Genomic DNA, 120,543 nt, shown 5'->3' with positions numbered 1-120,543 from the left:
GCACAGTAACTGCAGCGGCCATCTTGCCAACACCAGGGAGTGTAGTGTAAAGTTTGCACATGGTGTGGCTGCTACATGTTCCTGGTGATGTTGTAAGAGGTGCAGAGGGGGGGTGCAGAGGGGGCGAAGGTGGGGGAGCCCATCTCGGGGGGGTAGGGCTGCAGGCCGTTCTGCTTGTTGTCTCTCAGCTTTCGGACCACGATGCGGCAGAAGTCCTCCCCCTGCCGGCGGCAGTCGTCCAGCAGCTGGCGGACCTTGGCGGTGCGCGTGCTCTGGGTCATGACCAGCTCGTAGTCCTCCTGCATCAGTAGCGTGTGGGACAGCAGCGCGTCGCAGCTCTGGTTCAGACACGCCACCGTCATCTGGAGGACGATCTCCTCGCGCCGGGCCTCGATCCACCGGGCGATCGGGCCTTGTAGGGGGGGGGAGTGACGCAGCGGGGGGGAGTAATCAGCTGCAACTGGGGAGAAAGCAATTAAAATATTTTGTTTAAATTGGACTTTTAAGAACTATATCAGAATCAGAATCAGAATTCCTTTATCTGTCCCGCAGGTGGGAAATGTAGGATATTACAACAGCAAGAGTAGAGTTCAGATGAAGTAAAAAGAGTAGACTTACATATTATATAAACAAGGAGGCACACTTTATTAATAATACAAAACATAATAAGAAAAATAAATAAGTAAAATATATTATCCACTGTGCTTATTTAATATCTAAAATAAAAAAACAGCCGGCCAGCTAACCAATCAGAGCAGAGTGGGCTCTGGTTTCAGACAGAGGGTGAAAAGAGGTGCTGCAGCACAGGCACTATGATTTTACTTTGAGCTTGGCCTTAAATATAAAGATATAACATCAGTGCTTGGCAATAGGCACGGGTTTCACATAAGTGAAAGACACCTCAAGAGAACACTCAGAGCGAGGGGACATGCACGTCGCAAAGCATGAGCTGAGTTATTGACAGATTCGAATTTCGCGGATCAATAACTCATGAACATAACGTTGTAAAAATACAAACAACATGACTTTACAAACATAGCAAGGTAGACAACGAGCTACAGAGTCGTTTTTATCAGAACAGTTCCATACGCGCCATCATCCGAGCTAAACTTCAAGAATTGGTCACAATCTGCAGCTGGAGGAGGGAGAGGAGTGCTTAGGGACCGTCTACAAACTGCAACGGGGTTTTGCGATATCTCGCAAAACCCCGTTGCAGTTTATGGGGTCTGCCAGAAGCTGTCATAAAAGCCCCATTTTTACAATGAACTTTTTTAAATGTGCTTGTTTTTGACAATATATTTTCAATAGATGAAGTATTTTAGTCATCAGAAATCTGGACCTTAACTTAGCATAAAAACAAGCTGAGCCAATGTTAGCCTTTAGCTCATAGCCCCTCCGAGATGTCAGTTTCCAGCCATATTGCATTGAAGAAACACCTTATAACACTGCTTATTCAGTGCTTTTACTAGTTTGAAAAACCTGCTCTGTTGGTTTAGGAGAGGAAGACGCCTCTGAGGAAGTTCGGCTGCAGGTTTAAAATAATGAACAATAGAGGAATCCTAACCAAACTCTGGTAAACGCTCTTACCCTGTTGCTGAAGCTGAGGCTTGATGGTGAGGTTTTCCAGCTGGGTCTCACAGCAAGTGGCAGGCGTGCCTAGTTTGACGGGTATGTTCAAGTCGTTCATGGGCTTTGCACTCTGGTAGCTGTTCAGATTGTTGTCTTGGTCCCTCAGAGACGCAGGGGCCTCCAGAGTATTTGGTATAAAAGACGACGGGAGCCCCTCCCCATCTGAAAGAGTGGAAGAAGAGGTGTGACAAATCTAATATCGCATGCAGATCATTGATTACAATAGATACAAAGTGAGTGTCCTCACCTTTAGAAAATGCCATATTGCTGCTGCTGAGGGCCCCAGGGACCGATATGTCTGTGTCCTGGGAGGAGCCAGAGCAGGAGGTGGGGGTGGAGCTCTCCTGTGGCACAACATTCATTTAAATTTCAACATAGATACCACAGACAGACAAGTTTCACTGACCAACATTAGACTTTATCTGGATGTAGAGTGGTGCAGTGATGATGTACTGCCCTCGACAAAGAGCAATACCATTTCCTCATTGGAATTTGGGATATGGCAGAAAATAAGCTCTTAGTCAAGACATGTTTATGGTACGTTTTATTCAGCTGAATAATCTCCACATATTAACACTACTTTTAGATTTTTAAATGCAATCGCCAGAAGTAAAATACATTAAAGTAACGCTAGGCTATAAACAAACTTCAACACGTTCGCCTGGCTGCTCATCACCACTAAGCTGAAGACAGAATAGCGTTGGCGTGATGTTGTTTAGTCTTCTCATTTGGCCACTTGTTAGCAACTGCTGTTTATATGACACATGGACGCTACAGATATTTACGAGTGGGGTATTTACTGAAGTATTTTATGTCATAGAGCAAAACATTTAAATCTCTCCAGCTCGTGCTAACCATAGATCTTATTTCATGCTTCTAACCGCAAACACGCTAAAAAGAATGACGAGACAAGGGAACTGGAATCGGTCAAATGCTAACTGCCTTCTGGGTTTGAGGACTCATTCCTGCACCACTGTATATCCTCAGATATGTGAGCTACTGACCGGCCAGGGGCTGCTTCTGTCCTTCAGCATGCTGAGGGACCCCTCCTCACTCCTCTTCTCACTCACCGGCTGTGCTGAGCAGCAGGCGGACCCCCACCGCAGCTGGGGAGAGGAAGAGGATGTTAACAACGTGTTCAATCAAATATACCTTACCCAAACGGGAACACTTAATCCAACCTCTCATAAATGACGTAAACATCTTGTGTGATGCAGAAGTGTTTCATGTATGTGCCTTCCCTGTTCCTCGTACTGAATATATGAATATGAAAGCTGAACACCAAATAATACTGGCTGTTCATCCCAGTTCTTATCATTTAAAAGTAAAAGAGAGTGACATTTGATTATAGCATTTTTTTTATGTATTATATAATAGAAATACAATTTAAAAACACGATTAGAATGTGTTATTGATTCCAATTCAAAGTCGTGTTTATTCTTAAATTGGCAAGTTTCCGATTTCCAATTTTATTTATGAAACAGCCAGCATTTTTATTTTCGTGTCATTTGAAAATTCTTTAAGTCTCTGAAAATGTAAAGTTACTGAAAGAGAAAAGGAGAAAAATGTGTTTAAGTTCAGCATGAATAAAAGTTTCCTTTTGTCTCTGTGTTTTTACAATATTGTCATAATTTGATATAACTGCTTCAAATATAAAAAACTCCATCATTGTATACACACTGCATCATGTCATTTGTTTACCACACTGGTTCTTAATTTAACTTTATAATAGCCTTACTATGTGCACAAACACAAACACCAGGACCTGAAAGAGGAAGGACATGCTGAGGGGAAATTATGAATGTGTTATCCTCTCTTAGTCACAGCAAAACTCTCCAAAATTACACACAGCTCAAGATCTACATCCCCTTCTTTGTGTGACGTCATCACATTCAGAATTAGCTTCATTAGCTTCTCATAACTAACTTCATATTCTGAGAGAGGAGAATATCCCTCATCCCGCTCTAAAGTCACACTAAGGGTTAATAACGGATGAGGAAGAAACACAGGTCTTTGGAGGGGATAATAAAGCTACAGTTCTGCTCCTCAGTGTGACAGTAACACTTGAACAGTTACATCCTGTGGAACAGTTACATCCTGTGGAACAGTTACATCCTGTGGAACAGTTACATCCTGTGGAACAGTTGGCTGTAAAAGGGGAACAACTGTAGTGTGAGTTCAGATGTGTAGCAACTGGAAGGCATGAAGAGAACATGCCGGGTCATCAGCTTTCATTTCAATTTCAATATATCAGTGTTTACAGGTTTTATTTAAATGTGTATTTCTATGTGATTTGTGCTTTGTGCATCTGTTTATGAATTAACTCGATAAAGAAAAAGTATTTAAAAAAAGTAAATAAACTGAATTGATTATTTGCAAAATTAAGACTTTTAATATTTAAAAGAGTTTTTATTTACAATGAAGATTACAATTCTAGGATACAGAAAATTCCCACTTTAGGTTATGGTCACTTTTGACAAACCCTTGCCAATTATTTATGTTATAAATTAATAAATAAATACATTATAGTGAAAACAATTAGTATTTTGCTAAGCACCGAGGCTTTCCTGTAATCAAAATTAAAATCTTTGGAGTATGCTGTTGGAATATACTCAGTCAATAGATGTATTTTATACTGTTAGATATTTGAGTGATATTGTCATAACTACCGTATTAATTATTGAGTTATGGCCAAAATTCACAGTGACCTTCAACCACCAAAGTCTACTCAGTTCATCTTTGAGTGCCACATTGAAAGAAGATGCCATTAAGGTATTCCTGAGTATCGTGTTCACAAAAGAGATAGACAGCCAGAAACCAAAAAAAGCTGTGAGAAGATCCCTGACTAACCTTTGACCTCTTGATCTCCAACACGGCCTCCAGGAAGTCGATTTCGTCAAACGTCCTCACCATGGGCTCCAGCTCGATCAAACACTCTGAAACCACACATCGTAACTGTTAATCACACTGTGAGATCTAGTCAACAATGGAGAGCAAAACCTGTTATACTGCTCCTGTATCACACCGCTCTCTGGGCTGAGATCAGATCCAGAAACGTGCCAACGGAAATGTTACTGCATGTTTGGTATTTAGGGTACTTTCAAGAACAGATGAAAGGAAGCTGTATGGTTAACGAAACAGTTTCAGGGAGTCTGCACTACAAAAACTAGAAGTATATTTGTCTAGTATCTAGTCAAAATAAGTCTTACACTTGATATACATGTAAGACCTAATGACTTAGGAACTATCAATGCAGTGAGATATAGGGTCTTGTTTTAGACGATGCATCTTAAGTATCCTGTTAAGCCAAAGACTATTGAAATCATCTTATTTTGAGTTGTATCTCAGATTACGTTTTTTTTTATTTACATTTTTATTGGAAAATCACCAATTAACATCAGAAAACAGGACACTTCTGAGCATTTCTGGCTTATTTTGTAACAACATTTCCTGATTCTGGTCAAATATAGTTCAAAATAACTTTTCCCAGCTAATTACAAGATCTGATTTACAGTATCTAAATATCCCATCTTATTTCAAGAAATCGTACCAAGCAAGTTTTAATTTGTTCTATTGGCAGATTCTTTTACTTATTACATGCAATAACAGCTTGTTTTCATAATTGTTTACTCATTTTTGGAATAGCATTTTTTCCAGTGTGTAGATTTACCACCAGAATGTATTGACAGATACATAACTTTCATTTACTCTAACCACCACACTATGCATTACATGAATGCACATAATGTGTGCTATTCTAGTTCATTTCAATGCAGTGAACGCTGCACATTGTTTAAACCAGTCAGTAGTTCGTCACTTAGTTCGTATATCTGTTCTTTGTTCAGTGATCAAAAAGTGTCTCTGATTACTTCAGTTTATTTCAAACTAGGAAGTCATTTGTGAAGTTCAAAACGGGAGTTATCGATACCATTTCACTACAAAAACCTCAAATAGGTGGCAGGTAAATGGCCTGTGTCCTTTCCAATAATTGAGCCCATTTTTTTTTACATGAACTGTGGATTAGGACAGATTTCACTGTTTATAAAAGACAGTCAGAGGACATTTGAGTAATGTGACCGGAGGCTGACACTGCTTAGTCAGAGTCAAAGTTAGCACTGACTAGGAGGATTTGACTGTTACTCAGCATAAAAAAAGAAAAGTCATCCCAAACTGTGAAAAAGGTTAACCTGGTTCGACAGAGTGCAATCCTTTGAGAGGGCGGAATTTGTCTTTTTCTGGCAATTGAGTTATTTGTGGGAGCTTACTGAGGAAGGAAGGTCTTTCGTCGGGGTTGGTGGTCCAGCCGCAGGTCATCAGAGTGATGAGGGTCTCTCTGTTGGGGATGTCGGGGGGCAGGCTCTCCTCCCCCGTGTCAGGACGCATCCCACGCAGCACACTAAACATGATCTGCATGACGTTGGTCACCTCTAAACACAAACACAGATGTTTGATTAGCCTGCTAGCTCCATAAAAGGTCACTCAAACTTGGATACAAGTTAAAAACAAGTGTTACCTTCGAATGGAATCTGCCTGGACAGCACTTCCCACATGATGATGGCATAGCTTGAATGTAAACATGACAGAGAGAAAAAGTGAGGGAAAGTTAGAGTTATGTAATTCTTTAGGACTGGATTTCCCCCTCAGAGCTGAGGGACTTTACATTGAGCTAACCATAGAGGTGGCTTTGAGGAAGGAAGATGACTGGTTGACCTGTTGCAGCAATCCAAAGCTATTGTGCAACTTCAAGTTCCCCTCCATACATGTTGAAAAGAATGTAAAAATATCCTCACGTGATACGCTCACAAAAAATCATCAGAAAAGCATGATAGCATATCTACTTTACCTCCCTCATTGGGAAATTCTGGATAGATGAATATTCAGATATATGAATATCTATATCCAACGTCAGAGAAGATTCAGCCAAACATGTTTGAATTACATGAGTCTGTTGGGAACCGAAATCGGCTAACAGATGTAACAGGATGGTACGGAAGAGGATTAGGGCCAAATGTGAATTTTGTTTTGGATCTGAAGTGAGTTTTTTTGTCTGAAGTGCAAGAGCAGAACGAAAAAATGTATAAATCACTTTTGGTCAGATCTCAAACAAATCTTCACATGTGGCTAATGCTCTTCCATAGGATTGTAACTATAGCTAGCATTGTTTATGTTAGCTTGTTAGCTTGTTAGCTTCTCACTGACAGTGGCTGATACAACGTTAGCAGTTGACAGGATTTTTCTTTAAAGATAATTTCAAATAAAAACTGCACGCTCAATAGGTTTGGTGTCAAACTTGAACATGCTAATGCTAACTAGCGCTTTAGTCTGAGTAAACTTTGCTTGAGGTTTTAGGTGTTTTTGTCTGTGTTTGGGATTTAGACCACAATTGTCTTTTACATTTGTGATGCGAGTAAGATAATTACGTTATCGACTTATCATACGATATATAGACATTACCTTGAAAACGTTTACGTTACACATGCTCCATTATTTTGCTGACCTTGATGTTGCCTGCTGTGTTCACATGTGTGTTTGTTTCAATGAGAATGTCACCAACAACTTATCCAATATATTGCTAGAATCATTTCAGGATTCTTCCAACCATTATTAGATGAAAATTCATTCAATTTATTGCTTTTGTTGTGTCGTTTTATTGTATTTATCTTTTATTTTTATACTTTTCATATATTTTTCCCACATTTTATTTTCAATATCTGAATATTAAGGAATAGGGATAAAAAGTGTAATGGTTAAAGGGTAAATGCATTATTATGCCATTATCATTATATCATCTTAAAAAGACAGTACTATTGTTTTATCATGATTAGTTCTAGTATTATTGATTAAAACAACACCTGTTAAAATGTCTGATTAAATAAATATGTTAGGCCATAAGTAGTTTAGTTTATTAGGGTTTTTGGTTAGTGTTATGTATTTTTGGGGCATGTGATGTTTCTGTATGATACATGAATTCTCTGTCATTCTAGACGTATTAATATTATATAATGTAAATACTTTCTGTTTAGTGTCTGGGCCCATGTTCTCAAGCTTCTGATAGCTTATCGTTGCATCCCATTTCACATAGTTACATTAAAGGTGGGGTATGTAATTTATTTCAGAAACACTTTTTGTTATATTCCATGGAATGCTCTTAACATCCCGATAGCAATGAATATCTTAAGTGCTTTGACAAAAAATCCATAAAAACATTTCATCTGTGGAAGCCGTAATACTGTAAAAAGTACGACCAATCATTTTAGCCGGCCCGGCTAAAATAACTGGATGGCCTACCTGCCTGTCAGCCTTCCATCTGTGCACAAAGTTATCTCGTGCCCTCATTGGTCATGTGCGCGTTCGTGTGTGTTGGAGGAGGGGCTCTGTAAGGAAGTCTGAAGGAAGAGGCAGATTTTTTTCGGCTCCGTAGTTTCAAATTCTAGCGCACTCGAGCTGGTTTCTCCAAAATTACATACCCCACCTTTTTATAATACTTGTTTTTATTTAAATTGTGAATTAATAAATAATGATGATGAATATATCGTCCAACAAAAGTTGTTATTCTGAAAGTCCTAATACTTCATTTAGCCTTCCCGCGGTACATTTGAATCTCAGACTTTAGGGAGAGCTCCGACCACTTCCTTTGAGTAGAGGAATGTGGAAACATCTCAACTCATCTACTCAACAGACATTAGGAGCTGCCATATACAGCAGACACCAGAAAACACATATTTTAGGGTAGGGGATCTTTAAGAGACTGCAACAGCCACGGGGGGAAGTGTATTTCTTATCTATACTTCTTATGTAACAGTTGCCACTCCCTCTTTGACAGATTCCTGAAATCTAACCATTGTCCCGTCATGACTGACAGAAGAAATCTCTGGCGCAATCCGCAGCACTGTTTTGGTATGCTAACAATCCAACACCATGCCAGCTCATCGTCACACCTTGCCAGTAACTAAACGTCCTTTTGTGCTGAACATATATTTACTATCAGATGAAGTCATCAAGAGCAGAATAATTATACCACTGACCATTTAAAGATCATATACATATAACATATCAAGATTAAACTCATGTTATAGACAGGCTTGGGGATCAAATGTATTGGTTTATGTAATCAGGATACAACAATTAAAAAGAGCATACTCTTGTAATAGGAGCTGATTTTGTTTCTGCTTAATGCTCTGTACTATCTGTGAATCTATACACCTACTGCCTGGATCTGCTTTATGGTTTTCCTTTGGTTCATTTGTTCTCTTTTTAATTTAGCAGGTGAACCTGTTCATAAAATAGTGTGTAGTGTGTATGAAACTAAAACGGAGCATTTCCTGTCAGCTCAGATCTCATTTCTGCTTCTTTAAACTGTAGTATGTGCTCATGTGTGTCATTGTCACTGGATAGCTACTGCCTGAATAGGCTTCATGAAAGGCAGCTTTTCCTATAAATAAAATCATTTCTGATCCTAAATATCTTGGTTCCTTCTTTTCTAAGGTCACATTGTTCTGTTGTCTTACATAACACACTTAATAAAGAAAACATCTTATTGACATTTTGAGGTAATCCAAAAGTAACAGAAAGTAATCGGGTTACATTACTGCTTTATTTTGTTACTCAGATTAAGTGACTGATTACATTTCTTTACAGGTAACTAGATATTGTAAGAGAATACATTTTTAAAGTATCCCCCCCTCATTTCTAATGACTAGTCACTGAGTCTCGGGTCTCACCTGTACACGTCGTGCTTGACGTCGGCCCGGCGGCTCTTGGAGGGCTCGTACTTCTCGGGGGGCATGTAGATCACCGTGCCAACCATCTCTGTGGGCTTGGACCCCGAGCCTCTGCTGACGGACAGCTGGCGCCACTTTGAAAGACCAAAGTCTGCAATCTGGACGGAACAACAGCAGAACATCAGCATTATTAGATAATACTATATGTGGTTTTTTTACTTTGATTTTCTTCGATATTTTACAAACCACAAACAACTGAAAGGCTTTGTTGTGGGAGAATTGTTCTCCTTGATATAATGAGATGCCGAACTCTGTTTCTAAACACTACATGCTTCTGAAGCAGCATTTTCTACAAGTTAAGTAGGCTTTAATTATAAAAAAAATTAAAAGTAGGGCTTCAAATAACCTCTTTTTAACTATCCAATAATTTGCTGATAATTCTTCAACATTGTTTGATAAAGTATGTGTGAGTGTGTGCGTGACTTCTCTGTGTTTGTCAAGCAGCGGATCTTGTAAATTACTGTAACGATCCGCCTTATCTTTTATTGGCTCATTTATTAATCAACATTGCGCAATGACCTCTCATAGTTTCCCTCCTTGATTCAGAATTCCAGAGCAATAATGAGTTAACAAGGAAATTCCCTTAACATCTGATTATTGTACACATGGTGATAATGCCAGTAAGACAACCACCCTCGGTGACACCTATGCATTCAGTCATACCATTCCATATATTGCTATATCCATGTATTGCCCCCGCACATACCTTTACATGAAACTCCCCATCCATCAGTATGTTCTGCGTCTTTAGGTCGTGATGTAGGAGTGGTGGGTTCATGTTGTGCAGGAAGTTAACCCCCAGCGCAATCTCATACAGGATCCTCAGCCGCAAGGGCCAGGCCAGCACGGGGTACGTGTCCTTCTGTAACCGGGGGCAACACACCGGGAGACAATGTTAATATAAGTATCAGTTACTATTGTATTGTAAAGTTGCCGTGTACATTTGCTTCTCTACGAGTTTTTAAAAAAAGGGATTGGAGTGGGTGTGTGTGCGTGTGTGTTTGAGAGAGATACAAAGGGATAGAAGGTACAGGAGCACCTACCGCAGGGCACCACGATTTGGAAAAAACGATTATATTTGCTATTATTTTGACTGATACTGCAATATGCTTTGCGATATTTAAAGGAATTACCCATTTTGAAACATTATTCATATTTTTATTGGAAACTATAGTGAAATACGGATATGTACCAAACCACTCATTATATTATTTATATGTATTATTATTAAATCTGTAGAATCCTTTTGAAGGCTTGAATATCCCCGCAGCCCCACAATAATCAATTTGCACAATTTCTAAATGTTATCAAAAAATGCCCTTACTGTGATTTAAATGTTGCACCAGTCTATAACGTGATTTCGATCAAAATTTAGATGAATTGTGAAGCCTTACCCCACAGTATACGTTCATTAAAATGATTACACGACTTAGTTTAATACTCGATTCTAATTGGTCAGTTGGGACATTTCAGAGGTTGTTAATACTTGCTACCTCACCACTGCTAAAGAGCTAAAGGGTCATTATAACTGATTATAATAATGATATTAATAGTATAATAAAGTGATATTATGTCATACTTTTGCAACCCAATTTTCCACAGTGCAATGAGCACACACTGGAGTGGGGATTTCCCTGATTGGTTTTGGAGCATGTGATGTCAGACAAATGTGGGAACAGACATATGAGTCTTATTGTTTGTCTCTCTTCCCCTGCTGGTTTCGAAGACTGTGACAACTTCCCAGTTTCACTTTGTCCTGCTGTAGAAACTGCTGTCCCACAGGCATGAAGGCCATTGTAGACAATACACATGAATCGTTAAACTTTAACGATTCATGCTCCCTTATTTTTATCTTATCTCTAGAGATAAGATAAGATAAGGGAGCTCTTTTCAAGAAGCCTCTTTCACTAAAGTGCCTAAACAAAAATGTAGCATGTGTGTGACTGTGTATAGAAGCCTTATAGCCTAGGAAAGTTGCAATCTTCTTAAATAGGATCATGATTCATAAACTTTGGGATTCGACCTATTGCAGACCATTTACATGCACAAACACCTATATACAGTAAGACACTACAGGAAAGGCATAACAGGGCCTCTTCAAATGAATTGATTATGATGTTAGGATTAGATCAGTTTCTAAATGAACTTCTCTAATTGTTATGAAACGACTTGATGACATAAATCTACCTCGTGGAGCAACTGGTCCAGGGAGCCATTGCTCATGAACTCGGTGATGATGCAGAAGAACTCGGGCTCGTTGCAGATGCCAAAGATCTGGATGATGTAGTTGAACCTGGCTTTGTGGAGCACCTCGGCCTCCTTCAGCAGGCTGTTCCTGTGTCTGAAACACAGCCAGGGACACACCATCAGTCTCTGCTCTCACACAGAGAGATCATCATGCCAAAACAGTGAAGACATTTGCTGTGGGTGTATACAGAGTTTCAAAACGCCAAAGGATTGAAATGTGAAAGCTGATTTTCATCAGGGCTCGGCGATATGGAAGTGATGGTTACATTTGTATTAATGCTTTAAGATGTTGATTTACAGTACATCTTGATGGGCCAAATCACATGTTAAAGGATTAATGGTGACCTGTGTCCAACTGTTGTCTTTAAATGGGTCAATTTTATTCATTCATTTGGACAACAGAAAAGCAATGACAAGCACTTCAAGTGTTGCATAAAAAAACAACAAGCAATCACAGAAAAGTGTTTAAGGTGAAAATCACAGCATCAACACTGGACATTTTGGAAGTTTAAATCAAGTATGAGGCTTGCATTTGTATCAGATGTAGCCACACTGTCCCAGGCGTTATTTATTCTCTGTGGACATGTTCAGTTTCAGTTTCTAAAAACAAAATTATTTAAATATAAAGCTCTATAACATTGTAGCTTATAAGTGTTGGTCACATGAGCACAGGTACCTTTCTTCAACGGGATTGTCGAGTTTCAGGCACTTGATGGCCACGGTGGTCCTCCAGTCGGAGTGCTGCGCCTTGAACACGGTGCCGAAGCCCCCCCTGCTCAGGTAGTACAGGTCCGTCAGCTTCTGACAGGGGATCACCGGCAAGGTGCTGGTCAGACTGCCGATGTTCACACAGCCCACAGCCGGGTACGGCTCCATAGCAGCTTGTGAGCCTTTACGGGAACTCACTGGGGATTTATCCTCCACTGGGTCAGCCTCTGAAAGCTGAACTGCCCCTTTATGGTAAAAGCAATGAGGAAGAGCTCTTCCATTCACACGCATGAAATAATGTCGCTAATGACTGCTAGCAAGCTAAGCTATTGTAGCGGAGGGCTGTCGAAAAAAAGAGCCTCCGATAAATGGTTCACCCGTTTACACAAAAGCAAAGCCCAGCCAAAGACTACAGGTAACTGCGGGACCTCTCACCCGCCTGTTTATTCATGGTATGCTGCCGGCCCGCCTCTAACTAGCTGTCACAGTCAGAGGAACAACAACTGCGGGCTGCTGAGCGCCGCCAGGTGGGTTTGTTGTTGCTAATGACGACACGCTTCCGGGTTTTTGAAGATGCGTTCAAGTACATACGTTTCAAACTCAAAAGATTCATTTGAACTCGTTTTTTTTATTGCGGGAATTATTTTCCAAACTGCCCTCTGATAACAATCAGCCTCTACAGGAGGAATTATAGATAAGGGCAAGTCCAAATATAATGATGTAGTAGCCTATGAATAGGTTGTTTAATAAATACTCTGCTTCAAATTCTCTCTTTGGTTTCACTTTCAAACAAAAGTCATATCCTCCGAGCTTCACTCCAAATGTTCATGACTGTTTTTTGCTGCTGGAGTTTCCCAAACGTGGGGAATTCCAGCCTAATGCTGATGTTGATGTGACGACATATTAGCGATAAAAAGTAAACACGTGATGCACGGCCAACTCTACCAACTAGGGGTCACTGGGAGCATTGTAATCATTTTTGGTTTGTGGCTAAGGCTGAAACAAGATAAAACGTATATTTTTTTACAATTAATGTAAGTCTACATTTGTTAAGACATTTGAGTGTTACCTATTATATTACCAAAACAATTTAATATCATTTTAACCTTTAATGAAATTCACACCTCAGAAAGAAAGGAACTGACAAAGCGAGTGACATAAGTTATTTATGTATACAAGTCTATTCCAATACTAGTAGAATAAAATAGAGTAAAATACAATAGATAGATAGATAGATAGATAGATAGATAGATAGATAGATAGATAGATAGATAGATAGATAGTCAATTATAACTCCTAATAAAAATGTCAAACTTAGTCTGTAGGATAATAAACTTAAATCGTAAAAAACACATTCTGTAGGTCTGTCATTTTTGTTTTCACAGACAGATAAACCCCCTGGGGGACTGGAGCCAGTACTCGAGTTGAGGGGGGATGAGGGGGGATGGCATCCCCCCTGAAATAAAAATGGTCAAAATCATCCCCCTTCTAAAACTGCCATCCCCCCTTTCCATCCCTTATGTTATTTTATCAATGAACGTGGCACTGGTATTACTGCTATTTCAACATTAATTTTGCGCATATTGAGTAAAATACTGTGGGCGAGGGAGCACGCACACATGCAATGACATTTTTACCAAGTCATTGACGCTATGCTATGCGAGTGCCGTGATGTGCCCGTTTGATTGATGCCAGAAGCTGCATAGCAGCACTAGCGCAGGTAACGGTCATCACAATGGCCAAGCGACCAGGAGGACAACGCAATCTGAGGGACTTCATATTTAAAAAGACTAAAAATAACATTTCAGGTAAGTCAAGAGTCAGTAATCTTAGTCATTACTCATTACTTTAGTCACCAAAGGTGGAATAACAACTTAGTTTGGAGTTTAGCTACGTTTTTCTCTCGTGTTAGCTAGCTGGTAAGACTCAAAACTGTTGATGAAATGATACCACCAGCACCAGAAGAGCTGAAACCCCTCCTTCAAGCAGTGAACACTCTGGTCATCTCCACAGCTGAGTGTGAACGTGGGTTTAGTCAGATGAACATGTTAACCACAACTAGAAGCTCCCTAGAGGTAAAAAGCATGTCAGCCTTGCTTTTCATCAAGTGTGTTGGCCCTCCACTGAACAAGTTCAGACCAGATATATATGTCAAGACTTGGCTTCAAAGCCATTGCTTAGCTAACAATCCGAAAGCAAGAGCCAGAAAAATTGAGACCAAAAAGCATGATTATGAAAATCTTTGGAAACTTCTATGAGATGGGGGAGAGTGGAGTAGGCAGCCATTGACACAATTGGTCCTATTTTGTATTATCTGTATAATCTTTTAATATATTTTCATATTTTGTAAACAATTTCAATTTGCACTTAATGCCCTGTTCCCTGTTGTAACATTGGGAATGTTAACATAAAAGATTTGTATTTGAACTGCAAGAAAATGATGACGGATCAATTTTGTTCTAATTTCTTTCCTCAATTTTTTCATGAATTGTCACATTTACATAATGATTTAATTAATCACGATACAAAATTAACCCTTTAGATACCAGTTTTGATCGTATACCAGTATCTGCTTTTTAAAAAAAATACACTATAATTCAATATTCTAAAAACAAATTTGACTTTATTATTAGTATCATCAGCTGATCCATCTGAATAATAAATGAGGGACTGTTAACCTACAAGATTTGTACCATAGACTTCCATTATAACCACATTTTTTTATCCCCTCCCCCCCTTTAAATTAAAGTGAAAAAAAGATTTTGCACTAATTGTCCTCTGCATTTGACCCTAAATGTTAGTGGTGCCATGGCAGCCCGGGGACCGACTCTAATTCTGAGGTGCCTTGGTCAAGAGCAATGTCAGGAGTATCTGAACATCCATAACATGCATGTTGTTTTAGGAGTATAATAATTATCTTTATGCTGGTTGGTCTCCCACCCTCTGCGGGTTATCAGCTAAAGTTATGTCCCCATATGATAAAATCCACCATACCCCCTGATTTCTTTTTACAACTTGAGTACTGACTGGAGCACATGACATGATGACTCACTGAAGCAACTGTTGGTAAGGAGGTTTAAGAGGTTTTGATTATCAAGCCAGGCAGGCACGTGCACACATAGACATCAAAGTGGGCTTGAGCCCCTGCCCAGAGAAAGTGCCCTTTTTATGGGGGTGCTTTTTTTTCCATTTTTTTTTCTCCAATAAATGAATATATATCTACTGCTGTTTGCGCACAGTTTCCCTTTCCAAAAATATATTGATTGAATACAAAATAAAAATATCAGGTCGGGAGATTAGACTGTGAAGTTCCAATGCTCTCTCTACCCTCCCTCCCTCCACGTCTCGCGCACAGCGGTGCGGACAGTCACTTCAGACAGACAGGTAGCAGCACCTCCCACCTTAAAGTCCCATGTTATGCCGGCTTTTCTTGGCTTGTTTGAAGGTGAGTGAACTGAAATGACTAAATTACTAAACTGCCAGTGCCTCGAGTTTACAGCTAATTAGCCAAAAGACAAAAACAAATATAGTTAAAGTAGGGTACAGCTAATGGATAAGTTAGCTCAAGGTTTAGCTAAGTGGTTCCCAAAGTGGGGGGGCGCAGAGGCATGACAGGTTAGAGACCAGGAGGGAAAATGGTTATTAAAAAAAAAAAGATTTGAAAAAAAAAAGATAAAAAAAAATCATAATTTGAAAAGGTATTGATTAGAAAATATTATGATACAGTACTATTACGTCTGTGTTTCATTAAAGCTTGGCTCGTGTGTGTGTGGAACGAGCCATGTTGTGTGCGTGCGCGAGAGAGAGAGAGAGCGCACCGGTACCGGAGATCGTTGTTGTTAGCTTCTGGTGCTAGCGAGCTACGCTAATGGATATAAGGAGTTTTTTCAACAACAAAGTGGAGGAGAGTCCTCTCCTGTCAGACTGAGAGGCAGTGTTGCCAACTCCATAGTAAGGAAAGTAGCTATTGGCTGTCCGAAAAGTCGCCAAAAGTCCCTAAATGACGTCATCGCCTAATTTGCATATCATGTAATGGCGGTAAAAAAACGTTCCACCCCCTTCAAGGATCAAAACTTGAAACCACCAGAGTAAATCCAGACGACAGTAGATCAGAAATGTCTCTATTAGAAAAAGTAGAAAGTAGAAATTGTTTTAGTAGTTTTTAGTAGAAATCTCCCTTACAATAAAGGCAGTATAGTATGCCCGTGTGTCATCTCCAATAAATGGCTTCAACCATCCTTTAAACTCAGGGTTTGATTCCCACTCCTTTCTGTACTTTTGTGAATAGGTCTCCAAACACCAGAAAAGTCCCTAATAACACCATTACAAGTCGTTAAATTAGTCGTTAGTCGCTTTTGACAAAAATAAGTAGCCGGAGGGTTTGGAAAGCCGCCGAATTTAACGCAAACAGCAACAACTCGCTCCGCAGCAAACAGCTGTGGGGCGAGTTGAAAGTACGTTATGCTGGCCGCGGTGTCTAAATAATGCTTCCGGGCCAGCGGGCCATTTATAATGTCGAGCCCTGAGAGTCCACAGATTATATTGGTATACGTTTCATCCCTGTGCGATCAAAACTCACTGTTCAATAAAAGAACATTTTACCTTGAAAATCAATGCATTCTAATAGCGGGTCAATTTGACCCAGGTGGCGGTTTTAGGTATAAAAAATCTCTGGCGGTTCTAAAATAAGATATCATGGCTTATACTTGCGTATCTAAACAGAATCATGAAAGCCTGTTGGTAGAGTCAGGCACACAAGTCCGTTTGAGTGTGTGTGCCGGTGTCTGAACGCTCACTCACTGCTAGCTATGTGTCTAATGCTGCGTTCACACCGGACGCGATGCGATGTTTGGGGGCGGCGTGATTACATGTAAAGTCAATGCAGAGACGCGGACAGACGCGAATTCGCTCCGACGGTGCGCATGAAGCGGTGGACGCGGCGCGAATCACGTGATTGAGGCGATTGAACGGCGTTAAACGCGAGAGTTCAATTTTTTCAACTCGAGCGTCAAATTCACGTGACGCGTTCTCGCGGAAGCCAATCAGCGGTGAGGATCTCAGCCTGCCGTCACTAACGTTCAACCACACAACATCAGCCGTTAGCTGTTAGCAGTTAGCAGTTAGCACACAGAGCTCACAGCTCCTCATATCTGTTCAGAAACTGGACAAAAGTTAAACAAGTACAAACCACAGACTGTCTGTGTCATGGCGAATATAGTCGCTGGTTTATTTATGTCTGTAGACCGTTGTTATGAGTGTGGAATGAGCATATACAGTACAATGTTAGCTTAGCCTGGTCGACCCGATCTTCATTCAGAAAACAAGCATTTTAAAAGATTTTTCGCCTGCCGTCTTGTCTGCAGACTTGTCAAGCATTAATTCATGGTTTTTACTAACCGGTATCAGTATGTTGTTACTTCGGCATCATTTAAAAACGTGTATTACAATTTAATCACGGTAAAATATGTTCATTTTGTTGTAGTTGTAGCTCCCGAGCCTGCGCGTCTTGTTTGAATGATGCCAGTAAACACAGCTGGCAGCCGCGGTGAAACTCGAGCGTTTAGAGCGATGCGATAGGAGCGATTAGAGCGAAGCGAGGAACAATCCTCCGTGTTTGAACCTCTTAAATCGCTGCATAGCCGATTTATTTGGACTGGATTATCCCAGAGAGTCTAAACATTCTTTATAACACAGTTTGAGATTTGTAAAACCTTAATTCTATTTGTGAAAATTTAAAAAAGGAAGATTTTGCTGCTTTTTTTACATCTAGACCACATTGGACCAGGTCCTGATCTAAAACCCTAAAAATCAAAAAAAATTTGGTTTTGGTGACCAGTTAGACTCATTAAGGCCATTGTTTCCCTTTATTATGCTATACTCTGCTATGACAAGTGCAACTACGGTGGATTGGAGTCTTTCAGAGCCTGTCACAGTTCCAGATCATACCAGTGTAAAGCTATATGTACATTAGTAATCATAGTTTTCCTATGTCAAAAAAAGTATAAACAGCATGCAACAATATCAAAACTTGCTAAACATGCTCATGTCTTTATTATATTTGTGTTGCAAAGGTCATGCCACAGTCTGACAAGCATAACTTGTTTAAGAATTAAAAATGCAGCCCCCACTTCAATCAATAAAGCATTCCAAATATATATCATATGCAGTGCTCATTAGTAGCCGTCATCCCATGCAGTTTAAATATACTGGGACCACAGCAAGGCAGCGTTACACTGGTGAATACATGTGAAAGGATTTCAGGAGCCTTTTGCTTCATTTACATTATTTTAGTGGTTTGAGTAAGAGTACTTTTTAGACATTCTAACAATGTATTTTTGAAAATGTATGAAACAAAAAAAAGTCTCCATACCTGTTAAATAACAAACTAACTTTCTACGAATACATTCAAGATGTTTTTTAAGATAGACTATTTACATGTTCTGAAGCCACACAACATTCAATAGCTTTAGCCAACGAGCTGCTGGGTCAGGTGAGGCTGCAGCAGCTCTGTGCCCTGATGTGAGCTACATCATCTGTCTTTTGTGGTGTTCTAAGGCTCTGTGCCTGTTAGCATGTTAGCCTAGCTCCTGCTGGGTGACAGACCCTGCAGTTTGTGATGGACTCTTACCACTGATGCACTGGCAGAAAGAACATAATTGCGAGGCCTGGGCCCTTTCTCATTTCACTAATTCCCCTCCTCGACTCCCCTCCTCGACTCCTATCCTCGAGACTTAGTCCCGCCCACAGGAGATGCGAGCGGAGGAGCCGAGGAGGGGAGCCGAGGAGAGAGGAGGGGAAGCAGCAGGCGGTTAGAGAAATGAGAACTCCTCTCCTCTGAGCGGTCATTTTAAAGAGACGTCCATTAATGATGACAGGAGGCACAGCAGCCCTCTGTCTGATGGACAGATGTGTCATTGACAGTGCGGTATAATGAGACAATAACAGGCTACAGATGCGGACACACACACACACACACACACACACACACACACACACACACACACACACACACACACACACACACACACACACACACACACACACACACACACACACACACACACACACACACACACACACACACACACACACACACACCTGTATATATTTATATAAATATATACAATTTCAGAATCAAGCAGAGCACTCTCATAATAACGTAACACTATCAGAGACTGGATATATCCCCCCCCCCCCCCCCCTCCTCTCCTCTCTCTGGTTGCTACAATGAGGGAAATAAATTACGGGCCAAAAGTTGTATTTACAAGTATTAAAAGTAAGCAGAGGACACCAAACCAACTGAGACCTGTCTGTCCGCTGCATCTACGCACACACTGCACCACACACACCTACACCACACACACACACCTACAGCTCCTAAAACATATAATCAGGCTACAGCCGTTGTGTATTTTATTATGTGAAGCACTAAATGGTTTTAGAAAAATATCGACTCTTTGTTTGTAGATATCTACTAAACTAAAGCAAATAAAGAGAGTAGGCCTGTTATACTGAGTGATATATATTTGAGACACTGCTCTGCTTTCTGCACGGACCTCACAGCTGTTCTCTCTGTAAACATCGCGTGGCGATGAAAGCAGTTAATAAAATAATATCCAGGGGATGCATGCAGAGCTGTCATTGGCTGAGATAAGTCCGGCCGTGCGTCTCGACTCTTTGAAACATCACTGTTCCCGGAAATGCATCCACGGAGGATCCGTGGAGGACCCATCAGTGTATCCTCGGTTATAGCTCCTCCAGAGAGCCTCCTCGACGCTCGATCCTCGGTCCTCGATGTGCATTTAGAGAAATGAGATGTCCTTCAACATGGCGCACTAAAATTCATTTCCGGGTCACTACCGGAGGACCGAGGAGTCGAGGAGTCGAGGAGGGGGAATTGATGAAATGAGAAAGGGCCCTGGTCTCCTGAAAAGCAGGTGCAGCCTACAAACAAGAGCAGGGAGGAGGAGACACATGTTGGCACAGTCATGCATTACAATAATAAAGCAGAACAACAAAAACAGTTAGCCAAAAGCAAAGCAGCATGAGCAGAACACTGAGAACACGCTGTGGTGTCTCATAGCAACGCGGTGCAAAGTATTTATGACTGGATCATTTATGAATTGCTGTTAAAGCATAAACAGTTAGAATGCTTTAGTAAGTTTTGCTTTAACTTTAATAAAATGATCCTGTGTCAGGGTTGGGGAAAAATAGGACCCAAATGCAGTAAAAGGACTAAAAGGTCAGGTAACAAAAAGCGAGCTTTATTTCCCAAAGCTGAATGACAAAAGAAAACAAGGAACAACTTAACATACCAAAACCGGGTGAGTACGAGGAAGGATCAGGACAAAAAACCTCAGGAACAAACATGGAGCGTGACAGGTAGCATGGACAAGAGCAAAGAGACTAACAGGTATCATAGACGAGAAACGACGACGAACAGACATGGAGCACAGGGGAAGACAAGACAATGCGAAAAAAGCACTGAAATCTCCCTTTTTTGTATTTTCACAAATCTCAAACGGTGTTATAAAGAATTTTGAGCCTCTCTGGGATAATCCAGTCCAAATAAATCGGCTATGCAGCGATTTAAGAGGTTCAAACACGGAGGATTGTTCGCTCAGCGCTGGAAATTAAATTTCCCTTAACTTTTCCCTTAACTGCCGAATCGGAAGCTCTGAATCGGAAGCCAACTTCAGCGTCGTGTAGCTAACTGTACCTGCTGTTAGGCTACTTAGCTTGCATTGTTATGGATCTAAAGGTAGCAAAAGCTAACTTTCATAGCACAGCTTTACTTCTCACTTAACACAATAAAGAAACAGACCGTATAGTACAGCACAAATAACACAAATGATCAATACTTACATATATCTTCACTTGTAGTATTATAATAATTGAAATGCTGGTTCTTCTGGGGGTGTTATATCCACGCTCAGCTTCCGCACTGTTCAATCGCTGGAGGACTGGGCTGTCACTCAAAAACTGAGTAGCCAATGGGGACGCACCCCTGAAACCTGGGATGTTTGTGTCAGAATTGAAAACGAAAAATGAGGGAGCGCAAACGAGAGAGCTGCAGCGACAGCAAAAGTCTGATCATTGAGAAAGAAGCAAAGAGAACTGCAAACAAAATATGTGTTAAAACAAATAAAAAAGACTTATAGCATGGCATGATTACACAAATGATTTGTTTGCAACTTATAGTTTTATTTTTGAAATTAAATGTATTTTGCTTGACTCAGTTTTTTTTCTCTTAAACTCTTAGTTTTGCTTGATTCTGAGAAAGTGTTGCTTTATCTTTATGAAACAAAACGAATCCCATAATTAATAAGATGTGAAGTGCTTATCTGAGTTATCTCTGGGGCTGCTTCGCTGCTGGAGCTCCCCGGGACCCGAAAGTGGCGTAGCCTAAGTAGCCTACTTCAACATCAATGCATACGAAAGTGCTCGATATATGCTGTATTGAACAAATAAACTAACACAAACTAACTGTATCACTATAACATGATGATGATGATGATGATGATGATGGTGATAAAGAATGCATCTAACGTTCCGCTGTTCATAATAATACAAAACAGTGCATTAAACAAACCATCATGCTCTTACTTTGAAATCATGCGGAAATGTCATCATCAGCAGGCCATCACGTGGTTTCCGATCCACAAATGCATTTGTGGATGATGTTTTGCATTTACAAATCACATATTTACACACAAATTATTTTTATGTTCACACAAATAATTACGAGACAAATCTATGCCCATACGGACACTACATCCATTTGTTCCAGTGCGAAACATGGCCAAGACGCAGGCGACGTTCCATCGGGACGCGTTCTTTGGTGTTCTTTGGTGTCAGTTTGGTGTGTAAGGACCTTTATGTGACTCTAATCCACTCTATTAGCACAGTTAGCTCATATAATGTGTTCATCTATAAAGGGCTACTCCTTTTGAAGCGACAGGTGTTGTAAGGATGCGTGGAAGGGTAGGACCCAAATGCAGACTATCAGAAAAGGTAAACGGTCTTGAAACAAAAACGAGCTTTATTCTTAAAGCTTAACAATAGCATGGCATGAAACACATAGGTTCTATAGAAAACTGACCGTGACCAACATGGTGGGAGACAGGAGAAACAAACAATGAACCGACAGGGGAACACAGGAAGAGACAAGACTAAATACAGAGAGGGGTAATCACAAGACGAGACACAGCTGGGGTAAGGGAGGCAGAAACACAAGGGCAACAGGTGAACACAATCAAACAATCAGACACACCAGGGAAACTAAGACAGGAAGGCAAACACAGGAAGAAGGAACAGAGAAGACACGAGGAAAACATTTCAAAACAAAACAGGAAACCAGAAAAAGACAAGACAAAACACAACACAGACAGATCGTGACAGGTGTAATATATAGCCATCCAGCATATTAATATGTATATGTTCCCTGTTGCAGTGTGTATAAAAGACATCAGCTGACAGGAAGTAGAAATAGACCAAGGCTGTTGCATAGCAATGCAATACCGTGCAAACAGTTTATACGAGTGTGTGTTGGGGGGTGTGTTCCTGACAAATGCCTCGCGTGGGCATGCCCTCACAGCTGGTTAGCTGGCCGGCTCTGTTGGGATTGGTCAACTGCTTAGAGATGTCCCGCTCCTTAGCCTCACATACAATGTGTTGGAGCACTAGCCAATAGAAGCGCAAATGTTACGTAGTGATGTCACTATGTTCTGGTGTTTCAGGCAGAGTGTGTGGGAGAGAAACTCCCTCTGGAGTGAACACAGGGACATTGATATTTTGAACGTTGTGAAAACCCTTTGGCGCGGCCCCAATCTGCAGCAGTACATCTCTGAGCTTCCTGCTGAAACTCCTGTCTGTTCCTCTAAACTGGGGGCACGCTGACCTCCATGAACTGTAAGTGATACACCCAGAACATCATAGAGCTAACTTCAGAACAGCTGAACTATCCCTTTAATGACCCCACCATCACATTGTGTTCTATCAGACGATCTCCAGACTGCATCAACCTGTCTCCCTCTGTCTGAACTGAGGAGCTGCCAGGGGGAAGGGGGGAGGGGGTGTCTGTCTGTCTCTCAAAATAGAACAGGGGGAACACCGCGGAGCTGGAAAAACACTGCGCGGTGGGGCAGTGCATGCTGGGCCGCAGGGATTGCAACATCGACTCAGATCTGTGATCTCTCAATGCCTGGTTCTGAGGAGGGCAGTGACTCAGAGGAACGTAAACCTGTTGATCTTCTATAAGTGAGACCATCAAGTAAGTTCACTTTCTGTCCTTTTTACACATTTGGGTTTTATGCAGAGGAAGAAAAAGATTGTGTACTTAAGTAAAAGTACAACCACCAAAGAGAAGGAATATTCTTTACCAGGAAAAGTCCTGCATCAAAATGTTACTCAAGTAAAATTATCAGTAGTCATTGTGCAGATTGGTCCATTTCAGAATAATATATATGTTTTCTAATGATTGATCAGTAAAGTGTTCTCAAAGCTGGTAAAGGTGCAGCTAGTTGTAATGACTTTGTATACTGCAGAGTAGCTTGTGAATTTACTCCAGGTGGAACTAAAGTCTGATTTAACACTTGATTAGATTTCACATCATTCATCCAGATCTGTCAAGTATAAGATATTAAATACATGTAGTGGAGTATAAATACACCATTTACCTCTGAATTGTAGTGGATTAGAAGTGAACGTATCTCAACATTTTACTTAAGTACAGTACTTGAGTAAATGTACTTAGTTACTTACATCACTGATTTTATGTCATAATTTAGCACACTATAAGGCTGTTTTCAGGTCGGATGCATAGAGAGTAGGATATGTGGAAACATGTTTGTGTAAGGGATCCTCACCGGGTGATGTGGTCACAGGTTTGACCTTTTGCTTGTCAACTGGATGTAACTTCTGTTTTTGGCCACATATCTACACTCTTGAAGGTTTTTTAGGAGTGGTTTGTTCATATATTAATCATGGCCTGATTTATAGAACATTGTATTCATTAATACATTGTTAACAATTAATTTGTATTGTCTGTCTACAGTATTTTCTGATTTATTGAGTGAAATGAGATCCAAATTCCCTCTGTAAAAACCTTTGGCTCTTATATGTCAACACGAGAAACATGAGTTGAACTTGGCTTAATTCAATGTTAAGATTTATGTTCCTAAAAATGAAAAGGATTGTCTTAAAGGTAGGGTAGGTAAGAATGGAGAAACCAGCTCGAGTGCGCTAGAATTTGAAAGTACGCAGCCGGAAAAAATCTGCCTCTTCTTTCAGACTTCCTTATAGAGCCCCTCCTCCAACACACACGAACACGCACATGACCAATGAGGGCACGAGATAAGTTTGTGCATGAGATGGAAGGCTGACAGGCAGGTAGGCCATCCAGTTACAGTACTTTAGCTGGGCCGGCTAAAATAATTGGCCACGGCTTCCACAGATGAAATGTTTTTATGTATTTATTGTCAAAGCATTTAATGTATTCATTGCTATCGGGATGTTAAGAGAATTCCATGGAATATAACAAAAAGTGTTTCTGAAGTGAATAACCTACCCCACCTCTAATGTAAGAAGTTTCATGGTGTTTTTTTAAATTTATTTATTCATCGTAGGGTCTTCCCTTAATTCCAGGCTTGGGCATGTAACATGATTACATCATCAGGATACAAAAAAGTATATTCCCTTACAGTTACAGAAACGTACAGCCCCCCCCCCCCCCCCCCCTCCCCCGGCTGAATTGGACTTCTGTAACATAGTAACACCACTATGTGACACTCACATTCCTATTGGCTAGCGATCCAACACATTGTACGTGACAGGCTAAGGGGCGGGACATCTCTAAGCGGTTGACCAATCACAACAGATCCGCCCAGCTAACCAATCAGAGCAGACTCTGGTTTCAGACAGAGGGTGAAAAGAGGTGCTACAGCACAGGCAGTATGAGAAAAATAAAGAGCTTTTTGAACATTAAAGCATTAAGTCATGTCACAGTAGAGCAGGGGTCTCCAACCTTTCTTCATCTGAGAGCTACTTTCAAAAAATGAAAGTGGCCAAGAGCTACTTGCATCACATCGCTTACATTTATTCACATAGCCCTCATCAGTTGAATTAAGCTATACTTTTGTACACGTGTGAAATTGCAATACCTAAAGCTTATCAAAAATAAGGTCCAAGAAAACGAAGATTTCTCACATATTATTATGGCCCACATAATAAGTACATCACTGAACATTCACATAAGTGTCCTTAATCACCACCTTACAAGCATTTCACTCTTTTGTTAGTGAGATTAATGGCACTGCATACAGTCCACCATAGAGGTGTATGCTGGACCCACTTAGGTTCACTTAATAGAGTCATTTAAATGTTCATCAGTCGGTCTTGTTCTGTATTTAGATTTCATTCATGTCAGAAAAAGCTGCTTCACAAAGGTATGTAGAACAGAACCAAATAAAGCAGACATTTTCAGTGCTGCTTGGTGAATGTTCTTATAGTTTTCTGGGTCTACAAGGCTCCAGAAATGTTGTGAGTTTTGCTGAGACTTAAGCTGAAAATTATTTTGGAGATCTCCACAGGATTGACACTGAACAGTTGTTCAGCCATCTTTTTCTTCTTCTTCTTCGTCTTGACATTAAATTATAAACCATAATAAATCAATTGTATAGGTCTAGCCTCCCTATATCTGTGTGTGAAAATGGTTCCATCCTCAAAAACAAAAAACTAATACTTCTGCAGTCTAGCTGCAGCTTCTAGCAACGGTCTTCTGTTAAAAAAAAGACACACATGACTTGAGTCTGAAAACAGCAGGAGTATTTACAATAGCATTATAAAAACAAAAATAGTGCATGTGGGTGCACACTTACATTCTCTGTCTTACTGTTACATAAATCCCATGAATGTATGAGATTAAGTTAGCTTCATCATATCTCAATCAGTGATTAAGTGAATAATAAAGTTTCTATCGGGTCACTATCAGCCTGTCACTCATTATTTTCAGGGAGGGGGCGGGGTTTGGAGGAACGGAGAGGAGACGGTGATCGCGGAAGCTTTCCTCCTGCCTTCACAAACTTTACACAAGTATTTATCAACTGAAAATAGCAAGAGGACATTCATACTCTGCAATCCAAGACTTGATTAAATCCACCAAAAACCTGACATGACGATAACGAGTGTTTTTCAAAAAACACAAATCCCTCCCTGTGTGTCTCTGAGGCGCAGCGACAGGGCCTGATTCAGAGCGGGTCATTCTGCTGTTAGTTCTGGACTCGTGCTGGTGGAGAAAGCAGACTGCTCCGTGTGTGTTGTCGCTGTGCTGCTGTCACGTCTGTTCCTTGATCTCTGCGTCACCGACCATTTGATATTCGTGTGACAGAAAAAAATCTAAAATAAAAAAACGTTATTGTCCAGCCGCGGCCGAAAAATCAATAAGCAACCTTACTACGCTATAATCGATAATCGAGCGGCGAGCTACTGAAAAGCTGCCCGCGAGCTACCGGTAGCTCGCGATCGACGTGTTGGAGAGCCCTGCAGTAGAGGAACAAAATACAAATATGAACCTGAAAATGAGCATAGTAGGGCAAATACATATTGTACAGGTAATTAGTAATTGTAACGGATATATTCTTGAAAGTAACCCTCTTAATTCTTTCCCTATTATCCCCACACAAGGTCCGATGGACGATCTAAGGAAGAGGTTGGGGGTCATGTCACAGACAATATGTCCAAAGTGGTGGGCTTCATCTGAAAAGACTGTAAAGGCCCCGGTTAATGAGAAAGATGAGAAAATGCAGTTGAAGAGAGAGATCTCCCTGGGGAATGGGATCTGCCTCATCGTTGGGAACATGATCGGCTCCGGGATCTTCATCTCGCCCAAAGGTGTCCTGATGCACAGCTGCTCCTACGGGCTGTCGCTGGTGATCTGGGCCGTTGGAGGCCTCTTCTCCGTGTTCGGGGCTTTGTGCTACGCAGAGCTCGGCACCACCATCACCAAGTCTGGAGCCAGCTACGCCTACATCCTGGAGTCCTTCGGAGGCTTCCTCGCCTTCATCCGTCTGTGGACCTCCATCCTGCTGGTGGAGCCGGCCAGCCAGGCCATCATCTCACTGACCTTTGCAAACTACCTGGTGGAGGCGTTCTACCCCACATGCAACCATCCGTACGATGCTGTCCGGCTCATCGCTGCAGCCTGCCTCTGTAAGAAACACTTCTCTCTCGCTATATAGTTTATCTCCCAGAAAAACAGCCTCGACTGCTATGAAACATTAAAGGTCCCATGTCATGCTTTTCCGGTTATTACCCGTCCCCTTCTGTGTTATGTAGCTTTTTCTACAAAGTCACAAACGGTCTGCAAAGTCACAAACCCTCAAACTACACCCTGTAGCGAGTAAAACTCTAAAACAGAGACCTGTCTATGCTGCCCGAGAACGCCTCGTTGGAGATTTTTCTTTTCCCATTTTCTCCTTCCGGGGCATATTGACGTAACGAAGTCCAAATGGACCAATCCGCGGAGCTCCGCACACACCGGCTCGCTCAGCCTTATCTTTTCTCAGCTGCGGTGCTCCACGGAGCTTCGCACACACACACACTCACTCAGCCTTATCTTTTCTCAGCCGCGGTGCTGCGCGGAGCTCCGTACACACACACACTCGGAGCTCAGACTGTGAGTGTGTGTGTGTGTGCTCAGGCTGAGCTCCGCGGTGTCTCGCTGTCTCGCAGACCCCACGCAGCAACCAGGAAACTACACCAGTAATCCAGCTCACACTGTCCGCTCCTCGAGCCTCAAAGGGCGGAGCAGCGAGCCCCGCAACATCCCGCCAACACGGCACCCAGACCCCACGCAGCATTCTCATCTGTTTGTCATTACTGGTGTCATTTTCTGGTTGCTAATAAACGCCATTGTAACACATAAACACTGATGTTCAGCTGTAACGGTGGTTGACTAATTAGAACAGAGTAGGCGAGCTGACCAATCAGAGCACAGTGGGCTCATAGGGAGGGGGGGCAGGAGCTCCAACAAGGTGTGTAGGACAGAGAGTGAATACACATACTATACAGAGATGCTGTATGAGAAACCAATGTGAGTTTGGAACATTGAACAATGTAAATCTATTCTAGTAGACCTCAACAATGGAATTATGATCAGTAGAAATGGCCATGACATGGGACCTTTAAAATCTGTGCAATTATACATTTGTGCTGAAGAATACAGCCATGAAAAACTCACTTCATTGCCACCTAGTGTTTCAAATGTACCTGAGTTCAGTCCAGATTTAGAGAAGATTGATTTGGAAATCCTTCAAATGTTCATTAAATCAAGAGATCTTTTTTTTTTAAGCAATAGCCATTTGATTTATTTACGAGCAGTTTTCCTTTTTAAACAACTACAGTATAATAGGATTCCCACTTAATGACACATGTCATTGTCTATTCTACTCTAAAAGACCCTAATTTACCAAAAGAAAATCATGAAAAAGACTTGAGACATGCAATTGAGACCATGAAAATATTTACTGGGGTTCTAAATCAAAAGAGTAGGGTATTTTTCTCATAGACTTCTATACAATCAGACGTATAGAGTATTTGCAACAAGGGGAGTCGCCCCCTGTAGGATATTTAAAATTAAAACCCAAAATGTTGTCTATTTTCTTGGAACCGTATTTCAACAGCACATCTTTAGCTCTCCATTCAGCCGAGCTCCAAACTCTGTAACCCTGTGTGATTGGCATCAGCTATAGATAGAGCGCCACACTGTAAAAATACCGCTGCCTGGCTTTGTCCTGTGGAGAATGTAGTTCACAGAAGTGTTATTTTGGTGAGAGATCAGTAACGCCATGAGTTGAGTTACTGTACCCTCTTGCAGACTGTGGCCCATGTGACACACTGGTTCTGCTATCTCCGACATAAGGACGATCTACCAAATTTAATTTAACGTATTACAGAAAGAGTTTCCAGATGGTTGACCCTTGTTTCCTGAATGTTTTATTGTTGCAAGTGCAAACCAAGCCCAAGGAAGCATGCCGAATGTTGAATGTCTGTAGTGGTCAAACGGTGGTACTACAACTTCTGTGTCAGTCAGTGACGTCATTGGGCCCATATAGCTTATTCCCATTGACTTACATTGGAGGGGGGGTTTTCAAAACTAAATCAACAACCCATTACGAACCCTTGGTAGCCCTTATTAATCATTAGGGTCTTAAAGTTATAAAATGCGCTAAAGGCCGAATCCAGAGTTATTTTCGTCGTGAGTAGGCGTGACGCTGCGGATGGAGGCGGGGTTTAAGCAAAGTACATGTACGCATTGTCTATGGGCCCAGGTATGAGTACTTTAACACTCAAGAGTCAGGCTACTTTGGCTTAAAGCGCCACTGAGCAACTTTCATAGCAATGAACGGGGTTTCGCCTCCAACACTGTATCCAGTTCTCTTTTTACATCCATGGTGCCAACTGACAAGAAAGCAGAAGTGGCCCAGCTGTTTTAGGCTTTTCTGTGTGAATGAATGTCTCAATCATGCAGAGGAAAGTACACAACAAGTCCTCCAACTCATACGACCAAATAGGTAGATTGTTCAAGTGCTTATTACGACCTATAATCACGTTTTAAAGTTTTCGACTCTAGTGCACCCGTTGACTGCAAACGCTCCGGTGGGTCGTATATTCACAAATAACCCTCTCTGGAAAATCCTAAATTGTAGGATAGTTTGGCAATTAAAATGCTTTTTGATTAGATTTCTAGCGAGAAGTGCATATTGTACTTTTAGAATCCACGTCCAGTGGATGTGTAGGATCTATAGTTTGATAGATATTACGAAGATGATTTGAGGTCTCGCCAGGGGAACGTGTATATACAACGTCTTTCCCCCTATTCATTTCTATTGACGGCAGCGTCCATGTAAAGTTAGCGTCAACCCTCACGGGGTGAAATCAGTATTTCCGGTCTCAAAGTTTTCATAATAAAACCGTATTCCCCTCACCGTCAAATGATTTTACAGTGATATCTGCCGCACTCATCCACTAAAACACATCAGTTTATCCTTGTTAATTACACAACATTAATTGGTTTAAATTGTGTACACTGCTTTTGTGTTTTTCCCCTAGGTTTTTCCCTTTCGATTCTGGGAGACACATTTATTTTTTCAGAGGTTTAGATAGGCTAAAACATCAAACTACCCATAATCCTCAGCTATCGTTGAAGCTCGGTGATTGGATGTTTTAGCCGCAATGCATGTTGGGATATGGTGTTTATGCGATGTGAAATCCGAAAACATAAAAAAAAAAAAAAAAATAATACTTTATTCCGAGTGTGTTTGCTTTTCTCTTTGAAAGTCATCACATAACGGCATTGTAATACAGGTTCGGCTGCATTAAATATTACACATCTGCCGTAGTTCTTTATTTATAGAGCCCTGATTAGAAGACCTTTGGACAAACTGGAAGAGATGCCGCCAAAACTGAATATATGACTTGGATCATAAATATATCAGCAATTAAACAACATCTTCAATTTCTCTTCACACACAATTCGGCTGACTTTTATATTTGATCCAATTGGTAGATAGGTTATATTTACACCATAACGGTGCACAGCTGATAGACAGGGACTTTTCTTTGAATATAAGAATGTAAATACTGAGTTGAGAGAATAGTCAGGGGTTTTGGGTGATGGGAGACACATCTATGGATTCAGAATTTCAATAGCTTACCATTAAATGACGGATATACCTTTCTGTCTGTGATGTTTTACAAATCAGATATTAATGTGTAGAACTACAATATGTGAAATAATATAGCAATATCCTGTAGAATTATGTGAAAACATGAATAAAACTACACATCTTCAGATGTTATACATCAGGGATGCAAACTCATCAGGTATGAAAAAGGTGACAAGGATCCGAGCCCCCCGACCCCACGGAATATCGGCTTTAAAATGAGGAATAACAGAGGATTTTAGCAGTCAGAACAACTAAAGCAGTTAATAATAACAGAAACGCCAAAGAGTCACATATAATAGAAATATATAAAAGCATTTATTTTAATTGTGTAGCAGTGTTAAATCAGACTTTAGTTCCACCTGGAGTAAATTCACAAGCTACCCTGCAGTATACAAAGTCATTCAAACTAGCTGCACCTTTATCAGCTTTGAGAACACTTTAATGATCAATCATTATAAAACATATCATATATATTATTCTGAAATGGACCAATCTGCACAATGACTACTTTTACTGTCGCTACTTTAACTATATTTTGATGAGAATACTTTTCTACTTTTACTTGAGGAACATTTTGAATGCAGGACTTTTACTGTAACAGAGTATTCCTACACTCTGGTACTTCTACTTTTACTCAAGTACAAGACCCGAGTACTTCTACTTTTACTCAAGTACAAGATCTGAGTACTTCTACTTTTACTGTCGCTACTTTAACAATATTTTGATGATAATACTTTTGTACTTTTATTTGAGGAACATTTTGATTGCAGGATTGTTCCTACACTCTGGTACTTCTACTTTTACTCAAACCTGAGTACTTCTACTTTTACTCAAGTACAAGATTTGAGTACTTCTACTTTTACTCAAGTACAATATCTGAGTACTTCTACTTTTACTCAAGTACAATATCTGAGTACTTCTACTTTTAATCAAGTACAAGATCTGAGTGCTTCTACTTTTACTCAAGTACAAGATCTGAGTACTTCTACTTTTACTCAAGTACAAGATCTATACTTATACCACCTCCGTTTATAGCCTATGAAAAAAACTATTAGAAAACGAAGGCTAAAGCTAACGTTAGCAGATAGTGACAATGTATGCTAGTTAGCTAGCTCGACAACGATAATATTGCGACAGAAAAACTTTTCAGTGCACATCACGCTCTGCCGCTCCGACAGGGTGCACTGCTCTGAACACCTGAACGGCCCGTTCTAACAGCTGTTCACCAGCGGTGCAGTCTGTGCCACAGTGACTCCGGACCGCACAGTTAATATTAACGAACGCACCCGTAGATAATGTAGCTAATGAAGCTAGACCATCATCGTGGAGCAGCAGAGCCTTATTATACATCCATGAGCAGAGCCGACAGGCAGGAAGACTCGAGCACACAGATCGCGCTGCATTATAATATATACACCATGCGTGTCATGATGGCACATAACAGCTCGCGGCCGCCGATTACTCCGGGTCCCAGACCCCCCCCATACCCCAAAAATATTTTTATTGCAGATCTACATGAATCACACAAACGACCTATTTTGGATTGAAAACGGCGAATTTCGCCGAAAGGTAACAAGTTTGCATCCCTGAATACATACATAAGTGTCCTACACTAATAATACAAAGTTATTATGGCATTGTATGCTGTGTGTTATTTGTAACATCTTCAGAAACTACCTTTCCAGCTATTTTTCTGTTACCGTTCTGTTTTAATTTCACAATAAAGTTGCTAGTAATATTATGTTTGATATTATTATTATAACTAAACTGGAAATTATACTGGAAAAGTATAATTTATTGTGTTAACACTGTAAACTTGACAGTTTTATAACCCGCACTGCCTAGTGGTTAAAGCACGTTATTGCATTTTTTTTGTTGAATATGTTATATTTGATGAAAACATTTAAATATTAAGAGTAGCCTACATACAACATAGGGGGAAAGTAGAAGATCAATGATAGAAATATAGAATAGAAAATATCAAGAAGATACTGTAGTGATCTCTACAATAAAACAGTTTAGTGCAGGACGTCCAAAGATATTAACAGGAGGATGTGCAAAACAGGCAAACTAATAAGGCTTTATTTAAACATTAAAGAATACTTTAAGATCTTCTTTTGAATAAGAAAAAAACTTTGGGGGTATCTACAGATAAATATTAAGCCTGACAAAGTACTTAACGTCTAATATATTGCATAGTTTATTTTGGCACTTGACTAGGGATGCTTCAATCGCCAATTTTGGGGCCGATCGCCGGAATCAGTATCGGCCGATACCGATCGCCGATCCGATCGAGTGGGCGGGGCCTATGGGGATCTTCCATTTAAAGTGATGTTTAAAACTCAGTTAATGGGGCTCATTCACTGGCGCTTCCACAAACAATAACCAATATAATTATTATATTCAAATGAAGTACATTATTCAAGTTTACATTAACTTTGGATAATAACACGGGAGAAATGAGCGGAAGCGCTCTCTTTTCCTCTCTCCCCCTCTCTCTCTCTCCTGACAGCCTGTCAGTATTGTGTCATGCAGCTCACTGATCCAGTAATGAGTGACCCGACAGTGAAGAATAAATATATTTATAACTAGTTTAGCGTGTTCTAGAGGTCTAACTCTTAGTGTTTGTTTTGCTCCGCTCACCGGTCCGTCACAGCGGGTGGAGCTGCAGGATTTCTGCTTCACACACGTTGCATACCGCTATTTTATTGTCATTTTCGGACACCTTCAAGTATCCGTTCGAGTCCAGTTTTGGATAGTCTGCCGTGGTTTCATTCCATTTCAAAGAGCTGTTTGACGCTCGGCGTAACCTTGGCGCACTGCCACTCCAACATCCAATCACAGAGCTCGAGGACTAATCACGGGATTTTTCAAGCAAAGCGGATGTTGTAGTCCCAAACGATAGCTGAGGATTATGGGTAGTGTAGTGTCTTCGGCCATCCTAAACTCAGAAAAAACTATATTTTTTTCCGAATCGAAGGTTAAAAACACAAAAGCATTGTCCACAATTTAAACCAATCAATGTTGTGTAATTAACAAGGATAATCTGATGTTTTTTAGTGGATGAGTACGGCAGATATCACTGTCAAATCATTTAACGGTGAGGGGAATACTTCCGGTTTTATTATTAGGGAGGCTGTGGCTCAGTGGCTAGTGTGCTGGACTTCAAATCAGAGGATAGCAAGTTCAAACCCCACTGCAATCAGCATGTCATTGTGTCCCTGGGCAAGACACTTCACCCCAAATTGCTCCTGTGGGGATTGTCCACAGTACTGAATGTATGTAAGTCGCTTTGGATAAAAGCGTCTAACAAATGACATGTAATGTAATGTAATGTAATGCAATTATGAAAACTTCGAGACCGGAAATACTGTTTTCACCCCGTGAGGGTTGACGCCAACTTTACATGGACGCTGCATGTTCAATAGAAATGAATAGGGGAAAGACGTAGTATATACACGTTCTCCTGGCGAGACCTCAAATCATCTTCGTAATATCTATCAAACTATAGATCCTACACATCCACTGGACCTGGATTCTAAAAGTACAATATACACTTCTCGCTAGAAATCTAATCAAAAAGCATTTTAATGGCCAAACTATTCTACAATTTAGGATTTTACAGAGAGGGTTATTTGTAAATACACGACCCTCCGGAGCGTTTGCAATCAACGGGAGCATCAGCCCATATGCCGCAAATTGTTGTTTCTTACACGACCACTAGAGGTGCTAAACTTTCAAACGTGACTATAGGTCGTAATAAGCTGACCTATTTGGTCGTTTTTTGGAGGAGGACAGGCTGAAAGTACAGTATGTCCCATTTTCTTCTGTTTTGTTCCAGGTATGCTGATCTTCATTAACTGTGCCTGTGTGAAGTGGGGGACTCTGGTCCAGGACATTTTCACTTACGCCAAGCTCATGTCGCTCTGCCTCATCATCGTTGTAGGAATAATAAAGATATCTGCTGGTAGGATTACATAAAGGTTTGAATGCATCCGTGGACGGATTAACATGTGTTTTACATTTTGACTTCTCTTTGTGTAGGAGAAACTAAGACCTTGGAGAGTCCGTTTGAGGGCTCCTCCACAGATCCTGGAGCCATAGCTTTGGCCCTCTACTCAGCTCTGTTCTCCTACGCCGGCTGGGATACACTCAACTTTGTCACTGAGGAGATAAAGAATCCGGAGAGGTACACACACATTCACAGACTGAAAGACAAACTAGTTTAGAGGCATGGAAACAGACACGTTGGAACTTTTTTACTAGCTTATTTTGGTTGACTGGCAAAGCATCTGCTTGTGTACTTTGTGTACAGAATGTAAATCTATGGATTTTGATTTACTCACAGAGAATTATCCAACAGGCAGCTGTTTAACATAGTGTATCATTTAAGGCTAAAAGGAATACTTCACCCACAAACTGACCCTTTGTATATCAACAACTCACCCTGCATAACCCTACATACTTGAAGAAAACATTGTAATGTCACATGTCTCCTTGGTGAACAAAGAATCGGAAAAGCAGCATATAGCTGGATGAAGGAGAATTGGGTTCTACTACACAGGTTTTGTGGGAGGTTGTAAATGGATGTATGATATGGTTTTTCTGTTGTTAAATGCAGTGACCATTTATTTCCATTCATCAGGACTCTTCTTTGTTTTTCTTAATTCTTCGTTCATTCACAGTAGAGTTATGAGAGGAAAATAAGGTTTACCTTGAGAATTCAAGGTAACACAGGGTTTAAAAAACATGTTAAAGCTTTAAAATTCACAAGTGGGGTATAAACTGATGTATTTTAGATTGTAGAGCAAAGGTTTAAAATCTCTTAAAATTGTGTTTACCACAATCAAAAAACCTATTCATTGACTTTGAGACGAGGAAAGTGGAATTGCAAAAATGCTGACTCATTTCCGGGTTGAAGGACTCATTCCTGCAGCTTTCAATTGCCACTTGGGTGAAATATTGTTATCGTCACATCAACTTCCTGTAATCCATGTTTCGGTAAAACAGGAGAATCATGTTTTCTTGTTCTAGGAATCTACCCCTGGCCATCGCCATCTCCATGCCCATAGTGACCATCATCTACCTGCTGACCAACGTGGCGTACTACGTGGTTCTGGACATGCCGTCTCTGCTGGCCAGTGATGCTGTCGCTGTGGTAAGAAACAAACCGTGTCCTGAGGGAGATGATTCACTCTGCTGCTAAATATAGTCTGTTTGGCACACTGACTTCAGACAGTGTAGTAAACCATGTTGATCTGACCCCACAGACGTTTGGGAATGCAGTCCTGGGGCCGTTCAGGTGGATCATCCCTGTTTCGGTGGCCATGTCCTGCTACGGAGGACTCAATGCTTCTATCATCGCTGCCTCCAGGTAAACAGAAAGAACTGAACTGACCAGGCTCTTATCTTGATAAACGTTCTGAAAATAACTTTCCAACTTTGTTAATGCTGAATGCAGGTTGTTTTTCGTCGGGGCCAGAGAGGGCCACCTCCCCAACAGTCTGAGTCTGATCCACCTGGAGCGCTATACCCCCATACCTGCACTGCTCTTCAATGTAAGGAAACTTGTCTTTGAATAAAACTGACATCACATTCCTGAAATACATACAAAGTAGTGTATGTGTATTGTTGTTCTGCAGGGGCTGATGGGTCTGATCTTCCTGTGTGTGGAGGACGTGTTCCAGCTCATAAACTACTTCAGCTTCAGTTACTGGCTCTATGTGGGTCTGTCTGTGGTCGGCCTCATCTACCTGCGCATCACTCAGCCAGACAGACACAGGCCCGTGAAGGTGAGGCTTTTTTATTCTTCCGATCATACTGTAATGAATACCATGCAATGCATACAACACATCGTGTATATATGTATTGACGAGTATAAGGGCCAAGGCGGAAAAATGAGGCGACTGAGAATTAAGAATAAAGTGAAGTGTCAAGCCTAAATCTATACTAACATTTATTTTCAACATTTAAACTTTGTTCTCAATAGGCAAAACATAATTATAAGTCTTTCTTCTTTAATTTAGTTTTTCTTATGCCTGACAATTAAAAGTTCAATTTTATTCATTAACAACTCGAAATGCTAGCCAAAAGATGTATCTTCCTTCGCATTATGACTGGCCCTAAAACGTTTCCATAGATACAGTATGTGCATACATAGACAATTCTAGTTACTGTGAGTCTTTCAAATATTATGGTTTGAAGTCATATTTTCTGTAATAATTGCACTTCAAACCTCCTATGTATCACTGGCAGATACATCTGTAGTTACATTAATAATCAAGATTAAAATGTATTAATTCAGACATGGTAATGTTATGAAATGCATATTGTTAAAGGGGCCCTATTCTGCTCATTTTCAGGTTCATATTTGTATTTTGTTCCTCTACTCTACTGTCACAGTATGTGTCTCCAAGCTGTCTCCATGCTTCAATGTTCAAAAAGCTCTTTATTTTCCTCATACTGCCTGTGCTGCAGCACCTCTTTTCACCCTCTGTCTGAAACCAGAGCCCAGTCTGCTCTGATTGGTTAACTGCTCTATAGATTAGGCCCATATTATTATTAATAATAATAATAATAATCACCTGAGAATATACAGACACCAGAGGAGAGACTCCAGCATGCCAGTGGCCTAAAGGGCTCTGAGGAAGCTTTTTATTTATTCTCTTCACTGCACTTAAGTTGTAACAGCGCAAACCTTTTTGTGTTAATCAAACAAAGACACTGAGCGGAAAGCTAAGAGGGTCTTTCATGCTGTGCCTGCTCTTATGAACATAACATGATGATACCATAGTTAACAAATGGTTTTAATCATTATTCTGCATGTTAAACATAAAAAGAAACTCGGATGTCAGTCACCAAACTGACCTCTTCTGTCTTTTTGTCCCCACAGTTGTCTTTATTCTTCCCCTTCGTCTACTGTCTGTGTAGTGTGTTCTTAGTCGTCGTCCCTCTGTACGGAGACACCATCAATTCTCTAATAGGAATAGGCATTGCTCTAACTGGGGTTCCTGTCTACTATCTGGCTATTTACCTGCCTGAAGATAGGAGGCCCAAATTCATACGCACGTTGAATGGTAAGTTCTCAAAATGGCCTCAATGGTCGTGTAAAGAATGTATTATTTTTGAAAGGTGCAGGATGTTTGCTATCTACTGTACTGTTTGCTGATCCGTCTTCAAAGCATAGGGACAATGTGTCGCTACTTTTACCAACTATACAAAAATGAAGTCAAAAATTGCGGATACACTACTGCAGTGGTTCTCAACTGGTTAGGCCTCGGGACCCACTTTTTACTTGGTCAATACATCGTGACCCAACATTTTGAAGCACTCAAATCTATTCAACAAAAAATCGTGCTGTAATATATACGCTTTTCAGAATACAATATTAATAAAAGTGAAGTACAGTGCATATATCCCTTCACAGAACTGAAGTATGCTTTTAAAAAAGGTTTAATGAGATGATGGAATCAAAGCTGAACTATATAAAAAGGCACACATGCTGAAAACCCAACCCCAGCAGGGGGGTCTGGGGGGATTCTCCCCCAGGAGATTTTTAGAAATACTAACATAAACTACGCATTCTGGTACACTCTGAGAAGAAAATAAATAAATCTATTACTACCCGACATATTAATAATATTTTATGCCATTGTTTGTTTTTCACTTAGTTCTGACAGCTTGCTGCGAGAAGAGGAGATAGTCTGTGTGACTTACTTTAAATTGTGGGTAAGGGTAGATAGCTCCCATTGTTCTGTGACCTGTCAATCATCAAACCGGGGGTCATATTTCATTATGTGTTCATTTTTATCTGAAGTTGTACCCATGGATGTATAAAGAATAGTTCTACCTCAGTTATTCTCCGTGGGGACTTCCGGCAACAATCTTGATTCTGATTGGCCAGAAGACTCGAAAAAACATCAGCAGAGATGTTTTATTGAGAAGATGATCACTACGTGACAGAAGTTTTCAAAACCATTTATGGTCTCCGGTACTTCCAGTCCAACGCCTACTGCATGCACAGCGTTAGAAAATCGGTCCTTCAAAATAAAAGTTTGCATTTTTTCTAAAAAAAAAAAAAAATTCCAATTTTTTTTTTCAACTTTTTTTTCTTCACTCACACATCCGCGACCCACTTGAAACGGGTCCGCGACCCACTTTTGGGTCGCGACCCACCAGTTGAGAACTACTGCACTACTGTATATGCCATCTTGAGGTTTTGATTTGATCAGTGCCACGTTCAAATTCAATGCAACTAGCATGGCAACAGATGATTAGCATTGGCCTTTTAGCTGCTATGTTAGCAACACGCTACCTTTTAGTCTAGAAAGAAACAACAACTCACTGTCCTAGCTCTATATATACAAGTATCGTGAAATGCATCCATGTTCTATTACAAAGACGTGAATCGTGTTTCAGAAACATGATTTATGTCTTCTGATACATTCTAGGAAACGAACACACACGACGGTCGGTAACCATAGACTTACTGCCAGGCGAGCTATCCTATCCTTAGCATTCAAGGTCAATGCCTACTTTCAAACATTTTGCGAGAATTTTGCCAATTGAGGATGACCATACATACTACATTCTCAATCAGTATAGCATAGGCTACTGACTTCTAAATACCCAAGTACAACATTACCATTAGCATTCTGAAGTATACTCAATCAAGACTGCAGAAGCTTGTCTGAACACTCCAACAAGCTTCTTCACATAAATGGAAACTTTAGAGAAATATTTCCCACCAGCCATTATTTTATAAACTGACAACATATTGGTATCTATATTGTTACTTTCTAGCCTGAAAATTGCTTAAAAATGCTAGTCAAGTATGTCCAGTAATCTTAAATGAAATAATCAAAAGATCTTGCTAATGTATACATCCGGGCGTTTTGAGCTAAAACTAAAAATCGCCTGACCATGCAGTAGGTGGCAATTTTCATGGCAACCTTTGTCCCCAGTGTATGATGGGTTAATGCTGGATTTGTTGTAAAAGTGGTTCAGTGATTGCAAAGGACTACAAAAAGTACTATATTAATGCAGTCCAGTTCATTTAAAAAACCATTTCCTGTAAGTGAATAATATTACCCAATCCTACATGCTACATGTTTATCACTAAACAATCCTACATGCTAAATGCTACATGTTTATCACTAAACAATCCTACATGCTAAATGCTACATGTTTATCACTAAACAATCCTACATGCTAAATGCTACATGTTTATCATTAAAAAATCCTACATGCTAAATGCTACATGTTTATCATTAAAAAATCCTACATGTTAAAAGCTACATGTTACTATTACACAATCCTACTTGCTAAATGCTACATGTTTATCATTACACAATGCTACATGCTACATGTTACCATTAAACAATCCTACATCCTAAATGTTCAACACAGTCTCACGGCATTTCGTGTTATAGTCACGAAATTAATCTATTGATTCGTGTTTACCAACACGATTTCGCCATTTTTTTCATGTCACACAGAACGATTTTAAAAGCAATGTAAATAATAACAAATTAGAAGGAAAAAGACATTTAAAAAAATACAGATTTAAGTATTCTGACACAGAACGATTTTAGAAGCAATGTATTTATATTGGTAGTATGTTTCGTGCCTGCACCAAATAATAACAAATTAGAAGGAAAAAAAGATGACATAAAATACAGATTTCAGTATTCTGAGGCTCTTTGCCCCATTTCTTTTCCTCGCGGACGGCAAAAAAACTCAGACATTATACAATTTAAAATAAAAGGGATAGGGTTAGGCTTAGGGTAAGATATTGAGTAAGAACATGTTTTTATGAACCACACAGCTTCTGGTCTTCCAAGACCCGACCGGACAAAAAGACGTGGTGCAGGCACGAAACATACTACCAATAGAAATACATTGCATTTAAAATCGTTCTGTGTGACACGGAAAAAAGGTGAAAATCGTGTTGGTGAACACGAATCAATAGATTAAATTAATTTCGTGACTAATAACACGAAATGCCGTGAGACTGGGTTGAAATGTTACATGTTTATCATTTCCCAATCCTACATGCTAAATGCTTACACAATCCTACATGCTAATGCTACATGTTTTTCATTAAACAATCCTACATGCTAACTGCTAGGCTACATGGTTATCATAACACAATCCTAAGTCAGGGCTGCCAACACTCACGCATTGAGCGTGAGAGTCACGCAATTAACCCATATCTCACGCACTCACGCCACACTTGCCTTTCCTCACGCTAAGTTTTCGTCCAAAATAAATGTATATAAATATAAAAATAAAGTGAAGGAACAGCAAACCGAGCCGTCTACGAAATGAGACAGTCTTCTGGAGTTCAGTCAAGTTGGAACGATATTGGGAGATTCTGATTTCACGGATCAATAACTCATGAACAAAACGTTATTCAGACACAAATGACGTCTCCTAAGTACCGTGGTAAGGTTGACAACGAACTACAATCACATTTTGATCAAAAAAAGCCAATACGCGCCGTCCTCCGAGCTGGGCACATTACATTGGTCTCTGTCTGCAGCCGGAGAAGAAACGAGTGCTCAGGGACCGTCTGCAAAGTGCAACTCCGAAAAAAGAGAATACAATAATATTCACTATTATACAGCTTATTACTACCAAACTCACCACACACATCAATAGTCTCCTGGTGGTCATACTACAGCAAGGAGTTTGGAAGAATATGCTTTTGAATAATTTTGGGTAATATTTATAATGTAAAATCTTAAATAAATATGGCATCATCTTAAATAACTTTACTATTATACAGTATATTTCTACCAAACTCACTATTTGCATTGTTGTTGTTAGCATATGGTTAGCTAGCTGCGCTAACGGATATTAGAAGCTGTTTCTAAAACAAGGAGAGAGAGCTCTCTGCTGTCAGACTGAGAGAGATAACTACAGCTCAGTGAGGTAAGGGACTCTCTGAGTGTTTAGATAGTTAGTTTAGTCTAGTTATCTCAGTGGGTCTCAAACGGTTTGGTCACCATTTATGAGAATAAATGAAAAACAGTTATGAAATACTATATGACAGTAAAACAAGAATACAGTTTAAAAGGTGAGTAATTTGTAAAATATCCATAAAGAAAAAGAAAATCTGTTTAAAGTTGTGTTTCATATGGGTGTTGAGAGATGTATCCTTACATTTATTTTTGCTCTCAAAGTGCACCAGATTGATGCATTTAACTTCAATATTTAAAAAAATAATTTATATTATTATATTATTATTATACATTTATAAAATAGCACTTTACCCCTGCTTACACCTATATGCCATTTTATATGCTGTGAGCTGATTATCGAGCCTTCATTGTAAGAGTCGCGGGTACACTGTGTATGTGCGTGCTCCACTGTAGCGCCCGGTACATTAATGGGAAACCCTAGTTTGTACTTGTTCAATACATTTGTAACACTGTACACATGGACGTTTATTTTTTCGGTTCACCAAAAAAAAAAATCTCACTCCAAGCTGAACTCAAATGTTGGCAGCCCTGCCTAAGTGCTAAATGCTACATGTTTATCATTACCTTTCACAATCCTTCATGCTACATGCTGCATATTAACAATCAAACTATCATGAATGCTACATGTTTATCATTACACAAATACACGTGTTATGTTTATCATTACTCAATTCTACATGCAACATGTTTATCATTACTCAAGTCTCCATGCTATATGTTTATCATTACATTATCCTTCATGCTACATGTTTAGCATTATACAGCCGAACCCTACATGCTATATCAATTCACCCATTCATCCCACGCGATTTTGTATTACTTTCAAAATACAGCGTTACTCATCATGATCAGTCAGCTGTAACTGACCTCTCCACATTATTCCCTCCTTCCCTCTTTCCTCCTCCAGAATTTGCCACCATAAACACCCAGAAGCTGCTCTACTGCTGCTTCACTGAATTTGACCCTGAGACAGAAGTAACAGCAGACAGTAAAGCGCAGTGAGCTGCAGACACACACCGCTCAGCAGCCGGCTCTCTGCAGGAGGCCTCATCCTGTCCATGTGTCGACATTCACTGCTCCCAGAACGCAGAACAGCAAGGCCTGGCACGGGCCGAGGGGTGAGGCGCAGGACCGCTACATTTGATAGGACTACTTCTCCCAGGTCGGGTTAAAGAAATGCCTGACATCTCAAATGACTCACCATGAAGGAGCAGGAACTGCAACCTGTTGTTTTCTTCTGAAATAATGCTGTATATTTGTGTACAGACATCAAGGAGCATAGCTTGAGAAGATGATACAACTATGGAACAAATATGGAGCTCATATTTTTTTTTTTTAGAGGACTTGCTGTGTTATTATTATGATTTTTTTATGATGGCATTGCAATATAATGACTACAACACTTAATGACCCTGACTTTATTTCTGTTAAGAATTCATTTTAATAAGGCTTTTCCTCAAATGACACAACACATAACAAACAGACATTACCCTTGATTAAATGACTGTCATTTGGTACATATTTTAGAGCAGTTTTTTATAAAAGCAGAACACTTCCTGTCACAAACTCTCATTAGCAGGCGGAGTGTCTCCATGAGGGGGAGCTGCTTCATCATGGTCAGACTGTAACTGCAGGGCCAGTTGTCCAATGATAATGGACCAATACTTATGGTACCATTTATAAGATGGACATGAGTTTGTGTTCATATGCATTAGAAAATGATATTTAAGTAAAAGGTCAAACCTTTCCAAAATGAAATAATTTGTTATGTTTAATAAGATGAATGTTTACATAATAAGTGCAGAGTTGAACAGATTCAGTCATATTTACACCTTACCAGAAGCTCTTATTATCTGTATCTGCTCAACAAGGCATTACATTGCAATAATCATGCATGATTTATACTTACAGTAACAGTGTGTATGAGGAGCCTACTGCACTGCAGGGTTTTTTTTCTAACCGTAACGCATGTAGGTTTAAAGTGTTTTTCTTATCTGTCTAAAATGCACTCTGTTTTTGTGTGACTTTGGTTGTACTGTTTTTCAAAGTCGACATATTATGCAGTTTTTCAGCCTCATACTTGAATTTGTGACTTAAACAGGTTTGCATGCTTTAATGTTTGAAAAACACATGTCTGAATATACCTGTATTCACGCTCGGTCTGAAACGCTCCGTTTTAGCACCTGTCTCTTTAAGGCCTTCTCAAATGCCCAGTCTGCTCTGATTGGTTCGTGCTTCTGGGGCTTGTGTGTCTGTCCTGTCTGCGTTTCAGTATGGAGCTAATTTCCTGCCATAACTCCACAAACAAACTAAACAGGTTTTACAAATGCCTTATGATTCACTAACAAACACAATGTGGTTTGCAAATACAAAACACCATCTACAAACTAATGAATTTAGTTTTGCAAAGAAAAAACGTATCTATCAAACAAACACATAATATTTTTCTAATAAATCATGTTTCAGAGACAAATTCAGCTTAGGTTTTACAAGTACACAACTTTTTTTTACAAGTGCACAAATTTGTTTTACAACTACAACACTTTGTTTTACAACTACAAAACTTTTTTTTACAAGTACAAAACTTTTTCTTCTCACGGCGGAATATTACTGCCAAAAGTCACGTGAGTGAGTCACGTGACTTTTGGCAGTAATATTCCGCCTTGGCTGGCTCATACAGTCACACATGCTCACCTCACTCACACATGCTACACGGCAGCAGGGGGCGCTACTGAGTCCATTGGGAAGACGGGAGGTTGAGCAGAGCATGGAACAGCCCTTGTCAGTCTGATGACAGGTGTTTCTCGCGATCCAGCGATCTGGGTCAGTGTTATAGTGATAATATTATAAACAAGGTGAATTTAGCGATCACAACGAAAACAGCCAAGACACATATTGAGCCCAGAAAATAAATGTTATTAGGGGCTGTAAATTAGGGCTGTCAGTCGATTAAAATATTTAATCGCGATTAATCGCATGATTGTCCATAGTTAATCGCGATTAATCGCAAATTAATCGCACATTTTTTATCTGTTCTAAATGTACCTTAGAGGGATATCTTTCAAGTTTTTAATACTCTTATCAACATATGAGTGGACAAATATGCTTTATATGTTTGTTTATTATCATTTGAACAATGACAAATATTCTCATGAATATTAAACACAACAACCTGAACATTACAAATATTCGCCTCAATTCAACCTGGAACCTCCCTCATACAATAATACTGTGTGTGTGTGTGTGTGTGTGTGTGTGTGTGTGTGTGTGTGTGTGTGTGTGTGTGTGTGTGTGTGTGTGTGTGTGTGTGTGTGTGTGTGTGTGTGTGTGTGTGTGTGTGTGTGTGGAGACACTGTGATGGATCGTTGGAGCTATGTGCAGCTCAAGGCATATATGCTCAAATGGGAGCTGCCTGGACGCTGCAATCATGTTGCGCGTACTATCCGTGCCGAGTGTGCTGACTTTTCGTACAATGTCCCACTGTCTGGCTACCTGCATAAAGTCAAGTGCTCGGCGCAGTTGTCGGCGAAATGTCATTGAAACAGCTCCTTATATCCGTTAGCGCAGCTAGCTAGCACCAGATGCTAACAACAACAACACGTAAGGTGTGCCTCGCTTGCGCGAGTCGCGCCACACATACACACTCCCTCCCGGTCCTCCCGATGGCCAGTCCGGGCCTGCCAGTGAGCGTGGAAGTGTGGTCTGCCACAAGCGGGCAGCAGGAGCGGGGCTGTCAGCATCAGCTTGTCGATGGTATTTTACACTCGATGCGCTCTGAAACTACGGCGGCCGAGGACAAAAAATACACATGCGTTAATCGCGTTAAAATAATTAGTGGCGTTAATTTTTTTTTGCGTTAACGCGTTATTAACGCGTTAACTTGACAGCCCTACTGTAAATATAATAAGCCTTTGTCTAAAATGGACAACATTGTAACTAAGGAGATTTAAACTATATATACAGCCAGGGGACGTTCGGGACGAATCCCGATGGGCCGGTACTGAAGTGGGCCGGGATAAGTCACTGCTCACCCCCCCTCCCCCCCGTCGACAATTTCCTCGCGGTATTTACTTGCGGCACCACCGAGGTGGGCCGCTTACTTGCGGTACCGAGGTGGGCCGGCGGTATCGAAGTGGGCCGGTCGAGTGTCCCGGGCTGATTTGTAGTCCCAGTCCGCCATACAGCGATTCTGCACTCGGTCAATCAGCTGCTTTTCATTTTTATTCCTGCTATATTCAATGAGTGATACAAATATTTTTTACCACAAGTTCTTAATAAAACTGACACTGTTGGACTCGGTACTAGTTGACTGCAACCAGAAATAAAATGAAGTACTTTACTGTGTACTTTGTGAGTAATCCTCTGTCAGAGTCCCCTCCATAGTACATAATGCATGTTTTTTGCTATCTTTGATGAATGATAAAAATAAAATGTTACCATTAGTTCTTAATGAAATTGATACGGTTTGACTTTGTATTAGTAAGCCTACTACTAACAATACATTGAAGTACTTTTACTGTGTATTTTTTGAGAAATACTCTGTCAAAGTCCCCTCCTGTGAACAAAATCAAGCCACTTCTGCTAAGTTTGATGAGGGAATTCTTTTTTGTTGCCATTAGTTCTTCGTGAGATTGATCCTGTTGGACTCAGTACTACTGAAACTACCCCCACAAGTACTATGAAGTACTTATTGTGTACTTTTCCAGTAATCCTCTGTCAATGTCCCCTCCTGAGTACAAGAATGCATGTTTTTCTTTTAATAAGCGTTAAAAAACATTTCTTCCTGAGACTGATATTGTTGGACAGAGTATTTTAAGAGGATGGCAGACATGATATCAGCAATACTTCCAGTCAGTACTCCGGCAGCAGCATTTTCACACCTTGGAAAGTCTTTAGAGTCTGGCCTGGAATGGATAGCTGGTCACAAATATCCTTCAGCAAAGTAACACACTCTGTCACATGGTTGCCCTCTTATGATGCTGCTGTCTTTTAATATATAATTATTCCTCTGCCGCTAGTTCGTTCCTCGCAGATTCTTCAGTCTCACACAGAGTGTCATCCTTCCATCAGTCCCAGTTAACGCCTCCAGCCCACTTCCAGTATCTGACTCCATATGATATTGTCCTGATGCTGTAAGGGTGATGCCCCATGATCACAAAATGACCCCTCTAGAGTGCCAAGGACCTCATATTATGTCTGTCATTAATGTTACATCACCCATTAAATCAACCAAAAAATATTTTTTTCCCTCATCAAACTTAGAAGAAGTGGCTTGATTTTGTTCTCAGGAGGGGACTTTGACAGAGTATTTCTCAAAAAATACACAGTAAAAGTACTTCAATGTATTGTTAGTAGTAGGCTTACTAATACAAATTTGATGCCTTAGCTGGGCAAATCACTTTTTTTTATGGTTTATTATCTGTTTTTCCTAAATACATAACAAAAAATAATAAAATGAAAGGTTCATTTTTCAAAAATGTTGGTGTCTAAATTGTCCTCCAATTCTGGAATGACCCTTTTATCATTCATCAAAGATAGCAAAAAACATGCATTATGTACTATGGAGGGGACTCTGACAGAGGATTACTCACAAAGTACACAGTAAAGTACTTCCTTTTATTTCTGGTAGCAGTCAACTAGTACCGAGTCCAACAGTATCAGTTTTATTAAGAACTTGTGGTAAAAAATATTTGTATCACTCATTGAACACCTGTCATCAGACTGGCAAGGGCTGTTCCATGCTCTGCTCAACCTCCCGTCTTCCCAATGGACTCAGTAGCGCCCCCTGCTGCCGTGTAGCATGTGTGAGTGAGCATGTGTGACTGTGTATGAGCCAGCAACGGCGGAATATTACTGCCAAAAGTCACGTGACTTTTGGCAGTAATATTCCGCCGTGAGAAGAAAAAGTTTTGTACTTGTAAAAAAAAGTTTTGTAGTTGTAAAACAAAGTGTTGTAGTTGTAAAACAAATTTGTGCACTTGTAAAAAAAAGTTGTGTACTTGTAAAACCTAAGCTGAATTTGTCTCTGAAACATGATTTATTAGAAAAATGTTATGTGTTTGTTTGATAGATACGTTTTTTCTTTGCAAAACTAAATTCATTAGTTTGTAGATGGTGTTTTGTATTTGCAAACCACATTGTGTTTGTTAGTGAATCATAAGGCATTTGTAAAACCTGTTTAGTTTGTTTGTGGAGTTATGGCAGGAAATTAGCTCCATATTTCAGCACCATCACTGCCATATGATCAGGCCCGCCTTAACCTGCCATCAGGCCCTGGGGCTGATGGGTTATGTAGGCCCCCTATTTAAACAACAAATCAAAGTAATTTATAGCCTCGGCAGGCTCTGTGAATAACACACACACACACACACACACACACACACACACACACACACACACACACACACACACACACACACACACACTCACACTCACACTCACACACACACACAGTTATATTTCTGTCTTTGATATTTCCATTTAAAGTTGTCATTTGAATGGAGAATTTAAGTTTTGAATGCCTTCTGACTGCTTTTTTTTTAGAGCTCAGCTATTAATGCCTTTTTCAGGGTTTCAATGCTCCACAGTGATATGTGCACACAAAGACTGCTATATAACTGCATATCTGCACTGTAATGTTGTACCCTTTTTCGCCCACTTACACTTTTTGTTATATTCCATGGAATGCTCTTAACATCCCGATAGCAATGAATATTGTGCTTTGACAAAAAATCCATAACAAAATTTCATCTGTGGAAGCCGTAGTACTGTAAAAAGTACGACCAATCATTTTAGCCGGCCCGGGTAAAATAACTGGATGGCCTACCTGCCTGTCAGCCTTCCATCTGTGCACAAACTTATCTTGTGCCCTCATTGGTCATGTGCGCGTTCGTGTGTGTTGGAGGGGCTCTATAAGGAAGTGGCAGATTTTCTCCGGTTGTGTTATTTCAAATTCTAGCGATCTCGAGCCGGTTTCTCAAACGTACCTACCCTACCTTTAACAGAGTCCTGGCGGCTCATTTAAAGAAACAGTTACTGATTAAGAGCGTTTTGATACTTTGACAATGTTTATATATCATCTAGACCTGCTTGAAAATCTCACCTTAAATGTTTTCAGAATCCATTTTGGTGTTCTGTTAGCTGTTCAATGAAAACTGAAAAAGTTATTTTTATTGAATTGACTGAGCACTCACAGAAATTGGTAGTGTCTTGAAAGCTTTGCAATAAATACATTCTCGTTTTTATTCTGTCAACCAGACTGGGATTTTTTTGTGTTTATTCAAATAATTTATTGTGAAAACCTGTAATTCATACAACACTAAACACTGTTCAGCAACAGATGGTAAAATATCCTGCAACTGTCATTAAACTAAACAACTAGTATTAGAATATGTAAGTAACAGTATTGACAATGTTTTATGTTATGAACACAAATCTTAATGAGGTATTTAGAAATACAACAGAAAGATACATTGTAAGGGGAGACACAACAGGTAAATAACTGTTAATCGACAATATATATCAACAAAAAAGCCTGCCTAGTTGATTGCTTACATTAAGAAAATAACTTTTTTTCAAAGTTTAGTAAAATGGTATGTTTAAATATGCAAATCATGCATTATCTCACGCTAACTTTTTATGAATTGAGCAGTAATTTGCTAATTTGCAAATAGACAAAAGTTATAAAAAAAAAAAACTAAATGTAGTCACTGTATTCAGTCGTTTTCCTGTTGCACAAAAATAAAATAAACTCAACTCTCAAAGCTGAACAGTGCATGAAAAAATCAATGTTGTGTTTCGACTTAAGAACTGCTTTTCTCTGAAGTCCTACACTATTCCACAGATGAGGTGATATGGAGTGACTATAAGGTGCAGTTGGCGGCCTCGAACCCGGGACAGATCCACTTGTTGCTGAACTGTTGGTATCCCTCAGCGCTGACCAGGTCACTGCCTGAACAGAGGACACAGCACACGTCAGCGAACACTGATCGAGGTGAATTAGTAATATAGTGACTGAAGTTCCATAATGGAATACAAACCATCCATCAGGTTCTGGAGGCTGCAGTAGTTTGTGCTGTCCTCCGCTGCATTTTTAGAGAACTCAGACACTGCGTCTCCCTGCACAACATCAGGATATCAGAGATGCACACCACAACAGAAGCTGATTTATCTTTTTAACTCTTTAATCCAATACTTTCAGTAGCTTTAATTCACATAATTTCTCCACAATCGAACGCACATTATCCAACTAATGGTTTCAATGTTTCATCAAAGCTGTGAGATACTTGAACTGAGTACAATATCTTAACCTAAAGTTTGACACTCTTTGTTTGCATTATTAAATTACCATTTACTGTTTAGACTCACAAAAAAAAGGTTATTACTATACTGTTTGCAATAAATACAAATGTTCTTTTAACAGAGTTGAAGTTTCGTATGAGCATTAGCCTGTTTTATCATTCAGAAAAAGGACACTTACAGTCAGTTTGCAGACCATGGACTGCTCCAGGAGAAACTGGAGGTCGGTGACCTTCTTTGAATCTGGAGACGTGTGCGTGGCTTTCACCAGGTAAGGAGCTGTGGACACAAGCTGCAGAGCATTTCTCATTCAGTCAGGTCAGAGACACTTTCTACACAACATAATGCCAAATAAGCATCCACAACAAGGGCATTTTACACAGAAATTAGCACTTATACATGTTTGTTAATGTGCATCAATTTGTCATCAATTACAAATTATCCTATGAAGACATAAATCATTACAAGTGTGATTATGCCCACTGAGCAGTTATATATACTGTATTTACATTAAAAAAAACTATTGTATCTTCAACTACATCCAACAACCAAACAATTTAACAAATGTTGATGCTACATAGTTGGGGTAAGTAAATTGTGAACTAGAGATGGTACAACATGTTCCCATATCTGTTGCCCAAGATGTGAAAGAATAGGTGATTGATATACATATTTAAGATTGTAATTGTTACACAGAGTTCTGCTGATGCTACTGCAGGCAAGTATAGCTTTATGTATGTCACTTGTGAACAAATTAAAATGCACATTTTGATTCATTCGTATTTCTAAACACTATAATATTTACATCATTTGGTGGCTGCCTGGATTCTGACTTTAGGTTGAATGAATGCTGAAAATGTGGATTATTTTTACAGAAATACCATATTTATAATACTTAATTCTCAGTGAATGGGTTGACTGCTGTGTTTCTGACCTCGTAGGAGCACCTCTCTCCTTCATACTGACAGCTCTGCCCGATCTGCCAGGCTTTGATCTGGTTCACCAGCTTTTCAGTCACATCTGCGCACGAGATGCCAAACATCCTGCAGGGCAGAGCAGTGGGCGTCAGTTGGTCCTGTAACACTTGCTTAAGGGTGTTCAAAGCATCAGGAAATTAAATAAAATATAACATTTAGATTCTTTTGATCTTCATTTTCTGCACGAACATGATTAACTGAGTCCTGTCGTCTCCCCATGTCCAAGATAAAATGCGTGAGAATTGTGGCTGCACAGTTCTTTGACTTCCTAAGTACCTTGTCTAACATGCGTTTGACCCTTTTACACAGCAGGTTTCACGCATCCCAAAAATCACCATAAAGCTTTATCTGTCCAGCTGCCGGTCACATGTTGCAGAATTGACTCTGTGACACTAACATCTGCAGCGTGAACAAATCACTGATCGAGGGGCCAAAAGTATCAGCGGCCTGTATGGTATTCCCCTACAAAATGTCCCTCACAAGGAGACACATTTAGATGGCTGTAAAACGGGGCAATTCAAATTGTTTGTTAAATGGCCAAATAGAAACACAAAGCAACTGCAAAAAGGGAACAGAAAGTCAGGCCAGGAATTGCTGCAAAAAGACCAAAACAATTACAGTCACACAAAAACATCTATACAAAACACAATAATTAGAGCCAACAAAGACATGGTAACAAAAACACTAAAAACAACCTCAAAGCAACACAAAACCACAATGAAGAAAAATAAATACAAAAAACAACCACAAATACAAACAAAACACATACAGAGAGACACAAATCAACTACAGAAAGACACACAACTACTTAAAAGAGACACAAAATGACTCAAAAGACAATATAAACAATTTCAAAGAAAATCTAAACAACTACAAAGAGACACAAAATTACTTCAAAGAAAATCTATTACAAGGGTAAAAAAACAACTACAAAGAAACACAAAACATTCAAAGAGACACACAACAACTACAAAGAGACACAAAATGACTCAAAAGATAATCTTAACAACTTCAAAGAAAATCAAAACAACTACAAAGAGACAAACAAAATCACCACAATGATACAACAATTAAAAAAGGCTACACATCTATCAAATCTGTGTGTCTTGTATAGAGATGGGGCATTTTGCATCTCTGTGGCCTGGGCATCAAACCAAATTGATAAAGAGACTTACAAAGTCCCTAAATGCACCCACAGAAAGCTCATACATATTTAAATTCCACACAGGTTAATCTCATCTATAATCTCATCTATAAACACTGTACTAATCAAATCTACATTACCACTTGACTTTGCAGGTATCTGCCAGGGAGAGTGTGAGCGTGGCCCCCAGGAGCAGAGCCACAGACAGGAGTCTTAGGTCCATGGTGAAGGCAGGTCGATCTCCACGTCTTCTGAATGTGTCGCCCCGATCTGCCCGAGGCTTAGAGAGCGGACCACAGATCATGTGGAGAACTGGAGACGACGGTATCATTGATTATCACAGAGCCACGGCATGGGAGAGCACTACAGCAGAAGTAACACACAGAGACATCTGTGTTTACAACAATTAGACTCGCTGACTGAGGGTTGTATAGTCATTTAAAGTACAGTTGAATAAAGAGTTTGATTGATTTCTTCTTGTATTTGAACAGTTTGGTGTTTGCATGCAGATTGTTAGGATATTATTTGCAGAGGTTTTGAGATAATTGTCCCTACAATTACTGCTGCCTTCTCAATGAATGGAAAGCTAATGGAGTTTTTTTTTGTGTGTGGTGCTCACAGCTTTGAAAAAATTGATGAAACAATAAAAAAGCAACATTTGTTATTCCAAACAGCTACTCTCCACAGAGCAAAGTGTGAACAGTTTTAATACAAGACTAATGCTAATGCTAAATGCTATGCTACATTCATTCATTTAAATACAAAGTTATGAAAGAAACATATCTTCATGGATGTCTTATCTGGTACCGCCTCCCTATTCATGACCTAGATTCCTATCAGTCAGAAAAGGTTTTTCCCGCACTGGAACAAAAGTCCTCATCAGTGATAGTGAGGATGCAGCCAGAAATAGAAAGAGTCTTCAGAGTCTGCAGCAGACAGGGCCTCTTTGCTTGCACAGGCCTTTTCCAGATAGATTGGATCATGGATTTAGATTTGCACATTTTGCAAGTGCATGATGATATTACAGTACCCAGATGAATGGGATCTGAGGAGCTGCAGTTAATCCTGGGGGGTAGAGTTCTGGGTCTGGAGGTCCTTCAGTTTAACCTCCAACACTCCTGGCTTCAGCATCCCCCCTCTGCTCACCTTGGCTCTGAACCCCCCCCCCCTTTAATCCCCCCTGCCGAGCAAACTGGACTTTACCACCTCACCTTTGATGTGCCTCCCCTCCACTGAGACATCAACCCCCCCCCAGGGTCCTGAGGACCTGTGCCCGCCAGCTGTCTCCTGTTCTCCAACACCTGTACAACCTGAGCCTGCACCTGGAGACCATCCCGGTGCTGTGGAAGACGTCCTGCGTTGTTCCGGTCCCTGAAAAGACGATTCCTTCTGGGCTCAATGACTATTGCCCAGTAGCTCTCACATCTCATGTGATGAAGGTGCTTGAGAGACTGGTCTTGGCCCATCTCAGACCGCAGGTGAGATCATTTCTAGACCCTCTGCAATTTGCCTACCAGCCTCACCTGGGGGTGGACGATGCCATTATTTACCTGCTGCAGCGTGCTCACTCATACCTGAATGGATCGGGTTGCACTGTGAGAATCACCTTTTTTTATTTCTCCAGCGCTTTCAACACGATCCAGCCTCGGCTACTGAGTGACAAGCTGCAGGCTATGAGGGTAAACTCGTCCACCATCTCCTGGATTACCAACTACCTCACGGACAGACCACAGTACGTCCGGCTGGGCAGTGTGATGTGGTGGTTGGTGGTATTGGAGCCCCACAGGGGACTGTGCTGTCTCCTTTCCTGTTCACCTTATACACCTCTGACTTTCTATACAACTCAGAGTCATGCCACCTGCAGAAGCTTTCGGATGACTCTGCAGTGGTAGGGTGTATAAGGGATGGACGGGAGGAGGAGTACAGAGCGCTGGTGGGTGATTTTGTAGAGTGGACTGGAGGAAATCATCTGCTTCTGAATGTGGCCAAGACCAGAGAGATGGTCATTGATTTCAGGAGGAAGAGGACATCTCCTCCTCTGCCCCTGTGCATTCTAGGAGAGGATGTGGCTGTTGTGGAGGTCTACAAGTACCTGGCAGTGCACTTAGACAATGGGCTGAACTGGAGGATCAACACTGATGCTGTGTACAAGAAGGGGATGAGCCGACTCTATTTTCTGAGGAAGCTGAGATCCTTCCACGTGTGCAGCAAGATGCTGGAGATCTTCTACCAGTCTGTTGTGGCCAGTGCTCTCTTCTTTGCTGCGGTCTGCTGGGGGGGGGGCAGCATCAGAGCCGGTGACACCAGCAGGATCAATAAACTGATCAGGAAAGCTGGGTCAGTCATCGGCATCAAGCTGGAACCCTTTGAAGCTGTGGTGGAGAGGAGGACACTGAACAGGCTGTTGTCCATCATGGATAACCCCACCCATCCTCTCCACCTGCTGGACAGTCAACGGAGCTCCTTCTCCAACAGACTGCTGCAGCTCCCCTGTCACAAGGACAGATACTGGAAAACATTCCTGCCCACTGCAATAACACTGAACAATAAATCACCTCTGGCTGGAAGAGAACTCTCTGCTCCATAGTTTCTCTTGAAATAAAACCACCTTGTACATTTACATAATCTGTTCAATATTTAATATTTAATATTCCTATTCCATATGTCATATATTTATGTATATATATATTTGTATATATAATACCTCGTTAAATTCAACATGTATATGTTTTACTTTCTTGTTTATTTAGTTTTGAATTTGTATTGTTTTATTGTAAAATGCCTTGTCTTTTTATGCTGCTGCAACACAAACATTTCCCAAATTGGGATCAATAAAGTACCATCTTATCTTATCTTATCTTATCTTATCTTATCTTATCGTATTTATCCAGTTCCTTTGAGATTAAAGCTGGATTCCCATGATGAAGGCTCTGCGCTCACACTGAAGCTGGGCGCTGAGCCTTGCGACAAAAAGTTTCGTTACTATGGTTTCCTGCCTTTTTCTTATTGTGGTGCCATATTGATACAGGACATGTCCTAATGTGGTTTTAGTCTCTTCATGTGGATATTGTATTTTCCTGTAAATAAAAACATTATATATTTATTTTCCATCATCTTCAGAACATATGTCTTCATCCTGAAATTGAGTTTTATGAAATGTTCTGCTTCACATATTGTTACATTCATTTGAATACAATACAAGGTTTTTTTTTATCAAATAATTTAACAATTTTCAAGAAAAAGAAAAGATAATAATACAAAATATAAGTAATTTAGCATGACAAAACTTAGAAGCTTTAGACCCCAATTTTGTATGTTGCATAACTCATTTTTACTTAAAGTGGACCTATCATGCTATATTTAAATGATATATTGTAGGGCCATACCTATATAAGGTATATTTATACGTTTCTGTTTTCAAAATACCAAACAGATCATGCATTTTAGCCATGCCTCATTTCGCTCTATGTGCTGTTTGCTGTCTACGGGGCTGATTCTGTGAGCTGCAGCTGACCACGCCCCCCTGCAGGAGAGGGGAGACGTGCTCTGATCAGCTGCTGGGCTGTCAGAAGAGGGGGAGAAAAAGAGATCTCCGTCCTCCGTGTTTTATTATATAGAGTCGTTATTCATTTGTTTTAAAGCTCAATAAATAACAAAGAAGACCTCCTTTGACCGGCACTTTTCTAATTTTGTCCAGAAGATTTAAACTTTAACGGACATCTTGACCGGCGAAACAAACTGAAACTGAAACTCTGCCGCACGGTCCCCTCGTTCCTTGGAAGAGGCGGAGAGGTGGGTGTTTGTCATCTGCTGGTGGACTAACCGGAGAGAATTACAGTGCTTGCCTCGACGGGGAGGGATTGCATTGCAGCAGGAGCAAACGCTTGCCTCGGGGAGGGAGAAAGAAAGCCACAGCGGAGAATAAACAGAAGGGTAACCATGGTAACTATGGGCGGGAAGTCTTCTTCGCTGCTTTTGTGGCAGACTACAGCGCCACTTACAGGCCTGGCATATGTACTACAGCGTCTCCAGCGCTTTCGAACGGCAATGGCCGTGGCTGTCTCCTCCTGATTGGTGGAGTTGGCCCAATAGCCGTAGCGCCACCGTCCTGACGTCAGGACAGTGTTCAAATCTGGATCAGTTTTTATCAGATCCGTTGCAGCCCCTTTTTTAGAGATTTGGGTATGGAGGAAAATAGAGAGGGTTGTGTTTTCTGACACTTGGTGAGTTCCCTGGAACACCGGGGACACATATTCATGTATAAAAGACGTACACAAGTGCATTTTGCATGATAGGTCCCCTTTAAATAATGACATTTATTTCTCCAAATTAAACCATATAGAACTGAAGTTTAAGTAACTGGGTAAGTAACTTTGTTCCTTACACGAGTATCTTAATCTGAGCATGGAAAACCCTGAGGTACAAACTGGGTTGCATGATGGGAAACATAGTATCTTGTGTTCTTCAGGATGGCTTGCAGTAGTGCCCTTTGACACAACCTTGAAAACATGTCTTATGCCAAAAACATGGTGCAAATTCTTACTAATATATATGACCCTCCTCTTCCCATTGGTGACAGCAGTGAGGTCCAACAGGGGCCACACTGGAGACCATTAATTCACACACTGACGATAATCCGTTTATGTAGTACCATGACAGAGATTCAGCTCAACAAACTGCATCTGTCACGGCGTCTAACACAGAAGGGATTTCTTTGTGTCCTTCTTAACGTGAAAGGAAATTGTTGAGAAGATAGAAAGCAGAGAACAGATAGAGGTGGCGGTGCAAATAAAATATTTAGTTTTTTAGTATTGATGGGCAGAGTTGGGTGTAACGCGTTACTGTAATAATATTACTTTTGTCGGTAACGGAGTAGTGTAACGCGTTACTTTTATAATTCAGTAATCACACTACAGTTACTAACATTGCCCCGACACGCGTTACTTCGTTACTTTTATAAAATCAGTCATAATCACACTGACAGACAAGAGGGGTTTCCGCCGCAGGTTTATATGTACGTAATCTGCGCGACTTGCGCGTCCACATCTCCACGTGCAGTGCTGCATAAACATGGCTGAGTCAGCGATAACTTTCGAGGGGTGGAGGTATGCCCATTATTTTGAGTTTGTCCGAAGAATAGACAGGAATGTGACGGTGAGGTGCAAACTGTGTCCAGGCCAGAAGCTGTTATCCACTGCTGTAAACACCACGTCAAACCTCAACAAACACCTGCAAAGAACACATGCTAAGGTGAAGCTAATAGCTAAGGACCCCCGAACCCAGAGTGAGGATGTTGTGAGTGCGCCGCCGCAAGAATTTGGAGGACCGGTAACCAAAGCAGAGATGGAGAGGCTTGTAGCATCCTTCATAGTAGAGGTAATGTTGCCCATTTGCACAGTGGAATCACCATCGCATCGTTCAGAGATATACTGCGCAAAATACAGATAGCAGGAGACAGAGGACAGCCATGGTCAGAGCTATCTGGATCAGTCTTATGCGACAATGGAAACTGAACTAAAGAGAACATTTGAAACTTTAGCAGTCTGCGTGATCTGCCTGCTGGGAGGGGCTGGCCGGCCCTGCGAGTAAAGTAACGAGTAAAGTAACGAGTAAAGTAACGAGTTACTTTATGTAGAGAGTAACGAAGTAGTGTAATATATTACTTTTTTTTAAAGTAATATGTAATATGTAATATATTACTTTTTTTTAGTAACGACCCCATCTCTGTTGATGGGTAAAACATCTAGCTTTGGAGCAAAATGATTCCCATAACTTTCATTTTTAGCCTTTGTTGCCCTCTATTGGCTGAAAGTGCAACTATAGCAAAATAAATGTACTTACAGTTCATTTAAAACTTCCCTCTCTTAAAGTGGACCTATCATGCTATATTTGAATAATATAGTGTAGGACCATACCTATATAAGGCATATTTATACTTTTTATTTTTCAAAATACCAAACAGATCATGCATTTTAGCCATGCCTCATTTTGCTCAATTTGACAATTTCTAGCTCTGGGCAGATTCTGTGAGAACAGCACCATCTACTGGCCTGGCATATGTACTACAGCGTCTCCTGCGCTTTCGAACGGCAATGGCCGTGGCTGTCTCCTCCTGATTGGTGGAGTTGGCCCTATAGCCGTAGCGCCACCGTCCTGACGTCAGGACATTGTTCAAATCTGGATCAGTTTTTATCAGATCCGTTGCAGCCCCTTTTTTAGAGATTTGGGTATGGAGGAAAATAGAGAGGGTTGTGTTTTCTGACACTTGGTGAGTTCCCTGGAACACCGGGGACACATATTCATGTATAGAAGACGTACAAAAGTGCATTTTGCATGATAGGTCCCCTTTAAGATATAAATATTGATGATTGCACTCGTGTTCTTTCCAGTCTCTTCACAACTGAGGCATGTTGCTGTCTTTGCACTGTAACTTTTATTCATGTATTTTTTCTTTTTATGTTTATTTTACTATCTTTGCTTTTTAATGACTGTTTTTAAATGCCATTTTCTTAATGTCTTTCATTTTTGTAAAGCACTTTGAATTGCCTTGTGTTGAAAGGTGCTATATAAATAAACTTGCCTTGCCTTGCCTTTCACTCTTCATTTGACATTTTTGTCATTTAATCGCCTTGAGCAGTTTGTTAATATGACAATCATTTGTTTGCTTTGACATGTAATGGTTCAGCCATACTGGGCAGGAAGTCAATCACGCTTAAAGGTGGGGTAGGTAATTTTGGAGAAACCAGCTCGAGATCGCTAGAATTTGAAAATACACAACCGGAAAAAATCTGCCACTTCCTTACAGAGCCCCTCCTCCAACACACACGAACGCGCACATGACCAATGAGGGCACGAGATAAGTTTGTGCACAGATGGAAGGCTGACAGGCAGGTAGGCCATCCAGTTATTTTAGCCGGGCCGGCTAAAATGATTGGTCGTGCTTTTTACAGTATTACGGCTTCCACAGATGACATTTCTTTATGGATTTTTTGTCAAAGCACTTAAGATATTCATTGCTATCGGGATGTTAAGAGCATTCCATGGAATATAACAAAAAGTGTTTCTGAAATAAATTACATACCCCACCTTTAAAGAAATACCTCACAACCAAAATTATAATGTGTGTATCCATTACCTTGACATCTCGAAGAACATTTAGTTTTTCTCGCATGCCTTCACGGTGAACTAAGTATTCGTTACAAACAAAAGTCTTGGGGCCAGCGTTTGACAACAGAAATGTACATTTAAAAAAATCTGTTTACAACCAAACTACAGTATTATCCAAGTCTTATTTATCCAGTCCCAAATGTATTAAATACTTTAGAACATTGAGTGAATATTTGACAAAAAATCTTTTTGTGGGCGAACTATTCCCTTAAAGATATTTTGTTTCTATTGCTGCCACTCCCACCATTAAAACCAGTTTTATTTTATGGTTTATATCATAGGCAAAGATCTATCACTGCAATGACGTTGCAATCTAAGATACAGTCACGAACTTCACAGATGTGAGGTCAAGATCAAAAGGACTATTGAGTTTTGAGGAAATGCAAAAATACAGGAAGATGCAAAATAATCTCTAGTTTTTCTAGTTATTGACAATCAATACATAAGAAGAAGTCAATAAGTTGAAAACCTTATTTTATAAATGTATAACCATGGTTTAATGGCTTTAAATCCCTGCCCACAACTTCAAATATCCCACGAGTCAAGTATTACAAGGCTTCTGGAGAGGATAGGGACATCTGACTTTTTTGTCAGAAATCCGAATTTAAATTGAAAAAGAAAAATCACATTTGGTCAGATCTAAAAAAAAGATGTTTACAAGTGGCCCTAATCTTCTTCTGTAGAATGCAGTCATATGAGGCTACTGATTTATTTGTTCATGCACTTTCATTCAAAGTAATAACAACTCAGTGAACATGTGTCTTTGGTGATAGAAATGTGATTTAACATATCATTACTGGAAGAAAAACAAAACAGTTTCTATGTATTTCTGTTTGGCTGCAAAGTACAACGTTTATATTTGATGTTTGAGCCGTAAACATGGTTTCAAATGTTTGAATTTTAAACATACAACCAACAACAAAGTTATGGATACCATTATTAGTTAATATAATTAAATAGATAATAAAAGCAAGTTAAATAAAAAAAATACAATATATGTTGTACAATTACAACATGATTTACAATGTGTGATGCACATTTCCATCTTTGGCAAGGGGTTCCAGTTCAATAACCATGGTTACAGGACATTTGTGAGAAACACATTTTGATATCATTTCTGATACTTTAACATTCACGACATGTAGGTCTATCCATTTTTACATAACTCTGTTGAGAATAACATGCCCTTCATGGTGCACATATTTATTTTCAGTTTGGTGGAGTTAAAGAGTCCATATTCTGCAAATGTTCAGGTTTATATTTGTATTTAGTGTCTCTACTGTGACATGTCTCCATACTTTAATGTTCAAAAAGCTCTTAATTCTTCTCATACTGCTTGTGCTGCAGCACCTCTTTTCACCCTCTGTCTGAAACCAGAGCCCAGTCTGCTCTGATTGGTTAGCTGGCCCGCTCTGTTGTGATTGGTCAACTGCTTAAAGATGTCCCACCACATAGCCTATCACTTACAATGTGTTGGAGAGCTAGCCAATAGAAGCACGAGTGTTACATAGTGATGTCACTATGTTACCGAAGTAAACAGATGAGTCCAATGGAGGCGTTTCAGGCATGGCAGAGGCAGAGTGTGTGGGAGAGGGAACTTTGGGATTTTAGCTTTTGCAGACCATTTACATGCACTAAAACATATAGAACACACTACAGGAAAAGGAAACCCCGAAAGTATAGAGCAATTTAATATTATGTGATCAAATAACATATCCATTCATCAAGGAATTGAACAATAATAAGCAAGTAAACCAGGGGGCTGTCGGAGGGGGGGTCCACTGAGGTTTCAGACTTTGGTGATTTCCTTCACTGTCAGACGGAAGTTGGCCTGAGGTGCGAGCTGCTGGATTAAAGTGTGCAGCTGAAAGACACAATCATTTTCATGTTCTGGTCACATCAGGTTCTGCACAGAATGTATCACAAAGCACTAAGTACTGCAATGTTTCTCAGGATATGTTTTCAGAAAGAAAGTTGGACATGAATGTGGATTTGTGAAGACGGAGCAAGGCTAGCTACCTCCTGCAGGGTCGGACCTATGTTGGTCAGATTCAGCGCCTGGGTGGACTGGAGAGCCGCCACCAGGACTGCCAAAGCTGTGGGACCGATAAAAAGATACGTATTAAAGTCATGTCAGTCGATAGGTTGAATGAAATGATGCGAGCCTGAATGCACTTACCGTTTACAGGAACAACCTCGGTCAGCGGGGCGGGTCTTGTCTGGGGTGTCGCTGGAAACGAACAACATTATGTCATTTTATAACCAGTTTTTAATAAGCTACGCTTTCTGCCTTCCATCTTTAACTAAGTTTGTGTTATTTTACATGTGGAACATAATAATACAGGATTACCTTGAGATGTTTTTATTTATTTTTTATTTACTTTTAAACCTTATATTCTTATACATTTTGTAGCTTTTTCAACATAAGATTTCAGGTACTTGACCCAAAATGATGTGCTATTTTCTATAAGCCATGGATTGTGCCTTCCAGCTTTAAGTGTGTTTTCTTGAACCTTGACATACGTGTATATGATTACATTGAGCCTTGAATGTTTGTATCCATTTTTTAAATCTTTATTTATCATGAAGTTTGTAATATGTTTTCCAAATGATAAGAGCTATTTGATGATGAAACAGTAAAGCTAATTTATTTTTACAAGCTGTATTGTCTGCCTTCCTTGCTATAAATTACTTTGTGTTCTAGTACCTTGACTGTACATAATATCAATATTGAATAACCTTTATTTATCATAAAGTTTTGTAGTTATTTTGCCATAAGATTAGAGGTATTTGACCAAGAATGATGTGATTGTATAGCTATTTTTTATATGCTATATATTATTCTAGGCTTCCGGGTCAACTAACTTTTTTGTACCTTGACTCAACATATTAATATTGAATTAGCTTGAGACTTTAATTCTTTATAATGATATCATATTTTGTTACCCCTTATTTATCATAAAGTTTGTAGTTAAATTAAATATATATAAGATTTGATTTCTTACCATAAAACGATGTACTTCTATATATTATTTTTATAAGCACTCTCTGCTTCACGGCTTTTTGCTTTATTGTAAGCTGTATTTATTAATAGTGAATTATCGTGAGACTAGAATTTTGTTGTAGGTTATACGATATACATTTTAAACCTGATTCATCATAATCTTTGTAAAATGTTTTGCACTTAAAATGTCACCTCTTGACCAAAAATGATGTAATTGTAGTATAGTATAGTAAAGCATTGTTTATAAGCTACGCTCTCTGCCTTCACGCTACAACTCACATTGTTTCATGTACCTTGTCTGTATACATCAGGGGTCGGCAACCCCTGGCACGCGTGCCACCAATGGCACGCGGCACCGTAACCAGTGGCACACTAGGAATAAGTGGAATAAGTGTACAAAATATTTATTTTATTTTCGGATCCTGAACGAGACCGCCGCCAGAGCGCGTTTCCCCGTTACCTGCAGAAGGAAGCCATGCACGCAACGCAGCCCCGCTCTCTTTAACTCCAGGCGACTTTCTGCCGCTTTCCTCCGTGGTGCAGGGCTGATCGTTTCACCACAGAGGAAAGCACTTCACAAATTGCATTAAGGAGCTGTAAAAATGCCGCAGTTTTTGCGTGGCGATCGATATCGGCCGATACTCACTCTGCCGATCGATCGGTGCTCTCTAAAAAGGCCGATCGCGAGACGTAACATACATGACACTTTTCTCTGTTGATGTACCTGTATTGTTGTCTGCAGCCACACCTGTCTCATTCAAAAAATGTTTTTAGAATGGCACTTCATATCAAATAGGTTGCCGACCCCTGGTATACATTAATGAGGAATTAGTAAAAGAAACGATTTTTCTATGTAGATTTCAGATCCAAATAGGATCTTGTGTTCTCACCTGTCTGAGCAGCAGTCAGCGAACATCCAGCCAGCAGCACCAGCAGCAGCAGCATCATGTTGGAGCTCTATCCGAACACTAGTGAAATCTGAGAGCAGTTGTGTCGCCGCAGAGCGTCTGTCTGAGTGTGACCTGTTCCAGGGAATGAGACAGGTGTGGCTGCAGACAACAATACAGGTACATCAACAAGTTACCTGGACTGGACCAAACCCAAAGACCAAACAAAGCTTAAAACAACAATGGCATATTTCTGTAATGCTACTTCCTCAAAGCAAAAAGAATGCCCTGCCCCACGTTGTATCCAAAGAAAAAGTAGTGGGATCTTTTCTATTAAATACAGTTTGAATCCAGCTTGAAAAAAAACTAAAAACTGCTGAAACACTTGCTCTACATTTAGTTAATTTCTTTATTAAAAACAAAAACGTTTCTTTTTTAAATAAAAAGCAAAAGAGAAAGATGTTAATAGTTTTTTCCTTTTGAATGTAGATGTATTTATTGAAAGCATTTTCACGAAGAAAAACATTTTTTTTTTAAATACTAAATAATATTGTATTTAATAGAACAATTTTCACAAAAAGTAAAAACAAAAAAATGAAGATCAAAGGGTCATTGTTCTTTTTTAAATAAAGGTAAAGTGAGTTCTTTTACAATAAATATAGGTTTATTTATTATACCATTTTCACAAAGAAAAAAAGAAAAACATGGAGATAAAAGATAAGAGTTTGTATAGTTTGTCTTTATTTAAGTCACACTGTGGGAACATCCAGTATCTTAAGATTCACATTAATAAATATAATAACTACAAAGTCCTAAGAACAATATATACTAAAATCACCAATAAAATACTTTTTGTTGCATACAAATGATAGCACATTTGCGAACTGAACACTGCATCTCATCATGTGATTAAACGCCACTCTGTGCAACCATAACAAACTCTAACTATAATATCCTCCTTCTCTTGCTCTTCATCCCCAGCAGTGAGATAATACATCTGCATCACTGCGGCTTTCTTAACTTCCTGCTGCTGCTGCTGCTGCTGCTGCTCGCAGAGCTGGATCCTCTGGAGATGGTGAGAGGGGGGGAGGTCAGATCCAGGCCCAGCTCCACAGTCTTCATCAGAGGGGGGTGCAGAGCAGAGGCCCGGGGGCTGCTGCCGGCTGAGGACGCAGGAGACCTTCACCGCAGAGAGGAAACAGAGATACAGGCAGAGCGGTTATATGTCGTGTAGGTCAGTAATTATAGACGGTAAAATGTTAATAATGTATTTAAGATGAAGTAGATTATTGTACACAAAAAACAGGATAGTATCCCAATAACCTGTTTGATTCAGTTGCTATATCAACTACTAAAATGTGACATCATTTAAAATACTTCTTAAGCTGGTAAGTAAGCTAACTCGGCTTGGTTAAAGCATAAAATGTGGGTTAGTCACAAACCCAACCATGCCTTTGCCAGACATAACTTTACAATATTTACGGAATTGAGCATGAAAGCATCGCAATCTCATCCATTAGCTGTAAACTCCGTTATTTAGCCAAGTAGGACTGTGCCGCCAATGAAGCTACGAGCTAACAGCTAACTCCTAACAATAATAACTAACGGTCCTCCTGCAGATTTTAAAATGGATGTAGTATTATCACCATCGTTGCATAGCCCCTTCTGGGCCTTGGCCGTGGGCTGGAATGAAAATCAGTTTTATGGATACAAGGCTCCCATTTACAGACATCACATTTGATGCTAATCCCATGCATTTTGGGGCAAAAATAAGTTGTTTTATCCATAGAGTGTTATTTTTGACCCATTTATAAAGGATATATTTAAATATCTTTGCATACTCGAGTCCCTAAATAGTTTGGAAACTGCATAAATTGTGTAGAAAATATATATAATATTTTTTATAAATTTTAATCATTGTATAAAATGTGCTGAGAAGAGAAGTCCTCGCCGTCCAATCCACTTCTTGCAGGAATCTCCAAATGTTAAAAGTGACCAAAGTTGAGCAGGGATTTTTCCGTTGGATTTTGGATGAATTGTTGACCATTTATGTCAGTGTTTAAAAATGGTTGGATTTTGGATCAAATCTTTGCAATAAATGGTGTCAACCCAACAATTTCTGCAACAACCTATAAAACACCATAAAGCATGGCCATCATATAATGCTATCATATGTTCTAAGCCCTAATACCACACACTGTAATCTTTGAACATTTCACTTCTGACCAGAAAACACTGCACAGTGCTGCGCTGTATCCTTAGGATCCCAGCTTTTACATGATGTATCACTTCTGTGTGGCATTTACTGTCGACCCTTAAAAACAAAAGACAGAAATGGATCTATGGTTGGGTGAAAGAGGTTGAGGAGAGACCCTTTCTGACCTGAGAGAGGCCGAGCTGTGGGGGGAGCTCGTCTTGGAGCTCCGCTGGCTGGAAGGAGTAGAAGACGGAGATGGAAGAGACAGATTGGCCTGAGACAGAAAAAAAGGGAAGTTCATATTTAAATTAAATCCCTTGAACTACCTCAAAAATCACAGTAATGCACAGCCAGTCAAATGCTTAACCTGCAGGAAGTATTCCTCCACCACTGATCTGAGGTCAGGTTTGTCTTCCATGGTGTCGTACAGCTTCTTGTTGATACTCTTATTAAATTCTTTCAACTCCCTCAGCTTAATATCCTTCTCCTCAAAAGTCTCAGTGCTGGTGTTTTTTGCTGAGCGGATCTCTTTGGTCAGCTTAGAGCACTGGGGAGGACAACGTCAAATTAAAATGTGATTATGGAGACCGCTAAGACATGTTTGGATACCCAATAAAAGTGGGACAGTGGACATCGAACCTGCTTTGTGGCTCTGTCGACCTTCTCCTGCTGACTACAGATTTCTTTGTTCAGTTTACCCACGAGGGACTGTTTGTGCTCTATCTTTTCTGTCTCCGCCTGCTCTTCTTGCCGCAGACTCTCCCAGGTATTGTTCATGTCCTGGAAATGGAGAGTGACAATCACACAAGAACAAACTAAAGCAAGGCCCAGAGGCAGATTGATACCAGGTCAACTTCACAGAATAACTCACAAAGACAGAGTTGCTAAACAATGGTCAAATTGTAAATGGTCTCTCAGGGACATGAAAAGACAACAGAACAAGAAACTTGTATGACACTGAAGAAGAGAGACAGGAATGAAGAAAGAGCGGTTTTAGGGGGAAATTAGAAACACAATAAAAGCAGGAAAGGCAAATAATATGTCTGGGGTTTTCCCTCTCCTGTAGTGTGTTCTATCCGTTTGAGTGCATGTAAATGGTCTGCAAAGGCTAAAATCCCTGTGTTCCCTCCAGAGGGAGTTTCTCTCCCCCCCTGCCTGAAACGCCTCCATTGAACTCCATTGTTGACATCCGTAATATAATGACATCACTATGTAACACTTCTATTGGCTAGCTCTCCAACACATTATACGTGATAAGCTGAGCCAGCCAGCTAACCAATCAGAGCAGACTGGGCTCTGGTTTCAGACAGAGGGTGAAAAGAGGTGCCGCAGCACAGGCAGTATGAGAAAAATAAAGAGCTTTTTGAACATTAAAGCAGGGAGACGTGTGAGAGTAGAGACACTACATATAAATATGAAACCTGAAAATGAGCCGATTATGTCCCCTTTAAATTGTGGGCTACCCCCTCCCCTAGAGGAAATCTCCAATACCTGCTTCACACACCATATGGATTAAAAATGGTTGAGCAATCATTTTACCCTGTATTGTGAAGTGTCGTCCAGCACAGTGGCCAAAGATCGCAGGCCTCAGATGATTTGAGGCCAAATATCATATTTAGACTTTTTTTTTTTTTTTTTTACATATAATTGTAACGCAATACATGATTGTCACTAAAAGCCTTGTTTCTACATTACAATAAAATATACAAAATAATTGATTAATTAATTTGAATAAAAATTAAAGTTAGTAGCTATTAAAGTCATAAAAAGACAGAAATGTATAATTCTTTCTTTAATAGAAATGTTTCTTTTTTAAATAAAGGTAAAGTGAGTTATTTTACAATAAATATAGGTTTATTTATTATACCATTTTCACAAAGAAAAAAAAGAAAAACATGGAGATAAAAGATAAGAGTTTGTATAGTTTGTCTTTATTTAAGTCACACTGTGGGAACATCCAGTATCTTAAGATTCACATTAATAAATATAATAACTACAAAGTCCTAAGAACAATATATACTAAAATCACCAATAAAATACTTTTTGTTGCATACAAATGATAGCACATTTGCGAACTGAACACTGCATCTCATCATGTGATTAAACGCCACTCTGTGCAACCATAACAAACTCTAACTATAATATCCTCCTTCTCTTGCTCTTCATCCCCAGCAGTGAGATAATACATCTGCATCACTGCGGCTTTCTTAACTTCCTGCTGCTGCTGCTGCTGCTGCTGCTCGCAGAGCTGGATCCTCTGGAGATGGTGAGAGGGGGGGAGGTCAGATCCAGGCCCAGCTCCACAGTCTTCATCAGAGGGGGGTGCAGAGCAGAGGCCCGGGGGCTGCTGCCGGCTGAGGACGCAGGAGACCTTCACCGCAGAGAGGAAACAGAGATACAGGCAGAGCGGTTATATGTCGTGTAGGTCAGTAATTATAGACGGTAAAATGTTAATAATGTATTTAAGATGAAGTAGATTATTGTACACAAAAAACAGGATAGTATCCCAATAACCTGTTTGATTCAGTTGCTATATCAACTACTAAAATGTGACATAATTTAAAATACTTCTTAAGCTGGTAAGTAAGCTAACTCAGCTTGGTTAAAGCATAAAATGTGGGTTAGTCACAAACCCAACCATGCCTTTGCCAGACATAACTTTACAATATTTACGGAATTGAGCATGAAAGCATCGCAATCTCATCCATTAGCTGTAAGCTCCGTTATTTAGCCAAGTAGGACTGTGCCGCCAATGAAGCTACGAGCTAACAGCTAACTCCTAACAATAATAACTAACGATCCTCCTGCAGATTTTAAAATGGATGTAGTATTATCACCATCGTTGCATAGCCCCTTCTGGGCCTTGGCCGTGGGCTGGAATGAAAATCAGTTTTATGGATACAAGGCTCCCATTTACAGACATCACATTTGATGCTAATCCCATGCATTTTGGGGCAAAAATAAGTTGTTTTATCCATAGAGTGTTATTTTTGACCCATTTATAAAGGATATATTTAAATATCTTTGCATACTCGAGTCCCTAAATAGTTTGGAAACTGCATAAATTGTGTAGAAAATATATATAATATTTTTTATAAATTTTAATCATTGTATAAAATGTGCTGAGAAGAGAAGTCCTCGCCGTCCAATCCACTTCTTGCAGGAATCTCCAAATGTTAAAAGTGACCAAAGTTGAGCAGGGATTTTTCCGTTGGATTTTGGATGAATTGTTGACCATTTATGTCAGTGTTTAAAAATGGTTGGATTTTGCATCAAATCTTTGTAATAAATGGTGTCAACCCAACAATTTCTGCAACAACCTATAAAACACCATAAAGCATGGCCATCATATAATGCTATCATATGTTCTAAGCCCTAATACCACACACTGTAATCTTTGAACATTTCACTTCTGACCAGAAAACACTGCACAGTGCTGCGCTGTATCCTTAGGATCCCAGCTTTTACATGATGTATCACTTCTGTGTGGCATTTACTGTCGACCCTTAAAAACAAAAGACAGAAATGGATCTATGGTTGGGTGAAAGAGGTTGAGGAGAGACCCTTTCTGACCTGAGAGAGGCCGAGCTGTGGGGGGAGCTCGTCTTGGAGCTCCGCTGGCTGGAAGGAGTAGAAGACGGAGATGGAAGAGACAGATTGGCCTGAGACAGAAAAAAAGGGAAGTTCATATTTAAATTAAATCCCTTGAACTACCTCAAAAATCACAGTAATGCACAGCCAGTCAAATGCTTAACCTGCAGGAAGTATTCCTCCACCACTGATCTGAGGTCAGGTTTGTCTTCCATGGTGTCGTACAGCTTCTTGTTGATACTCTTATTAAATTCTTTCAACTCCCTCAGCTTAATATCCTTCTCCTCAAAAGTCTCAGTGCTGGTGTTTTTTGCTGAGCGGATCTCTTTGGTCAGCTTAGAGCACTGGGGAGGACAACGTCAAATTAAAATGTGATTATGGAGACCGCTAAGACATGTTTGGATACCCAATAAAAGTGGGACAGTGGACATCGAACCTGCTTTGTGGCTCTGTCGACCTTCTCCTGCTGACTACAGATTTCTTTGTTCAGCTTACCCACGAGGGACTGTTTGTGCTCTATCTTTTCTGTCTCCGCCTGCTCTTCTTGCCGCAGACTCTCCCAGGTATTGTTCATGTCCTGGAAATGGAGAGTGACAATCACACAAGAACAAACTAAAGCAAGGCCCAGAGGCAGATTGATACCAGGTCAACTTCACAGAATAACTCACAAAGACAGAGTTGCTAAACAATGGTCAAATTGTAAATGGTCTCTCAGGGACATGAAAAGACAACAGAACAAGAAACTTGTATGACACTGAAGAAGAGAGACAGGAATGAAGAAAGAGCGGTTTTAGGGGGAAATTAGAAACACAATAAAAGCAGGAAATGCAAATAATATGTCTGGGGTTTTCCCTCTCCTGTAGTGTGTTCTATCCGTTTGAGTGCATGTAAATGGTCTGCAAAGGCTAAAATCCCTGTGTTCCCTCCAGAGGGAGTTTCTCTCCCCCCCTGCCTGAAACGCCTCCATTGAACTCCATTGTTGACATCCGTAATATAATGACATCACTATGTAACACTTCTATTGGCACATTATACGTGATAAGCTGAGCCGGCCAGCTAACCAATCAGAGCAGACTGGGCTCTGGTTTCAGACAGAGGGTGAAAAGAGGTGCCGCAGCACAGGCAGTATGATAAAAATAAAGAGCTTTTTGAACATTAAAGCAGGGAGACGTGTGAGAGTAGAGACACTACATATAAATATGAAACCTGAAAATGAGCCGATTATGTCCCCTTTAAATTGTGGGCTACCCCCTCCCCTAGAGGAAATCTCCAATACCTGCTTCAAACACCATATGGATTAAAAATGGTTGAGCAATCATTTTACCCTGTATTGTGAAGTGTCGTCCAGCACAGTGGCCAAAGATCGCAGGCCTCAGATGATTTGAGGCCAAATATCATATTTAGACTTTTTCTTTTTAAAATTTTTTTTTTTTACATATAATTGTAACGCAATACATGATTGTCACTAAAAGCCTTGTTTCTACATTACAATAAAATATACAAAATAATTGATTAATTAATTTGAATAAAAATTCAAGTTAGTAGCTATTAAAGTCATAAAAAGACAGAAATGTATAATTCTTTCTTCAATATAAATGTTTCTTCTGCCCGTAAAGTGTCCAAACCAGGCTTTTCTGGATAAGCGCATTTTTAAAACATAGTCATTGTCCATGCCGGTTTCAGTTGGATTATTTGTCACAGTTGCTCCGATCAGATCGGTCTCCTCCAGATTATTTACGACTTTTGAATCCACATAAACACATCGGCAAAATCCGGCTTACTTTGAGCATGTGTTTTAAACAGTTTAATCCCTTTGTGAATTGTTTCCACTTGCGCCGTCCTTTATTTTCTTCATACAGCGGGAATCCAAATGAATTAATCCTGAGTCCAATAACCATCAAAGTCACTCCAATAGTGCTCCTTAATTACGCTTTCATCCTCCTTAAACAAAATACTTCACATTCATCCAGTTTGTGACAGTAGTTGTAGCATTTTTGAGACTTTTAAACTTTAATTACCGCTGTTTTATTTGACTAATGTTATCCTTAGTTTTGGTCCGAGTACTGCTTGTGGTTTGTAGTATTTATCCTTTCTTGGTGTTGTCATTGTTCCATCTTGCTTTGTACTTGCTCCTTTGCTTTATCACTATTATATTGACCAAATGCTTCTGTGTTGTATATCTGTTCTATTCGGAAAATATCAATGAATGTATTGGGAAAAATACGTTTTCCAGGCCACTTTTGGAGGATGTATTCCAATTGAAAGGAAATAGGTGCAGTGCTATAGGATACGCCACAGATAAAGGATGAGGTATTTAGTAAGGCATTCTGAGCGGCTATAATTAGAATGAACCTGTACGTCCTGTTGGAGCTCTTGGACCTGTCTTTTCTTGTACTTCAGCGTCACTTCTGCCGCCCTCAACTGCTCTTGCAGTTTCACTTTTTCCTGGTGCTCCGGACCTAACACAAAAACGTTGTGGTCAATGATAGCTGCTGTAATGATTTGAAAGGAGAATAAACAAACATAAATCACTTCCTGCTGATCATCCCCGATAGAGTGTTGTTGTTTATTTCGGTTCATTCTGTCTACCCGGTCATACGTACAGGATTCATTGACTTTGTTGAGGGATTTGCGAAAGGATGAGTTGCTGTTGTTGAACAGCTGGATGGTGTTCTCCAGAGCTCTGTTTTCCAGCTCCATCTTGCGGATTGTAGCATCCAGACTGTCCCCCTTCCTCTTGAGCTCCTCTCTCTCTTGTGCAGCCTAAAGAAACGCAAACAAAAGTCAATCAAAGTGAAACAAATCTGTAACCCTTCACAAAGTCTGTTTTTAACATGGTGGTGTGTTCAAAGACCTCTTACCTTTGTAATGTAGTAAGCCTGCGTTTCTTCCTTTTCCCCCTCAGGAGCTGCCATTGAAAGCATCACAATCTCGAAGCGTTTCTTCATCAAGTCGATTTTGGACAGTTTGTCATTCAGTTCAGCACTGACAGAAAAACGCTCTTAGTAAGGTGATCTTTTGAGGTAGACATTTTCTCAAAATCATGCAAATATGACATGAAACACAACTCAGGGCAACGTTTGATCTCTATCTCACTGGTGGGCCCCTGTAATATGAAGCCTCCACCAAATGAAGCCAATTATGTTATTGCATTGTTCAACACATTCCAATAGCCTTTAGGGAATCAAACCTATTCCAGGGCTTCTGGTAGTAGTGTTTTTATATTTTGGATACTAGTCAAATGTACCTAACCCTAACCCAACCCCTCCCCTTTGGAAATGGACTAAAATAGCAACTGAGTGTCATATTTGGCATCACAATCAGATCTTTAATGACATAAAGACCTTGCAAGATAACTGAGAACAGAGACGAAAGATGTTGAAAGGTTTTAGGAAACGGCAGTCTTTTTACGTTTGTGGCCTAGCGATAAGCTGTGAAAGCTAGCTACCCTATTGCTAACAAAATAGCATCAAGCCATACTCGAAAGTGGGTTTTTGAAGACATGCATGTTAAAGGCTGAAGTCATTATCTGTCAGCCTGACCATAAACTCTGATGCAGGAGATTTGGACAGCCAATTTATACACACGTCAAGCATTTCATGGACTCTTTGGTTGCAATTGATGAGAGCGGACATTACTGTTCAGGACATATTGAGCTATTTCCAATCTTTAAGTATATGTTTAAATATATTCAAACACTAACTTTGCACAAATCTCTCCTCCTGTCTGGTCATTATCTTCTTAGGTAAATATCGCTACATAACTTCAATAACTGACTGGTGCTCTCTGGTATGTGAGGTAAAGGAGATATTTCTGAAGATATATCATGCATTTATCATGTGTTTTATAAATGTATTGTTTCATCCATTTTATTATTAATATTTTCAGAAAGTACTTCCTTACATTAAAAGAAAGGAAAACACTCCAAGGGATTGCTATTTCAATGGCACCATGAGATGCATTGGTCCAGCCCATTTGAGCTCACCCTGGCATAAGGCCTTTGAAATGCAATGAGCCCTAAACAGCAAGAAAAAGGAACAAATGCTCCAGGAAGTGAGATTTGGGGTCTCTGCTGGGCTTTTACCTGAGTTTCTGCCTCTCATGCTCACTGATCTTCATCTGCTGGCCGAGCATTTCTCGGTACACCTTGACCTCCTCCTCTCTGTCCTTTATGGCTTTCTGCAGCTTCAGCTTCCTCTTCTCCAGAGACAGCACGCTGCCCGTCTTGTCGTACAGCAGATCCCTCAGACGCTTCACCTCGAGCTTCATGACGTTGTGCTCCACCATGTTGTCCTGATTAGGAACATGTGAGGTTCATATAATGCAGGGCAGAAGGTGATCCTTTTCAGATGCATGGCTTAGTGTCTGCTATATTTTAGGGTAATCTGGCATGTACAGACAGCTGACATCTGTTTTAGTTATTGTGTATGTGTTTGAGTTTGCTTCCCTTTGTAGTCTCTTTGTAGTTGTTTTTCCTCTTTTTCTCCGGCAGCTGTTTTTCGTATCATTGCAGTCGTTTTGTGTCTCTTGGTAGTCACTTTGTGTTTCTTTGTGGTCATTTTGAGTCTTATGAGTCTCTGAATGAGATGTTGTATGTAAAGGCCTTTGACACTTTGGTTTAGTAATACATCTATGTGTTTGCTTAAACGCAAGTGCAAAAGCATCGTGCATTTTATAGGGGTTTACGTGCCCGTCTATTTCTTATCCAGGAGAAATAGCTTCTGGTTTACTGGCAACTGGTTGACAAATGGAATCAGTGGACCAACTTTCTGACATTCCCTTCCCTAATGCCAAACATTTGCTGCTTCCTGCATCTTAAATGCAGATTCACTTATTCTGTCTCTGTCATTTGTTAATAGTAACAGATATTCATATTCAAAAAGACAAATAAGTTATTACAGCAATATGTAACATAGGGAAAAGTGAGTTATAGTGTACACACTTAATTCAACCTCCTCAACACATTTGAATCAGATTAAGTCCATATGTGTTGTCATGACACTCGCTGACATCAGTTACCTGTTTCATGATCCTGAGTCTCTTCAGCTCCTTTTCGTTGGTGTAACGGAGAAGAATAAGCTCCTCCACCTTGTCGGCCAGATTTCTCTTTTGAGCCTCGGACTTCTCCATATCTTTCCTCAAATAGCGAATATCATCCTGCCAGAGACGAGGAAATGTGTGAGATGAGCTATTTAGCTGGTTCAGTGTGAACAAATAATACGGTGAGAAGACAAACACTCAGACTGACCTCAGACTCCTTCAGCGTGTTGGTAAGCATGTTGGCCGTCTTCCTCTTCTGCTCCAGGGCTCCGGTCAGCTCAGCGACCTTTATGTCCAGAATTTCTTTTTCATCAGAGTGAACCTCGCCTTGCAGCCGCGCCAGTTTTTTATTCAGGATGGCAATCTGGTTGCCCTTCAAAAGGCAAGACAAGTAAAGAGACAAAACATGAACATATTAACTGGAATTGGATGTTATTGTCAAACTATAAAGCATATCAAATAATAAAAAGGTTTATAAAACTGTGTTTATGTATTTATCTATTCATATTTTCCTTTTATTATTAAACACAAATGTATTGAATTTTTGCTCATAAAAAGTTTTCTGTATTTTTGATTTAAATGTATTATTTGAATTATGTATATAATGTCATTTTTTGTATCCTTAATTTTTGTCTTATAAAAGGATTAAATGAAATGCTTATTTGAATGAATTGATATTGTTCATGTGTCTTTAAATCTGAACCTTTAACAGATGTATGAATGGCTCCCCTGTGACTCTCTACTTGCCTGTTCACCGGTAGTCTCCTGCTGTTTCATCAATTCGCTCTCCAGTTTTGTGAGCTGGCTCTCCAGGCTGATGCTGGTGGACTTACTCCTGGATACCTGGGCAATAGAATTCTTCTCTTTTGTCTTGAGGACCTCCAAACGCTCTCTACGACAAAAAAACTCCAGTCTGCAGTCATGCAGCTGGACATCCAACTCCTGAGGAAAGGCACAGGCACAAACAGAGTATTAAAGCGCCAAGCTATATCAATTTGAGCACCACAATGGCATTGTCATGGCACAGAGATTCCTGAAAGACATTCGTCTCTGTGTTATTAAACTAATGTGAAGCCTGCGAGCTAGTTCAGGCAGTCAACTGGGGCACCAATGATACATTACCATGTGACGCACCTCGTCCCTCTTTCAACCAACCAAACACATTCTCCTAAACATGCCGCTCTATTTAAGCTGCCAGGTCTTCCTGCCTCTGCCTCGCTATGCTGCTGCTACTTCAAAGTTGCTGCTGCTCTCCTGCCCCCCCCCCCCACCACCCCAGCTTCCATCCCAGCATCCACCTGTAGGCTCTGGGGGGGGGGGGTATAGTTATCTAATCATTCATCACTCAATGTTCTGTGTAAATCTGTGGAGTGATGAGGCCCGAGCCTAGACGCCAAACTCAAACTATATGCGGCTTCTAATAAACAGCTCAGGAGATTGTATTTGGATAGGATATAGCAACGATGGTCAATTCTTACCAAAACACTTTTAAGGCTTGTTTGAAAAGAATCTCAACCATTCAAAATTGAAGTGAAGAAGATTTGATGGTAAACATGTTAAATCCTATAAAAGGAGGGCCACGGCAAAATAGAACTCCCCACCAACCCGAAATTGAGAGGCCATTGAGAGACACAATGTAAGTTCAACTTGTTCTTGTAGCTTCATTAGGTTGTTATGTTTTCTTTACGTGTCACTGTTTCAGATCATTAACAGTGCAGATTGAAATCAATGGCAACACAGAGAAGGTATTTTGATTGCGTCTAACAGCAAAAATAAGTGTGAAATGAATGAGAGGAAAGTAATAACATGTAGGGGAGAGCGGGGTCCATTTTTACTTATGTTGTCCTCAAGGAACACAACTTTTATTACAGTATGTCTTCTGTCAATCAAAATGAAAATAATAAATGTCTTACATCAAAACATGACACTTAAAAAACAAAGTGGTGTTGTTGGCTAACTAGCCCCATCTAGGGGTAAGTTGATTCGCATCATGGGGTAAATTGAGCCATCTGGGGGTAATTTGACCAATTGACTTTTTCATGTTTAAACCTGAGCATAATTTAAAAAATATATCATCCTTTCACTGCCACTCCCTGCTTTGGTGTGAGAATGAAGTAAACAGCCCTAAATAGATATCCTTATAAATGCTCTGGTAACACATGTACCAGTCTGTTGTTAATGTACTTTAATGATGTATATAGGCTAGGTCAAAAACCTCAAAAACAAATCAGTTGTGTAAAACTACATTGTAATAGCTTTTGATACTACAGAGACCTAACTTCACTTCAGTGCCTCATGGGGGGTTCAGTTGAACCACTGACTCACTTTACCCCCCAGCATGTGGCACCAGCGCTTTTTGTGGAATCTGTCTAGCTTATTCATTCCTGCTAATCTTTAGCTAAATGATTCACATGGTTTTACACCTTGCTAAATAACCAATAATGTATGATACATATTTTCAGACATGGATCAGTCTGCTTTGACATAACAGTAATTATACCTGATATGTTGAACATTGGTTTATTGTGAAAAAAACACATCAACCACTTTACAATGTGCTTCTCTCCGACACAGCTAAATAGAAAGGATGAGTGCTTCCTGAATGTATGGCTGTATGACAACAGTTCCCTAGATAAAAGGGGGTGGGTCAACTTACCCCACTCTCCCCTACGACAGTTCTCCTGTTCTCTTTGCCAGCGTAGCTAATCAACAGTTTGGTTGGGGATTGTCTTACCTTGATTGTGTGTTCTTCATCTTTGAGGAGGAGGTCCATCTGTGCAGCTCTGTCCTCCTCACCGAGGGCGCTCTGAGTCACAACTCTCAGCTTCTGCTCCAGAGCAACGTTAAAGGCCCTGGCCTTCATCAGTCTACAACACACACATACACAGACAGAGCATTACGCCAAACTCCTCAAACACAGAAGCTTGGTCAGAGCCCTTCTGCGTCTGACAGAGGTGGAAGAAGTAGTCAGGTTATTTCTTTAAGTAAAAGTCGCAATACTACAGTGTAAAAATGCAAATAAAAGAACTGCATTCAAAATTGTACTCAAGTAAAAAGTAAAACACTAAGTACCTAAAGTTCTCATTATGCAGAATGGCCCATTGAAGCAGCATATCTTTGTAATTGTTGTATTATACTTATTGATGCATTAATGTGTTCATCACATTTCAATACAATTGTATTTGAATTACTTTAGTTACTACTGGGTGGCTTTAATAATATATGATAATGTATTAGTTGATTTACATTTTTGTATAAATAACATAAATCTGCAAAGTGACTAGGAGAGAAAAAGTATAAATTAGCATGAAATGAAAAGGCGTGTGGTGCAGTGGGTGGTGCGTTGGTGTTCGGATCAGGGGGTCACAGGCTCAAACCCCACTGCAGTCAGCATGTCATTGTGTCCCTGGGCAAGACACTTCACCCCAAATTGCTCCTGGGGATTGCCAGTATTGAGTATGTTAGTCGCTTTGGATAAAAGCGTCTAACAAGTGACATGTAATGTAATGTAAATACTCAAGTACAACAAGTGCCTAAATGTTTTACTTAAGTACAATACTTGAGTAAATGTTAAAAACTGTCAGTTGTACACTTTAGGGTCTGTATGAAAGGAACAATGCTTTGGATAAGGGCTACTAACTAGCCCCGACGTGTTCACCCATCCCAAATACTAACCCTAGATCAACCAGGTGAGCCACCAATGGTTTTTTCTGACAAGACTCTCTTCATGTAACGACCGGAAAACAATGGTTTTATTTGAAACACTTAATGTATGAGCTGAAAGTGACATGTCGCTCTTGACTCATTCAAAATGTACGTAAGAGCGGTACCTTGAATGCCACATTTCATTTTGGAGCTAATGCCACTGACAAGCTGAGGAAATTGGACGAGTTGGTAGTGAGAACGTGGTTTACTGACAACAGAGTATTGTAGGATTTCACTGACTTGTCATTGTTATCCTGGATGTCTTTCTTTATTCCGGATATGTTTGAGTTTACAGACTCCACATCGGAGGTTGCTCTGTCCAGTGTGCCTTTGCAAGTATCCAGCTGCAAAACCAGAGAGAATCAATTTAATAATAACGACATTTGAACCTTCTTTTATAGCACGACCCACAATTGAAACTATCTGTTAACAGGATTTCTGAGTTGGTGCTGGTGGGTCAAAGACTGACCTCATCCTTCAGCCTGGTGCAGTTACTCTCCTGGTCCTTCAGATCCTGCCGCAGCCTCACAGCCTGACTTTTGGACATTGTTATCTTCCTCTCACTTTCCTTGTTGTTGTTTCTCTGAGTGTCCAACAATTGCTTCTTCTCTATTACGGTGGCATTCCTCTCCCTGATGTTCTGGTTGGACTGGGCTAGTTGCTGCACGGATGAAGGAACAACACAGGAGTATACACTTGTTCACAATAAGTTGGCTTCTTTTGTTTAAGGGTTTATACGCATTCATTCAGCATATGGTTTATCAGCAGAAGCATATGGTCCAGATTTTACCAGAGCACACTGCTGCATCTCAGCATCTCGTTGCTTCATCTGCTTGATGGTGTTTTCCCACTGGTGGATGAGCTGCTGTGTCTCGTGGTGGGCCTGCTGCAGATTTTCTGTCATTTTATCCAAAGCAATCTGTTCAAAAAGCAGAAGAAACGTACATTTTCAATGGAGATACTCAGATGAAGGGTGGTATATCCTAATGAGCCTTAATGTGAAGAGGAGTCAAATCTGAATGGCTGAACCGGGTTTTCTTTTGTAACTGTTTTTGGTTTGGCAGGCAGTCCAGAAACACACATTTATATGCAAGAACTCTGAAAAAGTGACTTTTTTACATGACGTTAGCCTTTAGAAAAATGAAATTGATCTAAACATTGAGGTGGTACAGTTGTTGCTTACCTGTGCGGATATAGTCTCAGTCAATTCTTTGTCGAGTGCTTTGCGCTTTTCATTGGCCTCCAGTGTCTTCTTCTCTATAGCCAGCGTGAGCGCCTTTATCAGGAAAGATTACAAAGCTCCAGATCAGTTGTAAACAGCAGTTTAGTTTGCTGGGAACAGAAACAATGTGCACATGTGAAATAATACAGCCCTCTCACCTTGATCCTCTGCTCATCCTGCTCAGCGTACTTGATGATGGCCATAGTGTGCTCATCTCTGCGCGCTGACTCCTCTAAAAAGGAATCCATGGTCTGCTGGTCCCAGCTCATCTGGCTCCTAAACATCTCGAGCTTCTGTTTGGCTTTGACGATATTGTTCTGAGGATATAGAAAAAGGTTACGTTGCACACTTTGCACCCTCTTGAATAGCTGTTTTATGTTCAAAGTCAATGTTGTAGACCTCCAGCAGGTTCCTCCTCTCTGCTAAAGTCCGAAGGTCATTCTCCATCTTAGCAGTCTCCTGAGCCAGGCGACCTCTCTCCCTTTCGACGAGAGCAGTGAGGTGTTTCTCCATCTCTCCTTCGCTTTCCTTCGCCTTGCACAGAGCCTATGTGCAGAAAAATACAACACACTGACTATAACCAAAATATTTGTGGTGACAAATAAAAAATAAAAAATAACAACGTATTTTGATATACCTACCTCAGTATTTTCCAGCTCTTGTTGAGCCCTTTTGAGGTATTCGCTCAGTATCTGCTTCTGAGTCTTGTTTCTCTCAAGTTTGTTTTCCAGTTGCAGCGCCTCTGCCTCTTTTTTACGAATCTGTTGTTGAGAAAGTCACACATTAAAAACACAACATTTCTTAATAAGTGTTTTGTTCTTGTGAACGCACATATTAGAGCCATATTGTTAAAATGCTTACAATGTCATTATTACAATGTGGTTGCAGTGTAGAGCACGGTATAATAGTTATTGAGTTAACTTAATGTGTATCAAATAGTCTCAAATAGTCCGCTTTAGTCATGTTGCCCCTCATTGTATTAATTTGTCAGCTATATATTCTTATTTTGCGTCTTTTTTGTGTTATTTGGAGTAGCTGTAGTGTATATTTCTTGTTGGTTTGTGACTATTTTCCATCCTTTAGCATCTCTTTGTGGCAATTTTGACGTGGCCTCTGTGGTGATTTGAAGTGTCTCTGTTTCATATTGGGTTGTTTTTGGTCATTCTGCGGCTCATTGTGGTTTTTTGCAACATTTTAGTTAAGCCACCTGATGCTGTGCCCGGCTTGTCCGTTTAGTATAACTTGAAAGATGACTGCCACAAATAAATAAAAATTGTAACAGAGCAAACATGTACCTATGCACAATTATGCAGACATTTAAACATTTTGTAAACGTTATTACAGTGCCTTTTTTTACACATTTTAAGAGCTTAAAAATGTGTGAAAAAACATATTTTTTCACACATTTTTATATTTTAGGGTCAATTCTCATTTCCTATGCGTGACATAAATAAGTTGTTTATTTGTTTCATTAAGAAGACAGAAAACATGTTTGCTTGGTAACGTTTCCCCTCAAAAAGTAGCAATAAAACTTAGTCAAATGTATAAAGAGCCCTTAGGGTCACAACAATTTGATGTATGGCTTTTTTCAAATGAATGTATTTTTTGATGAAATAAGTGTTGTTAAATAAAAACCCATTTTTGTGTCCTTATTGGATAAACCAGCAGACACCAGATAGCCTACTCATTTGAACGCCAACTACACCAACCCTTTTTTCCTTGGTTAGAGAATTGTTTGACGGTCCCTAACAAAATATAAGTTATAACTTTTAAATGTCAAACATAATTGTTTAATTAAACAGACTAAACATATATCAGTTATTACGTTAAGCTAACTCAAAATTAACTGGTTTTATTCGTGTTTTCATAAATAAATATAACTGCTCCGACTCACCTGTTCCAACAAAGCCTTGTTTTCAGCATTGAGTTCAGGGATAGCAAAGCGCTCATCCCAGCTCATGTCAGATAAAACGGTATTCATAATAAAACTCGACATTTTTCTGCACTGTTTAACTCAGCCTCTCTAAACTAAAAAAATAATAGGTGAAGGTGATACTGTCTTCCGCTGCATTCACAATAAACTGCTGCTATCAGGGTTTCTCGCTCGCCAGTTTTCTAACTGTTACAACCGCTGTCTGTTGTCAGTCGCCCTTAGCAACCGCACGTGCCTCAAGCGTTATCACCACAAGGGGGCAGCGCGAGCACGTCACCTCACATGGTCCAGTCCATTGAGCTGCAGAAGTATGACGTGAAGTGTGCTTTTAAATCTCAATTAAATGACTACGTGTCAATACTTTTTAACATGGAAGTTGTTGACACATAGAACATGACATCTCAAGAGATGACACAAAACAGATATTACAAATACGTTAAAAAGAGGAGAAAAGTCACTACCCCATGTCAACTCATGCATATGGTATCTCCCTAAAATCACATCTGTTGACATTTTCTTGAGGGAAGTCTAATTTATGAGTTACTTTGGTATAAACGAAACAAAAACATAGGGAATATGTCCAATGACAGTGCTTAATAATCAACTATAACAAAGACACTCTTGTATCTTTCAATGGATGTAAAGTTTGTGTGTTAATATATATTACGTTGGTTTCTTACACAAAAACCTGAATCTAAAGTAAAAGTTAAAATGAAGTTCTTTACTCTCTATGTTAAAGTATAAGTTGTATTAGTTAGGGCAAATTACATGGCAATCATAACAATTACTTGTACTAAATCATTACCAAAACATACTTTTTATGTTAGAGGACCATTTAAACAAATCTAAATAAGAACGTTCTTCTGGCTTATTAAAGACTCCTGAACGCACTAAATCATAACCTACATAATTCACTATCTAGGTTACTGGGGATGACTTTTACTCATTGTTTTTATACACAAACAAACAGAGGCCTGGCCGCTTTAAAGATACCAAATTGAAACATTTATTTTATCTTTATACATTTGTGTTTAAACAAAACAGCATTATGCTTAAAAAATTACAATCAATGTTTTATACTGACTTGTCGCAACAAATGTATCCATAAAACAAAATCAGGAATGCACACAAGAGTATTAAAATTCAATATTTAAAGAACGACATCCCCTTGAGAACCCTCGTGTTTTAGATTACAATTCAAAAGTGGGTCTTTCTACCTGCTGTAGAGCGGACCCCCAAACATCCATGGACCAGGGGGGAGGCCAAGATGGGGACTCCTCTCTAGTTGGCTTGAGCGCACACAAAAAGCTGAATACTTTAGATAAAAGTTTCAAACCACCACAAGTTGACCAACAAAGAGATATGCCTTTTTTATATATGTAAATACACACACACATGTATAAAGTCTCTGCTGTGTAAAATATTTCAGTCCTGAGGGTTGAAAAGGCAACATAGTTCTCAGCTCAGTGCGGTCCCCTTGTCCTCCGTTAGCTGCGGGTTTGATTTGTTAGAAACTTCACATCCTTTTAGTGAGAGCGGTCCTTAAACTGCCGTGCTTTTGGTCCCGATGTGTGGTCGTGCAAACTCCACAAAGTCGTCAATAAGGACGGGCCAAGCGCCTACAGAACGAACACACAATTAAATGAATGACTCCTCTTTGGATGAACACATGATTATAGACTGTGCTGAGATATTAATACTGTAGAACCATACTAGGCCTGTGTGAAGCAGAGCAGAGGCACTTAATCTAAAAGAGTGTGAAGGAACAATCACAGGTCATGGCCGAGCGCATGCACAGTGATGAATGGGCTCTATTTCAGCCGAGCATGTGTACAAACCTTCCTCGTCATAATTCGACATGTCATCTGTGATCATTGTGCTGAAGTCTAGTAAGAGGTTCCAAGTGTCCTTAGGAATTGATCGTTTGTGGTGCTCCTGCAAAAGTGGAACGAGTCAATGAGAAGGAATAACATTTGCATTTTTTTGAGTAATCTTGCGTGTGTGTTCTTTTTTTTAACTTACAACTAAAAATCTGTTCCACAAGTCCAGGAACTTGAATCTTCCAGCCAGTACTAAATTCCAATATGCAATTGCCATTTCTAAATCTGTACGAGAACCAGAATATGTTAATGTACATATTTGACATTAGTGTTTTTTAATGCTTTTTTGGTGCTGAATGACATTTATTCCCAAGAAAATGTATATGCACATCTCTGGTAAACACCATATTTAATGTAGTCGAACCTCAATTTTAAGATCCTTTTATTGAATCAACTATTCCATAAATGATCGTCTAAGTGTTAGTAGATTAAGAAATTATTTAGTGGAGGACAGCCCTGGTCCATGCAACAAACAAACCATGATGACGATGTGCATTAACAGAATTCTTACCTAATCCTTTCTGGCCAGGATTCTTTGCAAAATTAAATGTAAACTGGTAAAAGTCCTTAAATTTCCCTTGGTCCTTCAACTCTTGATCCATCTTTGGCAGCTGAGATTTTAGCTTCTCTATGGTGTCACACCTGGGAACAAACAGAGAGCAGAATGTCATGTTTGGGTCGACAAAGACGAATGTTTTTTTCCATTTGAGTTTGTTTCCAACTTGTTTGTTGTTACACAAAGCAATTCTTAAGATGCATGCGTACTGTATGTATAATGACAACTTTGTAACAGAAAATAAAGTATTTGGCTTATATTCATCATCTTCCAAAACAATGTCTAGAGCCTCTCTATAGGGACACTAATTTGTTCTGCATGCTCTATCCATATAGAATATTATTTATAGCAGTGTTTCCCAAAGTGCATGAGGGGCTGTGGTGGGCTGCAGCTTGGGATATAAATACAAATTCTTAAAACAATAAATGATTTGTTCATAAATTAAAAACAACTTAAATAAATCAAAAATAACTTATTATATGTTACATTAACTAGACAGTTAGTTTCCCACACTGCAGAAGCTGCATTGATGGCGACTGTTTCAGATGCTAAGAAATAACCACCTAGTTCGGTTTTTATATAACTTCCAGTCACTTTTTGTGAAGTATAGATTCGGAATATTGAGAATAATTGTATTTTAGGCTGAAACACAACCACACATTTGTATCCATGTCGTTCATAATTGACTTTAACCATTTTAACTGTACTTATTAACTGCGTCTAGCTGTCTGTGTCACTTTCTCTAACTTCCCCCTTTCACTCTCTCCCTCATCTCAAATTAAATTATGATTTATAAATATTAATTGTAGTATTGAAAGTTTGCTGGAACATTTGCATCGTTACATTTTTGCCATATATACTTGGCAGTGTTTGTAAAGGCCTATGTTCATGTCAATCCTCCAAAGTGTGGGAAGTTCTCATATGTAGTTAAGTAGCTCTTTGAGTTTGATGATAAAGTCCATTTACAGACACCTACAGATAACAGAGGAGGAGTTTCAGGATTATTTGAACCATCTGATAATATAATCTCACCCCTGTTCAGCCATGCCCTCCATGAATTCCTGTTTTGAAAACTCGCACTGTGTTGCTGCCCTGAACTTCCAGGCTATGAGGAGGACACTGATGCTGGCTGGGTCCAGAGCCAGGTCGTCACAGAACTGCTGGATCCCATCAATGCCGATCTTATTGTCATCATGGGGATCTTATTATGAAAAAAGGAGAGCATTGATTAATTACATCACAGCCAAATGTCATGTTTTGAAATGAAAAAAAACACTCAAAAGTGTCTGTGTTTCACTGTGTGATTTATTTCTATACTGTCTATTGTTAACAATCTGGATATCACATGGACAATTCATGTGGTGCATTATCCTTATACATTGAAAAGGACATACCTCTATATCTGTTGTACAGCTGGTCGAGCTTCTTCTTGTCTAAGGCCCCCTTGAGATTTGATACATAGAGCTCTGGACTTTGGAAAAACTTGTCAGTGGCAACATCTAGTTTCCAGTCATTCTGTGACAGGCAGGTCAGTGCAGTCTTCTCATTGGATTGTGTGAAAATCATGAACTGGCGAACTTTATCCTTCTGTGAGGACTTCAGCTTGTTCTGGACAAAGACATACACAACATGTGTTGTTACATCAACACACCAATACACATTTGATGAATAGCAAAAACATTATTTCTCTTTTGTAACTGCAGAACTCTTACAATCTAAAATTACCTAATAAAAGTATGATAGTTGCTAGCTTCAAAAACACTTCAACATGGTTTAACACATACGAAATAACAGCGTTAAGAGAACTAGAAATAACATGCTAACATGACAGCAGATAACGACTTGCAATGTGTTGACTGATTGGCTAGTGTCTTTTTTTTGTTGTTGACAACACTAAACAAGCAATCTAGTAATAAAATGCTGCCAACAACAATAGATAGCTTACGGTGCTGCAGTGTGTGGAACCTTAGCTAATTGTGTTTGTCAGTGTGCTTAGCAAGCTTAGCGAGCTAACTAGGGGAGCTGGCTAGTCTCACCCGGAGCTAGTTAGCTAATGCTAACGTCGAGAGCTAGGTTTGTTTTCATTATGTAAAGGCAGTGTGAGGTCATTGCCGCATGCTATTGACTATATAAATCACCAGAGAGTAAAAGTGTATGTTTGCAAACACTGTATACATTTTCATCACGGCAACAGAATTAAAACACTCATCTCTTACCATGTTTGTCTTTGCCCGACTCCCTTTCCGCCCATCCAGCTGGCTAACGCGTGTAAAGTTTTTACAAGTCGCATAAAAAGCTCTTCCGGTTGAACCATCATTAATTAAAAATAAAAGGTTTCTTCTTGTTTATGCTATATCCTAAAGTTCTAAATTGTATTTGTTTCACATATGTACCTTATATATTACACACATTATGTGTTGAGTGTTGAGTTCTCAGACGAAATTTGATATACTAACAGGTGCGCATTTTATTTTGAAGCAACTTGTCGGAAGTGGCTTCAGAAATCGTGAAAATAAGCTCCTTCCTCTTACCTATGTGTGCGGAATATCAGACGTCTATCTGAATGTTAAGGCGTGCTTTAAACAGAGTTCAGGACAACTGGAAATCGTACAGACATCGGTTTGTACCTTGGGTTGTTCTGAACCTGTCTAAAAATGAGAAAACTCTGCGGCAGGTGACGGACCGCTCTAAAGACAAGCTGGTCCCAGATCAGGAAGTTTCAGAGAGCCTGCTGCAGCTCTTCAGTGTCCTGCTCAGGAGTCATGGGGCTGACCATGGGGAGCTTCGAGGGGCTCAATCTCATCTTCTCAGAAAGGAAACCACTAAACAACACCAGTGTGAAGAGGAGGCAATGTTACGATCGCTAGGATTCTGCATTGCACGGAAACCCAGCACTTTACCCTTTGCAGGAACTGGCGTGTTTGTCACCAAAGGATGTATATCAAAAGGAGCTACAGTGGCCATGTACCCTGGCACAGTCTATCAAGTCTATGAGCCAATTCTCCTCCAGTCCATCAGAAACCCATTTGTATTCAGGTGCATTGATGGGGTCCTGATTGATGGCAATGACAAAGGCATCTCCAAAGTGGTGTTCAAGTCCTGCAGTGGCCGGGACAGAATGGGGCCCTTCTTGATGAGTGACACCAGTTGGCTGACCTCCAGTTCACAAAACCCACTTGCTGTTGGACAGTATGTGAACAACTGCTCCAACGAGTATCCTGCTAACGTTTGCTACCAGGAGTTTGACGTGCCAGACAAATTTCCCATCAAGCTCCGCCAGTATCTGCCTAATGTCAACTACAGCACAGACTCACAGAGGCCCCTACGCTGTGTTGTCCTTGTGTCCCTCAGAGACATCACAGCAGGGGAGGAACTATTCTCCAACTACTACACCATTGTGCGTTAGAGTCAGAGTACACTTACTGTACACTGTTCTGCTTTGGTGTTGGAAGTGAAGAAAACATTTACATTTTAAAATGTTATCATTGCCTGGAGAAAAAAAACATTTATTAAAATATTTCTCTTTGTACTCTCAGCGTTACACTTGAATACATGCAAAACATGTTTATATGGATTTCTATAACATGCAAGAAATAAAACTGCTCTTATTTAACAGTTGAAAGGTATTTTGTTGTTGAAAGGTATTGCAAGAAAATATTGGAAAACAGGGTACATAGGATCAGTTCGTGTGCAGAATAGGCATTGGCTGGGGTTTAAGCTGGCTTTTTTTTTAAGCAGATAAAGGCGTTGTGTTGATCATTAAGTATTGTGGGGATAACATTCTTTTTCAGTTCAACACCCAGGCCAGATGCCACGATACTGCTACTAAGGTTGAAAATGTTCAAGAGTGAAATTACTTTTTATTTATACCAACATAAATTAGACAAATAATGTGATAGGATTAACAAAAGAGTTATAGGTCCAACTTGATGAGTGGCGTGAATCCATATCATATAATAACCCTCCATATACCAATGTCCCAAAGGAGTGCACACCAGACAAGCCGCACCATAGTTAAACATGATTTTGTTGAAATTTGCTTTCTAGTGTTATCTGGGCCTAGAGTAGTATGGTTTGAATCAAATGAATAAAAAAACATTTATTTATGTTCTTGGATTGTTAATAATTATGTATTAAAGCGGCCCTATTATGCTTTTTGGGGTTTACCCTTTCCTGTACAGTAGTGTGTTATATAGGTTTTTATGCATGTAAATGGTCTGCAAAGGTTGAAATCCCAAAGTTTCCAAATCTCCAAATCCCCAGCTAACCAATCAGAGCAGATTGGGCTCTCAAGTAGAGTACCTCATAATTTCGTAACTTTCCACCACTATCACCTGCTTGGTAACGGAAACTTACAGAAACAGGGTGCAGTCATACGAGTATCATGAGTTAACCTGTTGCAGGGGCGAGGCACCAGACACAGCATAGTTGGGAAATACAGGGCAATACAGTAAAGAGCTTATTAACAGCATATTAACAAAATGGAAACCCTCCCAATAAAAAATAATAAATAGCTAAACACACATACTACATTTTAGCCACTTCTGAAATAAAAAAACCTGAAACACTATTGACACCAAGCTATGGTTTGACATAAAGCAAACACAGGGAAATGTTAAGGTTATTGCTTTCACCCATGACACACCCCTGTTACATACAATAGGGATATGTACATGTCATTTATTGTTGGATGATGTTTTAAAGGTCCCATGTCATGGCCATTTCTACTGATCATAATTCCATTGTTGAGGTCTACTAGAATAGATTTATATTGTGCAATTTTCCAAACTCACATTGGTTTTACATACAGCATCTCTGTATAGTATGTGTATTCACTCTCTGTCCTAAACGGCTTGTTGGAGCTCCTGCCCCCCCCCCCCCCCCCCCTCCCTGTGAGCCCACTGTGCTCTGATTGGTCAGCTCGCCCACTCTGTTCTGATGAGTCTACCACCGTTACAGCGGAACATCAGTGATTATGTGTTACAATGGCGTTAGCAACCAGAAAATGACACCAGTAAGGACAAACAGATGAGAATGCTGCGTGGGGTCTGGGTGCCGTGTTGGCGGGACGTTGCGCAGCTCGCTGCTGCGAGGAGCGGACAGTGTGAGCTGGGTTCATTTCCTGCTTGCTGCGTGGGATCTGCGAGACAGCGAAACATCGCGAATGGACGCGGGAAGGGGGGGGGGGGTGCTGAGGGGGCTGCATCACCCCCATCTGCGAGGCTCCACTAGCACCCGCACCCCCCCCCCCCCCCCCCCGCACCCCCAAACGCGGCGCACCTACAGTGTAACGGCCCGTCCACACGCTTCTGCCCATTCACTTTGAATGGGGTGACGTCATGCTTTCCGTCGCTTCGCTTTGCTCGCTCTGCTCGCTTCAATAGTTGAGCAATGTTCTACTTTTGAAGCTTCGATGGAAGCGTCAGCCAATCAAATCATATGCCAGTACAAGCTCTAGCCACTCAAACCGCGTGCTTGTGTGTCCGGGGCGGGAGATTCATGTGATTGGTTGTTGGTCGAGTTTCAGACACGCCCACCGGCAAGCTTCAACGCACGCCGCCGTCTGGACGCTGCGTAAGCGCGCCACAGTTTCGCCGCTGCGAGGCTCCACCAAGCCCCCAGGAAGTGCGCCGGACTCTGATGAAAATATTCGTTGTGTCCAAACGGCGGTACTACAATTTCCGTATCAGTCCGTGACGTCACTGGGCCCAGAAAGACTTTTCCCCATTGACTAACATTGGGAAAGAGACGTCTGTAAATCAGCGGATACTTTTTTTTAAACTAAATAAACTACCCAGTATGAACTATTTTATAGCCCTTATCAGAATCATTCGGTCCTTAAAGTTGTAAAATGCACTAAAAGCCGAATCTAGATTTATTTTCTGTCTCCATTCATTCTACTGAGCCGAGAGTGGGAGCTCGGGGGGCGGGGCTTAAGGGATGCATGCTCTGTGAGTGCACATACGGGGTGTTTCTCAATCGCGAGTACGCTTGCTTGGTAGCACATGTCTGCCGAGCATCTTGCTTCAGAAGCGAGGCAAGAATACTTCCTGCCATTCGGAAAACAAAGAGTGGAACAGGCTAGCAAGTGTGCAGGTGTGCGTCATATGAGAGGCCCCGCCTTACATCTTCCGCCACAGATTTGGGGAAATTGGTCCGTGCGCAAAGCATTGTGGGGATTTTAAGACCGCGGAGTCTACTCATGTGCAGCCTCGATATTTCTCCAAACGGAGTACGCCGGGCTCGGTAGATTTCCAAGTATGCTGGAGATTGGAACAGTACTTCGGCGGCACTCGATGACGTAGTATGCTTGAAATAGTGGCTCTGAAGCAGCTTTACTCGCGATTGAGAAACACCCACTGGCTCTTCTGCTCTGACAGCTAGGCATGATGGGTAATCTGTGACGTTTCGCTCTCTCAAAGGTTGGGCCATTTTGTCCTCATGCACCAATAGAGAGGCGAAGTCCCTCCCCTTCCGGGGACCTCCATGGGACCTTATTTTGGAAAAAGTATGTATTGAAGTCAATGGAGAGAGAAAACGTATCTTTCGTTCCCGTTTGAATTGTGCCATGAATTACACATATGATGTTTGTCAATCTTAAAAAACAATTTCCATGTCAAAAAAGTCACAGTTTGTCGTAAAACTGTTGAAATATAAGACTATGAAAAATATGCAACTAGAAAGACTACAAATCCAAGAATCCCGGTCCCGCATGCTGGCTCTTACGGAACCGACTAATGCGGCTTTCACACCAGCGCTTTTCCCTTTCTAGCTCCTAGCTAGAGCTTTTCTGGTTCAGCTCCGGTTTCCCTTTTCAGCTCCCGCTCTGTTCACACCGCCCAGCTGCCGCTGCTGCGTCATGACGTCACCGTTTACATCGCTGATTTTCTCCCCAACGGAGCTCGCAACAACAACAACGGGGGGAGGGACTGCATCGGGTCGATGATCGTGTTGCTTTTAATCATACGAAGCCAGATTAAATTAAATAACGACTTCTCCAACCTTATACTTTTCTCCAGAGTGCCGTGGTTCATTGTTTATTAATGTGTTTCAGCGGCATTTACCGACCGCTGCAGTGCTGGCTGCTCTTCCACGGGAGTTTATTCTCCCGTTAGCTCCGGGTTAGCTCACACGGCTCTAAAGTATTCACTGTCTGACTGTCACACAAGCAGCTGATACATATCCCCAGTTCCCCTTAAGTGAATGTGTGTCAGTCTGAATTGACGCTGTTTGGCATCACAACGCTGTTATGAAAGTTTATCTGGTATAATATGGGTGATGTTAGCATAGCAACCGAAGATAAACTGACTACTTGCTAAGCCGTTTTCTACAGGCACATTTTACCGGCGTATTTTTCATTATGATTCTACTTGTGATAGTCGGACATGACAACCTGTGCAGCCCATGTATTGATTCCATCCGATAGCTGCTATAATAACAAACAAAACGTCTGCCTGCTCTCCACAATGATCAATAACAGCGAACGGATGGTCAAAGTAAGGTACAAATAAACAGAATCACACGAAGCCTGGTTAGTGTTGCCTGACTTTATAAAGTGTGTTGTTTTTTTTTATAAGTGTGTGGTTGCCTTCTAGTCACTTTGCTCAGCGCTACTGCTTGTAGGCAGGCATAACGAGACTCTTCAGTCGACCCATATTCAGGGGAGGTGGGTTTAGTTTCCTGCACGCCTCAGACGTAAGCGACGCCGCGTCATAGCTCCGAAGCTCTTGCCTCTAGACCGACAATTTTTTGGAGCTGGAAGTGAACCGCATTCCGGAGCTATGACGCGGCGCCGCTGCGGTGTGAACAGGAAAAACCGGCGCTTTTCCAGCTCCAGCTCCGAGCCGGAGCTGGAAAAGCGCCGGTGTGAAAGGGGCAAACTCCCCTTGTGTGTATGTACAGCTCTCAACATGCCCAGACTTGTAGAGATTTTCACCTCTTTTAATACTTTTCGCCTCATTCTGAAAGAAAGAAGTGAAATGTGCCAACGTGACGGCCGTCTTGGTGTGTGGTGTGAGACGGGAGATGTAGTTCATTGAGCGGTTTCACGCAAAAAAAAGGGTTACTTCACAGTTTTGCGACACATTTTTATTTTTTTAACTTGCAAAATTATATTTAAGATTGACAAACATCATATGTGTAATTCGTGGCACAATTCAAACGGGATCGAAAGATAATCTTTCTCTCTCCATTGACTTCAATACATACTTTTTCCGAAATAAGGTCCCATGGAGGTCCACCGGAAAGGGAGGGACTTCGGCTCTCTATGAGCAGCTCTCATAGGAAAGAACGAGACCCCGCCTCCGACGCTGTATCCAGTTCTTATTATACATCCATGGGCTCGACTATCATACCCCCTCCCACCCCCAGCGCGTCACAGTTTCGCCGCTGAGAGAGTGTGGGTGTTTCTCAATGTCGAGGACGCTTGCTTGGTAGCACATGTTGTCACGATCTGTCGGTGTTGTGTTTTGTCTTGTCTTTTTCTGGTTTCCTGTTTTGTTTTGAAATGTTTTCCTCGTGTCTTCTCTGTTCCTTCTTCCTGTGTTTGCCTTCCTGTCTTAGTTTCCCTGGTGTGTCTGATTGTTTGATTGTGTTCACCTGTTGCCCTTGTGTTTCTGCCTCCCTTACCCCAGCTGTGTCTCGTCTTGTGATTACCCCTCTCTGTATTTAGTCTTGTCTCTTCCTGTGTTCCCCTGTCGGTTCATTGTTTGTTTCTCCTGTCTCCCACCATGTTGGTCATGGTCAGTTTTCTATAGAACCTATGTGTTTCATGCCATGCTATTGTTCAGCTTTAGAATAAAGCTCGTTTTTGTTTCGAGACCGTTTACCTTTTCTGTAAGGATGCGTGGAAGGGTAGGACCCAAAAGCAGACTATCAGAAAAGGTAAACGGTCTCGAAACAAAAACGAGCTTTATTCTAAAGCTGAACAATAGCATGGCATGAAACACATAGGTTCTATAGAAAACTGACCGTGACCAACATGGTGGGAGACAGGAGAAACAAACAATGAACCGACAGGGGAACACAGGAAGAGACAAGACTAAATACAGAGAGGGGTAATCACAAGACGAGACACAGCTGGGGTAAGGGAGGCAGAAACACAAGGGCAACAGGTGAACACAATCAAACAATCAGACACACCAGGGAAACTAAGACAGGAAGGCAAACACAGGAAGAAGGAACAGAGAAGACACGAGGAAAACATTTCAAAACAAAACAGGAAACCAGAAAAAGACAAGACAAAACACAACACCGACAGATCGTGACACATGTCTTCCGAGTCACTTGCTTCAGAAGCGAGGCAAGAATCCTTCCTAGCCTCGGAAAACAAAGAATTGTGGAACAGGCTAACAGGTGTGCAGGTGTGTGTCATATGAGAGGCCCCGCCTTAAATGGAGCGCTATTTCTGCCAAAGATTTGGAAATTGGTCCGTCTGCAAAGTATTGTGGGGATTTTAATACCTCGGAGTCTACACATGTGCAACCTCGAAATGTCTCGCTACGAAGTATGCCGGCCTCGGTAGAATTCCAAGGCTGCATCTCAAGTTGGTTATTTTCATTTCCTCGCTCCCCGCTCCTCGCTCCTCGGTATCACCGGAAGTTGATTTGTCTGCGCCATCTTGAGTAGCGTCCCATGACGCTTATTTCTGCCAGGGGATCGAGGATCGAGGTGCGATAATGGAGGAGCGATAACCGAGGAACCACCAGACCATCCTGGGGCAGCATAGACAGGTCTTTTCTGTGTTAGAGTTTTACTCCCTCCAGGGTGTACTTTGAGGGTTTGTGACTTCGCAGACCGTTTACATGCATAAAAACCTTCATAACACACAAGGGGACGGGTAATAACCGGAAAAGCATGACATGGGACCTTTAAAACCTCTCTCCAACATTAACTTGCAGAAATGGAAAACAAATTGAGCTGAACAGCTATGGTTCACTGATTTCTAATATACCACAAATGTGTCTAAGTTAAATATATAATATATCATGTAAGAATACATAATGTAAAACATTCACTGTTGCGAATACCCCTATAAACTCCCTGCCTGTTCAAATATGTTTCATGATGATGGAGATGATGGAGTTTCATAGCCTCCGTTACTTTTCTTACTACTATATTACATTCAAGCAAGTTTTTCATGAGCTCATCTTGCACCGACCTCACACGAACCTCTTTTCCAGAAATGGAGCACGAAAATGTCAAACTCAGGGTTTTTTGTCCTATCAGAGACACTGTAGCAGCCGAAGCACTACTTGTTACTGCAATATCCTTCCGCTGAGAAATATAGATTGGATTAATGTTAACATTTTGTATCGGTTATTGAAAAGAAATGTGCACATAGCAGATGGTAAATACAATGTATGTTATCCAAACATTAAGTCAGTCAACTGAGAGTGCATAGTCAACGAAACTGAGCATGTTAAGTTAATCAGTGAAAAATAGTCCGGCTGTATAAAATCAGTTTGCATCGCCATCAGCGATCTTTCCAATCGCATGCTACAGTTGGGAACGCATCATGTCTAGCGATGCTGCTGATTACAACAGGTATTAAACATTTATTCTGTCTTTATTTTAGAACAATAGTAGATGCTTAGGTGTACTTAAGCGTGCTATGGTGGGGTGCACTCTGTATATTCCTAATGATGTATTACCTCGATAGTTAGGCCTTTTTACATATGTGGTTAGGCCTCAAACGCTGAGGACGATGCTAATAATTAGCTTTCCAGCTAACTAATACAAATTGCCGTTACTAGCCATGTGAAACCTTGTAGGCTACTGTATATAGCTTATTCCTTATGACATTCATAAAAACCGAGTTGCATTCTTTAAAAAAACGTTCTGCTGTCATGGCCGGTGGTTTGAAGTCACAGGGACAGTCAGGCCAGGCTACAGCTCGGCCTTGTTCTGAGGCAGGAGAAGCCCCCTTCGGCACCACAGGCCCAACTGTCCGACATCTTGCTCTATGCGTTTCATACGATAATTTAGTTTAATGACAGCGGGCGGGGGAGCAGTTCATGTATCGATTGTCCGTTAGCGGGAAGATTTAGAGACGCAGTTAATTAAGCCCTCGTGGGATGTTACACGTGCGCCCAGGCAAGCCCAACGCTCTGTAATCGGACTCTTTGGGCGTAACCCTGTATATTACTGTAAAACCTGACGTAGTTTTTAAGTTTAACATAGCTTACAATTAACAGAAGTCGATTTTAAAAAAAAAAGAAAAAAAAAAAAAAAAAAAGCGACTTGATATGACACGTGGTAGTGATGGCACGTTGTAGTAACCAGTTAAGTACTCTCTCCCCAAGACACCGTTCATATTTATCATTTTAAATTGACTAAATGTTGTATTACCTTTTTCCGTATAAAGCTCAAAGGAGAGAGACCATGGGGGACCAGATGGAATGGACCCTGAGGGTGTCATCGAGGTAAGTGCATGAAAACATTACATTGTCTTTTTGCAGATTTAGCCACACATTTGTATCCTGACTTGTACAAACTTTGTTTCTTTACTTCAGAGCAACTGGAATGAGACAACTTTGATGATATGAACCTGAAGGAGACCCTTCTCAGGGGAATATATGCATATGGTTTTGAGAAGCCATCTGCTATTCAACAAAGGGCAATCATGCCTTGCATCAAAGGTACAAAAACATATTAAACTGATAAACAAATAGTCTATTCATGTTGAGTGAAATGATGCTTTACCATCTTTCGGGACTTACCAAATTATGGGGATATTTTTTTACCTTACTGATCACTCAATACTGAAACTTGATAGTTATGGTCTTTCCAGACCATAGTTCATTCTGTTGAATTGTAAAATGTTTTTCTTTTTCCGTATAAAGCTCAAAAGAGAGAGACCATGGGGGACCAGATGGAATGGACCCTGAGGGTGTCATCGAGGTAAGTGCATGAACAAATTACATTGTCTTTTTGCAGATTTAGCCACACATTTGTATCCTGACTTGTACAAACTTTGTTTCTTTACTTCAGAGCAACTGGAATGAGACAACTTTGATGATATGAACCTGAAGGAGACTCTTCTCAGGGGAATATATGCATATGGTATTCAACAAAGGGCAATCATGCCTTGCATCAAAGGTACAAAAACATATTAAACTGATAAACAAATAGTCTATTCATGTTGAGTGAAATGATGCTTTACCATCTTTCGGGACTTACCAAATTATGGGGATATTTTTTTACCTTACTGATCACTCAATACTGAAACTTGATAGTTATGGTCTTTCCAGACCACAGTTCATTCTGTTGAATTGTAAAATGTTTTTCTTACTTAGTAACATTTGTCCCCTTGCCATCAGGCTATGATGTCATTGCCCAGGCCCAGTCGGGCACTGGCAAGACGGCCACGTTTGCCATCTCTATCTTGCAGCAACTGGACATTGAGCTGAAGGAGACTCAGGCTCTGATGCTGGCTCCCACCAGAGAGCTGGCTCAGCAGCTATGCTGTTTCTGAAGTCACAGTGACCTCCACAGTATCTCAGACCCTATACAGCATATTGAGGACACTGATTCAATACCTAAGGTACTTTCTTTTTCGTTTTCAAAGCTTTAAAAATTGTGACGCACAGTATCCTCGTCAGATTGGTGTAGTCTCTGTCCATGGCTGCATCGGTCTAAAATCTGGCTGCTATTTGAATTGATTGTGGTTTCAATATTTTTATGTTGCTGTGGAAAACTGGGTGAAATGATGCTTTACCATCTTTCGGGACTGACAATGCAATGGAGATGTCTTTTTAACTTTACTGATCACTATGAACAGTTCTTCCACACACTGTTGAAATTGTCATGTGCCATCTGATCTACACATTATCCTGACAAGATGTTGTGTCTTTTTTTGTTTTGCTTCCGTCTCCTCTTAATAGATCCAGAAAGTCATTCTGGCTCTGGGTGACTACATGGGTGCAGCCTGTCATGCATGCATCGGTGGGACCAATCTCCGTACTGAGATCCAGAAGCTGCAGGCGGGGTGTCCTCACATCGTGGTGGGCACACCGGGTCGCGTATTCGACATGCTTGCTACCTCTGTAAGTTCACTCCTGGTCAACACAGTATGCTCAAAATGTTTCATAACTAAATGCTCTTTTTTTTAAATTAAAAATTTCTGTACAGCTGCTAAATGCATCAAGATGTTTGTTCTGGATGAAGCTGATGAGATGTTGAGCCGAGGGTTCAAAGACCAGATCTACGAGATCTTCCAGAAGCAGAGCACAAACATTCAAGTAAGAATTCTTTGACTTAAAGTAAAATACTACAAATATTGATACCTTCTGCATTAACAGAACACTGCTATAATTGTGTGATCCAGATGTAATCTGTTTCATGCAATAATGCTAGCAGAGTATTGCGTGGAAGAAGATTGTTAGCCACTGTATTGAAAATGAGATGTGGTGGAACCTCTTTCTTAATGTTCAGTGGCCTCTGTCTCAAGGTGCAGTGCAACACTTAATTCTGCATTTAAATGTTTTACTTCTGCAACTCTGTCTCTACTCGGCTCAGTATTTTTGATCTTTTGGTAACATGTCGTCTCCTACAGGTGGTCCTGCTCTCTGCCACCATGCCAGCAGAGGTGTTGGAGGTGACCATGCATGAACCCATTCGCATCCTGGTGAAGAAAGAAGAACTTACCCTCGAGGGTATCAAGCAGTTCTACATAAATGTGGAGCGAGAGGTGGGTTATCTTCAAAATTACACTGTTCTGACTATGAAATGGCCCCTTCTCTAAAGCACCCTGCTCAAACTGCAGGAGCCAAGCCTTCGGGTTTAGCTCATGTGGCCGTGTTAGCAGTGGTACACCAGGGAAGGACAATAAAGGCACAGTGTCGCAATTGAGTCTCTGGGGGACCTCTTTCTTAATGTCCAGTCCCCTTTGTCTCAAGATCCTGTGCTACACATAAGCTGCTCAGTTCCATAAAGATTAGTAGGCATTACGACCTGTTACTTTGTTCAGTTGACAAAAAATAACGTGACTATTTTCCTGGCTGTTTCCAGGAGTGAAAGCTGGACACCCTGTGTGATCTGTATGAAACACTGACTATCACCCAGGCGGTCATTTTCCTGAACACCAGGAGAAAAGTGGACTGGCTGACTGAGAAGCTGCACGCTAGAGACTTCACTGTCTCTGCTCTGGTATGCTGGGTTCTCTGCCTGCTGGGCTTTACATCTTTGTTGGATCAACTGGTAGCAAGGCTGCAGAGTTTCCTAACTTGAATACATATTTTTTGCAGCATGGTGATATGGACCAAAAGGAGCGTGATGTCATTATGAGAGTTCAGGTCTGGCTCAAGCAGAGTGTTGATCACTACTGATCTTCTGGTGAGTGTTAAGTCTTATGTAATGGTGAAAATTGAAATGTAAGAAACCCCAAATGGTGTCAAATCTGCAACAGTCCTAAAATGGCCAAGCAGTCAAAACTTTTGGGAGATTAGTGCTCGTTCTCCACAATGGATTCTCCGCCTGTAGAATGCTGTTACTTATAAACGAGCGACATTAACTCACACGATGTATTAGCCATGTCCTGCTTTAGTCTTGAATGTAATGTGGAAATGCCCTCTTTTTCTCAGGCTCGTGGCATTGACGTCCAGCAGGTTTCCCCATGTCATATTATGACCTCCCTACAAACCAACTACAAATGAATGTGGCCGACCTGATTTGAGCACTGAGATTATTCTTTTTTTTTTTTTTTTAACTCAGTGATGGCGATCGTCCACTTGCATTGTGCTTATATTCGAGGGTGGGAAAAAACAAACTTCTCAATGATAAACTTTGGCTCAGAATCTTTGTTATGTGTTAAAAGCGATGCGACTTCTATGGTGGTCTCTCTCGGACAGTTGTAGATTCTAAACTCAAACCATGGGTTCTGTAAAGGTTCTTATCAGGTATTTCTTTCCATGTTCATTTAAGATATGTGTATTAGGTGTTCTCCACCATTTAGTAACTTACTTGTGGACTAAAAGGTATAAGTGCTGTATAAAGTCTGCAAATTATGTTATGCTAACATATGTTCGGTGTATTGTGGGTACCAAATATTTGTATTTTATACCACTTGCTCTATCAGATTTCCTCACTGGTTACGTTAGTTTTACCCTCACCAGAGTACACTGCTACTGCTCTTCAGATTTCCCTCTACAGAATTGTATGAATGCTTAATAAAATTGCTGTTATATTTGCTTGATCTGTCATGCAGTGTTAATTTAAAGGAGAGTTGTATTGAAGTGAACCTGTTTGGTAGAAGTCTTCATGTAATGGACCTAAAAAGTCTCCATGAATTGTATAAACATGGCATTTTTGGTTGAAGCATCATGGCCTATCACTAGTATAGTTGTGCAATACTTGGGAAACAGTGCCACCTACTGACAAGCAGCAGTGAAATATAGTGACTGGATAAAAAGGCTTGCACAGCAGTAAAAAACATGCATAGCAATGTTTTTTTATATTTAACTTGGAAAATCTAACTTAAAATCTTCGATTTGAATCTCATAACTTCCAATTCTCACACTCGTATTTCTGTACCATTACGTTTATTTAAATTGAGCAATTTAAAGTAGTATGAATGTCTCCATAAGGACATTCATGATTTTAAATAAAGATGCCAGGCCAAGTTTAATTTACAGACAAGGCAAGTTTATATGGCACCTTTCAACACAAGGCATAAAAGTGCTTTACAAAAATGAAAAACATATAAATAGTGTAGCAGGTACACATTGGTTGGTAGTCAATGGCATTTTAAAACAGTCATTTTAAAAGAGAATGTGGTGTAAGATATGAATAGTTCAATTAAAATCACAGGCACAAAGAAACGTCTTCAGCCTGCATTTATAAGGTAGGCTACCTCAAGTCATTTTACACAAAATTATGCAAAATAAAAAACTTCAAGAGTTGGAGTTCCCCAAGAAACCAAGAGGTCAAATACTTTTCGCCCATCATTTATAAGTTATTGGTTCCCTTTTTGTAGCAGAACATTGTATGGTAGTTATAATTCTTTTTCAGAGTTTGTGTCAGGAAAAAGAGGGCGTGTGTTTCCAGAGATGATCCAGAAAGATAATAGGCTTGTTTGAGACATAGGGTTTGAGATGAGCGAGACTGACGCAGCCGTCTTGCTAGTGCGTTGCATGATAGTTAGTCATTTTGTCCGACTTGCTCTGGAGGCTCGCCTACATGAGACGTTGAAATCTCGCGGGACAAAGACGCCCGCTTGAGAGCGAGGCGGCGCAGTTTCTCTCCACAGGCTGCGGAAGCGAAATGCTTGATGGGAAACGACTCGCCGGTATCGAGCTGAGCGCTCATTGGTGGTTTTTACGTTTGTTTTGTCAGTTTTACGTCGCCACTTCTATTCACATTTTTCATCATTGTTCCACAATGTTTATCATGAAATTAATATCTATATATTTTTATACTATACTTGCACTGCTTACCGTTTTCATACTTTATATATCTTAGCACATTCATACACACTGTTAATACTGTTCACACTGCTCATAGGCTACTGTGTATATCTAGTGTATTCATACCCCTCACTGTTTATTCATCATTCAATTCATTCTATATTTTATTCTGTAGATTGTGTACATTACTTTTCACTTACTGCTTTTTGCACTCCTGGTTAGAAGCTAAACTGCATTTCGTTGTCTCAGTAGGCTACCTGTAATCTGTGCAATAACAATAGAGTTGAATCTAATCTTGAGCAGGAACAAATGTATTTACTTGTATATCTGACATTAACGATTAAACACATTTGTGCATTCTTTAGAAGAGAGAAACTTGCTCTGTCATAGGCCTACTGGGTCAGGCTACAAGGAAGTGGAGAGGATTGCTGGGAATATACAAAGTTCCAGGGGCGTGGGTGTATGGAGTGGAGACCATAAAGTTTGCCAAAGCAAGCCCATTTACAGTAGCAGTGTTCCCCCATGGCTTTTCCCAGAAGCTAATATAGATGTGAGTATCATAGAAAGGAAAAAAGAGTGGCAAATAAATGAAGTGGGAATTAAAACGAGTATGTACCCGAACGAAAAGTATTACAATTACCTCAAAATGTATACAGATGGATCTAAGAAGCAAGAATGTGTTATTGAGACTTCAGAGGAGGGGAATAGATGTGCAGTTATGCTGGGTGCCTGCACATGAGGGGGTTCAAGGGAATGAGCATGCTGATAAGTTAGCAAAAGATGCGTTACAGAAGGAAATAGCAATACCAGTTTCACTTGGAAAAGGAGAAAGAAAAGCAATAATTAAGAAGAAGGGTATGGAAATATGGCAGAAAAGGTGGGAGGAAGATCAGAAAGGGAGGAGATACCACAAGTTACAGAAATCAGTCATAACAAAGATCTATACAGAAAGGAACAGACGGGAGGAGGTCACCATCACTAGACTCAGATTGGACCATAAAGGATTAAACGGCACAATGTTTATAATGGTAAAAAGCGAAGTTGAAGAATGCAGAGTGTGGAGTGAAAGAAAATGTGGAACACATCATATTACACTGCAACATGTACAAAACAGAGAGGGGAAAACTAAGAGACAGGGTCATAGAGGCAGGAAGGGAGTGGAGTCTGATGGGGATACTGGGAACAGAAGGTGAGGGGGTCAGAGAGGCAGGAAGGGAGTGGAGTCTGATGGGGACACTGGGAACAGGAGGTGAGGGGGTAAGAGCTACCAGGAAGGCCATTCTTAAGTATTTGAGTGAAACAGGATTGAGTGGAAGAATTTAAAACAACGTACATACAGTGGTATCATTCCACAAATGGTGATAGGATGATATGGTGATACACACTCTTGTACAGTAGGTGGCGGTATGCACCTTAAAGTTGTTTGCAATCCGCCAAAAACCGAGAGAAGAAGAAGAAGAAGAAGCCGACTCCGTGGGTGTTTCTCAATCGCGAGTAAAGCTGCTTCAGAGCCACTACTTCAAGCATACTACGTCATCGAGTGCCGCCGAAGTACTGTTCCAATCTCCAGCATACTTGGAAATCTACCGAGCCCGGCGTACTCCGTTTGGAGAAATATCGAGGCTGCACATGAGTAGACTTCGCGGTCTTAAAATCCCCAGAATGCTTTGCGCACGGACCAATTTCCAAAATCTGTGGCGGAAAATGTAAGCGGGGCCTCTCATATGACGCACACCTGCACACTTGCTAGCCTGTTCCACTCTTTGGGTGTTTCTCAATCGCGAGTAAAGCTGCTTCCGAGCCACTATTTCAAGCATACTACGTCATCGAGTGCCGCCGAAGTACTGTTCCAATCTCCAGTATACTTGGAAATCTACCGAGCCCGGCGTACTCCGTTTGGAGAAATATCGAGTGTGCACATGAGTAGACTTCGCGGCCTTAAAATCCCCACAATGCTTTGCGCACGGACCAATTTCCCCAAATCTGTGGCGGAAGATGTAAGGCGGGGCCTCTCATATGACGCACACCTGCACACTTGCTAGCCTGTTCCACACTTCGTTTTCCGAATGGCAGGAAGTATTCTTGCCTCGCTTCTGAAGCAAGATGCTCGGCAGACATGTGCTACCAAGCAAGCGTACTCGCGATTGAGAAACACCCCGAGCTGTCTGACTTCAGGCGAGCTTTTTGAGACCTCCCCTATGGGATTAGTTTTGTTTCATAAAGATAAAGCAAAAAATGAAACTATAAGTTGCAAACAAATCATTTGTGTAATCATGTAAACTATAAGTCTTTTTTCTTTGTTTTAACATAGGTTTTTGTTTGCAGTTCTCTTTGCTTCTTTCTCAATGATCAGACTTTTGCTCTCGCTGCAGCTCTTCTCGTTTGCGCTCCTTCATTTTTTGTTTTCAATTCTGACACAAACGTCCCAGGTGGGCGGGACTTTCAGGGCTACTCATTTTTTGAGTGACAGCCCAGTCCTCCAGCGATTGTACAGTGCAGGCAGCTGCGGTGCGGTCGCTGAGCGTGGATATAAAGGCCGCTACACACCCACCTGAGACCAAAGAACGCGTACCGAAGGCGTCCCGACTTTTACGTCAGCTACGTCAGCTACGTCGCCTGCGTCGGCTACGCCGCCCGCCTACGAACACACCGCAAATACGTCAGTCGACGAGTGGCAATAACTGTCCTTACCAGCAGGCAGTGGTAGTGTGAACAGCCAATCAAAGTGATTGCTTGGGCCGACTTTCTCTGACCTCCCGCGGGAGGTGTGAAAAGGTGCCGTAAAGAGACGACGGTGCGGGACACACCAACCTGAGTAGGGCGCCGCGAATGCCCGACTGCCTCTGACGGCCTCTGACTCCCAAAATCGGGTTGGTGTGTAGCCAGCTTAACACCCCCAGAAGAACCAGCATTTCAATTATTATAATACAAGTGAAAATATATGTAGGCCTAAGTATTGATCATTTGTGTTATTTGTGCTGTACTATACGGTCTGTTTCTTTATTTAGGGAGGCGTGTGGTGCAGTGGGTTGTCCGTTGGTGTTCGGATCAGGGGGTCACAGGTTCAAACCCCACTGCATGTCGTTGTGTCCCTGGGCAAGACACCTCACCCCAAATTGCTCCTGTGGGGATTGTCCACAGTATTGAGTATGTAAGTCGCTTTGGATAAAAGCGTCTAACAATTGACATGTAATGTAATGTAAGTGAGAAGTAAAGAAAAGCTGTGCTATGAAAGTTAGCTTTTGCTACCTTTAGATCCATAACAATGCAAGCTAAGTAGCCTAACAGCAGGGACAGTTAGCTACATAGCTAGCAGTGAGTGAGCGCAGACACCGGCACACACACTCAAACGGACTCGTGTGCCCGACTCTACCAACAGGCTTTCATGATTCTGTTTAGATATGCAAGTATAAGCCATGATAGCTTATTTTATTAACACGCTAATTTGATATGAAAATCAATGGAGGCTGAGTTAACTTTGTAGGAAAACCTACCGTCCATGATGCCCCTGAGCTGTGTTTTATTTGTTAACTTCATATTTTTCATTTCCTAAATCATTTATTTTCCTCTCATATTAACAGTGTGGATCATTGAGACAGCGTGGTGTCCAGAGTCTTATCCCGTTTTCCCACTTCCTCTGAGGGGACAGCACGGAGGGGGGGCATGAAGAAAGACCTGCACCAGCTTCATCCACGCTGGGCGTAGCTGTTATCACTGGCTCAGTGTCATTTCATTTTACCAAATGTCTTTACATATACATTTAATAGATTTTATTATTATCCACCTTTTTGTTTTATGTCCTTTTATTTAAAACATTCTTTGAGACTTCATCTTCTGGTTCAAATTTCAATAAATGTAATTTGTATAATCACTCTTTTGTCTTTATTCTACATGAAAATGTTAGAGATTCCATTCAAATCTGTTGATTATTCAGATCTTCCTCAGGATAGGAATAGTATGTCGAATTTTTAATGCTAAATGTATATCATTTTCTCACAGGATATAGAATGAGACAACACAGTTTTTATCCATTGTGTATGAATGCTTCAGCTCTTCAGACCAACATAGTAAGATGTGAGCATGTTCCTAATTGTGTTGGTATGCAGCCTAGGTCTGGTCTGTTTAATAAAGCAAATCTGCCACTTTTATATTGTAGAGTTTGTTAAATTAAAGCAGTCTTTAATTGTTTGTCCTAAACATAGCAATATATGCTTTTGAAATGTAACATGTCTTTGAAAAAATAACAGTATACAGTTTATATTGTGTATCACCTTTAGCTTGAAAATACATAGATGTGTTTTTTTTATCTATAAAATAAATAAATAGACAGACAGACACTTTATCAATCCCAAATAGGGAAATAATTTTACAGCAGCAGTGTGTTCAGGTATTACAATATTTAAAGTTGGAAGTATAAACTACACAACACAAGTATAATGCACAGCAATCCATAAGATAAGTCCGATATGTTCATGAAAACTCCCCAGGAGACACCAACACTAACGTGGCCGAGTGGTCTCCGGAGTTTGCTGCATGAGTTGCACTGTATGATCTGTGGTGTAGTGGGCTGTCACTCAAAAACTGAGTAGCCAATGGGGACGCACCCCTGAAAGTCCCGCCCACCTGGGACGTTTGTGTCTGAATTGAAAACAAAAAATGAAGGAGCGCAAACAAGAGAGCTGCAGCGAGAGCAAAAGTCTGATCATTGAGAAAGAAGCAAAGAGAACTGCAAACAAAAATATGTGTTAAAACAAAGAAAAAATACTTATAGTTTACATGATTACACAAATGATTTGTTTGCAATTTATAGTTTTATTTTTCAAATTAAATTTATTTAGCTTGATTCAGTTTTTTTTTCACTTAAACTTTTAGTTTTGCTTGATTCTGAGAAAGTGTTGCTTTATCTTTATGAAACAAAACTAATCCCATAGCGGAGGGGCTCTGTAAGGAAGTAGCAGATTTCTTCCGGCTGTGTATTTTCAAATTCTAGCACACTCGAGCTGGTTTCTCCAAAATTACCTACCCCACCTTTAATCCCAAATAATGTAGAGGTGTGTTGTAGGTGCCTTAAATAACCCCTTATTTTCTAGTGAGATGTATTTTTATGTTAATATAATAGTGATTTCAATGCCACCCCAAAATGATCACTGGTTCCATCCTGGCCACCCCACTGAAAATGTCCTGGCTCCGCCACTGAGGGAATGAGCACTTTTACAGCCTTTTTGGCGAGGGGGGGAACTCGGTCTCCACAGACAGCCAAAAGTGTGCAAGTGATACACTTTACTCATCTTTTTCTCGTTATTTTTTTTCTCACGCTGCGCCTCCCCTGAAGCTCTCTGGCACCCCCAGGGGAGGCGCGCCTCACACTTTGAAAACCGCTGGTATACAAGATTTATCTTTGTGCTTTGTTTAATTAAAAATTGCCAAGCAGTTCCTGGAGGATTGTCAAGCTTCACAGAGCACGACTACATTTGGCAAGCTCTATGCTCACTGTAAAACAACACAAATTATAAATGTAATCATTAAAACTAGATAATGTTGGCGGCCATATTGCTTATTGCCCATGAACCAGGGCCTCAACCCTTTCCATTTGATCTGATCTATCTTTAAATAAAAACAAATAAGATTAAAAACTAGTATATATAAAAATGTAAATATATTAGTAAAGCCGCATGATTCTGCACTTGCATTATTAACTATCATTTTAGATTTATAGTAGAATTCTTTTTGTGAAAATGTGGAGAATGCATATACCAAGTCAGTATAAAGTGTGTGTGCAGTTTGTGTGTGCTCTGTGCTCAAACATTCTGCCCAACTTTCCCCTTTTTCTTGTAGCGTTCAGAGGACATTAAATAAGTGTATGAGTGTGTTTGTGCGTGCTTTATCGTTTTTGTGGAAAAGGGAAATAAGGTTTGTCTATAATCGTATTTTGTGTGTTCATCGGTTTATTTACAGTGCAATTGGGGGCACCTGTGTAACTGTGTATATGCATTTACTGCACAGTGTGTGTGTGTTAGTGTGTGTGCGTATGAGACAGGTATAAGGACAGACATATTCCACTCTGTACTAATGAGCTGGCTGTGCTGCTCTGTCTGCTTTGTCTCTCAGGCCCTCCTGATGCAAACCACTAAAAGGTTTGAATTACAATTTTAAACAGAGCTGTGCTGTGCTGCCTGCATCTCAGGACATTTATATATAAAACACACTTCACATTACTCTTCACTAACTCTGAATCTTGTGGTTCTTGTGCTGCCTGACAAGTCTGAAACTCTGTAACCTTTAAATCTGTTCATATAAAAATACTTTGAGAAGCTTATATATGACATCAAAGTCAACCATTGTAATAATAGGGGTTTTCTGTGTATTCTTTAAGACATGCTCTTTAATATCTCACAAGATAAGTGTGTTTCAAAACAGCTGCATTTTGCAAACATTCTAAAAACGTCCTTGTGTCAAAACAAGCCATTGTAAATATGTTCTCTTTTCAATGTCAGATTGAATGTTTACTGCGCACAAACTGCAAACTGTATTGCCTGATTTAAAGGAGAGCATCATAAAGAAATGGCCTGCTGTGTGGCAGTTAGAAACCATGAAAAACCTTCAAAGGCTGCCATTTCACAACATCCATTTTCATATTACATGGAGAAAGTGCGCAGTCATTTTGAATATGCACATCATGATACCAATTTACATGGAAATGTGTTGCTGCAGCTACAAAAACAATGAGAAATCTTGAGACAAATGTCCCACCATAAACATATCATAATGCAGCAGAAAGCATGTTATGACTATTCATGAAAGCAGTTGCCAAGCCATGTCTTTCTGCGCTCTGAAACAAGTACCAGCCCCCCGCCCCCTATCTCTGCCAGCGTAATTAGAACACGGGACCTCCTTGTGCCAAGCGCTCCACCACGTCTTCACCAATTATAGCAATTTCTACTTTTTGTGCCCAAGGGTTTCTGAGGCCCTTTGAAAAAAGAAAGCCCCTTTTGTTACAGGAGAGGGAAGGAATGAAAAGGAGAGATCTAGCGATTTGACATGGAGGGAGAAAAACATGTTGTGTGCAAGCCTGCATGCACATCTCTGCTGCTGCATCTGTGCATGTCCATGTATCCATCTGAACCATTGTTTGCCTGTTTGAGTTTGAGTATGCGTGGCACAGCTGTTCAAAGAGGAGACCAACTGGTAGTGGGATTTGTGAGAGAAGCCATTTACATACACCATCTCTGAAAATAAAATGAAGTCTTGAAAATGTACCCGCTAGTCACAATTTAGTAAAAAAGTCAAGGAAAAATGGTGAACACACATTCTAATGGCCATCTAAAATGGCAAAAAAGTATGTAAAAAGTATGATTAAAGAATGTTTTACTAACCATGCAGTCATCAAGATCTACTATTCGACTACTAAACTACAATTATTCAAAGATTTCAATAACTTGTGTAACTACTATGTCAGAATATGATTGGGATTTAAGTGTTGCTACATTTAGAGGGTATTATGATGGCGACAATGCCTCAATATGAATCATGACATCAAACAAACGGCAACATCTGTAGACTCTTACACAGTATGTATGTCCATTTGTATTCTGATTACGCCTTTAGAGACTTTGTTGATGTTGCCTGAAGCAAGAGAGACATTATCATTTATCACCACTTGTCATACCGGATTCCATTTGCAGTCGTACACTTAAAAAAAAGAGAGAGAAGTATTGAATGACTGCACCAACAGGAAATGAAAATAGCATTGAGCTCAGGATCAATCTCAAGGAGGCTTAACTCTTCTGCATTCTGATGTCACGATAAAGCGAAAAAGGAGCGTGTGGGAGGAAAGAGTGACAAAGAGGAAAAGGAATTGAATCAAGTAAGGAGGCGGAGAGAGGGTTCAAGCCTTTCTACCTGGATCTGGGGTTTGGTACACAAAACACTTTGATCCGTTTGAAGATGGATGCAATTCGATATACCAGCTCAGGCAGTGTAGTTAAAGGTAGGGTAGGTAAGTTTGAGAAACCGGCTCGAGATCGCTAGAATTTGAAAATACTAGAGATGGGCGTGTCCTGATTCATCCGGATCATTAACCCGGATCCTAGAAATGAGCTGGTTGTGACGAGTCTCCCTCTCCATTAACCCGAGTCCTTTGAGTCCCACACTTGGTGTGACGTACAAATTAAAACTATAAATTGCGTCACTCGCTACTCTCTTTATAACATGTAAAATCACATTACAACGTACCCCAGTCCATCTGCCTACCCTTTAGCAAGTAGGATAGCTGCCAGAAGTGATCGTTTGGCTCAGGGGAGGGGACGCGGATCAGTGAAACTTCCTGCAGACTCGTGGGGACTCAGAGGAGCCGACGGCTCCTAACCGTAATAGCATAGCAGATCCAGAGATCCATACTCGTCATGTGCACGAGCATAGCCCCTCCTCCAGCACCCGGCTCCCGCGGCTATATTATGCACGAGTCAACAGCAGACACATGCGGCTTTCACACCAGCGCTTTTCCCTTTCTAGCTCCTAGCTAGAGCTTTTCTGGTTCAGCTCCGGTTTCCCTTTTCAGCTCCCGCTCTGTTCACACCGCCCAGAGCTGCCGCTGCTGCGTCATGACGTCACAGTTTACGTTGCTGATTTTCTCCCACAACAACAACGGGGGGGGGACTGCATCGGGTCGATGATCATGTTGCTTTTAATCATACGAAGCCAGATTAAATTAAATAACGACTTCTCCATCCTTATACTTTTCTCCAGAGTGCCGTGGTTCATTGTTTATTAATGTGTTTCAGCGGCATTTACCGACCGCTGCAGTGCTGGCTGCTCTTCTACGGGAGTTTATTCTCCCGTTAGCTCCGGGTTAGCTCACACGGCTCTAAAGTATTCACTGTCTGACTGTCACACAAGCAGCTGATACATATCCCCAGTTCCCCTTAAGTGAATGTGTGTCAGTCTGAATTGACGCTGTTTGGCATCACAACGCTGTTATGAAAGTTTCTCTGGTATAACATGGGTGATGTTGGCATAGCAACCGAAGCTAAACTGACTACTTGCTAAGCCGTTTTCTACAGGCACTTTTTACCGGCGTATTTTTCATTATGATTCTACTTGTGATAGTCGGACATGACAACCTGTGCAGCCCATGTATTGATTCCATCCGATAGCTGCTATAATAACAAACAAAACGTCTGCCTGCTCTCCACAATGATCAATAACAGCGAACGGATGGTCAAAGTAAGGTACAAATAAACAGAATCACACGAAGCCTGGTTAGTGTTGCCTGACTTTATAAAGTGTGTTTTTTTATATAAGTGTGTGGTTGCCTTCTAGTCACTTTGCTCAGCGCTACTGCTTGTAGGCAGGCATGACGAGACTCTTCAGTCGACCCATGTTCAGGGGAGGTGGGTTTAGTTTCCTGCACGCCTCGACGTAAGAGAGACGTAAGCGACGGCGCCTCTAGCTCCGAAGCTCTTGCCTCTAGACCGACAATTCTTTGGAGCTGGAAGTGAACCGCATTCCGGAGCTATGAGGCGGCGCCGCTGCGGTGTGAACAGGAAAAACCGGTACTTTTCAGGCTCCAGCTCCGAGCCGGAGCTGAAAAAGCACCGGTGTGAAAGGGGCATCAGAGATTCGCAAATCCTGACTCACTGTGCAAAACATAGCAGACTCGTGCGGACTCAGAGCCGTAACCGTATAGCAGCAGATCCAGAGATCCAGCAGACTCGTCATCATGCACGAGTCAACAGCAGACTCAGATTCGCTAAATCGCAAAATTACCCTTTTGTTTGTGATCAACATTCTTTATTAAAGCAAAATACACTGTGTAGCGGAAGTTAATATAACGTCAGTTTAATATGCTCGTGAAATGCAACAACTTTACGGTTTCACCGATTGGATTTCTACGGTCTTGGTGATGCTGACTCATATGACTCAAATGACTCGTATGATCCGGATCTCTTCAATGACTGACTCAGAAGACCCTGAGTCCGTAAAAGGATCCGGATTTGCCATCTCTAGAAAATACACAACCGGAGAAAATCTGCCACTTCCTTACAGAGCCCCTCCTCCAACACACACGAACGCGCACATGACCAATGAGGGCACGAGATAAGTTTGTGCCCCGATGGAAGGCTGACAGGCAGGTAGGCCATCCAGTTATTTTAGCCGGGCCGGCTAAAATGATTGGTCGTGCTTTTTACAGTATTACGGCTTCCACAGATGACATTTTTTTTATGGATTTTTTGTCAAAGCACTTAAGATATTCATTGCTATCAGGATGTTAAGAGCATTCCATGGAATATAACAAAAAGTGTATCTCGAGCCAGTTTCTCAAACTTACATACCCTACCTTTAATTAAGGTAGGAGAGTTAAGGTGAATACACACATCAGCACTATTGTACTTTATTGTGCCTAATGTTGAATAAATGTAACAGTAACAGATTTCTATTAACTACAATAGAAGCCTTTTTGTTCCTAAGTTGAACCAGTTTTTCTCTAGCTTTTCGATAGCTCAATGCTTATCCTCCTGTGTGGTGTGCTGGTGTGAGTGTGTGTTTATGTGTGTGTGTTGGATTGGAATCATCCTAAAGGCCAATCTACTGGAAATGGTGTTATCATCACTGTTCATGTATACTGGAAAGCAGGGAGGGGTGAAAGAAAAAGGAAGCTTGAAAGCACTCTGTAATGATCTCAAGAGTCGTTCTCTCTTTCCATTTCCTCTCTCTCACCCACTAAGTTGGTGCGAGTCTTCTTTCTCTCCCCCTCTTTTTTTCTCTCTCTCTCCCTCTCTCTGAAGGTTGATGCTTCAGATATTAGTGAGCTGTGTCAGACAGTTAAACTGCCCGTTATCGATTCTCTAAGCTTCGCTCTTTCCAAGCAGCCGTTATGGTTTTAATGGCCTGTAATGGAGCCGGCTCCTGTTTGATATCCAATTGCTTGGCCTGTTTCTCACACACATATTTGGGTCGATTGATACCCAGCCCTGTATATCTAAAATGTCCCTATACTTGGAAAAATCGTAGGATTTGAATGTGAGCCGGGTAGAGGCAGTAGTTAGGGGGTTTGTAAAAGCTCAGTGGCAACATAACGCCAGGAAGTAGATAAGGCGATTCAGACATTACTGAACAGAGACATCTATCGCAATCTACTGCACAAAAAAAAAAAATAGTTTCATGTCTGTCTATCCAGTGGTTCCCCTGGGGTTTGTTATAAATGGACAAATACATAAAACAACAACAATCGCTATATAATCAACCTTCTTTAATGCAAAATAACTGTCAATTTGCTTTTAGCTTGAGTAAGAGGATGAATTTTGACTTCCGAATAAACCTCTACATGTGTTGGAGTGCCAAATCATTTTAGATGTAGATTAATAACATGTTCCAATTATCATAGGATTTTCTTGTTAAAAGCTATATTTTCATCTAGAAAATATAAGCAGCTAGCGCTTCAAAGTGCTATGGACTCTATAACCTAAATAAGGAATATCAAAGCCTGAAAACCCCAAAAGAGAGAAGAGAGAAAAGGGATAGGAACCAGGATTTTGGAGACACAAAATAATATATCTTACAGTCTTCACAAGATGGGTGTGTATGATGAAGTCCCTAAGCGAAACATCAATAACACGCTGGTACTATTAATGCGTTTAGTTTGTTTATTGTTACTGGTGGCTGGCAGGTCCTGTACCATCATTAGTGCAGTACGTATTTCAATTCACCCTCCTTCACGCATACCACTTGGGGAATGATAGTAGTGAAATGCAATGGTTAAATTCAGCAAGTATTTATCTTATTCCTTTTGAATGACTCTCATAGACCTTGGTGTCAAAGAGATGTGTCAGCGTTAAAAAAGAAAGAATAGGGAATGTTTTCAATTTGTTGTTCCTACTTCCTTGTGAAGAACAGAAACAGAAAGATGTGCTGTCAAAGCTGGAGCCTATGAACTAGCATGTTTATTCAATATGTGACACCAACAGTTGCAGCCCGTTAACGGCTTGCATTCAACAAATGTCGCTAATTAGCTAATTACTGTGTTTCCTGTCAAACGGCACCCAATTGACACTGCGAATAGGTACGATAGAGAGTGTGTGAGCTCAGCTTTACAGTACTGCATTTTACAAGTGCGGGCGGCATTCATGACCGAAAAAGTCTGATAAATGCACAGCATAGCATATAATTAACATTTTTTTGTCTCTTTCTGCCTCTTTTTTGCCTTCAGCAATAAAAGAAAGATCATCTGTGATAGACTCAATGAGAAAGCATTGGCATTAAGTCCTTCCTATTTTTATATTTGTGCAGCAGACCCATTTGTCTTTGAATAAGCTCTACTTTAAAATGTCAACATTGGCCTTGTTTTACTTGCAATTTACAACCCACTTTAGTCCTAAATGGAATTTAGGACTATACTCCACATCAATAGATAACATCACAGAATCAAGTCTCTGTCCATTAAAAAGCATCAGTGAGATCTTCAGTGGAACAACATTAATCCACAGCTGGTCTGGTTGAAATCAATCAGGACACCACTTCCTGTTTCCCCTGGGTGTTGCCTAGAAGCATTTCAGACAGTATGAAAATACGGCCTAATTGCCTCTCTTAAGTATTCTGTATTTCTCTCTACAGTATGGTCATAAATACCACTAACAAAGAGAAAGAGAGGAGGGGGTCTGAAATTAATCCATTGGACTGCACCTCGTGGAGATAACTGCTCATCAACCTCATATGAGTATTATGGTTGGAGTCACTTAACCTTTAGAGCAGGGGTTTTCAAAGTGTGGGAAGGTGAGCCTCCCCTCAGAGAACATAAGAACAGCTGCGCCCCCCCTCCCAATTATTATTGCTATTATTATTATTATTGTTGTTGTTGCTATAATGCAGGGGTATTCAATTGCATTTCAAAGAGGTCCAGTAAGAGAAAATGTCATTAAATGCTCTGTTTTCGCTGTCTACCTTCCTCTTGTCTCGTCTCTGTGTGTGTGTTTGAGTCTCAACCATATTGCATCAGTAACGTGCACTTGTTGTTATAACAAGATCGCAAGGACACTGGTAGCGATCGGCAAGGCCGGATTAGTACCTCCAGGGGCCCCTGGGCACTGAGCGCTCATGGGCCCCCCCCAACCCACGTACCAACAAGTAACACCACGCCTACCCAATCCTACCAACATGACCAATATTTAGAATTTTCAGTCAATCTGGCATGTCAAATCACACACCTATTTGTCAAAAGCAGGGACGCAGCCACATAGTTCGACCAAAGTAGGTCTAGCCTTTTGCCCTTTCAGTCAAAAATCACAAGACAAAGATACAATGGATAAGATCTCAAGACAGTGTATGGCTCAAGAAGACCTAGGTAATATCACTCAAAACCTCAGAGCAGCACCCCACTTAATGCCAAAATATGACTGGCTGGCTGTACAAGTACACAAGGAGTTCTATTAGTCACAAACATTGAGAGTTACAAAAGTACAATATGTAGTGAAATTGTGTGGTTGCTCAACTAAGTGATCAGAATATGTGATGGAAGATATTGTGTGTGTGTGTGTGTGTGTGTGTGTGTGTGTGTGTGTGTGTGTGTGTGTGTGTGTGTGTGTGTGTGTGTGTGTGTGTGTGAGAGAGAGAGAGAGAGAGAATGAGTGTGTGTGAGAGACAGTGGATCTTACCTTTTAGAAGTGTTTCTTCCTTGCCTTTCTCTTTGAAAAGTCTGTGGTCATCAAAATCTGTGGTCATCAAAATCCAAGGCTCGAGGCTAACAATGCTCGCTAGCTCAACAACATCCTCCGTGATTGCCGCCACTGTTCCTTGTGGTTGCTGGCCTATTTTGTCACTTTTTGCTTTTTTGAAAAAGCTATTTATTGTTGGGAATTTTTTTAATGTAGCTGCCACTCTCTCTTCTTTTTCTTTCTTTTCGCAGCCCCGCTGGGCGTTTGGCTGCTACCGGCACCATCCATTTTTTCAGCTCACGTGACAAAATGTGACATGAGTGAGGGTGGGGCTGTGATTCGGCTATACACCGCCGCCGCGTAGTAATAAAGTTGAGCGCATACATAGTGAGACCTACAGTACATGTAGAGACGGTTTAGAAAATATATGAATTTGACCCTATAGAAAAGCTGTGTTATTTATGGTGAAGAGTGAGTGTCATTTAAAACAATGTATGATGAGTGAGGTTGTGCCCGAAAAAAAAAAGAAAAGTTTTGTCACTGAGGGCCCTCTTTGCCCATATGGTTAATCCGGCCTTGGCGATCGGACAATTGAGTGTTGTTCAGTTTGTGTGTTGTGGAACATGCGTGTGCGTGCATGAAAATATACCACACACCCAATTACAATTGCATGTTCAATTCACTACCCTGGAAGTTAATAAAGTTGTTAAAGTTGGAACAGCCTGTGGACAGCCGTTCTTCCTTGCATGTCAGTCGCCAACACCTTCTTATGCTGCGTTCACACCGGACGCGATGCGAATATTTGCTTCGCTCTAATCGCTCCTATCGCATCGCTCTAAACGCTGGAGTTTCACCGCGGCTGCCAGCTGTGTTTACTCGCATCATTCAAACAAGACGCGCTGGCTCGGGAGCTACAACTACAACAAATGAACATATTTTACCGTGATTAAATTGTAATACACGTTTCTAAATGATGCCGAAGTAACAACATACTGATACCGGTTAGTAAAAACCATGAAATAATGCTTGACAAGTCTGCAGACAAGACGGCAGGCGAAAAATCTTTTAAAATGCTTGTTTTCTGAATGAAGATCGGGTCGACCAGGCTAAGCTAACGTTGTATATGCTCATTCCACACTCATAACAACGGCCTACAGACATAAATAAAGCAGCGACTGTATTCGCCATGACACAGACAGTCTGTGGTTTGTACTTGTTTAACTTTTGTCCAGTTTCTGAACAGATATGAGGAGCTGTGAGCTCTGTGTGCTAACTGCTAACAGCTAACGGCTGATGTTGTGTGGTTGAACGTTAGTGACGGCAGGCTGAGATCCTCACCGCTGATTGGCTTCCGCGAGAACGCGTCACGTGAATTTGACGCTCGAGTTGAAAAAATTGAACTCTCGCGTTTAATGCGGCACCGTTCAATCGCCTCAATCGCGTGATTCGCGCCGCGTCCACCGCTTCATGCGCGCCGTCGGAGCGAATTCGCGTCTGTCCGCGTCTCTGCATTGACTTTACATGTAATCGCGCCGCCCCCAAACATCGCATCGCGTCCGGTGTGAACGCAGCATTACAGAGGACAGGCAAATCTAGCTGCAGCACGACCCATATGTTTTCGCACGCCGTGTTCTCAACACATATTTTTTAAACATTTTTAACATTTTCAACATCGTGGATACATCCGTTTCTCCGTCTTTATATGTAGAAGATATCAGATACCGTCATTTTGTTTCCATAGCAACAACAACTTCCTGTCAACAGCGTGAACTCGCCTTCAAAATAAAAGCATCTAAATAAAACAGGAAGTTAACCTAAATTACATTTAAGACGTATACAACTGCAACGAAAGTAACAAAAACAATGTCATATCCTTTTCAATTTCACAGAACACAAATTGGGTTATTTACATAATATGCTTACATGATTTTGTTGTGCAATAAAACAACCAGAGAAGCGATCTGCAAGGAAACATAGCACACTGTGTCCTCATGTTCCTGTTTCACCTGCTTAATACAGGTATCATCACTGCTACTGTGGTCATATCGGGGACCCGTAACAGTTACAATAGTTGAGACAATGGCGAACCGTCAGGGCCTTCAAGGTATTCAGAGAATACCCTGGAACACTCAGATAAAACAAACAAAAAATCGATTTAATTATATAAATAAAATGTAATAAAATGTATATAAAATGAATAAATTAGAATCGTATCTGTGTTGTTGATCTGTAATATTACAGTGTTACGTTGATTTGTTTGTCCTTCTCGGACCATGCACTACGCATTTCAGTGGTTTTGTGTTAGAAAAGAAAGCAACCAATCAGATCTTGTTCTGGGTCTCTGGGTAGAATATCCTTCAACCAAGGTATTCTATATCCTTGATAGATTGCCCTGGCCGTTGCACTGAATGAGAGCGTACCTTTGGACTGACAGTTTGATCAACCAATCATATATTGATTTGTAGCCAATGGGCGTATTCTTTCAGAGTTTCCCTCGGTTCCAGGGTACTCTAGAAGGCCCGTTAGTTCACTGTCTCGAGACAGGGGGTGTTTCTCAATCGCGAGTACGCTTGTTTGGTAGAACATGTCTGCCGAGCATCTTGCTTCAGAAGCGAGTCAAGAATACTTCCTGACATTTGGAAAACAAAGAGTGGAACAGGGGGGGGGCGGCGGATGGGGGGTGTGTGTCTACAGAAGGTCCAGTTGTGATAGACACGGTTCGCCACTGAGTTGAGATGTGAAGGGGGTTATGTTTTTTGTCTGGGTTCCTGCAGTTTTTTGAACAGACAGTACACACGTTCAGACTCTGAACGTGTGTACTGTCTATGGGAGTTTACGCTGTTGACAGGAAGTTGTTGTTGCTATGGAAACAACATGACGGTATCTAATATCTTCTACATATAAAGACGGAGAAATAAAGAATAAAGTTTATGTTTAAATGTTAGCACCCCCCGAAGAGGCACAAGCTCTTACGTTGAGTCTGGAGTTTCAATCAATTCTAAATCATCAGTAAAGTCTACGACCATATTTCGGAGGGATATGCTACATATTAACTTTCTATTTTATGATTTTCAGTTCTTCATTAACATTCCTTAATTAACACTTCACTTTCCTGACACAGTTCCACTGACATACATTCACTGGCGATTGTTATTTTTTAATATTCTTTGCGGAATTTGGTTGCCGTACAGTCAATGCGTGACGTCATTGGTAAGCGTAACGGACCCCGGGCTGATCTGGTGAGAAGGGTCCAGCTCATAGACTGTGGCCGTTTCTCAATGTCGAGTAAACCTGCTGCAGAGCCACTATTTCAAGTATACTACGTCATCGAGTGGCGCCGAAGAACTGTTTAAATGCTTGTTAAATGCCCAGCATTCGGCGCCACTCGATGACGTAGTATACTTGAAATAGTGGCTCTGCAGCAGGTATACTCGACATTGAGAAACGGCCCGTATATATAAATGGACGTAGGGTCCGTGACGTCACCCATAGGATTCTGCAGAGTTGCCGAGAAGCCTAAAGTAGGCGGTGTCGGCCACTAACGTCTCGACAGTGACGTCAGAGTCTAACTTCCAAATAAGGGCAAAGAGGCGGAGCCGAGGCGGGACCTCCTGTTACCGAGCTGGAAGTTCCAGAGCTAGCTGAGGCTACCAAGCTAAGCTAACATGCTCCCTGTCTGCACACTGCCGTCGCATTTTACGTTTTCTAAGGTAAGCGGACATGAAACTATTCAGCAAAACTATAAATAATAATCTAAGTTATTGAGTTTTTAGCATAATACTTCAGAATCTTAAAATCCCTTAACGTTTGTATGCAATTGTGCTAAATTCAACACTGTTTGCATGACATTATTTATTTATATTTTGCTATCACTTAAAAGTGGGGTAGGTAAGTTTGAGAAACTGGCTCGAGATACACTTTTTGTTATATTCCATGGAATGCTCTTAACATCCCGATAGCAATGAATATCTTAAGTGCTTTGACAAAAAATCCATAAAAAATGTCATCTGTGGAAGCCGTAATACTGTAAAAAGCACGACCAATCATTTTAGCCGGCCCGGCTAAAATAACTGGATGGCCTACCTGCCTGTCAGCCTTCCATCTGTGCACAAACTTATCTCGTGCCCTCATTGGTCATGTGCGCGTTCGTGTGTGTTGGAGGAGGGGCTCTGTAAGGAAGTGGCAGATTTTTTCCGGCTGTGTATTTTCAAATTCTAGCGCACTCGAGCTGGTTTCTCCAAAATTACCTACCCCACCTTTAATTATACGTTTAATACATTTAAGTCAAGCTAAGGTACATGTGATGATAGCTAGTTAGTGCTCTTACCTGTGATGCCTCCTCCAAACAGCATTATAACCAGACTGTATCATTAAAACTAAGTACCAGTTCTAGATCCTTGACTTTAGACAAACAATTCAAAAGACAAAATCAACTAAATGTATTTAAAGACCAATCTTTATTTGAATGTACCTCTTAACCTGAGATATTAGTTATACAGTAATAGTATTGACAATCTAAAAAAACTGAGCAACTCAACAGTCAACTTTTATATTTCTTATTGTCTAAAGCATTTATTATTTTCATTTTTCCCCACTCATATTCAGTGTGGACGGATTGAGACGCGTGGTGGACGGATTGAGACAGTGTGGTGTCCAGAGAGCTGCAGAGACTTCAGGGAGAAACCTCCGTGTGATGGACGTCCTGTCTGTTGGTTTGGAGAGGACTGAGGGTCTTTCCTCAGCGAGGAGGACCAGGCCTGATAGAGGAGCCCATGCTGGGCATAGCTGATACCAACTGCACAGGCCTAGTCTGTCACTTTATTTGACTAAATGTGTTTACTTATACATTTAATAGGTTTACACCTTCTGTCCATATGTGCTTTTTATTTAAAACATTTTTGATGAACTTTTGGTTCACATTTCAATAAATTGAATTTGTATTTGCACTCCTTTTGTCCATTATTCTTACTGAAAATGTTAGATTACACATTCACATCTGACTGAAGATTGGCCCCATTTATTTGTGACGTTGCAAACTCTGCGGTACAAGGTACATGTTGTGAAGCTCATAAAGTGAGGCAAATAGAAATAATCAGCTGATGGAGTGTAGATGTGGAAATAGGTGCATTTGATCAGCTGACTGTGTTTTTCGCCACACTTTATAAGCCTATAACCACACCTTCTCTGAGGTGCAGCGTCACAAACAAATGATGGTCCTGATAGACTACACAAATATTCGGTGTGCAGATCTTTGTTTTCACAATAAAAGTTGTTTCTTAGTGAATGTCCTGTACTGGTCTTACAATCTCATAACATCAGCTTTTAATTTTCCTCTTGGATGTTCTTCTTGACCCTCGGAGAAGGAGAAAATGTTGAGTCGTGTCTTTCAGGCATGTCCTTTCCTAACAAAAATTACAGGAAACATAAAACATATTATTGCAGAACAAGTGTGTTATTTATGAAAGATGTGTGTTTGTGTGTTTAGGGGCTGTAGATATAATTATTTTGTAATTGTAATGTCTTTTTCTTTTTTTCAACAGTGAGCTACAAAGACAATCAGATTATGAATGAACAGTATGACAACATTGAAATACATTTTATTTTCAAAATAATATTTAACTGTTATCAAAACGTAGTGCAACTGTAGAAGCTTGCTCTGTTGTCTCACTGAAAGAATCACTTTTACCATGTTTTTTACAGACAATATTGAGAGATAAATAGTAGCAGTTCTCAATATGTGTTAAATATCTTTGCCTTCAATACATTAAATTAGAAAGCTGACAGTCATATTGCTTGATAACATCTAAATGTAACTTTTTGCATGGAAAAACCCCTCAACTTCACTGATGTGTAGGTGATCTAGTATTTAGTATTGTTTAATGGAATGTATATCAGTGTATTAAAGTCAATACTTCATTTATTTAAACCAATATCTTTCTTGATTCTGTGTACAGTATGAAAAAAGAGTCTTTGTACCTGTGCTGAAGTTCACTGCTGTGAGCAGTCCAGTGCTGTCTCTCACTCTCTGGTCCATCCTGTCTGCATCACCTGGACACTTTAAACAAACAGATATATATGTAAAGTACCATGTGTACAAACAATATAACTTTTCTGTTGAACATGTTGGATTGTGTATTGTCCGAGTCACGGTCCTTTTTATTTTACTGTAACTTTGGAAGAACAAATGAAATGCAATGAATACGCTTAATTTTAACTGAAGCACACATAACGTCTGATCTAATATTTTTAACAAATCATCCCTAAAGCATTGACTAGGCTATTCATCGTCCTTAAATGCAGGCATTAAGTTACATGTTCACGTTCTACAGCCACAATCAGGGGCGGACTGGCCATCGGGACGTTCGGGACGAATCCCAATGGGCCGGTACTGAAGTGGGCCCCCCCGTTGACTATTTACTAGCGGTGATTACTTGCGGTACCGAGGTGGGCCGGCGGTACCGAAGTGGGCCGGTCGAGAGTCCTGGGCTGATTTGTAGTCCCAGTCCGCCGCAGGCCACAATTAGTAATGAAAATCAAATAAATAGTAAGTATTGGTATTACGATACTTACTATTTATTTGATACCAATTTGGTAATACAATTAATAAAAACAACAAGGTTTGGGTTCGTTCTTCAGATATGACTGTGACATTAACGTGTAAGCTCAATAATGAACTCCAGCTCAACCAACCATATTGTAATATCTAAGTAATCATCTTTAAATATGACATTAATAATTGTAATATACACAAGTGACAAAATAGGCCAGCAACCACAAGGAACAGTGGCAGCAGTCACGGAGGATGTTGTTGAGCTAGC

General features: G+C 40.6%; 6 protein-coding genes, 5 non-coding genes and 1 pseudogene across 14 annotated transcripts in view; 8 read left to right on the top strand and 4 right to left on the bottom strand.

Moving 5' to 3' along the window:
* ripk2 (receptor-interacting serine-threonine kinase 2) overlaps nt 1-12,897 on the bottom strand; it is a 13,367-nt gene extending 470 nt beyond the window's left edge. The window contains exons 1-11 of the mRNA XM_034137959.1: nt 12,334-12,897; nt 11,598-11,751; nt 10,117-10,272; nt 9,351-9,508; nt 6,143-6,192; nt 5,895-6,056; nt 4,480-4,565; nt 2,634-2,735; nt 1,877-1,973; nt 1,588-1,791; nt 1-460 (exon numbers count right to left, since the gene is read on the bottom strand). The exon at nt 1-460 is cut by the window's left edge and continues 470 nt beyond it. Of these exons, the coding sequence (XP_033993850.1) occupies nt 72-460; nt 1,588-1,791; nt 1,877-1,973; nt 2,634-2,735; nt 4,480-4,565; nt 5,895-6,056; nt 6,143-6,192; nt 9,351-9,508; nt 10,117-10,272; nt 11,598-11,751; nt 12,334-12,656 (1,881 nt within the window). The 5' untranslated portion in view covers nt 12,657-12,897 and the 3' untranslated portion in view covers nt 1-71. The remainder of the gene's footprint in view (nt 461-1,587; nt 1,792-1,876; nt 1,974-2,633; nt 2,736-4,479; nt 4,566-5,894; nt 6,057-6,142; nt 6,193-9,350; nt 9,509-10,116; nt 10,273-11,597; nt 11,752-12,333) is intronic.
* A 10,678-nt stretch (nt 12,898-23,575) lies between these two features.
* LOC117488804 (Y+L amino acid transporter 2-like) lies at nt 23,576-43,478 on the top strand. Its single transcript, XM_034137919.1, has 10 exons — nt 23,576-23,637; nt 27,048-27,572; nt 34,932-35,057; nt 35,135-35,279; nt 36,125-36,248; nt 36,361-36,464; nt 36,552-36,648; nt 36,733-36,882; nt 37,983-38,166; nt 42,983-43,478. Exons 2-10 carry the CDS (start codon nt 27,053-27,055, stop codon nt 43,075-43,077), a joined length of 1,545 nt encoding a protein of 514 aa, XP_033993810.1. The 5' UTR covers nt 23,576-23,637; nt 27,048-27,052; the 3' UTR covers nt 43,078-43,478.
* Nucleotides 43,479-64,275: 20,797 nt separating this feature from the next.
* On the bottom strand, nt 64,276-67,943 carry LOC117488632 (coiled-coil domain-containing protein 39-like). Its single transcript, XM_034137641.1, has 5 exons — nt 67,887-67,943; nt 66,389-66,529; nt 66,117-66,296; nt 65,935-66,023; nt 64,276-64,732 (listed from the first exon to the last, which is right to left on the bottom strand). Exons 1-5 carry the CDS (start codon nt 67,941-67,943, stop codon nt 64,555-64,557), a joined length of 645 nt encoding a protein of 214 aa, XP_033993532.1. The 3' UTR covers nt 64,276-64,554.
* LOC117488850 (coiled-coil domain-containing protein 39-like) lies at nt 67,664-81,383 on the bottom strand. The gene is made up of 20 exons (XM_034137991.1): nt 81,202-81,383; nt 79,949-80,068; nt 79,707-79,853; nt 79,466-79,624; nt 79,269-79,361; nt 78,876-79,004; nt 78,555-78,746; nt 78,326-78,429; nt 77,115-77,247; nt 75,128-75,322; nt 74,589-74,753; nt 74,360-74,497; nt 73,425-73,633; nt 72,202-72,325; nt 71,944-72,103; nt 71,693-71,799; nt 69,777-69,917; nt 69,505-69,684; nt 69,323-69,411; nt 67,664-68,120 (listed from the first exon to the last, which is right to left on the bottom strand). The coding sequence occupies exons 1-20, from the start codon at nt 81,301-81,303 to the stop codon at nt 67,943-67,945; spliced, it is 2,865 nt and encodes a 954-aa protein (XP_033993882.1). The 5' UTR covers nt 81,304-81,383; the 3' UTR covers nt 67,664-67,942.
* An 839-nt stretch (nt 81,384-82,222) lies between these two features.
* dcun1d1 (DCN1, defective in cullin neddylation 1, domain containing 1 (S. cerevisiae)) lies at nt 82,223-85,999 on the bottom strand. Of its 4 annotated transcripts, XM_034138204.1 has the most exons (8): nt 85,893-85,975; nt 85,071-85,284; nt 84,709-84,877; nt 83,632-83,762; nt 83,263-83,345; nt 83,079-83,175; nt 82,954-82,987; nt 82,223-82,859 (listed from the first exon to the last, which is right to left on the bottom strand). In XM_034138204.1, exons 1-7 carry the CDS (start codon nt 85,893-85,895, stop codon nt 82,983-82,985), a joined length of 702 nt encoding a protein of 233 aa, XP_033994095.1. In that variant the 5' UTR covers nt 85,896-85,975; the 3' UTR covers nt 82,223-82,859; nt 82,954-82,982. The 4 variants fall into 4 exon arrangements, 3 of the variants coding, with proteins under 3 accessions (XP_033994095.1, XP_033994096.1, XP_033994093.1); XR_004556559.1 differs by having other exon boundaries at nt 82,954-83,175; XM_034138205.1 differs by lacking the exon at nt 82,954-82,987 and having other exon boundaries at nt 85,893-85,999.
* Nucleotides 86,000-86,191: 192 nt separating this feature from the next.
* setd9 (SET domain containing 9) lies at nt 86,192-87,289 on the top strand. The gene has a single exon (XM_034137911.1). It carries the CDS (start codon nt 86,240-86,242, stop codon nt 87,080-87,082), a length of 843 nt encoding a protein of 280 aa, XP_033993802.1. The 5' UTR covers nt 86,192-86,239; the 3' UTR covers nt 87,083-87,289.
* Nucleotides 87,290-94,164: 6,875 nt separating this feature from the next.
* On the top strand, nt 94,165-98,864 carry LOC117488919 (annotated as a pseudogene).
* Nucleotides 95,361-95,434, top strand: LOC117489061. The gene has a single exon (XR_004556566.1). It is a non-coding gene; the product is annotated as a small nucleolar RNA SNORD2 (small nucleolar RNA).
* Nucleotides 95,821-95,894, top strand: LOC117489060. Its single transcript, XR_004556565.1, has one exon. It is a non-coding gene; the product is annotated as a small nucleolar RNA SNORD2 (small nucleolar RNA).
* LOC117489065 lies at nt 96,376-96,450 on the top strand. The gene has a single exon (XR_004556569.1). It is a non-coding gene; the product is annotated as a small nucleolar RNA SNORD2 (small nucleolar RNA).
* LOC117489064 lies at nt 96,961-97,142 on the top strand. Its single transcript, XR_004556568.1, has one exon. It is a non-coding gene; the product is annotated as a small nucleolar RNA SNORA81 (small nucleolar RNA).
* LOC117489063 lies at nt 97,410-97,590 on the top strand. The gene has a single exon (XR_004556567.1). It is a non-coding gene; the product is annotated as a small nucleolar RNA SNORA81 (small nucleolar RNA).
* Nucleotides 98,865-120,543: the final 21,679 nt, after the last annotated feature.

This window comes from Trematomus bernacchii, unplaced genomic scaffold, assembly GCF_902827165.1.
Source record: "Trematomus bernacchii unplaced genomic scaffold, fTreBer1.1, whole genome shotgun sequence".
Lineage (NCBI taxonomy): Eukaryota > Metazoa > Chordata > Actinopteri > Perciformes > Nototheniidae > Trematomus > Trematomus bernacchii.
This window is presented reverse-complemented; position numbering and strand designations above follow the sequence as displayed.

Excerpts from the sequence above, each read along its gene's own strand:
- LOC117488804 (XM_034137919.1), top strand. The coding sequence starts at position 27,053 with ATGGACGATCTAAGGAAGAGGTTGGGGGTCATGTCACAGACAATATGT. Across the intron at positions 36,249-36,360 it reads CCAGTGATGCTGTCGCTGTG|ACGTTTGGGAATGCAGTCCT; the intron begins GTAAGAAACAAA and ends CTGACCCCACAG. Across the intron at positions 36,649-36,732 it reads TACCTGCACTGCTCTTCAAT|GGGCTGATGGGTCTGATCTT; the intron begins GTAAGGAAACTT and ends GTTGTTCTGCAG.
- LOC117488850 (XM_034137991.1), bottom strand. The coding sequence starts at position 81,303 with ATGTCGAGTTTTATTATGAATACCGTTTTATCTGACATGAGCTGGGAT. Across the intron at positions 78,430-78,554 it reads GCACCAGGCTGAAGGATGAG|CTGGATACTTGCAAAGGCAC; the intron begins GTCAGTCTTTGA and ends CTGGTTTTGCAG. Across the intron at positions 75,323-77,114 it reads ATGAAGAACACACAATCAAG|GAGTTGGATGTCCAGCTGCA; the intron begins GTAAGACAATCC and ends GCCTTTCCTCAG.
- setd9 (XM_034137911.1), top strand. The coding sequence starts at position 86,240 with ATGTTAAGGCGTGCTTTAAACAGAGTTCAGGACAACTGGAAATCGTAC.
- LOC117488632 (XM_034137641.1), bottom strand. The coding sequence starts at position 67,943 with ATGCAGATGTATTATCTCACTGCTGGGGATGAAGAGCAAGAGAAGGAG. Across the intron at positions 66,530-67,886 it reads AAGAGAAGGAGGATATTATA|GACATGAACAATACCTGGGA; the intron begins GTTAGAGTTTGT and ends CTCCATTTCCAG. Across the intron at positions 64,733-65,934 it reads CACAGCTCGGCCTCTCTCAG|GTCTCCTGCGTCCTCAGCCG; the intron begins GTCAGAAAGGGT and ends TCTGCGGTGAAG.
- dcun1d1 (XM_034138205.1), bottom strand. Across the intron at positions 83,346-83,631 it reads TCCTGGCCAGAAAGGATTAG|ATTTAGAAATGGCAATTGCA; the intron begins GTAAGAATTCTG and ends GTTCTCGTACAG. Across the intron at positions 83,176-83,262 it reads TGTGGAACAGATTTTTAGTT|GAGCACCACAAACGATCAAT; the intron begins GTAAGTTAAAAA and ends CCACTTTTGCAG.